Raw genomic sequence first — 115,133 nt, 5'->3', positions numbered from 1 at the left:
CCATTTCCCTTCTCTTACATAGTGCAGACAGACCCAGGCTCTTAGGATCTGAACATCTGACCCAGCATCATCAGGAGGTCTAACCATCAGGCTGGCCCACCTCTAACCTTTCCTCTACACAGAAGTAAAAATCAACCAAAGACTCAAGACCTTGGGGGGAAGGTGGAGAGACAGTGATGAAGGCTAGGATTTCCTGGCCACAATAGGAGGGGATAAATTGGGAAAACAAGCACATTTTTATTGGTATCCAATCTTTGATGGAGATTATGCCAATCACTTGCCTTACATAACCATTCGATTTCCACAAATATCCTGGGAGGCATTTTGGATGATGGACAAAGAAGTCTCCAAGTCATTGTATGACTTATACAAGACCATAAGACTCATAAGGGAGATACCCAGAAGTCTTATAGTTTGGATCTTGAATGGCCCCCAAAGGCCCATATGTTGAAAGCTTGGTCCCAAGCCCATGGCACTATATCAGAAAGTGGTGGAACCTTCAGGAGGTGTGGCCTAGTGGAAGGAAGTTAGGTCATTGGAGTCAGGCCCTTGAAGGGGATATTAAGACTCTCTTTTTCATCTCTCTTTGCTTCTCAGCCAGCAAGAGATGAGTAGCTTCCTCCTCTACAGATTCCTACCATGATGAACTACCATAGACCCAAAGACAACAGGGTAAGTGATCATAGACTGAAAACAAAATATATACTTATTCCTCTAAGGACAAATTGCTGCTTCCTTCTAGATGGATGAGTTCCAATGTAGTTACCACCATAGGCAAATGGCTGAGTAATGATGCCATAACAGGGATTCAGTGTTGTTCTCGATCTTGGGTAGGTTGGACACTCAGCTGCAGAATTAGCTATGTCAATCTTGGAGAAGAAAATCTGTGTTTTGAGCTAATATGTAGCCTCTGTCCCTGCTGCCATGGTAACTCTCCACATGGGACCAGCACCACAGTGGTTGGATAAAGTAGATTGACACTCAGAAATGAGGTCATCTGATCCAACTGATTATTGTCTTACCTGACACAGAGCTTTGTGGGCATATTCATGGGATACAAATATCTTCACTCTTTATGTTCATATTGAGATGTGGGAGAGCCATTTATCTCTCCCCCAAGACAACTTGCCAACAATTTTTCAATATTATTCTTCTCGAGGCTGTTCCTTCACCAGCTAGTGAACTCACTAAACTGCTGCCTATGAATCAACTTAGATCCATATTTCAAGCCACATAGCCTTCTACCCCAAATGGACAAACAAATATGCCATGTGAAGATCTTCCTATTGAGAGGACATCCTATCACCATTGTTTTCTAGGGCATCCCTAAGTAAGGCTGTACTGCAGCTGCCCTCCACTTGTATATAGTTGTTAGCACAGTTTAAACAGCCATCATTAAATCAGGACTATGCTTCATATTCTTCTCCTAACTGATTAGATAGAACTCCCTAGAGGTCCTAGAAATATGAGCCACCTACCAATGCAACAGCACCTGCTGGACTTGCCTATATGTATGAAATATTTCCATTTTAAAGGTGATTGCAACACACGCCCAATTCTTTTGTTTTAATTATTAGCTAAAGCCTAGATCAGAGTGGGCATTTTGGGGCTGTATAGTCAGTTAAAATTTTATAGCTAGGCATTGGATCTCTTTCAAACCCTAGGAACAAGCTCAGGAACTAATTTTCAAATGAAGAATAGTTGTCAATAAAAGAGAGTAGGACCTAATTCCAAAGTTCCACTATCTGCAATGTGAATCTCATACTTAAATTTGTCAGAGGCTCAATGCTCAACTTGTCATAGATATTTCCAATACCACTGAGTATGAACAGTTTTAAAGTCTAAATAGTGTTTTTTAAAAATTGTGCCTTGCAGCTTGGATCTAATACAGAGACTTTTCCTGCCCTAGGCCCATTATCAAATTGAAAACCTTATGTTGAAGCAACAAACTTAGATTGCTATACATTTTTCCAAAAGTCAAAGATATTCAAAGCATATTGTTCTGCCCTCCTAATGATAAAGCAAGGTATGGCAACTTGCCTCTAACTTTGAAGTATATCCTGACATACCTTACACCACTGGAGTATTTTCTGGATTTATCTCCCCTCCTCTAGAATGAATGTGACTTACAAAGACATTAGAGGGTGCTTATTATGTGCCCCAGAAAAGCTAATACATCTGGAGCGTTATTTACAACTCTGTGACAACTTAAGTTTTATAATGTGTACAGTCATTTTCTAAGATCCATCTGATTTTCATAATGGCCAAACAGGCAACATAATAGGAGATGTAGCAGAAAGTTAGCAAACATAATATATTATTATGCAATTTTGTGCAACATTAAGGTGATAAAAATCCCATGTGCCCTCCAGATTATATCATGATAGAGAACAATAGAGTTGACTGTGCCATACATTATGGTACAGAATAGTAAAGTTGATGTATATAAAATAGTGAAGGTGTTCTGCTGTCCTTGTTCATGAAAGTAAATTGTTTCTGATTATCTTTGTAGATAGGAATTTAAAAGAAAGCATTTGCTAAGTGAATAGTTGCATATCAGTGTCAGTGAATGTGTTGAATTGCTTCAGTAAAGACTATATCTTGAATCTTATTTATAACTGTATGACAACTTAATTAAGTTTTATAATGTTCATAGTCATTCTCTAAGATACATTCAATTTTTGCAATGACCAGACAACTTAATTGGTGGTGTGACAGAAATCAACCAATCCTGCATTTTTCTAAGCCCTAATACTTTTCAAATTCCTCCAATTACATAGTTTTGTTTTGGGGCTTAATGTCTTGGTGTTTCTTTTTTTCTTTCTTTCTTTTTTTTTTTGGTACCAGGGATTGAACCAAGTGGTGCTTAACCAGTGAGCCACATCCCCAGCCCTTTTTAAAATTTTATTTAGAGATGGGGTCTTGCAGAGTTGCTTTAGGACCTCACTAAGTTGCTGAGGCTGGCTTTAAAGCCACTATCCTCATGCCTCAGCCTCTCAAGCCACGGGGTTTACACTGTGGCATGCACCACAGTGCCCGGCTTCTTGGTGTTTCTGATGGCTATCACTTGGCTCTTCATCCCACAGTGTGGAAGCAGGTTTAATCAAGTAGTAGTTCTCATTACAGCTGTGTTGCTGAATGTGATAAGATTTATGAAAGCAGATTTATGAAACTTCAGTTTTATTGCATATAATCATTTGCTTGAAGAATGCTTTAATTTCCATTGTAATAGGAAAGAATATTAGCAAAATCAGTTGTGGTAACACATGCCTGTAATCCCATGGCTCAGGAGACTGAGGCAGGAAGATGATATGACCCTTCAAAGCCAGCCTCAGCAATTTAGCAAGGCCCTAAGCAATTTAGTGAGATCGTGTCTCAAAATAAAAAATAAAAAAGGGCTAGGGATACGGCTCAGTGGTCAAGCACCCCTGGATCTCATCTCCAGTACTAAAAAAGAAAGAAAGAAAAAAAGACCTGACTCAGTTCTCATTCACATGACATAGAAAATATTAACTTAGAATTTTGCCTCAGGGCTACTTAATTCTCCCATTTTATATTCTAGCATAGTCCAAAGATATCTGGATTTTTCTGGACATTCCACAGACACTACACTGATCTATGTCATCATGCTAATTGGACAGGAGGACAAGATGTGTCTGTTGTACTGGAAGCTTCTGTAAAGCACATGAACTACAGAGAGTGGAGAGGGATAAACCCTACAAACACCCAGGGACTAACCACTTCAGTTAAATATCCCCATCTAAAGTAAAAGAAAAATTGCTGCTCTTTGTATTTTCCTCCATCACAAAGAAGAAAGTACAGTGCCTGGTAGGTTTTTCTGGGTTCTGGAGGCAACTAGGAATACACTGTGGTTAATACACAGGTGACACTGAAGGCTGCCATCGATGTATGGGATCCGGAGCTAGAACAGACACCGCAGCAAGTCAAGATGCAATGCATTCAGCCTCGCTACTTGAGCCACAGACTCTAGGTTTGGGACAGGTCATGTGTAAAATAGAGCTTATGGCATTCTCCATTAGAAATATCACAACTCAAACTTCTGGGATTCTGAAGTGAGGTTATCCCACCTCAGCAGAGAATTATATGCTCCTTAAGAAATATCTCTTGACATGTTACTGAGACCTGGAAGAGATGGAATGCTTGACCACAGGACACCACATGACCCTGTATCTGAAACTTCCCATTATAAGCTGGGTTCTGTCAGGCCCAGCAGGTCACAAAGTTGGACAAGTCCAGCTATAGTCCATTGTCAGACAGAAATGGAGTTGAGCCTAAGCAGCACCAGATCAAAGGACACAAATGAACTACATGAGCAAGTAGTCCACATCGCCATATCACTACCACATTTGAACCAGTTCCCCTTCCCTCATTTGAAGTTGGTGAGGAGCAGGAGGACTCAAGTTTGGCCTATGGATGGGTCAGCTTGACACTTGTGTTCAAGTTAAAAAGGATGGTTGGGGCTGGGATTGTGGCTCAGAGGTAGAGTGCTCGCCTAGCACACATGAGGCACTGGGTTTGATCCTCAGCACCACATAAAATATGTGTCCACCTATAACTAAAAAATAAATATTTTTAAAAAAGGGATGGTAGCTGTATTACAGCCACATTAAGGGGAGATTCTGCAAAATAGTAGAGAAGAAAAACCTTCCCAGTGGGCAGAGCTATCAGCTGTGCATTAGGCTATTCACTTTGTGTGTAAGAAGTGGCCTGGAGTAAGGATATATAGAAATCCTTGGTAGTTGCTAAAAGCCTGCTGTCTGGTTGGAGGTCTGGATGGGAAGGACTTGAAAACCAGAGACAAGGAAATCTGAGGACAAGGGATATAGAAGAATATATTAGAGTACACAAAGCTTATGATGGACCAGTGGTCACCAGAAAGCGACATCAAGGAAGAGGGACTAACAAAATGTAGACAAAAATGCCTCAACCAGTTGTTAGCCAGCCTTCTTCATTGGCCAGCTCAGAATTGTCAGGATGGGCACATGAACAGAGGGGCTACTATGGGCCCAGCAGCAGTACCCCACTTCCCAGGACTGATCTAGCTACTGCTATTTTTGAAAGTCCAATTTCTCAGAAACAGAGACCATCTACAAGAGTCATCCAAAATGGCCCTAGGCCTCAAGAAAAACAACTAGCCACTTCTGAAAGAAAGGAAAACTTTTTTGTGACCTCAGATTAAGCAAGGATTTATTTGATATGATACCAAAAGCATAATCCATAAAAAAATAATTGGACTTTATAAAAATTAAAGCATTCACTTTGGATAAATTAATTGTATAATCAAGATCATGCTTAAAGCATCACATTTGAGAGAATGATTTTTACTTGATCTGGTGTGATAAACCCACTATAAAGGATTAAGAATTGCATTTTCTGTGCAGAGCCAATGCCCACAAACCTACTTAGGCCCTGGTTGTTGTATGACACCACTTAGCTTAGATTTTCTGATAAAACTACAGACTTATATGCATTCATTACTACTTCATGCTGCATCTATATAGATGAATCAATGTTTCAGAACAAATTACAGCCTTTTTTTTTTTTTGTACTATGGATTGAACTCAGGGGCACTTGGCGACTAAGCCACATCCCCAGCCCAATTTTGTATTTTATTTAGAGACAGGGTCTCACTGAGTTTCTTAGCACCTCACTGTTGCTGAGGCTGGCTTTGAATTTGTAATCCTCCTGCCTCAGCCTCCCGAGCTGCTGGGATTACAGGGGTGCACCACTGTGCCTGGCAAATTACAGCCATTCTTAGTGATCAAGAATAATGTTTTCAGATTATGTATGATTAAAAGGGGGACTTTTAGGGAAAAAAAAGTCTAAAACAGAAATAGGCAAGACAATAAATTCATATCTTTAATTACTATACTAGAATAATTTTTAAAAACAACTAAAGTCTAAAAGACTCACTCAAGAATTCTCTCTTTCCAGCTGGGGTTGTGGCTCAGTAGTGAAGCTCTTGCCTAGCATGTGTGAGGCACTGGGTTTGATTCTCACCACTGCATCAAAATAAATAAAATAAAGGCCTATTGACAATGAAAAAAAATTTTAAAAAAAGAATTATCTTTTTTTACTTACTACTTTATATAGATTTAGTATATTTTAATAATCTATAAAAAAGCTGATAACAAGAGAAATTATTCTTATCCAATAACAATGCAAATGAATTCTGTCTGATCATACATGTATGAAGACATGAATTGGGTGTCAACCTATTTATAAAAAACAGAGATATAAAAATTGTGGTATATATGTATAATAAGAATTGTAATGCAAAAAAAAGTACACATATAAAGACATGAATTGGCATGAACATACTTTATATACAAAGATATGAAAAATTGTGCTCTATATGTGTGTAATAAGAATTGTAATGCATTCTGCTGTCATTTAATTAAAAAAATAAAATAAAATAAATAAATAAAAAATAAAAATACCACATAAAAGCATGATTTTTAAATAAAATTGCCACATATAGACTGCCAAAAAATTCTGTCTGATCAAAAAGATAATCCAAATATTATAATTTTATTGTCACTTAGGGCAAGTAAGTTTTGTACTTAATTAAATAATCTGATTCCAGTAATTTTTTTTCAATTACTATCAATATTTCCATCTCTCCTGTGAGTAACTATCTTTAACTTCCTCACTAATGGGTTAGGTAAATTTTAACTCATTTTAAATATACAACTTATTAGTTAGAAAATAGAATACATGTGAGAAGATACAAAGTAAAATGGTAAGGAGAAATTTCTTAATTTTATCTACACTTGATGTTATTATATTGACACCTTAAAAATGCAAGAAATTAAATTTTTTTAAAAACCTGCTAGAATTAACAAGAGAATTTGTCAATGTGGTTAGATACAAGATCACTATAAAATATTAGTTATTTTTACAGCAAGCATTCTTCATGTGTGGACCATGGACTCCTTCAGATCCCTGGAGTCTTGTCAGGGATCCACTAGGTTAAAATCATTTTTGTAATAATGTTTACCATCCAAAATGCCTCTTAAGGTGCTTGTGAGAGTCAAATGGCTATGTAAGGTAAGTGTCTGACACAATTCCCATCAGAGATTTAATGCTCAATAAATGTTTGCTCCTTTCATGGTTCCTTCCCCTTCCTTTAATCTTGCCAAGAAATCCTAGTCTCTGTCACCCTCTTTCTTGCTTCTGAGTAGAGTGAGGAGACGGAGCCATAGCTGGGGAGCTTGATAGCTGAGGTCCCAGAGGAAGCGCACATGCTGGAGACTCAGGCTAGGATTGAACAAGAGCAAAGAATGAGTTCCTCTAAGCCTTGAGTGGGGGTGCAATGGTACAGACACCAACAGTTCTGGAAAGTGTAGAGGCAGGAAGTGAAAAAAGGGGTGGGGTGGAGGAGAAACAATAGACTGCATGCCTAGTCCACTCTGGTCCAGCTTCCCTTCCAGATGTTAAAAATGAGGAAGTCCATTGGCGAAGGATGCAGAAAAGGGAACACTTGCACGTTGTTGATGGGAATGTAAATTAATACAGCCCTTAGGGAAATCAAAAAAATTAAATAATGAGCTACCATATGATTCAGCAATCCCACTAATGAGAACAGTGTTTCAAAGAAACATCTGCACCCCCTCCCATGTTTATGGCAGTAATGTTCACAGTAACCAAGAAATGGAAACAAACTAAGCATCTATCAAGTGATGAATAGATGCAAAGAACGTAAAAGGGGTGAGATCCTGTCCTTTGCAACAGCATGGACAGAACCAGAGATCATTATGTTAATTGAAATAAGGCAGGTACAGAAAGGCAAGTACCACATGATCTTATTCATATGCGGAAACTAGAACAGTTGATCTTATAGAAGAGATAACTGGTGGTTCCCAGAGGACAGAGAGAGTAACCAGGAGGATGAGATTGGGAAAAGTTGACTGATGGGTACTCAGTTATAGTTATATAGAAGCAAGAAGTTCGGGTGTGCTGTTGCATAATAGGGTGACTATAGATTAAGATGATATACTATATATCTCAAAAATCTACATGAAAGAATTCTGAATATTTTCACCATGAAGAAATATTAAAGCAAATAAAGATGCTTAGCCTGATTTGAACATTGCATAATATATACATGGTACCCCATTTACTATGTAAAATTTTTGCTTTTATGCATCAGTTTTAAAAGACATTTAAAAAAATATATTTGAAAACAGTTGCATTTGTACTGATATGGGGGAGCTCAAATGGGAAGAAAGTAGACATACATTGGAAGAAGAGAGTCTTGATCCCATGCTCACTACACCTATATATATTTTGTACAGTTTCTCCATCTCAACTCATTCTCCTTTAAAGACTCACTTTAGTATGGGGGCAGGAGATGTCTGGTCTTTTGCACTAACTTTCTCCAACCTTCTCTCCCTCCACCATTCACACTCTCCACCCAACGCTCCAGGATTCAGCCCTGACAAAGGTGACTCTGTTGCCTGCAATCAAGTCCTTTGAACTTTTTATAAGTGGCAAGGTTAAGGAGGAAAGAAGGAGAGAGAAGGCAGAAGATGTTAGAGGCAGCAGGCTGGGTGGGGGAGGAATTTGGGGCTTTAGTTGGATTCTCTTCTTATATCTGCTTCTACATTGAATCTGTTACAGCATATTGTCTTGGCAAAAGTTTATGAAAAAGAATCTAGACTTAACACAAATAAGTAGTTGGAAAAGGGACTAGTACTTTAGTAGCCTTTCAAGATAATTGTGGATGGAAATGAGGATGTAACTCAGTGGTAGAACTCTTGCTTCAAATGTCTGAGGCCATATATTCAATCCTCAGCACTAAAAATAAAAAAGAAACAAAGAAAAAAGAAATGTGTCTATTTTTCTTTAATACTACACTAAAACTCAAGAAATGGTAATTTTTTAAAAGTTGCAATATTGACTCTGACACCACATGAAGAAATTTTTAAAATAGACATCTGCTATAGACATTTGCTATCTGTAAATCTTTTTTGGTGTAATGTCTATTAAGGTCTTTGCTCATTTTTTGATTCAGTTGTTTATTGTCTTACTGTTGAGCTTTAAGAGTTTTTTTGTGTCTCTTGGAAAACAGTCCTTTATCAGATATGTCTTTTGCAAATATTTTCTCCCAGTTTGTGGCTTGTCTTTTCCACTCTCTTGGCGATGTCTTTTGCAGAGCAAATATTTTGAAATTTTATCAGTCTTTTCTTTCATTGTGCCTTTGCAGTTGTATCTAAAAAGTCATTTCCAAATACATCCAAGGTCATCTAGGTTTTCTTCTATGTTATTTTCTAAGGTTTTTATAGTGTTGCATTGTATATTTAGTCCTGTGACCCATTTCGAGTTCATTTTTGTAAAAAGTGTAAAGTTTGTGTCTAAATTAATTTTTTTCATGTGGATATCCAGTTGTTCCAGCACATCTGTTGTTCTTTTATTTTTTTGGTACCAGGGATTGACCCAGGAGTGCTTAATCACTGAGCCACATCCCAGCTCTTTTTATTTTTTTATTTTTAGACATGTTCTCACTAAGTTGCTTAGGGTCTTGCTAATTGCTGAGGCTGACTTTGAACTCAAAATGCCTCTTGCCTCAGCCTCCAGGGTCGCTGGGATGATAGGCATGAGCAACTGCACCCAATATAGCCTTTACTCTTTTGTCAAAGATGAGTCGACTACATTTACATAGATCTATAGTTGGGCTCTCTATTCTGTTCAATTGATTCATTTTTCTTTTCTTTAACCAATATTATACTATCTCGATTACTGTAGCTTTCCAGTAAATCTTGAAATCAAACTGAATGTCAGTCTTCTAAATTTGTTCTTTTTCTTCAATACTGTGTTGGATTTCTGGGTCTTTTGCCTCTCCTAATAAACTTTTGAATCAGGTTGCCAATGTCCACAACATAACCTGCTGGGATTTTGATTGGGATTTTATTGAATCCATAGATAAATGGAGAGCATCTGACATCTTGACAATATTGAATCTATGAACATGGAATATCTCTCCACTTAATTCTTGTTTTGATTTCTTTCTTTTTTTTAAGTAACAAATATATTTTTAATTTATCTCAGATAAAAGCTAGTTGGAGACAGTTATTTCAGCCCTTATTTAGTTAAAGCTGTACCCTGAAAAGCCTTGATAAACTGAATAATGGGTTATCTTCAGTATTTCACATCATGCAAGTATTAGAAGAAAAAAATCACATCAGTCATATTATAAATGTGTGATATGCAGGCCAATCTAATCTCTTATCTTCCATATTTTTTCTTTAGCTCTTCTATATTGTTGAAATAGATTCCATGGCATTTTTCTTGGAAGTCCCTTTCAGCTCATTCCTACTTGGCCTTGCCTTTCAGATCCAACATCCCAGATCTTTCTGCACTTAAGTTGCCTGAAGTTACTTGTTTGTAGCAGTTATAGAAAAAAAATAGCTTCTCATGAATAGCTTGGTCTTGGGGTGCTTAACATCTTCTGCAGCTTTCCCAAATATAGACCAAGACATGTTGGAGGGATTGCAGAGATTCCCAGGAATCTGCAGAGAAGTCAAGGAACAGGAAGCAATAGCTTTAAGTCTAACCTACAAGTGCCTCTTTGATTTCCCATCATCAGTTTTGCATTTTCCTCATAAAAATCTTGTACATATTTTGTTAGATATATACCTATTTTACCTTGGGAAATGCTAATATAAATGGTATTTGGGGGTGTTTTTTTAATTTCAAATTCCACTTGTTCATTGCTGGGATAGAGGAGAGTGATTGGTTTTTGTATATTAACTGTGTCTACTGCAACCTTGTTACAATCACTTATTAGTTCCAGGTGATATTTTGGTTGATTCTTTCAGCTTTCTACATTAACAATCGAAGGCAGTTTTATTTTTTCCTTTAATCTGTGTACATTTTATTTCTTATTAACATCTTATTTCATCTTCTTGGACTCCTAGTACAAGGTTGAAAAGCAGTGGTGAGAAGGGGCATATTTGATGCAATCTAATATGATGCTAATATGATACAATCTAATATGATGCAATCTCTAAGACTTTTATAGATATTCTTTATCAAGTTGAGGAAGTTTCCCTCTATTCCTAGTACTGAGAGTTGTTGTTGTTGTTATTGTTGTTTTAAATCATGAATATATGTGGTATTTTGTCAAATACTTTTTTTGAATATTGATATGATCGAATGATTTTTCTTCTTTAGCCTGTTGATATAATGGACTACTTTTTAATTATTTTTTTTCCTAGTCAGGGTCTCTTTATGTTGCCAAGGCTGGCCTCAAACTCTTGGACTTAATTGATTCTCCTGCCTCAGCCTTCCAAGTAGCAAGGAATATATGCATATGTCCCTATGCCTGACTTACACACTACATTGTTTTTCAATTTTTGAACCAGTCTTGCATATTTAGAATAAATCCCTCTTAGTTGTGATATATAATTTCTTTTCTACATTGTTTTATTTAATTTGTTAATATTTTGCAGAGGATTTTTGTAGCTATGTTCATGAGAGATATTGGCCTAGAGTTTTCTTTTCTTGTAATATCTTCATCTAGTTTTTGTATTGGTTAATGTCAGCCTCATAGAATGAGTTAGAAAGTATTTACTCTCTATCTTCTGAAAGATTGTAGATAATTGGAATAGTTTCTTCTTTAATGCTCAGTAGAATTCAGGAGTAAACACACCTGGACTTTCTGCTTTGGAATATAATTGATTATTTGTTCAATTTCTTTAATAAATATAGTCCTATTCAGATTTTCTATTTCTTTTCATGTGAGTTTTGACAGATTGTGTCTTTCACAGAATTGATCAGTTCTTCTGGGCATAAAATTTCTCATAATATTTCTTTTGTTCTTTTTTTTTTGGTACCGGGGATCGAACTAAAGTGCACTTGACCACTGAGCCACATCCCCAGCCCTATCTTGTATTTTATTTAGTAACAGAGTCTCACTGAGTTGCTTAGCACCTTGCTTTTTGCTGAGGCTGGCTTTGAACTCAGGATCCCCCTACCTCAGCCTCCCAAGCCGCTGGGATTACAGGCATGTGTTGCTGTGCCCGGCTACTCATAGTATTTCTTGATTATCTTTTTAATGTCCATGGAATCTGTAGTAATGTCTCCTTTTTTTATTTCTGATATTATTTGTTTCTTCTCTTTTTTTTTCTCCCTTCAGCTCTTAGAAACTTACAAATTATATTGATCTTTTCAGTAAACTAGCTTTTGACTTCATTGATTTTCTTCCTATTGATTTCCCATTTTAAAATTCATTGTTTTGGCTTTAATTTTTTACTTATTTTCTTCTGGTTACTTGATATTCAATGTGCTTCTTTTTGCTAGTTTCCTAAGGTAGAAACTTAAATGATTGATTTTAGATCTCTCTTCTTTTCTGTGCATTCAATTATACAAGTGACCCTTTAATCACTGCTTTCTCAGTATCCCACATATTTTGATAAGTTGTCTTCCCATTTTCATTTAGTCCAAAATACTTTTTTCATTTCTCAAGATTTTTCTTTGATCCTTATGTTATTTAGATGTGTGCTTTTTAATCTCCAAATATTTTGAGATTTTTTTTCTGTCTTCCTGTTTTTGATTTCTAATTTAATTCTTGTGATCAGAGAGCAGACATCATATGATTTCAATTCTTTAAATCTGGTGAGTTTTATTTAGGGGTGAGGTTTTTTTTTTTTTGTCTCAGCAACAAAATACTATTGAACTCTATCAGTGAAAGCAGGCATCTCTATTTAAACTTGATTTTAATGGAAATACTTCATCATTTTACTGTGTCATAAATTGTTTGCTGTTGGATTTTTAAATTTTCTTCTGTTTTATTCAGGTTTTTAAAATCCATAAGTAGATCATGAATTTTATGAAATATATTTCTGGAATCTACTGTCACATTGGCTTATTTTTCTCCTTGGATTTGTTGAAGTGGGAAATTATGGTAATAGAATTTTGGATGCTGAACTATCCCTGTGTACCCAGAATAAATCCTACTTTGCTCGTGCACAAAGAAGGAGTCTTTCAATGCTTTCTTTTGATGCACTCATGTTTTCTATTTGCCAGTTTTTCAATTAGAATCTTTGCACAATAATTCAATTATAAAATCAGACCATCGTTTTCTCTTTGAACTCTTTTTTCAGCTTTGGTATTGAAGACACGCTAGTTTAATTAAATAAATCAGTGAGCTGCCATCTTTTCCCTATGTCTTAGAATGGCATAATTGATTTTGAAATTACCTGTTGTTTTATTTAAAAGAGCAATAGAACTCAGCTGTAAAACTAGGCAACTACCTAGGCCTTCTGCTTTTTTTGCTTTGTTTTCTTTTTTTTTTTAATGAGTAATATATGCAAATGATGCCAAGTGTAAAAGATACAAGAAGTTCACCATGAAAAACTTCCCTTACTCTCTTTTCCTGGCCATTCAATCTTCCCTGGTAGCTACACAATCATAATTTCACATTTTGCAAATACATTCATATTTTTTCATCAAAATATTATCATACTTAATATATCACCCATGCCTTAAGTTTTTCAATTTCATCGCATACCTTGGAACCCTTCTGTTTCAACCTCATTTATTCTTTTTAACAGGCATATGGTATGCCATTGTTGGTTGTAACATAATTTCGCACAGTTGTATTGTCAACTAGCTTTTGGTATTATAAATAATACATCTGTAGGATAAACAGTGGAATTATTCACACTTTTTAAAAAATTTTTAGTTATAGTTGGATCACAATACCTTTATTTCACCTATTTATTTTTATGTGGTGCTGAGGATCGAACCCAGGGCCTCACACATGCGAGGCAAGCACTCTACCACTGAGCCACAACCCCAGTCCCTTATTTGCACTTTTAATGTTAACAGATTTTTGTCAAATTCCCTTCCAAAGAGAGGAGTTATACCAAATTACACTCCATGAAGTACATGGAAGTGCCTATTTCTCCAAGTTCTCACCACCATAGTGGGTTTAAAACCTTTTGATCTTTGATATTTCGATAAATTAACAAGTGTTCTAATGTCATTTCAACTTGTTTTTCTCATGGTACTATCATTTCTAGTTTAAAAACTATTGGTATTTTCTTTTATATGAACTGTCCACATATTTTGCCAATTTTTAAAAAGTGTTGACTTTTTATTGTTTATTTGTAAGAATTCTCAATATATTCAGGAAAGTAACCCTTTGCTCCTTAGGTATTATCAGTATCCCCAGTTCATTGCCTTTTAACTTTGGATAAAAGCTTTTCTCCATACAGCCTTATTATTTATTTTAGTTGGTGAATTTTTTTTCTTCTATGGCTCTGGGAATTGTCATAGTTTTAAAATCCTCCTTATTCTGAGATTTTCAGGAGAATTAGTTCACCATTTGTTAATCTGGTCAAAAAGAAGACAGAATTGGGGAGAGGCCACTTGGGTACCTTGCAGACTAACATCTGCTATAAATGGGATAATATTTTCCTAACCATAGGATTTAGGGTGAATTTGGGTTTTTTTCTGACTAGTTTCATCTGTGGAGGACCTTGTGCACATTTCTCATATTTCTGTTAGGATTACTAAGTTACTGTGAATGTGAGAGGTGGAAGAGTGTCCCCTCCCCCTGGCCTCTACCTGTGCACTCCTAACAACTGGCATTATCTGCCTTGAAGCAGGGTGTCTTTTCTTCTACTAGTATCTGTGAAATTACTACCTCTTTAGCTTGCATGTAGGGTAAAATCTTAGCCCCTTCAAAGATAACCTGAAATTATTTATATTTTTTATATAGCCTATTTCTAAAATTGCTTTTTTTCCACTTTAGAAAAAGTGCAAAAGGAATATATAAGGCTAGAGAAATTTGTGTGTATGTAGCCATGAGTTCTTCTGGGACTCTTGATGCTTGAATATGACAGATGGTTCTCTCAATACCTGTCTCCCAGTTCTCTGTAAAAAAAGAAATTTATTATCACGATTATCAGTAATAATTAATCTAAGTGGTTGAAGCTGTCCTAAAATGATTATGACAAGGAAATAGGTATTCAAGGAAAGAAACAGAAGATGCTTTTGTTAATCAAGAAAAAAGAGAGTAACTTTTTTTCCTTAGTGTTTGGTTGTTCCAGAATAAAAAGTGAAGGAAAACATCTGAATGGATAGAACGTTGTACAAGGTTTATATAAATGAAATATATTTCCCTTGGACTAATGTCTGCAAATGACAACACTGAAAAGAAGCAATGAAATTTGTTAAAACTCTGGCAACATTGGTTTAATTTTGATGAGTTTATTCATAATGTTTTAAAGTATGCAAATCCTTTCCGGTGTTAATATATTACATTAATGCAAGACTAGAATTGTTTTCTCTCTGTTAAATAACACATTGATCTTGGAGTGTTCAGCCTGCTCTGAAAAAGAAGTTGCAAAAATTCTTATTTCTCCCCTAGAGAGCCTGCACAGTTGTCAGAAATTCTGGACCTCATCATAATAATGTTCTGTGCTTTCTGTTGAATTTGTTATGCCCTCAAATATTAAATAAGCAAAAAATACTTGCTGATGAATGCATCAATGTTACTTACAAGTGTGTTACTTCCTGCATTGTTTATTCTTTTTGCACTGTCAACACTATATACCAATTACACCAGGCATCCATGCATTCATGCTTCATCCTAACCCAATGATCAGGCCAGGCATGGTCGCACACACCTGTAATCCCAACAGCTCAGAAGACTGAGGCAGGAGGATCACAAGCTCAAAGCCAGACTCGGTAAAAGCAAGGTGCTAAGCAACTCAGTGAGACCCTACCTCTAAAATATAAAATAGGGCTGGGGATGTGGCTCAGTGGTTGAGTCCCGCTGAGTTCAATCCTCTGTACCAAAATAAAAAGAACTCAAATGATTGATTTTCTCAGATAAATTTTTAAACTTTCTCTCCCCAAATCAGGTCCTAAATTCAGAAAAATAAAAATTCAAAGATGTCTTTTATGGATTCTCTCAGAAGACCACTGGACAAGCAAAAATATTTTTTCTTTTACTTTAAAGAAAGAAGGGTGCAAAAAAAAAATACTAAGAAAAAAAAGAAAGAAGGGTGCTTTAAAAAGAGTTTTGTTTACTGTGTTCCATGTTCTTAAGTATCTCAGTGCTATTTTAAGAGCTTCATGATAAGAGCTGTCTGAGCAAAAGGAATTCATCCATCCCTAGGCTAATTACATGTTAGCAAAATCCAAATCATTTAAAATTATTTCAGAGATCACATATGCCACGTGATAGATTGGAAAACACTGGAGATTTGTCAGTGCCTTCAATGGTCATAAAATGTTCTTACTCTTTGGGAAACAGCAATCAAATTCTCCTAAAATAGTTCTGTATTACACTTCAATGGATAACCTACTCTCCTCCATTATGACATTGCTGGTTATGGTAATAAATAAATCTACAGTAGCCATTCAACCTTACATGTAGCATCTGTTTCCCTCTCATATTTGCCTGAAGAGCTTGCCATAAGGCATATGGCTTTTAAAAAAAAGAGTATCTTCATCAAAGAGGGGCAGGCTCAAAGCCTCATGAATGACACTAAATATTTTTTATGTTTTATTAGTGCACTACAGTTATACATTACAGTGGGGTTCGTCTTGACATAAGCATACATGAGTGGAATATATTTTGTTCCATTGAAGTCCCCAGTACTTCCTCTTTCCTCCTCTTCTCCCTTCCCTCATTCCTCTTTCTCTATACATTTACTTCAAAAAACCAACCCACAAGGATGGGCTCCTAAGTAGATATTGATTGGACAACAGTCAGTTCAATTAGCAGATTGAGTCAGGATTTCTAGTACTATTCTAGTCCATAACAAAAGCACTTCATGAAACCTGAACGTTAACCCAACATCCATCAGAACAAAAATAAATTATAAATAGGATTGCATAAGATAATAAGGGAAATAAAGGTGCAAAATGATTCTCATTGGAGGGCTTGAAGAGGAGGCTTTCCTCAGTCATTCATTTAAATATAATTGGTATTATTTTAGTATGCTATTTTTATAGTTTTATAATATAACCCTTGCTTTTTTCCTCTTAATCAGATTGTAGTATTTAATTTAGTAAAATATTCTTTAAACACTTATGTTCTTATTAATTCAGGGGAAAACACTCCTAAGTCTCTGTACTTTTTGATAACAATGAAGCTGTTTTCAGAGATTTGATATGATATGTCCTCCTTTTCACCAGGATATAATTTGAAAACCTAGTTGTGCAACAGAATTATTTGAATTTCCTGGAACATCATGTTTGAGAAACATTTTATTTAGTTAGGCATTTCAAGTCCATTTTTAAGGAGCAAGCTACTCACAAAGCTCTTAGAAAATTGATCTGGTACCTGTTCTGTGTAAGGAAGGCTATTTCCTGACAATCCAGGAACTTCAGCAGATTCAGGGACCTTGAGAAAATAATACTTATTATGTACATGGATAGACTCCATTGGCGAAAACTGGTGGAAATAAATTGAACCTGGGGGCACTTAACCATTAAGCCACATTCCCAACTCTTTTTTAAATTTTGAGACAGGGTCTTGCTAAGTTGCTTAGGGCCTTGCTAAATGGCTGAGGCTGGCTTCAAACTTGTGACCTCCTGATCAGCCTCCTGAATCACTAGGTTTATACAAGCATGCCATCACATCCAGTGAGTTACATAAATCTTAAACTCACTTGGAAAAATACAATGTATAAGGTTGAAAGTCAGAGCCATGCAGAGAGACACAAAATTAAAATATTCAGTAGGTCATATTTGGATACACAACTGAGGTGTTTTTTCCAAATATCAGACTTCTAGGTACCTACAATTCTTTTCTCCTCTCAGACACAGTGATGGTCTTTCTGAAGGTGGGTACCTTGCTGTACTCAGTAGCAACCACTGCCCATGTAAGAGAATCAATGAGAGCCCCTGATAATGAGCCTGTCCATGTGCAACCTTGACAGGGACAGCAGCATTTCCTCCCAGAGAGTCAATTCCTCCTTGGTCCACTGATGACATCAATTCTCCAGACTGAGAAGCTTTCCTGACATTCTTCCTTCTTTCTACAAATCCTCAACCCAACTCCAACCCCAGATTACTGACTGGATGCTAATGTGGTACCCTTGACAGATGTAAGACCACCAGAGGATTCATGTTCCTTGTGTGCTTGGCCTATTGGATTCCAATATTTGGTGCCCACAGAACCAGCTGCTATTCCTTGCAGAATCCCTCACATGCTGGACTATGCTCTCTAGATCCCATCAGCCTAGCATCTCCTCTAAGCACTTCCTGCCAAGACTTCCTGCCAAGATCAGCACAGTGGTTTTCATGGTGATTTTGATTAGGAGGGAGAGGTGAAGGGATGCTACCTCCTAAGAGCTAAATCCTGCCCTCCCCATACCTTCCATCTGACCTTATCCTCTTTGATTTTAATTAACACTGATTGATATTCTCCTATATGTCAGGCCATTTTTCTGGGTGTAGGTAATATAGCAATTGATAGCTAAATTAATTAAGAGAGAGTAGGAACTATGAACTTGTTCTTAATAACTGATGCTTCCCTTGATGTGCTATGAAATGGTGGAGTATATTTTTCTATTCCTTGAATTGGAGTTAAGTTGCAATCTACTTTGGTCAATAGAATGTAGCAGAAATGGATGCTTTTGCTCTAAAAGCCTAAGACTCTGGAGTCCTTGCATTCTTCTAATCACTCTTGGAACTCTGTCCAGCCACTAAATGACAAGCCCAATGTGGCCCAGTCATCCCCATTTTCCCAGCCCATAGTCAACCAAATATCAGAGAAGTCAACCCTCATCCAAACAATCCTTTAATGACCAGACACATGAATAAACTCAGCCAAGATGAGCCTAACCTGATCATACCAGAAGACTACCCAGCCAACCTATAGACTCATGAACTATAATAAATATTTTATTGTATCAGCACTGAACTTTGAGGTGGTTTGTTACACAGCAATATCTGACTGATACACCTAGGAATATTATCTACTTTCAACAACTCTGGGATCTTCAGAGAAATTAAACATTGCCTACCACCCCAGGATTTTTCCAGGGATTTAAAGCCTCCTCCTATACCTGAATAGGCCTTAGTGTCCTTGAAAGAATCCAGAAATGGATGAACAGGACCAACTATGGCACCAACTTCAAGGGAGTACCCCTGGTTTTCTGTGCCCCATGTCTCTCCTGATCATCATGTGCCCCATGTGCTCTCCTGATCATCCTAAGTTTGCACAGCTTTTAAGTGACAAAAAGATGTGAATTCAAATCTATATGAGAAGAAAATGTTCTTTTACAATAATATAGGACTTTCCAAGGCCTCACGTAGTTTCTCTGCTCTGCCATTTTTAGGTTGCTAAAAATCAGATTACAGAAAACATATAAGGTCTCTCAAAATAGCATATAGTATATGGTTTTGTTTATATGAAATTCTAAAACAGACAAAACCAATCAAAAGTGAAATAAAACAGATTATTACTTGCCTGGGGGAGGGGAGGCAGTTAGATTGCAAAGGGAAATGAGGAAACTTTGGGGGCTGATAGAAATGTCCTATATCTTGATTGGAGTAGTTATTAACTAGGTGTTTCTATTTGTCAAAAGTCATCTCTGCACTTTAAATAGGTACATTTTGCTGTGTAAAACAGTTATTACTCAATAAAATTGATTTTAAAAGTTGGGGGGGGGAACCTCAGGAACTCTTATTGTATTTTTAAGGTTAAAGAGAAAAAATTCAGGATGATAGTGCTTCTAGTCTCTCAGGGCTTATTCGTCTCCCAGATAGGTCTTGGTAGGGATCTCTGGGGAAGAAGCCCTCTCCACTGCCATTTCCACGGCCTAGTGGTCTAAAAGAAGCATCTCAGTAACTCCCAGCTGTCCTTGCTCAGGTTGACTTAACAGACCCACGGGTAGGGTTTCTGGCAGACATTGTCATTCCACTTGCTATCTAGGTAAGTTGGCACAATCCTTGCCTCCACCCAGCCTGTGCCCATGCCAATCATCTGGCTGGTTGGCATCCAGTTCCTGAGGGGAGAGAACAACAGCAAGCCAGGAAGGATGGGTGGAGCAGGATTTAAGTCTGGGAAGAAGGCATCTAGATCAGATTCCTGAGGAGCAGAGCTGGTTAAGGACATGGGGCACAGAAAACCAGGGGGTACTCCCTTGAAGTTGGTGCCATAGTTGGTCCTGTTCATCCATTTCTGAACTCTTTCAAGGACACTAAGGCCTATTCAGGTATAGGAGGAGGCTTTAAGTCCCTGGAAAAATCCTGGGGTGAGAGAAAGGCAAAGGTGATTTTTACTCATCCAAGCCAACTTCATAGACTAGGTACTGAACTTTAAGCATTAAGTCAATTGAGGCATTTCACATATTTATTCCAATGCTCAGGCCAATTAAATTTCTGAGGGCATGGTTCAGATGGAAATAGTTACTAAGGCTCAGGGGTGGTTCCAATGTATAGTCAAGGTTGTTAACCATTTCCCTAAATGAGACATGTCTTGGGAACTAAAGACAAGAGGTTCTACCTGATCCTCCCTAGAATTGATAACCACCAGGTGGGCATTCTCCAGCTGGTAGTACTTGTCAGCCTCCCTGCAGGACATCCCAAATTGAGAGATCCACTAGCAGCTGCCCTCATGCTCCAGCCAGTTAAGGGGAAAGCAGGACTTTTCAAAGCCTGAGGGGAAGAAAGAAGAAGAGGTTGAGAAGCTGCCCAGAGGGCCACCGGCAGGAAAATGGGGACAGCCACACCCAAGTCCTCCTCACCTTTGCACTTGAGATTGGTCAGTTGGAAAGTTAAGAATTTTGGTTCCTTTGGGAGTTGCTGGACTCACCGAAGCATCTCAGATTGATCTGGCACACACATAGAAGAGAGAGGGACAGTGTTCTGGGCACAGCCTCTGTTGAGGGAGTACCTAAGGCTAAGATACCCTGCATGGGACCCAATCTCAGAAACTTCCTGCTCTCCCATGAATATACCATGCCCAAATGCACTGTAAGAGCCATCTGACCTGCTTTGAATTCCTGCTTCTGTTTCTGCAGGCTGCTGTCCACACAGAAACCACCTTCAGGTTCAAGCTGTAGGCTAGAGGGGAGAGGGCTCAGCACCAGGATGCTTCTCCCATGCACACCCTTCCATATGCTTTTGGAGAACAAGGTGTCTCACCTGCCAGCAGTTCCTGCCTGTGATCCTCCACCTCAGCTTTCAGAGAGGTTATGGTTTCTTGCAAGCTCTGACCTGGAGGAAACAGGGAATTGAGATCAGGAGTCAGTCCACACACACATACACCCAGCCCAGACCCCACCCAAGCCCAGCTCACCATGGGAGGTCAGTGCCTGGACATTGGCCCCTGTGTCTACACTGAAATTTCTGAAAGTTGTCCTCAGGGTGCCCAGGTCCCTGTGTAACTTGGAATCTGATGAGGGGAATGAGATGATCAGATTGGTCAGGTCCTCTCTGCCAGCACAAGGCAGGACACTTTACACACTTTGTCTCATTCAGTCCTCACAGCAAGCCAGAGGGGCAGGCACTGTGGTTTTCCAATATCACACAATAAGGAGAAGTAATTCAACTACAAAACCCAACTAATAAGTGACACAGGCAGCAGCCATTCCAATCATGGCTCCTTCACTACCACTGTTCTCATCAACCACCCAATTATGACCCCTCAATGGTGCCCCACACTGCCCCACTGTGCCCATTGCTGCTTCTGCTGGGGTTCTTGCCATTATCCCCATCCCTGCCCCTCCACAGCGCCTTGATTTCTCTCTTCCCTGTGTATTCCTGGAGTACCCACTTTGGGATCTGATCACACAGATAACCACCAACAGCAGGAGACTAAGGCCCAGGGAGAACAGGATGAGACGAGGCTCAGAGCAGATATGCCAGAGGCCAACCTGGGGTGGAGGTGCCGAAAGAGAAGAGGGTATCAGGAAAAGAGAGATCCAGGATATACCAGAGACAGAGGAGGGGGCCCAAGGACCTATCTGGGGATGAAGGCAGGGCCTGGTAATGCTTGGGGAAATGAGGAGAGGGATTGCAGGATGGAGACTACCCATGCCTTTGACCCCTTATGACCAGCACAAGTCTTCAGTCACACAGGCTTCTCATATTCTGAGATACCCATGAACCCAACCCTAGAAACCAGACACAGACATGGATAACAGAGAAATATGAGATCTCATGGAGATGGAGGAGGTATCATCATGACCTGATCAGTCCATTAGGAGATTCACCTACATCTGCATGACCTGGTGTGCAAATATATAAGTTTCTCTTCCAAACCCACTACCTGCAATGGATACCTCTCTTCCCCTCCCCATAGAGCACAGGAAACCAGGTCCACAGAGGTCTTCCCTATCCCTGTTTTTCTGAAGACCTTGAGTCCTCTTCACATTGGGATCTCAGAGTCCTGGGACTGACCCCCTCAAAGTGGGGGGCCCAACATTGGACATGGTAGAGGTGAGACGTGATGTGACAGTAGAAATCCTGCTAGACATAAGAAGAGTGCATCTTAGTAGAGGACACTTCTCCTGTCCTCTTACCTTTTCTAATCTCCTGGTTTTTCTCCTCACTCCCCAAGTGCTGGAGATTTTCATACTCCATTGTCATGCTTGGACCAATGTAGTCCCTGAGGCTGTGAGAGATGAAACTGAGAGAGGTTCAGGTTGTGGGGAAGCTGGGGCCAAAAAATAGGCTGGAATCAGGGTGGGGCTATTGGAAAAGCAAGTGTTGAGGTGAGAATGAGCCCAGTTTAGGACTAGTATCAAATGGGTCTTAATTTCCTACTAGGGTTAGAAATGGAATCAGGATTGGGCTTTGGGCTAGGATCAGGTTGAGTTGAGAGTAACACTGAAGGTGAAGTTGAAGCAAAATCTATTGCTTTGACTGGCCCTAAAACTGGACTGGGCTTGAGGCTATGTCATATGCCAGAATTTGGCATCAGAAGTCACCTTGGAGCCATGGATGGAACTGGACCTAAGCTTGGCACTGAACCTGGAAATAGAATAGGGCTGAGGTTCAGTTTGAGGGTGGGCTCAGTGTTGAGATTCAAGTTGGATCTGGGATTGATGCCGAGGTTGACATTACAGGAGAAGCTGGGTTTGGGACTGAGGCTGGAGTTGGGGCTGAGGATCAGACTGGAATTGGGCCAGAGATGGGAACTGTCACTGGGGATTATGGCTGCATAATACAATCTAGAATCCAGGGACAGGAATAGAGCCTCAAGTCTCCACTTGGTTGCTAAATACCACATTGCCCCCATTATATTTCTTCCCCTTTTCTCCCACCTAAGAACCAAAGCCCCCTCTCCCTGTTTCCTCTAACCCATTCCCTGTCTCCTTGGGCCCACTGGCATCCCCAGCCCAGTTACCTGAGGGAAGCCTGGAGTCTGTGATTCGTGGCCTCGTTGTGCAGCAATAACCAGAGTGGGAAGTCACTCAGAGCAGCAAGAACTAAATCCTGGAGAGTTGGGCTGGGAGGGACTATAGGAAGAGCCATGTACATGATGGGCTCCTATTGGTCTTTGTGCCCCAAAGCCCAGGATTCTGTAGTTGGGGATGTTCCTCTTCCTCTATTTGGACAGTAAATAATACTTAGAATAAATTTCAACTGGAACACAGGCAGAGATTCCATGTGGGGGAGTTGGGTGGAGGACCAGCTTGCTCTCATCCTGCAGGGTGTGTCTACTACATTTTGTTATTCCAGCTCCCCTGATTTCTTCATTTTTATTTATGTGTGAGAAAGAGCTGGACCAGAAGGGACCAGGCTTGTCTTTCACTCTGCCCCACCATCCTTTCCTTCCCTATCTCTGGATTTCCCAGAATTCTTGGTGTCTCCATCTTTGTAGCGCCAGGTCCAGAGGAGCTTATTCTTTGCTTTTGTTTAATGCTAGCCTGAATCCCTAGTATCTGAGCATCCTCTGAGTCCTCCACCACGGAGCTCCCCAACTCCAGACTCACTCTCCTCACTCCACCAAGAGGGAAGTAAGAAGGGGATGGATAATAAATAGGATGACCTGGCTAGAATGAGAGAGAAGGAGTCAGGAAAAGCAATAAATTTTATTAAGCATCAAATCTGTGAGAGTATTATGCCAGACTCTTCCCTTCTATTAACCATTCAGTTCCCATAAGTACCTTGGGAGGCATTTTAGACGAAGAGTCAGAGACATTTTGTTACACATCCAAGATCACAAAGCAGGAAGGGAGGGCTGGGGATGTGGCTCAAGCGGCAGCGCGCTTGCCTGGCATGCATGCGGCCCGGGTTCGATCCTCAGCACCACATACAAACAAAGATGTTGTGTCCGCTGAAAACTAAAAAATAAATATTAAAATTCTCTCTCTCTCTCTCTCTCTAAAAAAAAAAAAAGCAGGAAGAGAGAAAAAGCAGTGCTGCCAAACACCCTGAATTGGTTCTCTGCACCTGCACTATGCTCACAAACATGCTTCTATTTCATCCCATGAACCCTGCCAGTCCCCCTAAGGGGGCTGCCCTGAGTCCAAACACACATTCCTTTTAAGAAAAAGAAACCAGAGTAGAGAGAAGAAAAGCAGATACCTTGGAGATTATATTTTCTATTTCAATTGAATTGCATTCTGGAACTTGCCTTTTTTATTATTGAATTCACAATGTATCAGGGATTTTTCTCCACATCCGTTCTCCATTGGGTTCATCTGTGTTTCATTTCATCATATGTACCATCTTTTATTTGCAAAGCATTTCCCTACCGGTAAACATGTTGGTTGTTTTAGTTTTTTCGTTGCTGTGACTAACGGGTCTGACCAGCACAACTGTAGGGGAGAAAAAGTTTATTTGAGGACTCACATTTCAGAGGTCTTAGTCCATAGACAACTGACTCCATTCCTTGGGGCTCAAGGTGAGACAGAACATCATGGCAAAATAGTGTGGCAGAGGGAAGCAGCTCATGTCACAATGATCACAAAGCATAGAGAGACTCCAACTCCAGATACCCCATATATATTCCATAGCCACACCCCACCTGCCTCTAGTTACCAATCAGTTAATCCCATCAGGGATTAATTCACTAATTGGTTTAAGACTCTCACAATCTAATCGCTTTTCTCTGAAACTTCTTACATTGTCTTACACATGAGCTTTTGGAGGGCACCTCATCTCCAAGCCATAACATTGGTTGTTTGCAGTTTGGTTTTGGCATGTCCTCCATAGGCCCATGTGCTTGAGACTTGGTCCCCGCCAGTTTGGAGCTATTGGGAGGTGGCAGAACCCTTCAGAGGTGAGGCCTAGTACAAAGGCTTTGGCTGAACAGGGTGGAGGGTGGGGTATAGCCTCTAAGAGAGACCCCAGCACCTTCCTCTTTCTCTTTTTTCCCCCAGTCCTGAGGTGACCAGTTTCATGTTGCCACACTTAATCACTTTGTAGTCTTGATAAGCTGCCTCCCCACCAGTGCAAAGCTGTGGGGCAATTGATCATGAACTGAAACCCCTAAAACTCTGAGCTAGAATAAATCTTTTCTCTTATGAGTTTATATATTAGGGGATTTTCTATAGTGAAAGGAAGCTGACTAACACAGTGGGGTTTTGGAAGCTCATGCCAAGATGAACCTGGAGTGAGCTATTAACTAGGGATCAACACCTGGGAAAGCTTGGGGGACATGCAAAGTTGGGCCGAGGGAGACCTGACATGGTGTTAGCCAGCCACATAGGGAGTTCTGGAAGCTCAGACAGTATTGCCTCGGGAGTGGTCCAGCACTGGGCAGACAGGGGGACAATTTTGGAAATCAGATTCCCTCTTCCCCAGGGTTGTTTGCTACTGCTATTTGCTTTGGCTGATGCTGCTGTCTTTTGGCTTAGTGACTTTCCTGAAATAATTCTATAAAATCAGTATTTGTCCTGGGTGACCACTGAGATCTCTGATTCTTTAGCTTAGTAGATACCTAATGACTACACAAAGATATTCTTAAACGCCTTGGAGTAGGTCTCCCAATCTTGGCCAGGGAGCTCCCTGTACATGTTGGGCATGCCTTCAGGGCCACAGCTGTGAAAACTCTCCTTTAGCTTTCACTTCCTGCTTGTGCAAAGCCTCAGGTCAGCCAGAAGTGAGAAATGGTGATTTTCTCAGATCTTCCTGCATGTATACAGCCCTGCACATGGGCCTGGCCTTCTAGATTCCCAAGAATACACTAGAGTTTTTCAAAGCCACTATGGAAATAGCACTTCCCAACTTTTCTTTTTAATTTTTTGGTTAGCCTCTCGTTTATTCCAGCTGTTATCCCAGTCTTGAGCTGTTTTAGTGTTTAACAATTGTCAGATTGTTTTTGACAAATACCCTGGTAAAAGCTCTTTACAGTGAACAAGCTCTGAGTCGAGTACAATAAAGATGAATGTTGCAAGTGGGGGTTTCCAGGGAGCTTCCAGACAGGTCAAATAATAATTCTCCTGTAATGGAGATGTTTGGATAGCTCCAAACCTATTCTTCTCCTCCAGTTGTTAATAGGCTACTGGTTTTCACAACCACCATAGCTGCTTGGCTATTGGTTTTCAGGGCTTCCATAGATTTGAGGAAGAGAAAAAAAAAGAACAGGAATAGGAGAAGTGAAAACTACTATGAAACTCACTATTTCTATCAAAATTCAGATGCTTTTTGCAATTAGTCACTTCAAATATTTCAAGACTTTGACTAATTTCTGGAGTTCTGCAAGAAAGTATATTTTGATATATTTTTTTTTTTTACCCAGTATTCTCATTGCTTTTACGAAGGAGAAGATTTTGGAAATCCTCACTCTACCTCTCCAGAACTGTTGCCTCTTATCATATGAGTTTTAGGAGTTGTTGTATACCCTAGATGCAAGTCCTTTATTAGGCACGTGATTTACAAATATATTCTCATAGCCTGTGACTTTTCATTCAATGGACAATGTCAAAACATTTAATAGATGTTTCTTCTACAATTAACAAGTTGCTAAAGTAAAGTACTTAATTGTATTTATCTTTTATCCAGCAACAAAAACATATGCTCTTATTCTTACTGATTCCTGCATTTATATACAGCATTTTGTATGTTATGGCATTAGCTCCAAAAAACTTTAAATAGTACCAATGAAAGCAGGCACCCATATGTTGTACTTAATTTTTATATCATTTTATTTATATTATATTCGTTTTGTTGTAAATTTTATTCAAATGTAGTGTCCACTTAAAAGTACAGAGATAATAAATTTACTACTCAATGAATTTGCACAAAATGAACTCATGCAACCAATATCAAGTTCAAGAAACAACGTTGCCAGCACCTCAGAAGCCTCTCAACTAACTTGCAGTGTTAAATACCTTCCCAAGGGTAGCCACCATGATGATTTATAACATTATAAAATAATTTTGACTGTTCTGAAATATATATGAATGCTATCATATAATAGCACTCTGTTTGCTTGACTTCTTTCAGGTAACATGATGTTTCTAAACCCATCCATGTTGCTGCATATTCACAGTTTATTCATTCTTATTGCTGCATTATTTTCCATTTCACAAGCATGGCACAATTAATCTAACCAGCCATATATGAGCATTTGGTTTATTTTCAGTTTTTCAATTTTGTTTTGGGGGTACTTGGGATTGAACTCAGGAGCACTCAGCCACTGAGCCACATCCCTAGCCCTATTTTGTATTTTACTGATAGGCAGGATCTTACTGAGTTACTTAGTGCCTCACTTTTGCTGAGGCTGGCTTTGAACTCTAGATCCTCCTGTCTCAGCCTCCCGAGACACTGGGATGGATCATAGGCATGCGCTACCAAGCCCAGCCAGTTTTTCACTATTTAAAATAATACTATCATAAACATTTTTGTACCTGTCTTTTGGTGAATTCATGTACACATTTCTCTTTCATTTATCCACAAATGAAATTGCTGAGTCATAGGATATACATAGTACATACTGCCCGATACTTTCTGAGATGGTTATAACAATTTAAACTTTCATCAAAAGTGTAAAAGTTACTCATCATACTGAGAAATAATTGATTTTATCCTTTCCATTTTTGACACTTTGTAGAATATGTAATGGTATCACATTGTGTTTTTTAATCAACTTTGTAAATTTTATATCTTTTTAGTGTTTTATTATCATATCCACTTCATCTGTACTTATGCAACCTCTCAGCTTTCTAACCTAGTGTCTGTGGCTCCTTTTTTTCTTCTTCATATTTATTTTAGGCACCTTTTCCAAGAATCAGATTTTTCTTCTCTTGATCATATCTATATTTTTATTTTCTAGTTCATTAATTTTGGCTCATATTTCATAAATTTCTTTCTTCTATTTGAGGGGATTTATTTGGCTCTTCTTTTCCAGACTTCTTGAGTTAAAACATAGCTTATTCCAATTCAGCCATTCTCAATTTTTAATAATTGTGATGGCTTCATGTACCTCCTCCTGAGAACTGCCTAGACCATCCCACAATGTCAGCAAGTGGTGCTCTCATTCATTTCTGACCACTTGACTTTTTCATTCTGTCTTTTCTCTAAAACCCAAAATTATTTAGAAAGGTGGTGAGAAAATTACACGTTGATACATCCTTTTTAGAATGTACTTTTGAGTTCATTTCTAACTGTTCTATTATAGTCAGAGCACTGCTTCTTTTTGGAATTAGTATAGGTCTTATTTATGGACAAAATCTTTGTCCATTTTTGTTAATAATTCTGTATGTGTGTTGAAAGTCCTAATTGGTTTGTCCTCACTCTCAGACTTGGTTATTGATTCTATTAATGTTGTCACTTCTCTTTCATGGTCCAGGTTGTCCTCATGTGTTTAGGGACTCTGGGTTATATGTACTCATGGTATTTGTCACCTATCTCTAAGTGCATCTTGTGGTTACTATCATGGAAGCAGCAGACACCAGTCAGTTTCAAAGTATTTTGAAGCACTCAACAAATGAGGGAGTTCAACCCTGGGGTTTCTGCTGAAATGGGTGGTCTCCATTAACAAGCCTGTCTTGTAGCTGAGTTTCATAGAACAGAATAACTTGCCCAAGCTCAAAACCTGAGAATAACAAAACTGGGCTCCTAACCAGACCATCTGGCCCCAAACCCATTCAGTTCTCATGATGCCTCTACCAGCCCAAGTCTTCCCAATGCCAACCAGGCCCCTCCCATTTCCTAATGCCCACTAACCACACAGCTGTTAAACAGAATGTTTAAGTGTATTTTACTTTTCCTTTTATTCTTAAAAACAGAGAGAGAAGTCAACAATAAGCTTCACACACTGCAAAAAGTGTCATGGGTTTCAACTTCCCCCTCCTTCCAAAATCACTGTACCCTTAAAATCCTAGATGAAAATCAACAAGATGGTGGAGACTCCCACAAAGGAGGATTTCCAATCCCAGACTTTGGCAGCTTAAGAAGAGGGAGACTCCTAGCTGGTCTTGCCCAGCTCTATCTCACAGATCCAATGGTAGGGCCTCCGGCAGACATCATCATTCCAGCGACCATTATAGGAAAAGCTGGCACAGTCCTCACCTCCTCCCAGCCCATGCCCTGTCCAGTCATCAGGCTGATTTGGTCTCCAGTACCTGCAGACAAGAGATAGCTGTGTACCCAGGGAGGTCAGATTCAGCCACATTCCCATGAGCCCCTCCCACCTTCCAGAAGACAGGCTGGAAGCCAGATCAATCCCAAGGAGAGGACACACACTCACTTGAAGCCTCTCTCATAGTCAGTCCCATCCACCCATCTCCAAGGTCCATTTTGGTCAGTGAGGCCCATCCAGGAGGGCACAGAGCTCATGTGCTTCTCAATGAATTTCTGTGAAGAAAACAAAAGGTTGATGACCTTTCCCTTACATCAGACAGCCAATAAGAGGAGCTACCAGGCTTACCTGCTCTTCTAAGGAGGTGACCACCACCAGGTGGGAGTTCTGCAACTGGCAGTTCTGGTCAGCTTCAGGCCAGGACCTGTCAGATTGAGAGAACCAGTAGCAGCTGCTCTCATGCTCCAACCAGTCAAGAGGGCAGCAGGTTTTTGCAGAGTCTGAGGGGAAAAAAATGGGGTGGAGAGGCTGAGGAATGGCCTAGCACACCATCAATGGTGAAGTGGAGCCAGCCATGCCTGCCCAGCTCCTCACCATTGTTCTTGAGGTTGGCCAGCTGGCAATTAAGGGTTACTAGGTTCTTTGCCAATCGTTGTACTTGCAGGACCACCTCAGATTGACCTGAAACACAGACACAGGGGGAATGATGAGAGTACTTTGGGTGTGACCACTACTCAGGCACCCCACTAGGATCTTCCTGTGCTCCCACAAATACATCATGTCAAGGTACACTGGAACAGCCATCTGACCTGCTTTGAAGTCCTGCTCCTGTTTCTGCAGGCTGCTCTCCACTGAAACTACCTTCTGGTTCAAGCTGTGGGCTAGACGGGAGAGGGCTCAGCACCAGGATGCTTCTCCCATGCACACCCTTCCATATGCTTTTGGAGAACAAGGTCTCTCACCTGCCAGCAGTTCCTGCCTGTGATCCTCCACCTCAGCTTTCAGAGAGGTTATGGTTTCTTGCAAGCTCTGACCTAGAGAAAACAGGGACTTGAGATCAGGAGTCAGCCCACACACACATACACCCAGCCCAGACCCCACCCAAGCTCAGCTCACCATGGGAGGTCAGTGCCTGGACATTGGCCCCTGTGTCTACACTGAAGTTTCTGAAAGTTGTCCTCAGGGTGCCCAGGTCCCTGTGTAACTTGGAATCTGATGAGGGGAATGAGATGATCAGATTGATCAGGTCCTCTCTGCCAACACAAGGCAGGACCCTTTACACACATTGTCTCATTCAGTCCTCACAGCAAGCCAGAGGGGCAGGCACTGTGGTTATCCAATATCACACAAGAAGAAGAAGTAATTCAACTACAAAACCCAACTAATAAGTGACACAGCCAAAAGCCATTCCAATCATGGCTCCTTCACTACCACTGTTCTCATCAGCCACCCAATTATGACCCCTCAGTGGTGCCCCACACTGTCCCACTGTGCCCATCATTGCTTCTGCTGAGGTTCTTGCCATTACCTCCATCCCTGCCCCACCACTGTACCCCCTTGATTTCTGTACCCCTGGAGTACCCACTTTGGGATCCAATCACACAGACAGCCACCAACAGCAGGAGGTTGAGACCCAAAGAGACCAGGATGAGGCGATGCTCAGAGCAGATATACCAGAGGCCAACCTGGGGTGGAGGTGCTGAAAGAGAAGAGGGTATCAGGAAAAGGGAGATCTAGGACATACCAGAGACAGAGGAGTGGGCCCAGGGACGTCTCTGGGGATAAGGATGGGCCCTGATAATGCTGGAGGAGAGCAGGAGGAAGACTATGGGGTGAGGACAGACCAGCCTTTGATCCCTCACAACCAGCACCAAATCTCCAGGACATGGACCTTTCATGTCCTGAGAGACCCATATATCCACCCCTAGAAACCAGAGTGCACATAAGCAGACTTAGACATGGACAATGGAGAAAAGTTAAGTCTTATCATCAGAGCTGGGGAGGGTAGCACAAGGACCCTGACAGTGTTGGAGTCAGATAGACCCATAGCAGGTTCACCTGCATCTGTATGATCAGGTGAACAAATGTCCAACTACCTGCAAAGAATACCTCTCTTCCCCTCCCCATAGAGCACAGGAAACTAGGTCCACAGAGGTCTTCCCTATCCCTGTTTTTCTGAAGACCTTGAGTCCTCTTCACATTGGGCTCTCAGAGTCCTAGGACTGACTCCCTCAAAGTGGGAGACCCAACATTGCACATGGTAGAGGTGAGACGTGATGTGACAGTAGAAATCCTGCTAGACATAAGAAGAGTGCATCTTAGTAGAGGACACTTCTCCTGTCCTCTTACCTTTTCTGATCTCCTGGTTTTCCTCCTCACTCCCCAAGTGCTGGAGATCTTCATACTTCATTACCATGCTTGGACCAATGTAGCCTCCGTGGCTGTGAGAGATGAAACTAAGAGTCCTGGGCCCAGGCTGGCTGGGTGCTATGGCCAAGGAGGAGGCTGAAACCAGGGAGGACCTGACGTAAGAAATGAGGTTCCTCAAGAGAATGAGCCCTGGATTAGGGCCTGAGTTTGGAGTTCAGGTTACAAGAGAAGTCAGAATTGAGCTTTGGGCCAAAATCAAGTTCAGTTGGGTTTAACATGGAAGTGAACTTGAAGCTAAATATGTTGCTTTGACTGGGCCTAAAATTGGACTGGACTTGAGGCTGTGACACATGCCAGAATTAGGCATCAGAAGTCACCTTGGAGCCATGGATGGAACTGGACCTAAGCTTGGCACTGAACCTGGAAATAGAATAGGGCTGAGGTTCAGTTTGGGGTTGGGCTCAGGGTTGAGATTCAAGTTGGATCTGGGGTTAATGCCAAGGTTGACATTACAGGAGGAGCTCGGTTTGGGGCTTAGGCTGGAGCTGGGGCTGAGGATCAGACTGGAATTGGGCCAGAGATGGGAACTGTCACTGGGGATTATGGCTGCATGATACAATCTAGAATCCAGGGACAAGAATAGAGACTCAAGTCTCCACTTGGTTGCTAAATACCACATTGCCCCCATTATATTTCTTCCCCTTTTCTCCCACCTAAGAACCAAAGCCCCCTCTCCCTGTTTCCTCTAACCCATTCCCTGTCTCCTTGGGCCCACTGGCATCCCCAGCCCAGTTACCTGTGGGAAGCCTGGAGTCTGTGATTCGTGGCCTCGTTGTGCAGCAATAACCAGAGTGGGAAGTCACTCAGAGCAGCAAGAACTAAATCCTGGAGAGTTGGGCTGGGAGGGACTATAGGAAGAGCCATGTACATGATGGGCTCCTATTGGTCTTTGTGCCCCAAAGCCCAGGATTCTGTAGTTGGGGATGTTCCTCTTCCTCTATTTGGACAGTAAATAATACTTAGAATAAATTTCAACTGGAACACAGGCAGAGATTCCATGTGGGGGAGTTGGGTGGAGGACCAGCTTGCTCTCATCCTGCAGGGTATGTCTACTACTTTTTGTTATTCCAGCTCCCCTGACTTCAACATCTTTATTTATATGTGAGAAAGAGCTGGACCAGAAGGACCAGGAGTGCCTTTCACTCTGCCCCACCATCCTTTCGCTCCCTATCTCTGAATTTCCCAAGATTCTTGATGTCTCCATCTTGTAGCGCCAGGTCCAGAGGAGCTTATTCTTTACTTTTGTTTAATGCTAGCCTGAATCCCTCATATCTGAGCATCCTCTGAAGTCCTCCACCACAAGTTCCCCCGCTCCAGACTCCAGCAAGAGAGAAGAAAGAAGGGGGTGGAGAATAAATAGGACGACCTGGCTAGAATGAGAGAGAAGGAGTCAGGAAAAGCAATAAATTTTATTAAGCATCAAATCTGTGAGAGTATTATGCCAGACTCTTCCCTTCTATTAACCATTCAGTTCCCATAAGTACCTTGGGAGGCATTTTAGACGAAGAGTCAGAGACATTTTGTTACACATCCAAGATCACAAAGCCAGGAGAGAGAAAAAGAGATGCTGCCAAACATCCTGAATTGGTTCTCTGCACCTGCACTGTGCTCACAAACATGCTTCTATTTCATCCCATGAACCCTGCCAGTCCCCCTAAGGGGGCTGCCCTGAGTCCAAACACACATTCCTTTTAAGAAAAAGAAACCAGAGTAGAGAGAAGCAAAGCAGATACCTTGGAGATTATATTTTCTATTTCAATTGAATTGCATTCTGGAAATTGCAGTTTTTATTATTGAATTCACAATGCATCAGGGATTTTTCTCCACATCCATTCTTCATTGGGTTCATCTGTGTTTCATTTCATCATATGCACCCTCTTTTATTTGTAAAGCATTTCCCTACCGGTAAACATGTTGGTTGTTTTAGTCAGTTTTTTCGCTGCTGTGATTAATAGGTCTGACCAGCACAACTGTAGGGGAGGAAAAGTTTATTTGAGAGCTCAGAGTTTCAGAGGTCTTAGTCCAGAGAAGGCTGGCTCCATTTCTTGGGGCTCAAGGTGAGACAGAACATCATGGCAGAAGACTGTGGCAGAGGGAAGCAGCTCACGACACGGTGATTATGAAACAGAGAGAGACTCCAACTGCAGATACCCCATATATACTCCATAACCACACCCCCACTTGCCTCTAGTTACCAATCAGTTAATCCCATCAGGGATTAATTCACTAATTGGTTTAAGACTCTCACAATCCAATCGCTTCTCTCTGAAACTTCTTACATTGTCTTACACATGAGCTTTTGGGGGGCCCCTCATATCCAAACCATACATTGGTTGTTTGCAGTTTGGTTTTGGCATGTCCTCCATAGGTCCATGTCCTTGACACTTTGTCCCCACCAGCTTGGAGCTATTGGGAGGTGGCAGAACCCTTCAGAGGTGAGGCCTAGTACAAAGGCTTTGGCTCACCAGGGTGGGGGGTGGGATATGTCCTCTAAGAGAGACCCCAATACCTTCCTCTTTCTCTTTTTTTCCCCCAATCCTGAGGTGACCAGTTTCACTTTGCCACACTTAATCACTTTGTAGTCTTGATAAGCTGCCTCCCCACCAGTGCAAAGCTGTGGGGCAATTGATCATGAACTGAAACCCCTAAAACTCTGAGCTAGAATAAATCTTTTCTCTTATGAGTTTATATGCTAGGGGATTTTCTATAGTGAAAGGAAGCTGACTAACACAGTGGGGTTTTGGAAGCTCATGCCAAGATGAATCTGGAGTGAGCTATTAACTAGGGATCAACACCTGGGAAAGCTTGGGGGACATGCAAAGTTGGGCCGAGGGAGACCTGACATGGTGTTAGCCAGCCACATAGGGAGTTCTGGAAGCTCAGACAGTATTGCCTCGGGAGTGGTCCAGCACTGGGCAGACAGGGGGACAATTTTGGAAATCAGATTCCCTCTTCCCCAGGGTTGTTTGCTACTGCTATTTGCTTTGGCTGATGCTGCTGTCTTTTGGCTTAGTGACTTTCCTGAAATAATTCTATAAAATCAGTATTTGTCCTGGGTGACCACTGAGATCTCTGATTCTTTAGCTTAGTAGATACCTAATGACTACACAAAGATATTCTTAAACGCCTTGGAGTAGGTCTCCCAATCTTGGCCAGGGAGCTTCCTGTACATGTTGGGCATGCCTTCAGGGCCACAGCTGTGAAAACTCTCCTTTAGCTTTCACTTCCTGCTTGTGCAAAGCCTCAGGTCAGCCAGAAGTGAGAAATGGTGATTTTCTCAGATCTTCCTGCATGTATACAGCCCTGCACATGGGCCTGGCCTTCTAGATTCCCAAGAATACACTAGAGTTTTTCAAAGCCACTATGGAAATAGCACTTCCCAACTTTTCTTTTTAATTTTTTGGTTAGCCTCTCGTTTATCCCAGCTGTTATCCCAGTCGTGAGATGCTTTAGTGTTTAACAGTTGTCAGATTGTTTTTGACAAATACCCTGGTAAAAGCTCTTTACAGTGAACAAGCTCTGAGTCGAGTACAATAAAGATGAATGCTGCAAGTGGGGGTTTCCAGGGAGCTTCCAGACAGGTCAAATAATAATTCTCCTGAAATGGAGATGTTTGGATAGCTCCAAATCTATTCTTCTCCTCCAGTTGTTAGTAGGCTGCTGGTTTTCACAACCACCATAGCTGCTTGGCTATTGGTTTTCAGGGCTTCCATAGATTTGTGGGGGGAAAAAAAAGAACAGAAATAGGAGAAGTGAAAACTACTACAAAACTCACTATTTCTATCAAAATTCAGATGCTTTTTGCAATTAGTTCAAATTTTTCAAGGCTTTGGCTAATTTCTGCAGTTCTGAAAAAAAATTATATTTTGATATTTTTTAACCTACTATTCTCATTGTTTTTTTGGAGGAGAAGATTTTTGGAAATCCTCACTCTACCTCTCCAGAAGTTTGCCTCTTATCATATGAGTTTTAGGAGTTGTTTGTGTACTCTAGATTCAAGTCCTTTATTAGGCATGTGATTTACAAATATATTCTCATAGTCTGTGACTTTTCATTCTCTGGACAATGTCAGAATATTTAATAGATGTTTCTTCCACAATTAACAAGTTGCTGGGCTGGGGATGTGGCTCAAGCGGTAGCGCGCTCGCCTGGCATGTGTGCGGCCCGGGTTCGATCCTCAGCACCACGTACAAACAAAGATGTTGTGTCTGCCGAAAACTAAATAAATAAAATATTTTAAAAAAAAACAAGTTGCTAATATAAAGTACTTCATTGTATTTATCTTTTATCCAACAACAAAAACATATGCTGTTATTCTTACTGATTCCTGCATTTATATATAGCATTTTATATCTTAGGGCTTTAGCTCCAAAAAACTTTAAATAGTACCAATGAAAGCAAGCACCCATACATTGTACTTAATTTTTATATCATTTTATTTATATTATATTCATTTTGTTGTAAATTTTATTCAAATGTAGTGTCCACTTAAAAGTACAGAGACAATAAATTTACTACTCAATGAATTTGCACAAAATGAACTCATGCAACCAAGATCAAGTTCAAGAAACAATGTTGCCAGCATCTCAGAAGCCTCTAAACTAACTTGCAGTGTTAAATACCTTCCGAAGGGTAGCCACCATGATGATTTATAGCACTATACAACAATTTTGACTGTTTTGAAATATATATATATATATATGAAAACTATCATATAATAGCACACTTTTTGCTTGGTTTCTTTCAGGTAACATGATGTTTCTAAACCCATCCATGTTGTTGCATATTCACAATTTATTCATTCCCATTGCTGCATGATTTTCCATTTCACAAGCATGGCACAATTAATTAATCTAACCAGCCATATATGAGCATTTGGTTTATTTTCAGTTTTTCAATTTTGTTTTGGGGGTAATTGGGATTGAACTCAGGGGCACTCAGCCACTGAGCCACATCCCTAGCCCTATTTTGTATTTTACTGATAGGCAGGATCTTACTGAGTTGCTTAGTGCCTCACTTTTGCTGAGGCTGGCTTTGAACTCTAGATCCTCCTGTCTCAGCCTCCCGAGACACTGGGATGGATCATAGGCATGCGCTACCAAGCCCAGCCAGTTTTTCACTATTTAAAATAATACTATCATAAACATTTTTGTACCTGTCTTTTGGTGAATTCATGTATACATTTCTCTTTTATTTATCCACAAATGAAATTGCTGAGTCATAAGATATACATAGTACATACTGCCCAATACTTTCTAAGGTGGTTACAACAATTTAAACTTTCATCAAAAGTGTAAAAGTTACTACTCATACTGAAAAAAAAATTGATTTTATCTTTTCCATTTTTGACACTTTGGAGAATATTTAATGGTATCACATTGTGTTTTTTAATCAAGTTTTTAAATTTTAACATCTTTTTACGGTTTTATTGTCATATCCACTACATCTGTACTTATGCAACCTCTCAGCTTTCTAAACTAGTGTCTGTGACTCCTTTTTTTCTTCTTCATATTTATTTTAGGCACCTTTTCCAAGAATCAGATTTTTCTTCTCTTGATCATATCTATATTTTTATTTTCTAGTTCATTAAGTTTTGCTCATATTTCATAAATTCCTTTCTTCTATTTGAGGGGATTTATTTGGCTATTCTTTTCCAGACTTCTTGAGTTAAAACATAGCTTATTCCAATTTAGCCATTCTCAATTTTTAGTAAATGTGATGGCTTCATGTACCTCCTCCTGAGAACTGCCTAGACCATCCCACAATGTCAGCAAGTGGTGCTCTCATTCATTTCTGACCACTTGACTTTTTCATTCTGTCTTTTCTCTAAAACCCAAAATTATTTAGAAAGGTGGTGAGAAAATTACACGTTGATACATCCTTTTTAGAATGTACTTTTGAGTTCATTTCTAACTGTTCTATTACAGTCAGAGCACTGCTTCTTTTTGGAATTAGTATAGGTCTTATTTATGGACAAAATCTTTGTCCATTTTTGTTAATAATTCTGTATGTGTCTTGAAAGTCCTAATTGGTTTGTCCTCACTCTCAGACTTGGTTATTGATTCTATTAATGTTGTCACTTCTCTTTCATGGTCCAGGTTGTCCTCATGTGTTTAGGGACTCTGGGTTGTATGTACTCATGGTATTTGTCACCTGTCTCTGAATGCAACTTGTGGTTACTATCATGGAAGCAGCAGACACCAGTCAGTTTTAAAGTATTTTGAAGCACTCAACAAATGAGGGGGTTCAACCCTGGGGTTTCTGCTGAAGTGGGTGGTCTCCATTAACAAGCCTGTCTTGTAGCTGAGTTTCATAGAACAGAATAACTTGCCCAAGCTCAAAACCTGAGAATAACAAAACTGGGCTCCTAACCAGACCATCTGGCCCCAAACCCATTCAGTTCTCATGATGCTTCGACCAAGCCAAGTCTTCCCAATGCCAACCAGGCCCCTCCCAGTTCCTAATGCCCACTAACCAGACAGCTGTTAAACAGAATGTTTAAATATATTTCTTTTTTTTATTCCTAAAAAAAAAGAGAGAGAAGTCAACAATAAGCTTCACACACTGCAGAAAGTATCATGGGTTACAACTTCCCCCTCCTTCAAAATCACTGTACTCTTAAAATCCTAGATGAAAATCTCCAAGAAGGTGGAGACTCCCACATAGGAGGATTTCCAATCCCAGACTTTGGCAGCTTAAGGCGAGGGAGACTCCTAGCTGGTCTTGCCCAGCTCTATCTCACAGATCCAGTGGTAGGGCCTCCGGCAGACATCATCATTCCAGCGACCATCATTGGAAAAGCTAGCACAGTCCTCACCTCCTCCCATCCCATGCTCCGTCCAATCATCAGGCTGATTTGGACTCCAGTACCTGCAGACAAGAGATAGCTGTGTACCCAGGGAGGTCAGATTCAGCCACATTCCCATGAGCTCCTCCCACCTTCCAGAACACAGGCTAGGAAGCCAGATCAATCCCAAGGAGAGGACACATACTCACTTGAAGCCTCTCTCATAGTCAGTCCCATCCACCCATCTCCAAGGTCCATTTTGGTCAGTGAGGCCCATCCAGGAGGGCTCAGAGCCCATGTGCTTCTCAATGAATTTCTGTGAAGAAAACAAAAGGTTGATGACCTTTCCCTTACATCAGACAGCCAATAAGAGGAGCTACAAGGCTTACCTGCTCTTCTAAGGAGGTGACCACCACCAGGTGGGAGTTCTGCAACTGGCAGTACTTGTCAGCCTCAGGCCAGGAATTGCCAGATTGAGAGAACCAGTAGCAGCTGCATTCATGTTCCAACCAGTCAAGGGGGCAGCAGGTTTTTGCAGAGCCTGAGGGAAAAAAACGGGGTGGAGGAGCTGAGGAATGGCCTAGTGCACCATCAATGGTGAAGTGGAGCCAGCCAAGCCTGCCCAGCTCCTCACCATTGTTCTTGAGGATGGCCAGCTGGTAATTAAGGGATATTACATTCTTTGTCAATCGTTGTACTTGCAGGACCACCTCAGATTGACCTGAAACACAGACACAGGGGGACTGATGAGAGTACTTTGGGTGTGACCACTACTCAGGCACTAGGATCTTCTTATGCTCCCACAAATACATCATGCCAAGGTACACTGTAAGAGCCATCTGACCTGCTTTGAATTCCTGCTTCTGTTTCTGCAAGCTGCTCTCCACAGAAACCACCTTCTGGTTCAAGCTGTGGGCTAGGGGGGAGAGGGCTCAGCACCAGGATGCTTCTCCCATGCACACCCTTCCATATGCTTTTGGAGAACAAGGTCTCTCACCTGCCAGCAGTTCCTGCCTGTGATCCTCCACCTCAGCTTTCAGAGAGGTTATGGTTTCTTGCAAGCTCTGACCTGGAGGAAACAGGGACTTGAGATCAGGAGTCAGTCCACACACACATACACCCAGCCCAGACCCCACCTGAGCTCAGCTCACCATGGGAGGTCAGTGCCTGGACATTGGCCCCTGTGTCTACACTGAAATTGCTGAAAGTTGTCCTCAGGGTGCCCAGGTCCCTGTGTAACTTGGAATCTGATGAAGGGGATGAGATGATCAGAACTAAGATTGATCAGGTCCTCTCTGCCAGCACAAGGCAGGATCCTTTACACACATTGTCTCATTCAGTCCTCACAGCAAGCCAGAGGGGCAGGCACTGTGGTTATCCAATATCACACAAGAAGGAGAAGAAATTCAACTACAAAACCCAACTAATAAGTGACACAGCCAGCAGCCATTCCAATCATGGCTCCTTCACTACCACTGTTCTCATCAACCACCCAATTATGACCCCTCAGTGGTGCCCCACACTGTCCCACTGTGCCCATCATTGCTTCTGCTGGGGTTCTTGCCATTACCCCCATCCCTGCTCCACCACTGTACCCCATGATTTCTGTGTACCCCTGGAGTACCCACTTTGGGATCCAATCACACAGACCGCCACCAACAGCAGGAAGTTGAGGCCCAATGATAACAGGATGAGGCGATGCTCAGAGCAGATATACCAGAGGCCAACCTGGGGTGGAGGTGCTGAAAGACAAAGGGTATCAGGAAAAGGGAGATCTAGGACATACCAGAGACAGAGGAGGGGGCCCAGGGAACTCTCTGGGGTTATGCTGGGGGAGAGCAGGAGGAGGACTATGGGGTGAGGACAGACCAAGCCTTTGATCCCTCACCACCAGCACCAAGTCTCCAGCGACATGAAACTTTCATACCCTGAGAGACCCATATACCCACCCCTAGAAACCAGAGTGCACATAAGCAGACTTAGACATGGACAATGGAGAAAAGTTAAGTCTCATCATCAGAGCTAGGGAGGGTAGCACAAGGACCCTGACAGTGTTGGAGTCAGCTAGACCCATAGCAGGTTCACCTGCATCTATATGATCAGGTGAACAAATTTCCAACTACCTGCAAAGGATACCTCTCATCCCCTCCCCATAGAGCACAGGAAACCAGGTCCACAGAGGTCTTCCCTATCCCTGTTTTTCTGAAGACCTTGAGTCCTCTTCACATTGGGATCTCAGAGTCCTAGGACTGACTCCCTCAAAGTGGGAGACCCAACATTGCACATGGTAAAGGTGAGACGTGATGTGACAGTAGCAATCCTGCTAGACATACGAAGAGTGCACTTAGCAGAGGACACTTCTCTTTTCCTCTTACCTTTTCTGATCTCCTGGTTTTTCTCCTCACTCCCTAATTGCTGGAGATCTTCATACTTCATTACCATGCTTGGACTAATGTAGCCTCCGTGTCTGTGAGAGATGAAACTAAGAGACCTGGGCCCAGGCTGGCTGGGTGCTATGGCCAAGGAGGAGGCTGAAACCAGGGAGGACCTGACATAAGAAATGAGGTTCCTCAGGAGAATGAGCCCTGGATTAGGGCCTGAGTTTGGAGTTCAGGTTACAAGTGGAGTCAGAATTGAGCTTTGGGCCAGAATCAAGTTCAGTTGGGTTTACCATTGGATGTGAAGTTGAAGCTAAATCTGTTGCTTTGACTGGGCCTAAAATTGGACTGGACTTGAGGCTGTGACACATGCCAGAATTAGGCATCAGAAGTCACCTTGGAGCCATGGATGGAACTGGACCTAAGCTTGGCACTGAAACTGGAAATAGAATATGGCTGAGGTTCAGTTTGGGGTTGGGCTCAGGGTTGAGATTCAAGTTGGATCTGGGGTTGATGCCGAGGTTAACATTACAAGAGGAGCTGGGTTTGGGGCTTAGGCTGAAGTTAGGGCTGAGGATCAGACTGGAATTGGGCCAGAGATGGGAACTGTCACTGGGGATTATGGCTGCATGATACAATCTAGAATCCAGGGACAGGAATAGAGTCTCAAGTCTCCACTTGGTTGTTAAATACCATACTGCCCCCATCATATTCTTCCCCTTTTCTCCTACCTAAGACCCAAAGCCCCCTCTCCCTGTTTCCTCTAACCCATTCCCTGTCTCCTTGGGCCCACTGGCATCCCCAGCCCAGTTACCTGTGGGAAGCCTGGTGTCTGGATTCGTGGCCTCGTTGTGCAGCAATGACTACAAGGTGGCAGGTCACTCAGAGCAGCAAGAACTAAATCCTGGAGAGCTGGGCTGGGAGGGACTATAGGAGGAGCCATATAGATGATGGACTCCTATTGGTCTTTGTGCCCCAAAGCCCAGGATTCTGAATTTGGGGATCTTCTTCCTCAATTTGGACAGTAAATAATATTTAGAATAAATTTCAACTGGAACACAGGCACAGATGGCATGTGGGGGAGTTGGGCAGGGGACCAGCTTGCTCTCATCCTGCAGGGTGTGTCTACCACCTTTCATTATTCCAGCTCCCCTGACTACTTCATTTTTATTTATGTGTGAGAAAGAGCTGGACCAGAAGGGACCAGGCTTGCCTTTCACTCTGCCCCACCATCCTTTCCTTCCCTATCTCTGGATTTCCCAGAATTCTTGGTGTCTCCATCTTTGTAGCGCCAGGTCCAGAGGAGCTTATTCTTTGCTTTTGTTTAATGCTAGCCTGAATCCCTAGTATCTGAGCATCCTCTGAGTCCTCCACCACGGAGCTCCCCAACTCCAGACTCACTCTCCTCACTCCACCAAGAGGGAAGTAAGAAGGGGATGGAGAATAAAGAGGATGACCTGGCTAGAATGAGAGAGAAGGAGTCAGGAAAAGCAATAAATTTTATTAAGCATCAAATCTGTGAGAGTATTATGCCAGACTCTTCCCTTCTATTAACCAATCAGTTCCCATAAGTACCTTGGGAGGCATTTTAGACGAAGAGTCAGAGACATTTTGTTATACATCCAAGATCACAAAGCCAGGAGAGAGAAAAAGAGATGCTGCCAAACATCCTGAATTGGTTCTCTGCACCTGCACTGTGCTCACAAACATGCTTCTATTTCATCCCATGAACCCTGCCAGTCCCCTTAAGGGGGCTGCCCTGAGTCCAAACACACATTCCTTTTAAGAAAAAGAAACCAGAGTAGAGAGAAGCAAAGCAGATACCTTGGAGATTATATTTTCTATTTCAATTGAATTGCATTCTAAGAACTTGCCTTTTTTATTATTGAATTCACAATGTATCAGGGATTTTTCTCCACATCCGTTCTCCATTGGGTTCATATGTGTTTCATTTCATCATATGTACCATCATATATTTGTGAAGCATTTCTGTACCGGTAAACATGTTAGTTGTTTTAGTCAGTTTTTTCGCTGCTGTGACTAATGGGTCTGATCAGCATAACTGTAGGGGAGGAAAAGTTTATTTGAGGACTCACAGTTTTAGAGGTCTTAGTCCATAGACAACTGACTCCAATCCTTGGGGCTCAAGGTGAGACAGAACATCATGGCTGAAGAGTGTCCCAGAGGGAAGCAGCTCATGTCACAGTGATCATGAAGCAGAGAGAGACTCCAACTCCAGATACCCCATATATTCTCCATAGCCACACCCCACCTGCCTCTAGTTACCAATCAGTTAATCCCATCAGAGATTAATTCACTAATTGGTGTAAGACTCTCACAATCCAATCGCTTCTCTCTGAAACTTCTTACATTGTCTTACACATGAGCTTTTGGAGGGCCCCTCATATCCAAACCATAACATTGGTTGTTTGCAGTTTGGTTTTGGCATATCCTCCATAGGCCCATGTGCTTGAGACTTGGTCCCCGCCAGTTTGGAGCTATTGGGAGGTGGCAGAACCCTTCAGAGGTGAGGCCTAGTACAAAGGCTTTGGCTCACCAGGGTGGGGGGTGGGGCATGTCCTCTAAGAGAGACCCCAATACCTTCCTCTTTCTCTTTTTTTCCCCAGTCCTGAGGTGACCATTTCATTTTGCCACATTTAATCACTCTGTAGTCTTGAAAAGCTGCCTCCCCACAGGTGCAAAGCAGTGTGGCAATTAATCATGAACTGAAACTCCTAAAACTGTGAGCTAGAATAAATCTTTTCTCTTATGAGTTTATATATTAGGGGATTTTCTATAGTGAAAGGAAGCTGACTAACACAGTGGGGTTTTGGAAGCTCATGCCAAGATGAATCTGGAGTGAGCTATTAACTAGGGATCAACACCTGGGAAAGCTTGGGGGACATGCAAAGTTGGGCCGAGGGAGACCTGACATGGTGTTAGCCAGCCACATAGGGAGTTCTGGAAGCTCAGACAGTATTGCCTCGGGAGTGGTCCAGCACTGGGCAGACAGGGGGACAATTTTGGAAATCAGATTCCCTCTTCCCCAGGGTTGTTTGCTACTGCTATTTGCTTTGGCTGATGCTGCTGTCTTTTGGCTTAGTGACTTTCCTGAAATAATTCTATAAAATCAGTATTTGTCCTGGGTGACCACTGAGATCTCTGATTCTTTAGCTTAGTAGATACCTAATGACTACACAAAGATATTCTTAAACGCCTTGGAGTAGGTCTCCCAATCTTGGCCAGGGAGCTTCCTGTACATGTTGGGCATGCCTTCAGGGCCACAGCTGTGAAAACTCTCCTTTAGCTTTCACTTCCTGCTTGTGCAAAGCCTCAGGTCAGCCAGAAGTGAGAAATGGTGATTTTCTCAGATCTTCCTGCATGTATACAGCCCTGCACATGGGCCTGGCCTTCTAGATTCCCAAGAATACACTAGAGTTTTTCAAAGCCACTATGGAAATAGCACTTCCCAACTTTTCTTTTTAATTTTTTGGTTAGCCTCTCGTTTATCCCAGCTGTTATCCCAGTCATGAGCTGCTTTAGTGTTTAACAATTGTCAGATTGTTTTTGACAAATACCCTGGTAAAAGCTCTTTACAGTGAACAAGCTCTGAGTCGAGTACAATAAAGATGAATGTTGCAAGTGGGGGTTTCCAGGGAGCTTCCAGACAGGTCAAATAATAATTCTCCTGTAATGGAGATGTTTGGATAGCTCCAAACCTATTCTTCTCCTCCAGTTGTTAGTAGGCTGCTGGTTTTCACAACCACCATAGCTGCTTGGCTATTGGTTTTCAGGGCTTCCATAGATTTGTGGGGGGAAAAAAAGAACAGAAATAGGAGAAGTGAAAACTACTATGAAACTCACTATTTCTATCAAAATTCAGATGCTTTTTGCAATTAGTTCAAATTTTTCAAGCCTTTGGCTAATTTCTGGAGTTCTGCAAAAAACTATATTTGATATTTTTCTACCTAGTATTCTCATTGCTTTTATGGAGGAGCAGAGTTTGGAAATCCTCACTCTACCTCTCCAGAAGTGTTGCCTCTTATCATATGAGTTTTAAGAGTTGTTTTTGTACTCTAGATGCAAGTCTTTTATTAGGCATGTGATTTACAAATATATTCTCATAGTCTGTGACTTTTCATTCTCTGGACAATGTCAGAATATTTAATAGATGTTTCTTCTACAATTAACAAGTTGCTAATGTAAAGTACTTCATTGTTTTTATCTTTTATCCAGCAACAAAAACATATGCTCTTATTCTTACTAATTCCTGCATTTATATACAGCATTTTATATCTTAGGGCTTTAGCTCCAAAAACTTTAAATAGTACCAATGAAAGCAGGCACCCATACATTGTACTTAATTTTTATATCATTTTATTTATATTATATTCATTTTATTGTAAATTTTATTCAAATGTAGTGTCCACTTAAAAGTACAGAGATAATAAATTTACTATTCAATGAATTTGCACAAAATGAACTCATGCAACCAATATCAAGTTCAAGAAACAATGTTGCCAGCATCTCAGAAGCCTCTCAACTAACTTGCAGTGATAAATACCTTCCCAAGGATACCCACCATGATGATATATAGCACTATACAATAATTTTGACTGTTCTGAAATATATATGAAAACTATCGTATAATAGCACACTTTTTGCTTGGCTTCTTTCAGGTAACATGATGTTTCTAATCCCATCCATGTTGTTGCATGTTCACAATGTATTCATTCCCATTGCTGCATGATTTTCCATATCACAGGCATGGCACAATTAATTAATCTAACCAGCCATATATGAGCATTTGGTTTATTTTCAGTTTTTCAATTTTGTTTTGGGGGTACTTGGGATTGAACTCAGGGGCACTCGGCCACTGAGCCACATCCCTAGCCCTATTTTGTATTTTATTGATAGGCAGGATCTTACTGAGTTGCTTAGTGCCTCACTTTTGCTGAGGCTGGCTTTGAACTCTAGATCCTCCTGTCTCAGCCTCCCGAGACACTGGGATGGATCATAGGCATGCGCTACCAAGCCCAGCCAGTTTTTCACTATTTAAAATAACACTATCATAAACATTTTTGTACCTATCTTTTGGTGAATTCATGTATACATTTATTTTTTATTTAGCCAGAAATGAAATTGCTGAGTCATAGGATATACATAGTACATACTGCCAGTACTTTCTGATGTGGTTATAACAATTTAAACTTTCATCAAAAATGTAAGTTATTCCTCATACTGTGAAATAATTGATTTTATCTTTTCCATTTTTGACACTTTGTGAAACAATTGATTTTATCTTTTCTATTTTTGACACTTTGGAGTGTCAAATGGTATCACATTAAGTTTTTTTAATCAACTTTTTTTATTTTAACATCTTTATTGAAATGTAATTTATATACAATTAAACTTACCTATATTAAAAATACAATTAAATTTTTTTTCAGTAAATTTGTGGAGATGTGTGACTACCATCAAAATCCACTTTTAGAACATTTTAGTCATCCAAATAAAATTGCCTACTCTAACCTACATTTAATCCTTGTTTCCATGCCAGCCTGATTCCCACCCCATTCACTTACCTTCTCTATTGCTTTGTCTTTTCTTTTTACTTATTTATTTATAATCAACTTTTTTTAATAATCAACTTTTTGATGTATAATTTACATACAGTGAAATACATCCATTTTGAGTATCCAGTTCTGTAAGTTTTAATATATGTATCCATACAAATAACCATCATAATCATGGTATGTCATAACAACAGACAAATTTCTTTTCCTAATATAACTCTCTGGCAAACACTAGCAAATGCTGTGCCAATCCTATAATTATATGAAATTCTATAATTTTAGTAACTGAGTACCTATAAGAAATGGTGTAACAATCATGCAAACGGAATACTGCCCTCTGGTGTTTCCACAAATTCTCCTGGGATCTAAGGTCTTAGTATTTTTTTCTCACTTTGTTTCTTTTTACTTTATTGATTTCTGCTCTTCATTATGTTCTCTGCTTTCCTCCTTTAAGTATAAACTGCTCTTCTTCTGATCTATTGAGATAGAAACTTAAATTCTTTGATTTTGACCTTACTTCTTCCCAAGTACAGTCAGCACGCTGTACCCCAGGGTTCCACACCCATGGATTCAAGTAGATTAAAAACACTGTAAGGGCTGGAGATGTTGCTTAGTGAGGGAGCACTTGCATAGCTTGCATGAAGCCTGAAGTGTGACCCTCAACACTGCAAAAAATAAATAAATAAATGTCTGTATTGACTATGTGCAGACTTTTTTCTTGCCATTATTCCCTAATCAATACAGTACAAAAGTCTTTTCATAGGATTTATATTCTATTAGTTATCACAAGTAAAGATTTAAAATGCATAGGGGGATTGCAGAGCTTATATGCAAATAGTACACTATTTTATATAAGAGTCTTGCCAATCCATGGATTTGGGTATCATCAGGAAGGTCCTGAAACCAATCCCCCTTGATACCCAAGATGACTGTATAAGCATTTAATGTTGTAAAGTGAAAATTTCATTCAATTAAAAATATTGCCTAATTTATCTTTTAATTTCTCTTGATCTTAGGAGACCTACAACTATATTGTTTAATTTCAAAACATTTGGAGATTTTCCCACATATCTTTTTTGTTATTGATTTAATATATTTACAACTTAATTTCATTTTGATGACAGAACATTTATTACTTATTTAAAAGTCATTAAACATTTATTGAGGGCTTCCAGCTCCAGGTGACACAAAGCAAACACAGTCTACTTTTTCTCTGCAACTGAAAACAACTATAGGGCTGGGGATGTGGCTCAAGCGGTAGCGTGCTCGCCTGGCATGCGTGCGGCCCAGGTTCGATCCTCAGCACCACATACAAACAAAGATGTTGTGTCCGCTGAAAACTAAAAAATAAATACTAAAAAATTCTCTCTCTCTCTCTCTCTCTCTCTCTCTCTCTCTCTCTTTAAAAAAAAAAGAAAACAACTATAAAATTTGGATGGAACACATGCATCAACTTTTGAAGATTCTGAAAAATAAATTACAATGGGTTTACTGGAGAAACACAACAGAATTTGTAGTTCCACTGAATTGGAAATGAGTTTATCATTTTATTCTTTCAGTATCACCCAGTTTAACTCAGCTCAAAACTTGGAAATGAGCACTTGGCATGGACAGAGGTGGTTCCAGAAAACACACTCTAGCTCTTACTTGATGACTAGAAATAGCAACTCCTAACACTCAGGGAATTATGAAAATCTGTGCCCCCTACCCCACTCCCTTATACTTAAGCAGTAATGGCAGCAGTGAGGTTACCAAAACCTTCCTTCCTATTTGGTGGAGTTGCAGTTCCAATAGCATGGGAGACCATTGCTTCTTCTATGTTTCTCTTCTTTTGTCACTGCAAGACCAATAAGGGGAGCTGCAGGGAAAAGGAAAATACCAGACACTCATGAAGATACCAGACACACATGTGCTATGAAAAATTATATCAAAAAGTTGTTTATGAACTCCAGGACTAACTCCATGGCCAGACATGTAATATTCTAATCCTACTTAGCATCCTGAAAACTAGAATTTAACTAATGGCCATGTTGTAGACTAACCACCAGGTGGCACACAGCCAGGACAGACCTGAAGAGCCCCCAAGTCCCCAAGACAAAAAAATGTACCAAAAGAGCTTAGATGGGAACTTACACTGGAACTTAACCTGTAGAGGTGGGTTGGAAATTGTAATCTGAGCCTAACTTGGTCTGTTGCCTGCTAAACAACAACAACAAAATCAGCATTCTCTGTAAAATTTAAACAAGACCCAGAATTTCATAACTTAACATTTAACATATCAAGAATACAATTCAAGGGCCAGGCATAGTGGTGCTCGCCTCTGATCCCAGCAGCTTGGGAGGCTGAGGCAGGTGGATCATGAGTTCAAAGCCAGCCTCAGCAATTTAGCGAGATGCTAAGCAAATAAATACAATACAAAAAGGGGCTGGGGATGTGGCTCAGTAGTTAACTGCTCCTGAGTTCTATCCCCAGCACCCTTCCAAAAAAAAGATGGGGCGGGGGTGCTGGAGCAATAGCTCAGTGGCAGAGCACTTGCCTAGCATGTACAAGGCACTGAGTTCAATCCTTAGCACCACATAAAAAATAAATAAGTAAAATAAAGGCATGATGTCCATCTACAGCTATAATATTTTTTTGAAAAAAAATACAATTCAAAATGAGTTGGCATATGAAGAATCATTAAAAGTTTAACCTGGATTATAAGACACAATAAACACCAATACCAAGATGACAAAGATGTTGGAATTTTCCAACAAAGATTTTAAATTAGATTTTAATAAAATGCTTGAGCAAGCAATTGATGACATTCTTTTTATTTTTCAAATTTTTTTTAGTTGTTGATGGGCTTTTATTTTTATTTATTTATATGTAGTGCTAAGGATGGAACCCAGTGCCTCACTCATGGTAGTCAAGCACTCTGCCACTGAGCCACAGTCCCAGTCCCAGAATTGATGACATTCTTGAAACAGATGTTAAAACAGAAAGCCTTAGAAATGAAATAGAAACTATAAAAAAGTACCAAATAAAAATGTTATGACTGAAAAGTACAATAAGTGAAATTAAATGCTCAGTGGTTGAACTTGGAGCAGAATGGAGATGACAAAGGAAAGACAGAGAATTTGAAGACAAATCAATAGAAAGTCTCCAATCTGAACAACAGAGAGAAAACAGTAGGGGGGGAAATGTAGAGACTCAAGGGCCTATTGCACAACCACAAAAGATCTAATGTTTGTGTTATTGCGGTTCTCAGAAGAAGAGGACAACCACAATATGTTACCAGCTCTGCTACTTCTGAGCCTGCCTGCTTAGCAGTAACTTTAGACAATGGACTTTCCTGAGCACTATACAAAACTCCTAACATTGCACATTGCAACTGTGGAAAAGCTGCATAGATGTTTCTAGTTTCTGTAACTTTCCTGAATACAAAGAATCATGCTTGCATAGTCTTTAACCCCATAATGAAACATGTAAATAAAGATTGCTGGCATAACTCTTTAGATCTGCTTCTCCATCAGGTGCAGCACCCCACTTGATCCCAGCTTTATCTTTAAAATCATCTTCATGTGTGAGTCTTTATTTTTCTTATCCCCTTTTGCCCCTCACCCAGAACCATGAGTTTAACTGTGCTGGTTGTGGTAGTTGGTGGCCCATACAAATCCAGATCCAGTCATAGGGGAACCTTTTCAGTCATTAGATGAGGGGACGCTCCCATGAAGCCTGCCATTTAAGATAACAAATCCTCAAGGTAAGGAGGTGGGGTGGGGGAGAGATTCCGAGTCAGGTGTAAAATATGGGAAATATAGGATCCAAAGAAAGGCATCATTATGTTTCTATCCTTAAAGATGTGCTTAAGAAAAGAGGTAGTTCTGTTAGAAGATCACAGCTGTTGCAATTTATAGAATACATTACTGAAACTTTTCCTGGGTTTCCTGAAGAGGGAACAGTTAGTTTAGATTTATGGGGGGAAACTGGCAAACATCTGCATGCAAGATATAAAGCTGAAGGCCCAGAAAACATGCCTGTACCTACTTTTAGGTCCAGGCTCGAGACTGCCTTAATCCAACTCATGAAAATATACAAAAGTCAGCTCCTAACGAAGCTTCTGATCTTGAAAACACTGTTAAATGTGTTATTGCAGCTCCCAAGAAGAGGACAAAGAAAGTGAAAGAAAAAGCTGAAGTTATGGTGGCAGAAAAAAATCCTCTGGTGCTTTTGAGGAGATTCAAGAAATTGAGCAAACCCCAAACAGGATAAGTCCAGAAAAATCCAATTAAAAATAAAAGTCAGAGAAGAGGCCTTCAGAGCATTCCCTGGAAGCAAAACTGGATTCCAGAGACAACTGATTTCTCCTCAGAGACCATAAAGCCAAAAAGGAGGAATCACAATATTTACAAAAAAAAAAAAAAAACTATCAACTTAAGAGTCTATAGCCAGAGAAAATATCCTTCAGGAATGAAGATGAAATAAAAGGCACTATCAGAATGAGAAAAACAAGGGAATTCATTGCCAGCAGACCTGCTTTAAGGAATGATGCATAAGGGGCTGGGTATATAGCTCAGTCATAGCTAGAATGTGCAAGGATCTGGGATTGATCCCCAGACACACACACACACACACACACACACACACACACGAGTGATGCAAGCTCCTCACAGAACAGAGAAGAGACTGGAAGGAAAGATGAAACATCAGGAATGAAGGAAGAACAATAGAAATGGTAAATGTGTAGGTAGAATAATGGACTTTCGTTCTCTTCTTGAAATATTTAAAATATACTTAATGGTTGAGAGGGGAACACACATAGCATGCATGGTATGCTACAGTTTTCAATTCAGGTGAAGTGTAAGTCAATTATAACATGAAGAGAGTATATTGTTTATTAAGACTAACATAACCAATGTTATGGTTTGGACAAGAAGGTCCCCTGAAGGTTCATGTGTTGAAGGATTGGCCCCTAGCTGGTAGCACTGTTGGGAGGTGGTAGAAACTATGATGTGGGGCATAACTGGAGGAGACGGGTCACTGGGGGGGCATGTCCTTGAAGAGTATGTCTTCTCTCTCTCTCTCTCTCTCTCTCTCTCTCTCTCTCTCTTTCTCTCATTCTCGCCAGTTGTGAAGTGAGCAGCTCTGCTTCCCCACACCATCTCTGCCATGATGTTCAGCCTCACCATAAACCCACAGTGATGGGGACCAAGCAACTATGGACTGCAAGCTCTGAAACCATGAACCAATATAAATCTTTCCTCCCTTAAGTTGGTTTTCTCAGCTATGTTGTCACAGTGACCCCTAAAGAGTTACTCTAAGGGGAAGCAAAGAAATGGGATGCTGAAGGGATACATGCCCTCCACACCATGGGAGTGATGAGAACTTATTTGTAAGCTCACGGGAATGATTCAGCATCAAGGGAAAACTTGCTGCAGAGAAGAGGTAAGCCCTGGAAAAAGTGAGTGGGTGCTGGCTTCATGGCCTTTGATAGAGGCAGAGAGTATGCCCCAGGGCGGTTTGATATATTTGAAAGTAAGAAAGTAAATAAATTGACTTAGTTGCTAAAGAAAGAACAAATCTCGGTGGTTTAGCACAAGTGTTTTCCTTGTTGTTCTCACAGCACCATCAAGTGCAGATCAAGTTTCCTCCCTGGAGTGACTCAGGGATCCAACTCCTCATCCATGGCTCTGTTGTCCTTCAGGCCCTCCTCATAGGCACTCTTGGGATTCCTTCCATCTGGCCAGCTGAGAAGCAAAGAGAAAGAGTGAGAAGGACCAAGCATAACACATTACAGTCCACTTCAGAAGTAGTGTAGGCCAGAACCCCAGTTACATTGCCCCAGCCAACCTGGGAGGCCAGGAAATGAAGGGTCCCTGCATCCATAACAGGAGATGGATCAGTGACTATCTAGCTATGTTCACCACAGGGACAAGGGGGTTGTTTTCAGCTAATTGCTGCCTTTTCCCAGTGAAATCAGAAGCAAAGTCACTACCTGAATGTGAGAAGAATCAAATCAAGGAAACAATGATTTTGGAGAGATTGAGAATGGATTGACTAAGAGGATTTGGCCAAGCAGCCTTGATGGTTCACTTGAAATTGGTCCAAATTTTAGAGTCGGGCAAGCGCTCATGTCAGGATGGTTTTTGTTATTGATTGTTGTTCTTTCCTACAGCCATATTCGGCCACTTGGTACAGGAATAGAGTAAGAGAAAAGAAGAATTTAACCGAAGTTGGAGTTTTGCCTGGCGAGAAATTGGGAAAGAGGAGCAAGGGAATTGGGGGTGTGGAAGGAGTGATTACAATGCTGAATCAAAGAGGTTAAGATCACTGATGAGGGGAGTCACTGACAAAAGAGTGAGAGGTCTTTTCCCACACAGGGGTAGCACAGTGGGAAAGGACAGCACAGAGCCCCTGCTGTGTCCTTGGGAGATCAGCTCACCAGAATAGCTGGCTGTATCCAGTCACAGGGAACACTGAGGAAGTTTTGAGTCCCTACACCTTGCAGGTCTTTCTACAAAACAGCCATGTTCAGGCAGGAATTTGGGCTTTCTGCCCAAAAGTCTAGCATGGCCACCCCACTGTCAATTGGAGGCGTCCCTGGAGGGAGCACGCGGTTTTGTATTCCAGGAGGTTGGAAAGTTGGCTGCAACAGCTATGGGAGGTAGGTTTTATTTTTCTCCATCAGTTTGCAAACCTTACCAGGCACATCAGAGCTGACTGGCAGTGAGCAGAGAAGGCTGGGAAGAAATGAGCTGGGGCTGGGGCTCAGGGGTAGAGTGCTTGCCTGGCATGTATGAGGCACTGGGTTCAATCCTCAGCACCACATAAAAATAAATAAAATATTGTTCCCATCTACAACTAAAAAAAATATATTAAAATTAAATAAAAAAAGAAAAGAAAGAAAGCCAAGGTACCACTGAGAATCCCTCAGAGCAACCAGACAAAGCTGAGCTCAAAAGCCAAACTGAAGAGGTGGTATTATTGGTAAGGAAGAATGTTCCAGTGATTGGAGGATTTTTTTTTTTTTTTTTTTTTTTTTTGGAAGGCTTTCTGCTTGACACGGCACCCTGAGGAGGACAATTTCACTTCCATTTGCTTGGTTTGTTTAATTGGGTTTTCTCTCTCTCTTTTCCCCACCTCCTGCAGCCTCTACTCTCCACCAGAGGGCTGAGACTCTTCCTTCCCCTTCCCCCTCCTCCCTACCTCCTCTATTTCCTCCTTGTTAGTAATAAATATGAGAGACTTGCTAGAACCATCTGTTGGCACAACTAATATGGCCCTAACGTGACCTTGGTCTGCATTTATCAACATTCTTCACTTGGCTAATCTGGAGTTCAGCAAGAACTGGGCTGGGTCCTAAAGAATCTGGCCTTAAAGCTGTATGCATGAGGCCCTTGGCTTGATTCCCTAGTACTAAAGGAAAAAAAGAGAAAAGAAAAGAACAATTCTTCTCCTCTGCATAAGATACTTGTCCAAACATGTTGCAAGATGACTCAGCATGGAGGACAGTGGTTTCTCACTGTTTGTTCCACACCATTGATTTGGAAAAGAAATAGCAAGTACATAGATACTTTTATTATTATTATTATTACCTGCTGCATGGAAAAGAACTAATTGTGTTTGGTTTTAAGTATGTTGGTCAGCTTCTGTTATCATCACGAATATCAGAGATAATAAACTTGAAAAGAGAAAAGATTCGTTTTAGCTCACAGTCCTAGAGATTTCAGACCAGGGTTGTTTGGCTCTATTGTTTTGGGATCTGTGGCAAGTCACAAAAGTATATCATGATGGGAGCATGTGGCAGAAACAGCCCTTATCTCATGGCTAGAGGCAAGAGAGAAGAAAAGGAAGAGGCTGGCATCCAAATATCCTCTTCAAGGGCACACCTCCAGTGACCAGAACACCTTCCACGAGGTTCCATCTCAACCACTTGCCAATAGCTCCACAGGCTGGGGACCAAGCATTTAACAGATGGGCCTTCCTGGAACACTTCTCCAAACTGTAATAATATCAAATATTTTGGTAGCTTGGTATCTACTTTCTTTTTTAGTTGGTGTTCCATTACAGAAAGAAAGCTATTTATACCTGTAATTATTATCCTGTCAAAAATGACAGCATAAGCACTATAATTGAAAACCCTGCATACACAATGAAGTATGCTGAAGGCATGAGTTATGCTGAAGTTATTGTATTTGACAAAAAGATCACAAGGGAAACAACTGGAAGAAATACATCACTGAATGGCCGCACTTAGCAAATCAGGAACACTAGGTTTTGTTCCACAGGATGTTCTCCAACCCCACAGACTATGCATCCAGTGACTGTTCCACAGGATTTATTTATAATAAAGCCAGTGACTTTAGGTGGGGAGGGAAGGAGTTCTCAGATTCTTACTTCATAGAAAAGGACCCAATTCTTTGCACCAATTCTATTTCTTTATCTAGTTAATATGAAATGAAACCTGTGTACCCGAGATTTTGAGAAGTATCATTTCAGGCATTCAGAATGGAGAAAGACAGCACATCAGAAATGAATTATTGGCATCATCAAAGGTTTTTTTAAAAAGGATCGATGGATAAGAGAAAAAGTAATTGACTCCTGCTCTACAATGACAGAATCTCCTAGATTTTAGCTGGAATTTGACCTCGTGAAATAAGAAGAGCACCTCCTTATTTCAACCAACTGTGGCCCTGACACTACTTATGATCCAAGAGATATAAGCTGAAGTGGTGCATACAACTTTCAGAATTGTCTGTGGACATAGAGAGAGAATGTGCCACTGTCCTTCTCTTTTCCCTGGTCTGGAGTGTGTCATGACTGGGGCAGGTATCTAGGAATGGGTGGTGAAAGCAACAGTGAAGCAACAAGATAGAAGCCCCCAAAGTCCTGAAATATTTTATCATGAAGAGGAGATGAACTTGTTTGTTTGTTTCTTGGGGGTTGATTTTTGCTTTTGTTTTTGTTTTGCTACTGAGGATTGAACCCCAGGGGCTTACCACTGAGATATATCTCCAGTCCTTTTTCAATATTTTATGTTGACACAGAGCCTCACTAAGTCACTCAGACTGGCCCGGAACTTGCAATCTTCCTGCCTCAGCCTTCTGTGTCACTGGAGTTACAGGTGTGAGATACTACACCTAGCCACTTGCTCTTTTTAGTGTTTTATTATCATATCCACTACATCTGTACTTATGCAACCTCTCAGCTTTCTAACCTAGTGTCTGTGGCTCTATTTTTATTTTCTAGTTCATTATTTTTTGCTCATATTTCATAAATTTCTTTCTTCTATTTGAGGGGATTTATTTGGCTATTCTTTTCCAGACTTCTTGAGTTAAAACATAGCTTATTCCAATTCAGCCATGCTCAATTTTTAATAAATGTGATGGCTTCATGTACCTCCTCCTGAGAACTGCCTAGACCATCCCACAATGTCAGCAAATGGTGCTCTCATTCATTTCTGACCACTTAACTTTTTCATTCTGACTTTTCTCTAAAACCCAAAATTATTTAGAAAGGTGGTGAGAAAATTACACGTTGATACAACCTTTTTAGAATGTACTTTTGAGTTCATTTCTAACTGTTCTATTATGGTCAGAGCACTGCTTCTTTTTGGAATTAGTATAGGTCTTATTTATGGACAAAATCTTTGTCCATTTTTGTTAATAATTCTGTATGTGTCTCGAAAGTCCTAATTGGTTTGTCCTCACTCTCAGACTTGGTTATTGATTCTATTAATGTTGTCACTTCTCTTTCATGGTCCAGGTTGTTCTCATGTATTTAGGGACTCTGGGTTGTATGTGCTCATGGTATTTGTCACCTGTCTCTGAATGCAACTTGTGGTTACTATCACAAAAGCAGCAGACACCAGTCAGTTTCATAGTATTCTGAAGCACTCAACAGATGAGGGGATTCAGCCCTGGGGTTTCTGCTGAAGTGGGTGGTCTCCATTAACAATCCTGTCTTGTAGCTGAGTTTCATAGAACAGAATAACTTGCCCAAGTTCAAAACCTGTGAATAACAAAACTGGGCTCCTAACCAGACCATCTGGCCCCAAACCCATTCAGTTCTCATGATGCCTCTTACCAGCCCAAGTCTTCCCAATGCCAACCAGGCCCCTCCCAGTTCCTAATGCCACTAACCAGACAGCTGTTAAACAGAATGTTTAAATATATTTCTTTTCCTTTTATTCTTAAAAAAGAGAGAGAGAAGTCAAAAATAAGCTTCACACACTGCAGAAAGTGTCATGAGTTTCAACTTCCCCCTCCTTCCAAAATCACTGTACCCTTAAAATCCTAGATGAAAATCTCCAAAATGGTGGAGACTCCCACACAGGAGGATTTCCAATCCAGACTATGGCAGCTCAAGGCATTGAGGAAATAAATTAAGGTGAGGGAGACTCCTAGCTGGTCTTGCCCAGCTCTATCTCACAGATCCAGTGGTAGGGCCTCCGGCAGACATCATCATTCCAGCGACCATCATTGGTAAAGTGGGCACAATCCTCGCCTCCTCCCAGCCCATGCCCAGTCCAGTCATCAGGCTGATTTGGACTCCAGTACCTGCAGACAAGAGATAGCTGTGTACCCAGGGAGGTCAGATTCAGCCATGAGGCCCTCCCATCTTCGAGACACAGGCTAAGAAGCCCGATTAGGAGAGGACACAAACTCACTTGAAGCCTCTCTCATAGTCAGTCCCATCCACCCATCTCCAAGGTCCATTTTGGTCAGTGAGGCCCATCCAGGAGGGCACCGAGCTCATGTGCTTCTCAATGAATTTCTGTGGAGAAAACAAGGGGTTGATGACCTTTCCCTTACATCAGACAGCCAATAAGAGGAGCTACCAGGCTTACCTGCTCTTCTAGGGAGGTGACCACCACCAGGTGGGAGTTCTGCAACTGGCAGTTCTGGTCAGCCTCAGGCCAGGACTTGTCAGATTGAGAGAACCAGTAGCAGCTGCTTTCATGCTCCAACCAGTCAAGGGGGCAGCAGGTCTTTTCAGAGCCTGAGGGGGAAAAAGGGGATGGAGGAACTAAGGAATGGCCTAGCACACCACCAATGGTGAAGTGGAGCCAGCCATGCCTGCCCAGCTCCTCACCATTGTTCTTGAGGTTGGCCAGCTGGCAGTTAAGGGATATTACGTTCTTTGTCAATCGTTGTACTTGCAGGACCACCTCAGATTGACCTGAAACACAGACACAGGGGGACTGATGAGAGTACTTTGGGTATGAACTCTACTCAGGCACCCCACTAGGATCTTCCTGGGCTCCCACAAATACATCATGCCAAGGTACACTGGAACAGCCATCTGACCTGCTTTGAAGTCCTGCTCCTGTTTCTGCAGGCTACTCTCCACTGAAACTACCTTCTGGTTCAAGCTGTGGGCTAGAGGGGAGAGGGCTCAGCACCAGGATGCTTCTCCCATGCACACCCTTCCATATGCTTTTGGAGAACAAGGTCTCTCACCTGCCAGCAGTTCCTGCCTGTGATCCTCCACCTCAGCTTTCAGAGAGGTTATGGTTTCTTGCAAGCTCTGACCTGGAGGAAACAGGGACTTGAGATCAGGAGTCAGTCCACACACACATACACCCAGCCCAGACCCCACCCAAGCCCAGCTCACCGTGGGAGGTCAGTGCCTGGACATTGGCCCCTGTGTCTACACTGAAATTGCTGAAAGTTGTCCTCAGGGTGCCCAGGTCCCTGTGTAACTTGGAATCTGATGAAGGGGATGAGATGATCAGAACTAAGATTGATCAGGTCCTCTCTGCCAGCACAAGGCAGGACCCTTTACACACATTGTCTCATTCAGTCCTCACAGCAAGCCAGAGGGGCAGGCACTGTGGTTATCCAATATCACACAAGAAGGAGAAGAAATTCAACTACAAAACCCAACTAATAAGTGACACAGCCAGCAGCCATTCCAATCATGGCTCCTTCACTACCACTGTTCTCATCAACCACCCAATTATGACCCCTCAATGGTGCCCCACACTGCCCCACTATGCCCATCATTGCTTCTGCTGAGGTTCTTGCCATTACCCCCATCCCTGCCCCACCACTGTACCCCATGATTTCTGTTTACCCCTGGAGTACCCACTTTGGGATCCAACCACACAGACAGCCACCAATAGCAGGAGGTTGAGGCCCAATGATAACAGGATGAGGCGATGCTCAGAGCAGATATACCAGAGGCCAACCTGGGGTGGAGGTGCTGAAAGACAAAAGGGTATCAGGAAAAGGGAGATCTAGGACATACCAGAGACAGAGGAGGGGGCTCAGGGACCTGTCTGGGGATGAGACTTGGGCCCTGGTAATGCTGGGGAGAGCAGGAGGAAGACTATGGGGTGAGGACAGACCAAGCCTTTGATCCCTCACCACCAGCACCAAGTCTCCAGCGACATGAACCTTTCATACCCTGAGAGACCCATATACACACCCCTAGAAACCAGAGTGCACATAAGCAGACTTAGACATGGACAATGGAGAAAAGTTAAGTCTTATCATCAGAGCTGGGGAGGGTAGCACAAGGACCCTGACAGTGTTGGAGTCAGCTAGACCCATAGCAGGTTCACCTATGATCAGGTGAACAAATGACTAACTACCTGCAAAGAATACCTCTCATCCCCTTCCCATAGAGCACAGGAAACTAGGTCCACAGAGGTCTTCCCTATCCCTGTTTTTCTGAAGACCTTGAGTCCTCTTCACATTGGGCTCTCAGAGTTCTAGAACTGACCCCCTCAAAGTGGGGGACCCAACATTGGACATGGTAGAGGTGAGATGTAATGTGACAGTAGAAATCATGCTAGACATACGAAGAGTGCACTTAGTAGAGGACACTTCTCTTTTCCTCTTACCTTTTCTGATCTCCTGGTTTTCCTCCTCACTCCCCAATTGCTGGAGATCTTCATACTTCATTACCATGCTTGGACCAATGTAGCCTCCGTGGCTGTGAGAGATGAAACTAAGAGTCCTGGGCCCAGGCTGGCTGGGTGCTATGGCCAAGGAGGAGGCTGAAACCAGGGAGGACCTGAGGTAAGAAATGAGGTTCCTCAGGAGAATAAGCCCTAGATTAGGGCCTGAGTTTGGAGTTCAGGTTACAAGTGGAGTCAGAATTGAGCTTTGGGCCAGAATCAAGTTGAGTTGGGTTTACCATTGGAAGTGAATTTGAAGCTAAATCTGTTGCTTTGACTGGGCCTATAATTGGACTGGACTTGAGGCTGTGACACATGCCAGAATTAGGCATCAGAAGTCACCTTGGAGCCATGGATGGAACTGGACCTAAGCTTGGCACTGAACCTGGAAATAGAATAGGGCTGAGGTTTAGTTTGGGGTTGGGCTCAGGGTTGAGATTCAAGTTGGATCTGGGGTTGATGCCAAGGTTGACATTACAAGAGGAGCTCGGTTTGGGGCTGAGGCTGGAGTTGGGGCTGAGGATCAGACTGGAATTGGGCCAGAGATGGGAACTGTGACTGGGGATTATGGCTGCATGATACAATCTAGAATCCAGGGACAGGAATAGAGTCTCAAATCTCCACTTGGTTGTTAAATCCCACACTGACCCGTCATATTTCTTCCCCTTTTCTCCCACCTAAGACCCAAAGCCCCCTCTCCCTGTTTCCTCAAACACATCCCCTGTCTCCTTGGGCCCACTGGCATCCCCAGCCCAGTTACCTGTGGGAAGCCTGGTGTCTGGATTCGTGGCCTCGTTGTGCAGCAATGACTACAAGGTGGGAAGTCACTCAGAGCAGCCAGAACTAAATCCTGGAGAGCTGGGGTGGGAGGGACTAAAGGAGGAGCCATATAGATGATGGGCTCTTATTGGTCTTTGTGCCCCAAAGCCCAGGATTCTGTATTTGGGGATGTTCCTCTTCTTCAACCTTGGACAGTAAGTAATACTTCGAATAAATTTCAACTGGAACACAGACAGAGACTGCATGTGGGGGAGCTGGGCATGGGCCAGCTTTGGTCTCATTCTACAGGGTGTGTCTACTCCCTTTCTTTCCTCTTTAGTGGAGCTCCCCTGACTTCTTCATTTTTATCATGTGAGAGGTGGAGCTGGATCAGAAGGGACAGTCTGTTATTTTTGCTCCTGTTCCTTACATCTCCATTCACTTCCTATCTCTAAATTTCTCAGAATTGTTGGTATTTCCATCTTGCCCTCCAGGACTAGAGAAGCCCATTTTCTAGTCTTGTGCAGTCCTACCCCCAATATTCAGTGTCTGAGCCTCCTCTGGGGCCTCAGCCATCAAGTTCCCCAGGTCCAGCCTCACTCTTCTCACTTTACTCAGGAGGAAATAAGATGATAGAGACTAGGATATCTGGCTAAAATGGGAGAGAAGGAATTAGTAAAAGGAGAAAACTTCTATTGAACATCAAATCTGTGTTGGGAATTGTTCAAGACACCGTCTTAAACAACCAACTGATTGGCAGAAGCATCTTGGGAGGAATTTTGGATGATGGGCCAAGGTTGAGAGCCACTTTGTTACATTTTCAAGATCACATCTCCATGTCTCCCAGGTAGAGGTGACACCCAGGAATTAAACCAACATTGCTGCCCAACACCTTGACCTCACTCTCTGCACAGGTACTATTCACAAATAGGCTTCCATGTCATCCCAGGAGCCCCAACAAACTCCCCAAGAAGTGTACTCTGAGTCCATGCACACATCTCTTTCAAGAGGAAGAAACCTGATGGGAATGGTAGTGCACACTGTAATCCCAGCAACCCGGGGGCACCGAGTCAAAACAATGGCAAGTTTGAGGACAAACCCTCAGCAACTTTGCAAGACCTGTCTCAAAATAAAAAATAAAAAAGGACTGGATATGCGGCTCAGTCATAAAGCACCCCTGAGTTCAATCCCCAGTACAAAAAAAGAAGAAGAAGAAGAGAAGGAGGAGGAAGGATCCAGTGTGTGGAGAAGCAAAGCAAATACCTTGAAGATTATTTTTTCTATTTAAATTGAATTATCTTCTGCTACTTGCGTTTTTTTAAATGAATTGACAATGTATCAGAAACATTTCTGCACATCAGCTTATAAAATATGCTTTGTTCACCTGCATCTCATTTCATCATATATTCATCATGCCTTTGTGAAGCATTTCCCTTTTGATAAACACATCAGGTGTTTCCAGTTTGGCTTTCTGGATTTGCTTTTATTTATTCTTGGAAAAGTTGATTAGCATATGTTTCAGGTTGGTGTTATAGTTTGAATCTGGAATGTCCCCAAAAGGCCATGTGTTAGAGATTAGATTCCCAGCTTGATGTTATTGGAAAGTGGTGGGATCTTTAAGAAGTTAGGTCTCAAATGAGCTAAAAAGACATGTCTCAAAAGAAGAAATACAAATGGCCAAAAGAATATATGAAAAAAAATGTTCAACATCTTTAGAAATTAGGGAAATGCAAATCCAAACTACACTGAGATTTCATCTGATTCCAGGTTAGAATGGCAGTCTTAAAGAATACAAATAATAAATAAATAAGAGGATAAGGGGGAGAAAAGGAACACTTTTACACTGTTGGTAGGATTGTAAATTAGTACAACCTCTATGGAAATAGAGGAACTTCTATGGAGGTTCCTCAAAAGATTAGGAATGAAACCACCATGTGACCCAAATGTATATCATTCCCCAGTATTTATCCAAAATAATTAAAGTCAACATACTTTAGTGATACATGCATGCCCATGTTTATATCAAAATAATTTACAATAGCCAAATTATGGAATCAGCCTAGGTACTTGTCAACATACAAATGGATCAAGAAAATGTGGTATATATCTACCATGGAGTTCTGTTCAACTCTAAAGAATTAAATTATGTCATTTGAAGGAAAATGGATAGAACTAAAGAGCATTATGTTATGTGAAATAACACAGGAAGTTCTGGCATTGGAACAGTGTTGTCATTCAGCATTGGGCTGGGAAGGGGCACTTTAATGCCCCACTGTGCTGTCACTGAAGACAGATGGCCTCAACAGGTAAGGAGGTTGAGGTGAGAACTAATGTTCGTGTGCACATGTAGACGGTGGGGCATTCAAATTCTGGATATACAGTGAAAGTCTGTCGCAATGGGCAAAGGTACGACTTATGCAGTTGAGGAGGAGAAATAAAGAATGTCCACATGCTTCTGCTCTTTTCAATGCTTGATTCACTCAAATTACTCAATACAATTTCACTCTATAGATTCTTAATCAAGAAAACGATAATCCTTAATGCTAGACACTGCAATAGACATAATTCACAGCAAACAATTCTAGATTAATTCTAAGCACTGCAAACACACTTAATCATGACAGGCTCATGACAGACATTCCCTCTGCATGCTGAGTTCAAGAGTCAGATCAAAAGTCTCGAGCCTTAGGCTCTAAGTCCAGCAGATGCACACTCATTCAAACCCCAGTGATCTGGTCAGGAACCAAGGCAGGCTTCTCTTGGGGTGGAGCTGACGGCTGGCTGAGGAGGCCGTCATAGGGAGAAGTCCTTTTCTCACCAGAGTCAAGAGGCTGCTGTAGAGTTTGAGAGTGCTGAGAACAACACAGAAGATCAGGCAGGATGAGAAGAGTTGGGATGTCAGTCTAGGTCCTTGTCAGGCTCTCCACTGTGAGGGCATCAGTGTTGGCTGGCTGAATGTCTGCCATTTTCTCCATCATTTATACTAAAATTGGGGGCTTCTGGCCACCTTTTCAATCCCTATCAGCTGACACTGGATTTCTCAGTGATATTATTTGCCCTAGGATTAAAGCATGGGGTCTGGTGGTCCCCAACCTGATTTTCTTGCCTCTCCCCCTTATCAGGGCAAGGACAACTGTAACCGAAGACTTCACTCTGAGCTTGTCAAGGTGGGGAGAAGTGACTTGTTTGGTGCCTGAGGGCCATACTGGAGGGCTCCGTAGGTGTGCCTGGTGAGACTGCAGGTTTCAAACTGGAGTTTTAAAATGGAGTTGCTTAAGCTAAGGCCTAAGGCCATCCTTACAAAGTCAAAGGGAGAAAATCTTGCTGATAAATTGCATGAGGATTAAAAAAAAAAAAACATAGTTCTCTTTCTGGTCCCCAAAATAAACTTTGAGTATTTCCCATAAACTGCTGACTTCCTAAGAAAAACAACTTATCTCTGACTTTTGCAATGCTGATGCCTAAAGACGTGTCATGACTTGCTGTGAACATGAAAATCTCATGAAAACAGAAAGTGCTGAGTTTTGCCAGCCTGAGGATACTGATCAAAACTCATTAACACTGGTAATCTTGCAAGGTTTCCCTTGGAATACCTGTGTAGTTTTTGCATGGTAAACTTGTCCTTCTAAAGGCTGGTTCCCTTTCAGCCTCTTTGCAGGCAACCTTCTTTCCTTTGCTATATGCTTATCTCTCCATGACTTCTTTCACATTGACAATCATAGTTTCCTCTTTCCACCAAGTTTGTCATGATTCCTTCCTGTCTCCCAGCACCTCAGTGGAGTCAGGATTCTTTTTACTAGTGAAGTGACCCAAAACGTAATTCTCACAGTGTGCAGATCCTGAGGAGTCTTGTCTTTAATAAGTCACCACAAGTTTGCCATTGACCATTATTGTTACCGAACATGGGAATATTATATGAAACCCAGAGTCTTGTGGATGACAGACTCAGTCTTCTTTTTCTCTACGAGGAAGTGGCAAAGCGATTTCCCTTCTTAATCAAAACCAATCTCCTCCCTCCAATACGTATACAATTACCCTCATCCCCTGCCTAGTGGTTCACTTTTCTGAGAAACCTAAAGCAAGTCAGTTTCAGCTTCCAATTTAAACAGTTCCAAAGCTATCTCCCCTAATAGATGGATTCCTTCTTTGGGCCATAGAATCATTCAGTGAGCCCAGATTATACAGGTAAAAGACTATAATTCCTTAATAGGTGATTACCAGGTGTCATGGTGAAGGGAGATGCTACATCCCTCGGCTATACACGTGGTCATGGGAGAGAGGGCACTCTATTGACCACTAATTTAAGGCACATATTCACAAATAGCTTGGGCAGTAAAATAAGAAGCATACTCCATTTCTGGGCCCCAAATCCAGAGATAACAACTGGACCGGTATCTTTTCAGATAGATTTCTGTGAATATTCATATACCTAGAAGCATACAATTGGGCCTCCCTACACACAGATTCAACTGTGTATTGAAGATATTTAGGGAAAAAATGTACCAACTTTTTATCTTGTCATTATTCCCTAAATAACAGTATAACAACTATTTACATAGCATTTATATAGCATATATATAGATCCCACAAGTAATCTAGAGGTTTATTAATACATATGAAAGAATGTACGCAGGTTACATGAAAATACTTCACCATTTTATATTGGAGACTTGAGAATCCATGAATTTTGATATCCATTGCTTCCTGCTCCCAATCTTCTGAGGATTCTGAGGGATAACTGTACACAAACATATATGGTAGGTTGGGGGATATTTTTTCACAAACTTTTCACTGTAACATACTTCTGCCTAAAAATGGGTATTGAGGACATTTTCACAACACTGTCTACCTCTTTTTCCTTTAACATAAAAATTGCATTTATTAATGGGGTACCATACAGTATTTTGATATATGTATACATTGCATAATGCTTAAACATATCTATCTCCTCAAATGTTTATCATTTCTTTATGGTGAAAACTTTCAAGTATTTTCTTCTAACTTTTTGAAATTTATAGTGCATGATTGTTCCTTATAGTCACCTTGCCATGCAAGGGTACACCAGCACTTCTTGGTCCTGTCTCACTGTAACTTAGTATTCATTGATCAACTTACTGCCCACTTCCTTATTAAAGGCTGCATGGTACTCCATTGCACAGATACATCAAATCTTATTTAATGACTCCCTATCGATGCACTTGTAAGACATTTGCATCTTTTGCTTACATAAATAATACTGAAGTGAATAGGTTTATATCTGCCTATTTGTATTAAGAAGCAAATATTTCTCTTAGCTGTATATCTAGAGATACAATTGCTGAGTAGAGACATCTTAAAACTAGAAACTATATATATACCTGGCCTGTCAGATTGTTCCAAAAAGAATATATCAATTTATCCTCTCCACAATCATGTAGGACACTCATTTATCTATACCTTATCCAAAAAATTTTAAATTCTTGCCAACCTGATGTTGAAGAAATATCCTCTATCTCATCATTTCATTGAGTACTTACCTAATTACCCATATGGGAAAAACAAAATCCTCTGTCCTTAGGTGGTCTCTTTCTAAATATAGTGTTTTGTTTGTACTATTTACAGTAACATTTGTCTAGAATATGTTTCCCCTTATTAACACATTTGTGTTGTTTTATTTAAAATATATGTATACGTACATTACAAATAACATAGAACGGGATTTTCTTAAAGCCAACTTGAGTTCCTATCCTTTATTATTAGAATTAAACTCAAAAACCTCAATTATAATTATTTCTGCATTTTAAATTTTTCTGTCATATAACTTGATATTTTGGATTTATCATATTTTTTTCTTTCTTTCTTTGATTTTTTGTTTTTGCTTTTTGCTTGTCTGGTTGGTTAGTTGGTTTGGGTTTTTTTGTTTTGTTTTTGTTTTTGTTTTTTTCCAGTGCTAGGAATGGATGGACCCCAGGGCCTCACACATGTTAGAGTCTCTACCACCGAGCAACACCCCCAGCGCTCCCTCCTGACATTGGATGATTTATCGTTTTCTTTCTGGTATTTTCTTTTTTGTAATGATTTAGAAAGTATACATCTGGTTTCTATTCTTTTGGTGATTACCTTTAAATTTATCTCTCTGGAAATCATTATTCCCTGAAATTCATTATAATTGGGACTATTTATGGTCCCTTTGTGATTCATCATGCAGGGAATTTGCTGGGATCTATGTCATTCAGCTTTAAGGAATTCTCTTTAATTTTTATTATTTCTCTTTAATTTTTTAATTGTTAAAATATGTGCACATAAGCTGGGGATGTAGCTCAAAGGCAGAGCACTTGCCTAGCATGTGCAAGACACTGGGTTCTGTTACCCAGCAACTCTAACACCACCTGAGGGTCAAAGAGGCTAGGCTACAATGTTCACTACTCGAGAACTATTCAGAGTCATATTGGTAGGAATACAGGTTGCAGTCAAAACCAGTTTTGAAGGAAGATAGAAGAAACCTAACTGTTTCCAAATATTCTATCTTTGAAATCCCTGAGGATAAGCAGAACTTTTCAAGGAGAGAGGCAGGAAATGCACATAGGCAGAGTATTTGCCTGTGTGGTGCTAGACAGGCCTGAGGAGCCAGCAGTCGCCACTCTCAGCTTCTTTGGCACCTGTCAGAGATGCAGTTCTTTTGCTTTTTTCTCAGCAGGAGGAAATTGCTCCCAGTTCAGAGAGGGGCTTCCAAGTTCATTCCCATCCCCAATACCACAGAAAGATGAAAGAAAAGGGGTGGGGGGAGTGCAGGGGAGGAACAAGAGAGAGAAAAAATAAATAAAAATATGTACACATAAATACATTAGAGTCTAAAATTTTTTTATAATCAAAATAAGTAAATTAGAAGAAATGGGAGATGAAAGTTCGAGGAAATTTCCCCCCCAAAAAAAGAAGCATCTCTTTAAAGCCAGGAATAAAATAAAGGTGCTTGTGTCACCAATTCTGGTGAGATTCTACCTAACAAGAGTGAAACAACAGGGTTGAATGAGAAAGAAGACGGTCATTATTGGTAAGTGATGTGATTGTCTTCTTTAACAATTCAAGAGAATGAGCACACAAATGATTAAACCTAATAAATAATTAAGTTTGTTTGTTTATTTATTATTTCCTGGAACTGGGGATTGAACCCAGAGGCCCTTTACCCCTGAGTTACATGCCCAGCCCTTTTTATTTTTTATTTCAAGTCAGGATGTCCCTAAATTGGCAAGGTTTGCCTTTAACTGGCAATCCCCCTGTCTCAGCATTTCAAATCACTGAGATTACAGGAACACACCACCGTAGCCAGCATATATCCTTTATTTTCAAATCTCTACTTCCTTCAAAGTTTATGTCAGATGTTTGATTGCCTTTCAAGTCTGGATATTGCTAGAATAATTTCAACTGATTCTAATGGCAGGAATTGTAATGGGTTTGTTCATTTCACTGAGCATTAGGAAAGTTAAGATTGTGTGACTGTGCCTCATCCCACCTTATTTCCCAGAAAGTACCACTGGAATATTAAAAACAGGACACAATGTCATTTAAAATACTATTTTTTTATTTTGTGTAATCAAAAAATACTATAATTTCTTTTGTCCTGGATTTCTAATCTGATTTAGAAGACCTCCCCATACCAACTTCATACTTTCTCCTAAATTTCTTTTGAATATTTGTTACTGAGTAATGTTTATTTAGTTAATCCATCTAGGGTCTTTTATCTCTGCTTTGAATATAAACAGCAGTCTTGACTATTTTATCCCAAATTCATACTAGATTTATAACATATTTTATGACTTATGTTTTCAGCCAATGAATTACAATAAGACTTTTGTCACAGGTGAAGTTCCTAACTATATCTATATGTACTTTTGAACTTACAGTCTGTTCTATTGATTTAATTACTTTTCTTGTGCTAATATTATACTCTTGGGTGTTTCCTAACATCAACAACTAATTCTCTGCAAACACCAGTTGGACGTTCTAATGGCAGGAATTGTAATGGGTTTGTTCATTTCATTGAGCATTAGGAAAGTTAAGATTGTGTGACTGTGTGTGCCTCATCCCACCTTATTTCCCAGAAAGTACCACTGGAATATTAAAAACAGGACACAATGTAATTCAGTTCTGACACTAATGACCTAACAGAACAAACCCAACAGTCAAAGAGCTCAGCCCCACATGACTGCACCCTCCTTCAGATGCTAGTCACAAGTCTGGGCTACTCATACTTCTAACCAAATGACTATAAATTAGGAGTTGCTAAAACCCCATCTTTGGGATTCATAACTTGCTAGAACAGCTAGCAAAACTCAGAGAAACATTCACCAATTTATTAAAATGGATATTATCAAGGATGCAGATGAACAACCAGTTGAAGAAGTACATTCATAGGGTGAAATCCAGAAGGGCTCTGGGGACAGGAGCTTCTGTCTTGTGGCATTAGGGCACACTCTCCTGGCACGTAGATGTATTCACCAACCTGGAAGCTCATGTTATCTCATTGTTCAAGAGTTTTCACACAAATTAATCTCCAGCCACCATCCCCAGAGATCAGTGAATGAGGTTAAAAGTTTTAACCCTTTGGGGCTGAGGTTATGGCACAGTGGTAGAACGCTTGCCTAATATGTGTTAGGCACTAGGTTTGATTCTCAGAACCACATATAAATAAATAAATAAAGGTCCATTAACCACTAAATTTTATATATATATTTAAGTTCCAATCCTTTAATCATGTGTGCTGTCTGATGACCAGCCCCATTCTGAAGCTATCTAGGAACCCAACTTGAGTTTTTTCACTGCTATACACAAAGACAAAAAGGGTTCCTTCTGAATAGCAAAAGACACTCCTGTTACTCAAGGAATTCCAAGAATTTTAGGGAACTCTGTGTCGGGAACCAGAGACAAAAGTTAACAAAATATTTTGATTCATATGCAAATAGTTTAATAAGAGATCTGCTTTGCAAAATGGCTGATTTGGGGGGCACCCCCCCATCTAAATCTTGTTAATTCTTACAACACCACTTTAAGGACTTGCATCAGTATGTAATTGCCTAAGTTTATTCTTTCTTTTATTTTCCAAAATGACTCACCATTATCAATACACAGAGCCATGAACACAAACTTTGAATATGGCAACTTCTCTCTCCTAAATACACCTGTTCCAGTTGTCAAAATCCCAACCCTATAGTTCAACAGTGAACGCTTTTCATGCTCTTGCTTTTGACTTGACCTCAATGACTCTCTTGAAGTCCTTTTTGATTTGACCTCAATGACTTTCTTGAAGTCTTTTTTTTATGTTATCATAGCCATGAAAATTACATCTTTATATATATTTGAGCCCATCAAGACAGTTTTATAATTATTGCTTTTTGTTATTGTTGTTATTGCTGAGAATCAAACCCAGGGTTTTATGCATACTAGGCAAGCACTCTACCACTGACCTCCACCCTCAACCCTATAATCATGTAGTTTATACAGTTGTCATTTAAATCACATAGAAGAAAAGAATTAAAAACAAAACAAAACAAAAAGCATTTATACTGTCTTTTTTCAAGTTACTTTGCTATTTTTACCTGAGCTCTTTATTTCTTTGTGAGTACTTGAGGCACCATCTAGTGTTCTTACACTTAAGCCTGAAGGAATCTCTTTAATATTTCTCAGAGGACAAAACTACCATCAACAATTTCTCTCAGTTTTTTAAATCTAGGAATGTTTTAATTTTCCTCTTCTTTCTTTTTCTTTCTTTGTGTGTGTATTTGTGCATGTGTGTGTGTGTGTGTGTGTGTATGTTTGTGTGTGCTCACTATGTTGCCCAAGCTGGTCTTGAAATCCTGAGCTGAACCAGCCTCCTGCCTTAGCCTCCTGAGTAACTGGCATTACAGGTACACACCCCTGCACCTTGCTATCCCTTCATTTTTGAAGAATAGCTTCATGAAACATGGTTATTGGCTTTTTTTTTCTTTTTTTTTTTTTTTCAGAACCTCAAGTACAGTATCCCACTGCCTCTGGCCTCCCTGGTTTCTGATGTGAAATCAGCTGTCAATCTTACTGAGACTACTTGGTCCATCATAAGTCACCCCTGTCTTACTGTTTTTAAGATTCTTCTTTGTCTTTGTCTTTGGCCATTTGATTCTGATGTGTCTTTGTGTGGATCTCTTTGAATTTATCCTACTTGGTAGTCGTTTAACTTCTTAGTTATGTGGATTTATTTATTTAATCAAGTTTGGTAAGTTTTCAGGCATTATTTCTTCAAATATTCTTTCTGCCCCTTACTCTTCATCTTCTTCATTATGTGTATGTTGTTAAACTTGACAGTGTCCCACAGATCTCTGTGGCCCTGTGATTTTTCTTCATTCTTTTTTCTGTTCCTCAACCTAGATTATCTTAATTAACCTATCTTTAGATTAGGTAATTCTTTCTTCTTCCAGCTCAAATCTGCTCTTGAGATACTTTAATCTATTTTTTTATTTCAGTTATTGGACTTCGAATAATTCCAAAATTTCTATTTGTTCCTTTCATAATTTCTCTTTATTGATACCTTCTATTAGGCATTGTTCTCATACTTTTCTTAGGCTTTTTATATAGTTTCTTTGCTTCTTTGAACATATTTGTAATAGTTGATTTAAAGTCTTTGTAAATCCATACCAAAATGTCCTCAGGAAGTTTCTACTAAGTAAACTTTTTTCTGTGTGTGAGTCATATTTTTCTGATTCTCTATATGTCTAATACTTTTTTGTAAAAAGCTATGCCTGCTAGGTCCTATAATGTGAAAATTCTGGAAATCAGATTTCTCTCTCCCCCAGGATTTTTGTTAATGCTGTTTTCTTGTGCTGATGCTGCTGTTCTTAAGCTTAGTGACTTTCCTAAAGTAATTCCATAAAACCTGTATTCATTGTCCTGTGTGGCCTCCAAGGTCTCTGATTCTTTAGCTTACTTGACATCTAATGACTAGACAAGAATATTCTTAAATGCCTTGCAATACATCTCCCAATCTTTGCCAGGGAACTCCATGTGTATGTTGGGTCATGCCTTCAGTGCCACAGCCATGAAAACACTGCTTTTAGCCTTCACTTACTGCTGTGCAAAACCTGAAGGTCAGCCGAAGTAAGAAATGGTCCCTTTCTCAGGATTTTGGGCATGTGTCCAGCCCTGTGCATGCACCTGGCCTTCTAGATTCCCAAGAATACATTGGAGGTTTTCAAAGCCATTACGGAAATAGCACTTTAAAGATTTTGGTCAGTCTCTCATTTGCCCAACTGTTAGCCCAGCCTGTCCAACCTTATATTCAAGGAGTAGTATATAAGCAAAGCCGTCAGAATTTTCAAAAGATGTTTCTTCCATATTTAGCTGTTTTTTTCTAATATAAAGTACTTCATACTGTTTATCTTTTATCCTTCCACAACACATGTTCTTATTAATTCCCATTAATTCTTACATTTTTTAATTATATTTTGTCTTATGACTGTAACTAAAAGCTCAAAACAGTGTTGACAGTACCAATAAAAGCAAGCATTATTTTTCTTTTTTCTTTTTTTGGGGGGGCAGGGGCAATGATTGTGGTTTTTGTTGTTATTGTTTGGTTTGGTTTGGTTTGGTACCACAGATTGAACCTACAGGCATTTTACCACTGAGCCACATTCCTAGCCATTTTTATTTTTTATCCTGAGACAGGGTCTCACTAAGTTGCTTAGGGCCTCACTAAGTTGCTGAGGTGGCCTTGAACTTGTGATCCTCCTGCCTCACCCTCAAGAGTCACTGGGATTACAGAGTGCACCAGTTGTTGTTTTTTAAAATTGGAACATTATAATTATGCATAATAGTGGGATTCATTAGGCCACATTCATACATACACATAATATAATTTGATCGACTTATTTATACGTATACATAACATAATTTGATGGACTTATTTCCCAGTACCTCCCTTTCCCTCAGGCATCCTTTTCTTGTATTTAATTTTTTATATCATTTTAGCTGTGTTATATTTATTTATTGTAAATTTTATTCAAGTGTAACATATACAGAAAGGTGTGCACATAATAAGTTTACTGAACTTCGTGAGTTTTCACACAACAAACCCATATAACTGGCATGAAATTTAAGAAACAGAATGTTACCAGCACCTCGGAAGCCATTCAGACCACCTTCTGGTAACTAATTTCCTTCCAAGGGCAACCACTTTGCTGCTACAACTCTACAAAATAATTTGTCTTTTGAACCATACATGAGAGCGATCATAAAATAGCTCTTAACTTCTCTCACTAACCCTCATGTTTATAAACCCATCCACGTTGCATATTTTTGAAGTTTATTCATTCTCTTTGCTGCATGGTTTTTTTCATTTAATGACCATGACACATCTATCTAACCAAACATAGATGAACATTTGGCTTATTTTCAGTTTTTCATTAATTGGAGCAGTACTATGTATCATCCTTAGGACAATAACACACCATGTCCTTGGAATACCTCATAAGTCCTCGGGAACCTAGCCAAGGCAAGGGAAGAAAAAAGAGGAAGCCCAGGCCCGGAATGTCTAGATCAACTAGAAGGACACTACTTTCTCTCATGTATGATGAGATGTATGTACATAGAGCTATCCATACACTGCTACTCTTTGCATGTATACCAAGACAGCTGCTCCTTGGCATGCTGGTCATATAAAGGACAAAGCATGCTAAGCAAGCTGATGCTGATGATGTGACTGCTTCTGTAGATTAACTTATAAAACCCCTCTCTCTGTGGTAACCAGTACAGAACTGAGAGCACTGTGGAAAGAATGTATGTCCCTCGGCTAGCTGGCCTCCGCAGGACAAAATGATCTGAGGGAGAGATGTGATTTTCTGGTGTAGAGTCATCAGGTGAGGAGATGCTACTTGGCAAAGCATCATGGGGGATGGAGGTGCTCCTGTCTAGCCATTGTCACTGGACTCTCTGGTAAAGTCTCCTATCCTGCTCTTCACACTTTGACCATCCCTGTGAGCATTTCCCAATAAACCTGATGTCTCAACCCCGCCCCCATCTCTAGGTGTCTTCCTTAGTCACTCAGCAACATACCCCACTGCCTGGGCACAACTAAGCTATAGACATTACATACTAACATAAACATTTCTGACCCTGCTATCAGTGAATAATACATGTATACATTCCTTTTTTATATAACCAGGAATGAAATTGGTGAGTCATAGGATATGACTTAGTACATACTGCCCAATAATTTTCCAAAGTGGTTTTAACAATTTAAACTCAAACTCCCATCAACAGTGTATAGGGTACCAGTTATACCATGCATCGATGCATACCTGTCATCTCAGCAACTTGGGAACTGAAGCAGGAGGATCACAAGTTCAAGGCCATCTTCAGCAAGTTAGTGAGGTCCTAAGTAATTTTTCGAGAGCCTGACCCAAAATAAAAAATTTAGAAAGGGCTGGGGATGTAGTTCATAGTAAAGTATCCTGGGTTCAATCCTTACTTTCTTAATACTAAAAAATGAAATAAAACCTCAAGGTTGAACTCAGAGCAGCATGGAAATGACAAAAGAAAGTGAATTTGAAGACAAGTCAATAGAAGGAATCCAATCTGAACAATAGAGGGGGAAAAAAGTAGGAAAAATTGTAGAGCCTCAAAGACTTGTTGCACAACCACAAATGATGAGATATTTGTGTCACTGCAGTTCCCAGAAGAATAGGACAAAGAAAGTGATGTGAAAGAAATTATTTGCAATAATAATGACTAAAAACATCTCTAGCTTGGTCAAACACCTAAACCTACAGAGTCAAGAAGTTGAATAATCCCCATACAAAATAAGCCCAGAGAAATTCACTGTTGAAAATAAAAGTCAATCCCCTGGAAGCAAAGGACTCCAGTGACAACTGACTTCTCATCAGAGTCCTTGAAGCCAAAAGGAGTCACGACACTTTTCAAACACACAAAGAAAAGAATTATCCACTTAAGAGTTTACATCCAGTGAAACATCCTTCAGAAATGAAACTGAAAAAAAAAAAAAAGGCACCATCAGATGAAAGAGAGAGAGAGAGAGAGAGAATTTGTTGTAAGCAGAACCGCTTTAAAAGAAATGACTAATGGGACCTCTTCATACAAGAGAGAAAAGACCAGAAGCAAATATAGAACATCAGGAATAAAGGAAGAACAGCAGAAATGGTAAACATGCAGATAAGATAAAATTAAAAACAAAGTAACTATGTACTGGAGTTTTCAGTTTATGTAGATATAAAATACAAGACAACTATAGCATAAAGTGAGTATATTAGTTTGCTAGGGCTGCCACAACCAAATACCACAGACTGGTACCTTACACAACAAATTCATTTTCTCACAGTTCTGGAGATGTTGACAGATTTGACTTCTTCTAAGTCACCTCTCCTTGGCTGGAGCTGCCTTTTGCTGTGTGTCCTCCTGGGGTCTTTCTTTTATGCATGCATATCCCTAGGGTCTCTTCTCCTGCACCCAAATTTCCTCTTTTTATAAGCACAAATACTAAATGCTGTCTATAAGAAGCTCACTTCAAATATAATGCTGTAACTGGGTGAAAATTAAAAATAGGAAAAAAAGTAACTAGGCAAACACCAATAGAAAGAAAGCTGGAGTGGCTATATTAATATCAAAGTAAAATTCAGAGGAAATATAATTGCTAGAGAAAAAGATAGATAGCACATAATGATAGAAGGGTCAATTCACCAGCAAGACATGATGCACCTAACAACAGAATTTCAAAATACATGATACAAAAGGTGACAGACCTGAAAAATGAATAAGAAAACTCTACGATTATAGTTGAAAAACTTCAACACTCCTTTCTAAGTAATAGATCATATAAACATTAAAATGTGCAAAAATATAGCCAGGTGAGGTGGCACATACCTGTAATCCTAGCAGCTCAGGAGGCTGAGGAAGAAGAATCACAAGTTCAAAGCCAGTCTCAGCAATTTATTGCTTGCTAAGCAACTTAGCAAGACCCTGTTTCAAACTAAAAAATTAAAAGGGATAGGGATGTGGCTCTGTGCTAAACATCCCTGGGTCCAATCCCTGGTATCAAAAAAAAAAAAAAAAAAAAAAAAAGTGAAATACAGCAGAACTGAACAATGCCCCATCAACAACTAGATCTTATTAACATTATAGAAAACTCTGCTGAACTCGACACAGTACACACTATTTTAAGCGCACATGAAAGTTTCACCAAGCTACATCCTATAGTATAGCATAAAACAGACCTTAACTGCCACAGTCCGGCTGCAGCAAAATAACCGGCGGGGTGACGAGCAACTTATGTAGATTGATACAGCAGGAGTGGAAGCCGTTTATTGCAGGACAGGAGCAGTATTTATACATTCCACACAGCTTATCTAATTAGCATAAACTAGATACATCAGTCAACCAATAAGGAATCTCCACACTTAATGGCTTGCTTTTGTTACTTCTCAAACCACTCCCTCTGGCATTTTGCCAGGCACCATCTAGACTTGTTTACGAACTTTAACATTCCCCTGGCAAAATGCCAGGTGTTATTTTGACTTGTTTACAGACTCTAACACTTAACAAATTTTTAAAAACTGAAATTAAACAAAGCAATCCTCAGATAATAATGACATTAAGCTAGAAATCAAAAACAAAAAGAGAATTTTAAATCCCCAACACTTGAAAATTAAATGACCCTTTTCTAACCAATTCAAGGGTCAAAGAGGACAGCTCAAGAGAAATCAGAAATTATTTTGAACTGAACTGCAATTAAACAAAATTTGCAGATGCAGCTAAAGAAATTCTTAGAAAGAAATTCTTAACACTATTTATATTTTTAAAAACTGTTATAAGTCAGTACTGGAGCTCCCAGCTTAAGAAACTAAGAAAAAGAAGAAGATCAAAATAAATCAAAAACAAGAAAGGAAATAATAAAAATAAGAGAAACAATCAATGAAACTGAAAATAGAACAATAATGGAGACGATCAATGAAGCCAAAAGGTGGTTGTCTGAGACCAGTCCAGTTGATAAACCACCAACAAGACTGACAAAAGAAAAAGGCAGAAATCAAATCACTAAAACCAAAAAGAAAAAATGGTATTTCACTACCAATACTGAAGAGAATGAAAAGAAGATTAGGAATAACTCCATGCAAAAAAATTCAAAAATTTAAATGAATTGGAACAATGCCTCAAAAATCACAAACCACCAGCTAGGCACAGTGGCACATGTCTGTCATCTCAGCTACTTGGGAGCCTGAGGTAGGAGGACCACAAGTTTCAGGTCAGTCTGGGCAATTCGGCAGGACCCTGTCTCGAATAAAAGAATTAAAAGGGCCGGGGATGTAGCTCAGTGGTAACGTACCCCTGGGTTCAATTCCCAGTACCAAACACACACACACACACACACACACACACACACACACACACAAGATTAAATGAGTAATCCAAACAGTTCTGTAACTATAAAGAAAGCAAATTCATAGTTTAAAATCTTCCCCTTCAAAAGAAAAAACTCTCCAGGCCCAGATGACTCTAACTAGAGAATTCTACCAAACACTTACAGAAGCAATAACACCAATTCTAAACAATCCTCTTCAGGAAACAGAGGAGGAAGGAACACTTCCCAACTCATTTTATTAGGTTAGCATTTTCCCTGATACACAACCAAAGATAATATGAGAAAAGAAAACTATAGACCACTATCTCCCATGAACACAGACCTAAAAATACTCAACAAAATATTAGCAATTTGAATCTAGCAAATATAAAAAGGACAACACACTACAATTAAGTGGGGCTTATCCCAGCACTGCAAGCCTGGTTCAATATTCAGAAACCAATCAACATAATCCACTATATTAACAATCAACAAGGAAAAATTGCACATTTGTATCAAATCATGCACAAAAGACACTCAACAAAATTCAATACCCGCTGTGTGCTGTGCGCTGCACGTGGCACAACCTGTATTCCCTCCCAGCAGCTCCTGAGGCAGGAGGATCGTGAATTCAAAGCCAGCCTCAGCAAAAGTGAGGCACTAAGCAACTCAGTGAAATCCTGTCTCTAAATAAAATGCAAAATGGGGCTAGGGATGTGGCTCAGTGATCAAGTGCCCCTGAGGTCAATTCCTAGTACAAAAAAAAAAAAAAATTCAATACCATTTATTATTCAAAAAAAAAAGTTCTGCATACACTAAGAATAGAAAGGAACTTTTTCAATCTGATAAAATGCATCATATACTAATATATCATTCATAGGAAATGTTTGCAGGCAATTTCAAAGTCCGTGGATGGTGGTGTTGAGTAGTGGTGATAGAATAATTTTAATACTTTAATATTTTTTAAAATAATTTTAGGCTGAATTTTTTTAATTTTTCCTCCTGCCTCATCCTAAAATTAATTATTAAATTATTATTAAGTAGATTTTTTTTCATTTTTCTTTCCTACACATTCAGCTATAAAACAATCTTTAATTTTTTTTTTCATTTTTTACTTTTTAGTACTGGGAATTGAACCCAAGCATATTTACTACCAGGCTACATTTCTAGCTCTATTTTTTTTGTTTTGAGACAGGGTCTCCCTAAGTTGCTTAGGGCCTCACTAATTTGCTGAGGCTGGCCTTGAATTTGTAATCCTCCTGCCTCAGCCTTCCAAGGGATTACAGGTGTGTGCACAGCTATAACAACAATCTTAACTTCAAGTCTAAAGTCCAGTCCAGACTAAAACAAAACTTTGCTCTTGTACCCTATCACTTCTTCATGCAGGGCTGGGCATTAACTCAGTTGACAGAGCGCTTGCCTAGCATGAATAAGGCCCTGAGTTTGATACCTAGCCCTGATAAAAAAAAAAAAAGTGCTTTAGGGCTGGGGCTGGGGATCAGCGGTAGCGCACTTGCCTGGCATGTGTGAGGCACTGGGTTTGGTTCTCAGCACCACATATAAATAAATAAAATAAAGGTCTATCAACAACTAAAAAATAATTAATTAAAAAAGTGCTTTATACAGCATTAACTGGGGATCTGCCATGGACAGGGCTATAGCAGACACTATCAGGGTTTTGCTTGGGTCCCTTCACCCTTTTCACCGGCACCTGGTCCCCAGTATGATTATATATTTAAACAGCCAGCACCAGTGTCTCTGTCAGAGGACTGTCCTCGTGCATCAACTGGGCACATGGAGGGCAGAAGTATCTTGGGGTGTGCATTTTTGCCAATCACAACTGCCATTAACCCATGACTGGAGGGGTGACAGCTCCCTTGTTCCTGATGGGAACGACTCTGAAATGTGCCCTATGTTATCTTCATTGCTCCCCTGAGGAACTGGCCTTAAAAAAAATTATTCTATCACCACTGGACTTTGAAATTGCCTGCAAACATTTCCTAATGAATCATTTTCACAAGGATCCTCATCTCGAGGTCTGTTCTGGGACAGGCATCATAGACTTCTGCTCTGCCTTCCTCTATTGCAAGGTAAAGAAGAATTCAAGGGCACAGGCTGGTGCTACTATGGCCGTCAAGGTGCTCTTCACAGCAAGCATCCGACACTGGCCTTTCATGAGGCCTAGTAGTGGTGCCTCAGAGAAGCCTTTGGAATCCCTCTGCTCCATGGCAGTGCCTCCTTCCCAAAGATGGCGCACTCTGGTTCACATCAGTTTGTGCTCCGACTGCAGCTGTGCACCCACAGCCTCTTTCAGCCTCTCTCTGCCTTGCAGTCCCTTGGGGAGGGTCCTTCCTAAATGGCTCAAGCCTGACATCCGTCTCACAAGTTCCCTGACACTCCTGCCTGCCAGGCCACTAAGCATAGTTTGATCAACTAATAAATGGGACAGGTGTTAGCCATCCAATTCTCCTCTCAAAAAGCAGAGGTGAGACTGGCGCAGTGCCAGTCCCTAGGTTCAAGCCCTTGTACAAAAGGAGAAGGAGAAGGAGAGAAAGAGGAAGAGGAAGGGGAAGAGGAAGTGGACAGGGAGTGGGAGGAAGAGGAGGAGGAGGAGGAAGTGACTGAGGAAGAGGAGGAAGTGACTGAGGAGGAGGAGGAAGTGACTGAGGAGGAGGAGGAGGAGGAGGAGGAGGAAAAAGAACAAGAAAAGGAAGGGGAAGGGAAAGAAGAGGAAGAAGGAGAAGGAGAGGAGGAGGAAGAGGAAGAGATAAGTCTCTTTCTTTATGATTACTACAATCCTCCTGAACACAGAGCCACAGACTTCCCTAAAACCCTTCCTGATCCTCTCACGTGCCAGTCCACGGGGATCCCAGCAACAACTAAGCTTTACCATCTTGCCTGGTAGGGAGATGCCTGTCTCAGCCTCTCGAATACAACTAGTCTCTGCAAATGGTTCCCTTGGGACTCTGTCACCTGGCTCGTGAGGATATGAAGAAGTATCCCCTTTCTCATTTGGAGAGAAAACAAGTTGAATCCCTCATTGCATCTAAGAACTCTCTTAAAGTCATCTCCATCAGAGACCAACAGATGAGAAAATTCGAGAATGGGGATCAAGGAAGATGGGAGAAGAGGGAAGGAGAGGTTCTGGGGAATGAAATTGACCAAATTGTTATGCGCTTATATGAATATATCACAATGAATCCCGATGTTATGTATAATTATAATGTGTGTACCAATAAAATTAGTTTAGAGAGTTTAAAATCTCTCCATTGGTGATTGTTTTGCCCCCTGTTAGGCCTGTCTAGATGAATCCAGAACCCAGCAACTCTATTTTTTGTTCTATTCTGTTTCACGTTTTAAGATTTTTAAAATAACTTTTATTTGTAAAACAGTAACTCTTGATTTTTAAACACATGGCCACTACCAACAGTCTTTCTCAGTTTGGGGAATTCAGCCAAATTTTTATAAAAACAGGAATAGTATCATTTAACCTTCTATTTCATCCATCATTTTTCTCAGTTCCCAATTGGTCCTGCCAAGATTTTAATCAGACTAATCTGTTTTGGAAATGTGTTTCTGTTTAGAGGATGAAAAGATGAGTTATGGACTTGGAGAAAATATTTGCAGAACACAAATCCAACAAAGAAACAGTATCTAGTATATACAAAGAATTCTGAAAACTCAACGGTTAAAAAAAAATTAGAGGGGCTGGGGTTATGGCTCAGCCGTAGAGCACTCGTCTTGCACATGCAAGGCCCAGAGTTCAATCCTCAGCACCATATAAAAATAAATAAATAAATAAAGTTATTAAAAATAGAAAATGGGCAAAAGGCATGAAGAGACATTCTACTGAAGAGGATACAGAGATGGACAATAATCACAGGAAAGATGCACAAAAAAAGAGATATAGCAGCTCGTGCCTGTAATCTCAGCTACACCAGAGACTGAGGCAGGAGGATTACAAGTTTGAGAACAGCATGGGCCACTTAGTGAGACCCTGTCCCAAAATTAAAAAAAAAAAAAAAAATTAAATGAGCTGAAGATGTACCTCACTGGTAGAGCATTTGCCTACCATGTGGGAGACCCTAGATTCAATCCCAAATACAAAAGGAGGAGGAGGAGGAGGAAATCATTAGCCATCAGGGAAGCTCATATGAAAACCGCAATCATACATCACTACATGCCTATCAAAACAAATAAGATTTTAAACAATATTGACAACAACCAAAGGCAGGGGAGAAATAGACAAACTGGATCATTAATACACTCTTGGTGAGTATAAAATGGTACCACAACTCTGGAAAACAGTTTGGCAATTTCTTCTACAACTAAACATGCAATGACTATATGACCTAGCAATTGAACTCTTGAGCATTTATCCCAGATAAATGAAATTTTATGTTCACACAAAACCTTGTACATAAATTTTCATAACTGATTTATTTGCAATAGCCAAAAACTAGAAACCCCCTCAGAGGTCCTTCAATAGGCAAACATTAAAAGACACAAGTACTCCATGCCTTGGAATACTATTCAGTGATAAAAAGGAATGAACTACAGACACGTGCACCAACTTAGGTAAATCTCCAGGGAATTAACATTGAATGGAAATAAGCCAATTCAAAAGGGTTACATACTGTATGACTCCATATATATATATATATATATATATATATATATATATATATATATAATTCTTGAAATTACAAAATTATAGAAAGAGAGAACAGGTTTGTGGCCACCAGGGTTTAGGAACTAGATAGGGTATGGAGCAGGGGGCGGCTATAGGTGTGGATATAAAAGTCAAGATAAAGGATCCTGGGCTGGAGATGTGGCTCAAGTGGTAGCGTGCTCACCTGGCATGCGTGCGGCCCGGGTTCGATCCTCAGTACCACATACAAACAAAGATGTTGTGTCTGCCGAAAACTAAAAAATAAATATTAGAAAAAAAATTCTCTCTCTCTCTTTTAAAAAAAAAAGGATCCTATGGTGATGGAAATGATCTATATCTTATATCAATGGTTGTGGTATTGTGCAATATACTTTTAAGATGTACAACATATATTTCAAGGCCATTGGAGGAAATTAGGTAAAGGTCACATAGGATCTCTCTGTATTATTTCTTAGACCTGCATATGAGTCTCTAATTATCTAAAATTTTACTAAATTATCTGAAGTTTACTGTTTAAAATGGGTTTTAAACAAAGAATGAGTAATCCAACCAATAAATGGGCAAATGAGCTGAACAGAATCTTCTCAAAAGAAGTACAAATGACCAATGAATGTATGGAAAAATGTTCAATATCTTTAGCCATCAGAGAAATGCAAATCAAAACTACAGTGAGCTTTCATCTTCCCTAGTCAGAACAGCTACTATCAAGAAAAGAGAAAGTATATTACATGCTGGTGAGGGTGTGGGAGACAAGGAACCTTAATCCACTGTTGGTGGGGAATGTATATTAAAACAGCTGTTACAGAAAACAGTATGGAGGTTCCCCACAAAACTAAAGACAGAATTAACATATGATCCAACTGTACCATTCTTGGGTATAAACCAAAGAAATGAAACTCAACCTACAAAAGAGATACTTGCACACTCACGTTTATCAAAGCACTATTCACAATAGCTACGTTATAGAATCAGCCTAGATACCCATCAATAGATCGATGGATAAAGAAAATGTGGAATACACACACCACACACACCGTAGAGTACTATTCAGCCATAAAAGCAAAAATCATGTCATTTGCAAGAAGATGGATGGAACTGAGATCATCACGTTAAATGAAATAAGCCAAATTCAGAAAGACGAATACAGCATGTTTTCGCTCGTATGTGGAATCTAAAATAGAGAGAGATGTGAAAATAGAAAGGGAATTTTTAGGGAAGGGAAAGGAGGACAAGGGGGAGGGGTGGCAAGAGAGGATAGAAGTGAGGGTGGATGCAATCACAAACATTATACGTGAAAATAAACAAATACGGCAACTACTTACACAGAGAATAGTTAAATAATATAATGGCATATCCATACCTTGGCATTCTCTTCAGCTGCTAAATTTGATGAGATAAAACCTTAAAGGTAATGAACAATGTTCACAAGACGTTGCAGAGTGAAAAATTAAGCTATGTTATTATTTGGTGTAGCATACATGGGTGTACACAGAAATTGTTCTAACAGAGCACTCAGAAATAGTTAACTCTGGGGAGAAGCAGAAGGGAGAGAGGACACTGTGTGTGTGTGTGTGTGTGTGTGTGTGTGTGTAACAGTATATATTACTTTGTCATTTTAAAATGGGGGTGGTACTGCTGGGGATGTAGCACAGGGGTACAGTACTTGCCTTGTATGCTCAAGGTCCTGGGTTCCATCCATAAGCACCATGAATACAAGTAAAATGCAATCCTTAAAGATGTGTTTAAGGTCAGGTTCCAAATGATCTTGGAAAGGGACATGTATCAACTGTGGAAATGGTTGGAGACACCTTGTGTTGGATATATGTCTAAATCTGTTTGAGGCCGCAAAGAAGCAGCCATGCTGAAAGGGGTGGGCAGGAGTCTTACTGAGCCTTCTCCCCCTGGCAAACATTTCCCCTGGAAGCTGAAGTTGGAGCAGGGGTGTTCTCTGCAAAACCCAATTTGGGGAGATCCTAAATGCAGAAAAAGTTTCTCCTTCAGGAACTCTAGGAAGCTGGGGGGTCCCCTCCAACCCATCTGAGTGCCAACCACTGAGCCTTGTTTCTCCACATCTCTTCTGTCCCCTCCCCAACCAGGGTCCCTGGGGATTGGTGTCAAGGAGCAGAGCCTAGAACTTACACCCTACTCCTCCAGAATCTCCTCTCTCCTGTTCCTTGCACTCTGCATGCCCCAATCCCAAATAACCAGGCCGCAAAGAGTTTCAAGTATTTATTTCTACTCCATTGAAGCCACTGAAAATTGTAATAACTACAACAAAGAACTGTGGAAAGAGGCAGGCCCTCAGCCTTCCCAGGATCTGAAACAAACCACCCCCTTTTCTACTTTTCTTCAACCTCTCCCCATAACCCAGACTCGCTTTTTCCTCCTTTCTGTAGAATTCCCAGTAGAGAAGCCAGGGTCGGTGCGGGGATGGGGTGCGCGTTAGAGATGTGCTGGGGCCGGGCTTAGTCAGTGCTATTCCGCTTCATCTCGCACGCCCAGCGGTTCACCTCTAAGCAGAAGTTGTCGTTCCAGCGTCCATCTGTCAAGAGCTCAACACAGTCTTCACTTCTGCCCGGCTCATGGCCCTGCCAGTTGTCTGGCTGAGTGATAGCCCAGTTCCTAAGAAGACAAGACAAAGCCCAAGATCTGACCAGGCCACATCCTAGCAACCCTGCCCCCACCCCCAACTCCAGAAAAACACAGCCTTGGGGCAGGTTCAGGGCAAGAAGGTGCAGCCTTAGAGGCAGGGAGTGGGAAAGGAGAGGGTTGAGGAATTTGGTCCCCAAAAGGACCTCAGGGAGTCTGTTAGGGCCAAAAGCCCTGTGGCTGTCCCCAAGGCAAACTAACAAGAGGATAGATAGAGCCCTCTTACCTATAGCTATGCCTGTAGTCAGTTCCATCCACCCATTTCCAGGAGCCATCGCTGTCAGTGAGTCCTATCCAGATATGAAAGGCGCCTGTGTGTTGTAAAATGAATTTCTGGAAAAACAGGGGGGTGAGGCTGCTAGTTCCTTGTTCCTTGGACCTTTTTCCTTCATCCATGCAGGCATCCGTGTGCCTCCCTCAGCCTTCTCCAGCCGATCTGTCTCCACTGAAGCATCAGTTCCCAACACAACCGTTCCCTTGGTTTCCCCTCTGTCATCGGAGCTATTGTCAGTGAACACTCACTGGGCTAAACTTTGTGCTAAGTGCTTTCCAGGGACTATTTCATTTAATCCTCAGAAGCTCTCTAAGTTGGGTGCCAGACAACTCACATATTGCAAGGTAAGTTGTTAGAGCCCAGAGAGCCAATCCAGGATCTAGTTTGTGACCACTGTCCTCTGGGTCCCACTCCATTCCCATTATATCTGCTATTCTGACTCTGGTTTGCTCCCTGTCTTCTTCCCTCAGCCTCAGACTCATGGAATTCCTATTCCTGCTCTCCACCAAGACCCCCAAACCCATTAAGGATCTTGGTTTCACTTGCCTCTCAGGTTTAAATGCCCTTACTTGTTTCTGCCTGCAATCTCCCACCTCTTAGCATCAATGGCTGCTCGACTATGAACCCCCCAGGGCTCTACCACACTTCTGCTTCTGGATTCTTCCTTAGGTTAAAAAGACAAAAAGAAACCTGATGATGGGAACCTCCTGACTGAGCCTGAGTTCAAGGTTTCCTCCTGCCTTTGGGAAGCTTGGCCTCACCTGCTCCTCTCTGGAGTTGATGACCACCAGGTGGGCATTCTCTAGCTGGCAGTACTTGTCGGCCTCAGACCAGGTCTTCCCAGCACGAGAGAACCAGTAGCAGCTGCCTTCATGTTCCACCCAGTTAACAGGACAGCATTCTGTGCCTGAGAGGATAGGGGCAGAGGGAGATGAGATCTAGCCGGAAGGGACAAACACAGTGAGACCGGGCATGCCCTGTCCTTACCGTTGCTCTGGAAAAATGCCATCTGACATGTCAGGATACGCAGATCTAGTGGGAAGTGCTTCAGGTGAAGGAGCAAGGTGGCATGATCTAGGGGGACAGATGGACAGACAGCAATGCAGTAAACATGTGGGTCCCCCACCTGCCAGCACCAGGCACAAGAATCCAGCTGTTGGCTGGGGATGCATGCACACACACAAAAAAAAAAACCAAACACACATACCACACAACCCACCACACTATACACACACCACACATAGAAGCACACCACACCACAAACACACACACCAGACATACCACACCACATACACACCTAACACACACACAACCTACCACACATACACATAAAGCTCACACATAGCACACACACACATACAAACACATACCACAATCCACACACACATCACACCCAGTGCATACACACCACACCATCCACATACTCAGGGAGGGCCTCTGACCTGCTTTTAGGTCCTGCTGATGTTTCTCCAGTGTGGCTCCCAGGGATGTCACCTTGTCACCTGCAATGTCCCCTGAAAAGGGAGAAGCTAAGTGGTTTCGCCTCTGTTCTGCCTGCTGACCATGCCTCCAGCCTCACATCTCTGGGAATCAGTTGGGGACCATCACCTTGTCCAGGATGTTATATGGTCTACCACCTGAACCCCTCAGGCCACCCAGGCTCCCCACACCACCAGAGAGACTCAGGACACTGCACTGTATAAGTTCTTTCACTGGATCCCCATGTTCTTGCAACCAAGCCCCACTCAGCAAGCACATCTTGCTGCAAAGACTGGCCCCATACCATTCTCTGCCTGATAGCCCCCGCCCCACCAATTAGCTCACCTCATGCTAAAATTGTCCATAAGTCCCAAAATGTGCATTGTTCTTCCTCATCTCCGGGCTGTCCCAGATTCTTCTCTCCATCACTAACCTCTCTCTTCTTCACCTACATGATCTGATTCATCCTCAAGGCCCCTCAGGTCAGGGGCCAACATCCTTGGAAGCCTTGCCCAACTTCTTGGGCTGGGTTACCTACCTCAGTCTGAGTCTACACAGCCCCTAACCATGTCCTTATTGCAGACTCAGCACAGAGCCTGGCAAACTTCTCTGGATAAATTATCACCAACCAGCCAGCCCACTCACCATGGGAGCCCAGAGCCTGGATTTCCATCAGGGTGCTGGAGGAGAAATTGCTGAAAGATTCTTTTAGGGTCCGCAACTCTGCTTGCAGCTGTGTGCCTTGTCAGGAGACAGTGGGAACAAGATGGAGTGTGGGCTATGTCTGCCATCACTATCTGCATGACTGCCCCTCTCTTCACCTGTCACTGCACCATGATTGGTCCCATCGTTCCCCCATCATCAGCCCCCATTCGCACCCTGTACAGTCCCCATGCTGCCTCCACCTCTTCTCCTCTCAATAACCCCATTATTGCCCACGACACTGCCCATCACTTTTCCCCACCCCTGCCTTATCCCTGCCAGCCCTGTGACTCTCACTTTGGGACCCAATTACACAAACAGCCACCAGCAGCAGGATATTGAAACCCAGGGAGAGCAGATTGAGATAGAGCCTGGAGCAGAGGCGCTGTGGAAGGGGCTGGGGAAGACGTGACCCTGTGAGAGAGAGAGTGTCATGAGCCAGGCATCCAAGGGCACAGAAGTCTGAGGAGACACAGCCTGGTTGGGGAAGAAACCAGGTGGGGGACTGTGGGACATTCAGCAGGTTTTGACACTAGCATTGGGGCATTGCACACACACACTTGCACCCCTATGAAAGTGTGTGGCATGCACATGCCCCTACACAGTGCTCATGCACATGACACAGTACACACATCAGTTGTGTGCAAAGCTGAGATCTTGGACATGGAACAGGGAGACACACAGGCATCTGGGGGAAAGACCTGGCCTTTATTAGACACACACTCTAAGAAAGTAGGTCTATGAATGGTTTCCCCTCCTGCCCACCTGCTGGAATGACCTGCAAATCACCTCTGGCCTTAATCTCTGCCCTTCCACAGCCCCTGTCCCTTCCGACTGTTTCCCTAGAGGCTGGGCCCTGTGTTCTTAAATTCAATGACTGCATCCCTCATACAAGTACAAACCTGAAATAATCCCTCTCTTCCCAAAACTCCACTAGGATCCTTCAGTCCAGGTCATTCCACTCCCCAAGGGACACCCCTCATCTTCTCAGACTCAGATTCTCTTCCCCCAATTCCCACTGCCTTTGTCCCCCCTGAAACCCAAGTTCTATTGTAAACACTCTCTCCTGAGCCCCCATCATCCCACAGTAACCTCTCCCACCCCTTGATCAGTCTGCACCTGACCTCACACTCACACACACACACACACACACACACATTTTTCATTACACTCTCACATGCACACACACACTCATTAACACACATTCTGAAATACTTTCACTTACTCACCTATTGATACTTACTTTCTTACACCTCCTCACACACATATGGACACTGACACGCATTATTCACACCCCCACATCTTCATGTGCACAAGCTGGCCTGCCCCACTGCTGGCTCTCCAAGTCCAGAGGATGACGGTTCTCCCAGCCCTGAGCTCCTGCTTTTGCACCATCCACCTGCACTCACACACTTCCTCTTTTCTGCCTTGGACCCTGCCTCTGTGGACCTCCTTCTCTCCTTAGCACCCCAACATGCTAGGGAGGTTCAGTCAGAAGCCCAGAATCTTCCTTTTCAGGTCATCTCTTACCACCATCCTGAGTTGGACACTGACCCTGTGAGCGACCATCCAGTACTCAAGACCTTCTTACACTAATGAATGTCACCTTCCTCCACTGCAGCACACTCAGAGCCATCTTGGCCAGGAGAAGCTATGCCTTTGAGGCCTCTACTGCCCACATCCCCTCAGCAAAACCTCTCCTGCCTCTTACCTCCCCCCACATCCTCCCTGATGCTTTTGCTTTCTCTTCTGCTATGGTTAGAATGTGTTCCCCCCAAGAAAAAGATACACTCATACATTGCTGGTGGGACTGCAAATTGGTGCAACCACTTTGGAAAGTATTGTGGAGATTCCTCAGACAACTTGGAATGGAACCACCATTATGACCCAGCTATCCCAGTCCTTGGTCTATACCCAAAGGACTTAAAATCAGCATACTATAGTAACATAGCTGCACCAATGTTTATAGCAGCTGAATTCACAATAGTAAACTGTGGAAGCAACCTAGATGCCCATCAATAGATGAATGGATAAAGAAACTGTGGTATATGTACACAATGGAATATTACTCAGCATTAAAAGATAATAAAAAGTTGGGCATAGTGACGCACACCTGTAATCCCAGCGGCTCAGGAGGCGGAAACAGGAGGATCATGAGTTCAAAGCCTCAGCAAAAAGCGAGGCATTAAGTAACTCAGTGAGACCCGTTTCTAAATAAAATACAAAAACAGGGCTGGGGATGTGGCTCAGCAGTCAAGTGCCCCTGAGTTCAATCTCTGGTATGGGGGTGGGGGGGAGAGAGAGAGAGAGAGAGAGAGATTAAGGTATTTGCAGGTAAATGGATGGAGTTGGAGAATATTATGCTAAGTAAAGTAAGCCAATCCCAAAAAACTAAAAGCCGAATGTTTTCTCTGATCAGTGGATGATAATCTATGCATGGGAAGCATGGGAAGAATAGAGGAACTTTGGATTGGGCAAAGGGGAGGGTGGAGAGGGGTTAGCGGGTACGAAAGCCAGTGGAATGAGATGGACATCATTAGCCCCAGGTACATGTATGATTGCACGAATGGTGCATCTCTACACCATGTACAACCAGAGAATTGAAATGTTGCACTCCGTTTGTGTACAATGAATTTAAATGAATTCTGTTGTCATGTACAACTAAGTAGAACAAATTAAAAAAAAAAAAGCTTAAAGGTCAGCAGGTGGAGTTCTATTGAAATGGTAAAACCTATAGTATTAACTACTAGAACTGTTCATTTTAAGTAGGTGAAATAGTTATAAGTGGGATGGTCATGGGAGTGATGTTATTGGAGATACAGATGCCAGCAAAAATGCTGCCAATTGTAAGATGTTTCATTGAATTAATCAATAAAAAGTTATTTTCATTAATACAAAAAAGAATATGCCCCACCCCCCAGTGATGGAAACTTGATCCTCAATGCAGGAGTGTTGTGAGATGGAACCTAATGGGAAATAGATTAATGCCATTATTGTAGAACCAGATTCTTTATTAAAGCTTCTCTCCTGCGCTCTCTCTCTCTCTCTCTCTCTCTCTCTCACCCTCCCTTTGCCCTTCCACCATGGGATAAGGCAATAAGAAGGCCCCTCATCAGGTGCAGCCCCTCAATCTTGGACTTTCTAGCCTCCAGAACCATAAGCCAATAAATCTCTTCACTTTAAATTACTCAGTTTATATTTGTTTTGTTTTGTTTGAAGCGGGGTACCAGGGATTGAATTCAGGGGCACTCAAACACTGAGCCACATCCCCAACTCTATTTTGTATTTTACTTAGAGACAGGATCTCACTGAGTTGCTTAGCATCTCGCCATTGCTGAGGCCTGTTTTGAACTCTAGATCCTCCTGCCTCAGTCTCCCAAGCCACTGGGATTACAGGCGTGCACCTCTAATTTGGTTTTATTTTGTTAGGGTGGGAGTTGTACCAGAGATTGAACCCAGGGCACTTAATCACTGAACCACATTCCAACCCTTTTATATATATATTTTTAATATTTTTAGTTGTAGATGGACCCAATACCTTTATTTAATTAATTTATTTTTATGTGATACTAAGGACTAAAACCAGTGCCTCACACCTGCCAGGCAAGTTCTCTATCGCTGAGCTATAACCCTAGCCCTATATTTTTATTTTGAGACAAGGTTCAATCCCCAGTATAATAAAAAAAGAAATTGTAAATTTTCAAATGTGTTGAAAACTGTACACATGAAAACTGCCAGGAAGAATGGGAAGTTGTCAACAGTAAAACATGACCTCTAGTGAGGAACCCTCTCCCAGGCAGCAGGGGCTGTGCCACCTTCACTTCCCCCTCCTCATTGTCCCTTGGTCTGTTTGGACGAGCTCCCTCTCTGGACTTTCTCCAAGCCTCCTGCTCAAACTCTGAATCCTCTCCCTCTCAGAAGATTCAACAATCCCCAAAGTTGTTGTTGCATGTCCTCTTACCCCAGGCATTGTGTGGGCCCTGGAACTCTGTCCCCATGGAGTCTACCACCCAGTGGAAAGGCCAGCCAACACAGGTCCAGGGGAAAGAGAAGGCATGGGTGGGACACCTACCTCTTCTGCCCACTTCTGCCCTGCCCAGCACCAGTCCTTCCCTCCCAGCTTCAACAATGTAGGGTCTCCTCCCAGTCCAGGCTGGCCAATCTTCTCCCTGAGCTTTGAGTCCCAACCCCTCTTGTCTCCACAGAACCCAGCTTCATCACCAGAATTCACACATGACATTTTCCTCTGTCCCTGGATCCTGCCTTTTTGCGTAGAACCCCTGAAATCTCTCTTGCTTTAAAACATCTTCTCAATCGCTTGGCATCTGTGTTCAAAATTTGCTAGAGGAGGATGGGGATTGTAGCTCAGTAGTAGAGTACTTGCCTAGCATGTGTGAGGCACTGGGTTCGATTCTAAGCACTGCATACAAATAAGTAAAATAAAGGTCCATTGACAACTAAAAATATATTTAAAAAAATTTTTTTTTGCTAGCGGAGGATCCAGGCAGGAGGCCTGCAGGTAGCAGGAATCTCCCAGGATCTCTTCATGCTGGTTTCTCAATCCACCCCAACTCACCCCACCCCCACCCCCACGGTTCTGCTGGGCTCTGCATTACTTGTACACACACACACACACACACACACACACACACGCATGCGCACAGCACCCATCTGCTTGGGTGAGAGGGGAGGGAGGGAGCCATCTCCAGGGATCCCCACACCTCTGGGCACATACCCTTGCCTATGGCCTTCTGCAAACAGAGGTACCAGCAGCTCACACCTAGAGGGACTAACTCAGTCCCTGGAGCAAATGTGACAGAGACCTCATGGAGACAGAGAACAATTGGCAGCTGAAATGGGATGCAGGTGAAGCCCCAGAAACTGAACACTTGCCTTTCCAAAATGGATTTTCTCTCCTGGGATTCTGCCCTTGAGTGCCTGGCCCCTCACCGCCACTGAGCTCATGGTCATTTTCTTCAGAGTCCAGCTGCTGGATGTCTTGAAATTCCTTCTCCATGATGTGCCCAGGGCTGGTGCTGGAGCTGGACCTGGAGTTGAGGCTGCTATTATGGGTTAGAGCTGGGGCCAGGATGGGGCTAAGATACCAATTTGTGTAGAGGCTGATGGTGGTAATTGAAATAGGGCCTGAATAGGTCAAGCTGATAGCTTGGGTTGGGTCAGAGGTTAGAGACGAGTCAGGGGCAAAGGTTTGAAATACTGCAGGATCCTGTCCCCATTCTCAGGGGACCGCTTGGCCCTTGACATGGCCATGAACCTTTCCTCCATATTCTCAAGGACCAAGTCACCCTACATCTTCCCATCAGCTCCCATTGTTCCTGAACCAGGGTCTCCTTAATCCCAAACAGCCCAGCCCCACCTGCCTCCCCCACCTTGGTTACCTGTTGAAAGAATGGAGAACTAACTGGCTCCTGCAGGCATCCCAGGCCCCAGGGAGAAAGAGGGGTTAAAGCAAGGAGAACTAGAGCAAGCGGTTCTAGATGAAAGGGGAGGAGGGGCCTGGCCCAGGCAAGGGCCTTGAGCCCTGTGTGTGTCTGAGTGTCCAAAAGATTCTAACCTGGCATCTCCTCCCCTGGGACTTTGGACAGTAAATAGAAGAGGAAACAGTTGGAACTCAGACAAAGAGTGGTGGGGGGCAGAGGGACACAACCATCTCTGTTCTCCTACCCAGAGAAGAGGGTCTCCTGGTCCAACCTCCCACCTTCACATTCCAGTCACCCCATTGCACCATTTGGGAGGGGGAACCAGACCTGTAGAAACAGGGGCACAATGGCAGTTCCCCCTTTGTCCCTCCTCTTTTCACTTCCTACTTCTGAATTTCCCAGAACTGTTGGTGTCTCCAAATATCCCTGACCAGGTCAAGTACCCTTCCCTGCTCTTGCCCAATCCAGCCAGTGACCCTGGCATTCAAGCCCCAGGCCCCAGGCTCACCAGCCCTGTCCTGACCCACTCACTCTCCAGGATTAGTGAAGTTAAAGATGTGGAAACCACAGAAGTCAGAGGAAGGAGCATGACAGAGAGCACTCTCTTTGGGGCAGGAGGAATTCAACCTCAGTAAGTGCCTCCGGTGGCCCAGCACTGTATCAAACCCAGGAACACAAACATTTGTCTCCACGCACAACCACTGCTCTAAGTTATCTATAAGTGTTAACTCATTCACCCTGCACAACGCCCCCGTGAGACGGACACATTTGTTATTAGTCCCAATTCACAGGGCAGGTTAATGGAGCCTCAGGGAGGTTAAGTGCCTTGCTTCAGGTGGGAGGTTTTTTAGTTTAGATCTGGAACATTTCCAGTGGCTTATGTGCTAGGCTTAATGACTATATTGGAAGATGGAGCCTTTGGAGAGATAATTTCAGTTAAATAAGGTCATTATGATGGGACACTGGTCCAATAGAAGTGGTGTCCTTATAAGAAGAAGAAGAAACACCACAAAAACACAGAGGGAAAAAAAGCCATGTGAGGACACTAACAGAAGGGGACTGTCTCCAAGTCAGGAAGAGAGCCCTCACCAGACAGCCAGCTGCCAACAACTTGATCTTGGAAATCTATCTCCAGAGCAGTCAAAATAAATAAATTTCTCTTGGTTTAAGTCACCCAGTCTGTGGTGTTCTCTTATGGCAGCCCAAACAGTCTAAATAATGGACAAAAAATGCAAGTGGACATACGCCTGGCATCATGGCCAGCCCTATAATCCCAGCAATTTGAGAGGTTGAGGCAGGACAAGCACAAGTTGAAGACGAATCTCAGCAACTCAGCAAGGCCCAGTCTCAAAGTAAAAAATAAAAAGGGCAATGGATACAGCTCAGTGGTAGAGCACTCTGGATTCAATTTCCAGTACAAAAGGAAGGAAGGAAGGAAAGTAAAAAGGAACGGAGGGAGTAGGGGAGGCAGGGGGAGGGAGGGAGGAAGGAAGAAGTGGGGGAAAGGATTCACAGTTTTAAAAAAAAATGGAAATAGCAGAAATGATCTCTTTTTTGGGGGCAGGTAAAGACTTTTTTAATTTTTTTAAATTGTTTTTTAGTTATACATGGACACAATATCTTTATTTTGTTTATTTATTTTTATGTGGTGCTGAGGATCGAACCCAGGGTCTCTCACGTGCGAGGCGAGCGCTCTACCACTGAGCCACAACCCCAGCCCCAAGACTTTTTTATTTGTTATAATAAATTCATACATTAACACAATAAAACAGTATAATTTGATCAGTTTCATTCCCCAGTTCCTCCCATTTCCCTCTCCTCCTTCCCACTGTTCCTCTTCTATTCTACTGGTCTCCTTCCTACTTTGTTCAATATGTTCTACTTAGTTATACATGGCAGCGGGATGCATTTTGACACATTGTACACAAATGGAGCACAAGTTCTCCTTCCCCCTGGCTGTACATGGTGCAGAGTCACACCAGTCTTGTAACCATACATGTATATAGGGTAATAAGGGCCATCTCATTCTACTGTCCTTCCCATCTCCAACACCCCACCCCTCCACTCACACCCCTTTACATAATCCAAAATTCCTTCATCCTTCTCTATCCTCCCTGCCTCCCCGTCCGCTTATCAGAGAAAACACTCGGCCTTTGATTTTTGGGGATTGGCTTATTTCACTTAGCATGATATTCTCTAGTTCTATCCATTTACCTGCAAGAAATGATCTTAACATAGACCTAACAGGAGGAGGTGGCATAGAGAGGGGACAGATAAGAGATACCAAAATACAGTTAGATTAGAAAAATAAATTCTACTGTTCTACAGCCCTGTAAGGTATAGAACAATTTGCTGTATATTTCAAAATAGCTGTAAAAGGTGATTTTGAATTTCCCAACACAAAGAAATGATAAATGTTTGAAACAATGGAAATGCTAATTACCCCAATCTGATCATTACACATTGGATACATGTACTGAGATGTCACACTGTACCCATAAATAAGTGCAATTGCTATGTGACAATTAAAAAAATAAACAAGATAGACTCAATGGTAGTTAACAGGAAAGAGTTTTCTAAATCTATAGTTTATATGGTACATGAATTAATCGTACTTCTATAAAACAAGAGCAGGAAGTCTCAAAAAAAAAGAACAATCGACAAGAGAAAAATAAGTTCAGAGGACTAGCATGGTGATTGACATTTGCAGGGGCGCAGAGGGGCACTGGGGATTGAACCCAGGGATGCTTTACCACTAAGCTACGTCCCTAGCCCTATTTATTTATTTGTTTGTTTGTTCGTTTGTTTGTTTATATCTTGAGACAGGGTCTTGTCGAGTTGCTAAGGCTGGCCTTGGTCTTGCAAACTTCCTGCCTCAACATCCCAAAGAGCTGGGATTATAGGCATGCACTGCCATGTCCAGCTAGTGAAGGACAATTTTGAAACACAATGGAGATGTGAAGAGCCAGTTGGTAATAACAGGAAATTGCATCTGTGACTTACAGGACAAAAATGATAAATTTTTCCAGAACTCAGCTAAAAAAAAAGAGATTCATATACTTAAGTTCAGAGCAGCTCTCTTCACAATAGTCAAAAGATGAAAGCAACACATGTATCCATCCACTGGTAAATGGATAAGCAATAATCACATTAGCCATACAATGATACATTATTTAACCATAAAAAGAAATAACATGCTGCTACATGAATGAACCATGGAAACATTATGCTGAATAAAATAAGCCAGTCACAGAAAGACAACGCTGTACAATTCCACTTACATGGGGGAACCTGGAGTAGTCAAATTCACAGAGACAGAAAGGACGGTAGTTGCCAGGGGCAAGACAGAGGGAAGAATGGAGTTGTTGTTGAATGGTGTTATGGTTTGGATATGAGGTGTCCCCCAGAAACTCATGTGTAAGACAATGAAGGAATAATCAGAGGTGAAATTATCAGATTATAAGAGATGTAACCTAATCAGTGGATCCATCTATTTAGTGGATTAATGATTTGAATGGATTACTGGGTGGTAACTGAGAGCAGGTAGAGCATGACTGTAGGAAGTAGATTACTGGGGGTGTGCTCTTGGGGATTATGTATCTTGTCCACACTCCCAGGAGCTGAGCAGCTTTCCTCAGCCCTGCCCTCCTGCCATGATGTTCTGCCTTATCTCAGACCCAGAGCAAGGGAGTTGGTTGACCATGGACCGAACCTCTGAAACCAAATAAACTTATTCCTCTAAGGTGTTATCATCAGGTGTTTTTGACACAGGGATAAAAAGCTGACTAACACAAATGGGTAGAGACTTTCAGTTTTGCAAATGAAAAAGTTCGGGAGATGGATGGTGATGGATGGCTACATAATGGTGTGAATATACTGAAACCACCAAACTATACACTTGAACTTGGTGTAAATTGTGAACCATTCCTAAAGGAAAGTGGGGTGGTAGGGAAAAAAAAAACTAAGTCACTGAATACCTTCTTTCTGTTCCAAGAAGCCTCACCAAGTTAAAAGAACAAGGAGAGCAAGCCTAAACTGGAAAGTCCAAGCACATATTATTATTGAAGGATACTGACTTTCTCTTATGCATGCTGAGAATTAGGGCAGACCAGTGCTATCAGCAGTAAGCTACTTTCTCACAAGTACATCGCGACAGTTGCTCCTGGGTAGGCTGGTCCTACTAGTAAACTAAGCAAGCTAATGATGCTTTTGCAACCTAAAATGTAAAATTCATCCCTGAGTGGGGACCTGTGTGGAACTGAGGGCACTGCAGGAAGGATATGAGTCACTTATTCAGCCAGTCACCACTGGAGAAAATGTTGTGAGGGAGAGGAGACGCTGCTTGCCATAGCACAGGAGGGACAGAGGTGCTATCAGCATGTCACCACTGAACTATTCTTGGAACAGCCACTGATCTCTGGTAAGCTTTCCCCAATTAATTCTACATCTCCCATGTTGTCACCAGTTGTGGGAGACCAACCTTACACATGACTGAATTACACTCCCCAGCTGGGTGCTGAGGCACTCATTTGCAGAAATGTGACAGAGCTTTCCCCACCCTTCTTGGGTTTGAGGGTCGGTGTCTCATGCATGGGTGTGTCTTGCTACAGCCCCATGGGTGGAGCTATGCTCACCTGTTCCTTTGTAATATAACCCCTTGCCCTGTTTAGGATAGAATCTTCCATGGAAGTGCCTTGTGTATGTCCCCTCCTCTTACTGTGCCCTTGGGTGTGGCCTACCAGGTGTCAGTCAACCTGCTGACAGTGGACATCATGAAGATAGACTCAGTCCCCTGAAACTTGACCCCTTGCCTCATTTGAATAGCTTCTCCTCAATAAAAGGGTTCAGCGCGTGCTCTCTCTCTCTCTTTCTGTGGACCCTTAAGGTCAGAGGAGCCGTCACAGTGACCACACAAGTGTCTCTTGTGTGGTTATTTTGCGCAGCCCAGTTAGCCCAGTTCAACTGGAGTGACCCCTGAGCCTTTTAGACGCTAACTGAAACCCGGCAATCAGTCACTTTCTTTGGCCTCTTCAAAACCTACCCCACTGCCCTGGCACATCTGGGCTGCGGAGCAGACAAATGGCAGATTTAATGCTATGAATATTTATCAAACCAAACGCCAGTGGGGGAAGATGGATAAAGAAAAGTAAATTACTATATTTCAACAAATTTAAGATTCTATCAATTATAAAATATAAAGTGTTTTTGTGCCACTAAGGATATACAATGACAAAAATTATATTTTTTAGGTCTCTGAATTTCTACTGCATACTAAAAAAAAATCTTTTGACTTACACATAATTTATTTTACATCACTTATGCACATACATAAATTAGTTAAAATATTCCCACATGTAAATTTAAATAAAAATAGTTTAATAATAATGTAAAATAAATGTAAGTAAGGGAAACTGGTTAAAATATTCCTAAAACTTGTTTTTTTCAGAGTCCAAGTCTTCTGAACCACTTTAGACAGAACCATCAACAGCCGTGTTTCTGCCCAAAGATGTCCCCTCTGCCATCAGGAGTGCACTGGGACAGTGAGTTTTGAGAATGCTCCATGTTGTCTCTGGGATTTTCTTCAAGCAGCTGATATTCATTCTGCATGCTTCCTTTACCTTGCCAAGAGATATCTATGGAAGGTTTTCAGACAAGGTTTTTAGGACTCACATTCTTTGCATAAGTGATCCGGCTAGTTGTCTGAAATATGAAGGAATTGTGGTGGTTGGTCACAGCCTTCAGGAATAGTAACCAAGTTCAAGAGTGCAAGGTAGCGACATCCGTGTCACAACCAGCACCTGGACAGAAGCAGTTGTAAGACATCTCAATTACAGATAAATTCATGTGAAACAATGAAAATATCATAGAAAGGATGGAAATATAAAGGAGTGGAGGTATAGCTCAGTGGGAGAGCATTTGTCCGGCATGTGCAAGGCCCTGGCTCTAAGCCCCAGTACTGCAAAAAAAAAAAGATGAAAATGTAAGAAAAATAAAATCATGTAAACAAAAGCTGGCTCATCTGAAACACATATAAGAATGATAGAAAACAAGTAGAAAATAATAGAGAAACAATTACCTAAGAAAAAACAACGCCCCAACTATAAGGCCTTTGTATCCTGTTGCCATGGGTTCATCTAGTAATTAGTCTTTAATTTCTGAAGCAAATGCAGACCCATACATTTATTCATTTGCTCACGTATCTAAATAATCAACAACATTAGAAGTTTCCTATGCTCTGAGCTCTACCAGCAACTCAGAACACTTATACCCCACACTCTACAAGAACCCTGAATAAAACCAGAACATTTCTTTCCTCTTATAAGCATTCCATAATTGTGTCTCCCTTTCTCTTTAGGAAAGACTAAACCTTAACAACTCTTAACTCCTGCCTTACTTCTGTTTACCTTTTTCTCAATATCTTAACTTTCTATTTGTGTTTCAGTTTCCCCTAGCCCATATTTCTTATTCTCGGGAATATTTTACTATATGTTAGTGACTGAGTGAGTGAGTTGAGGTAGGTAGGTAGATCCAATAGTTTGGAATGTACACAGCCCTATCTGAGCCACCAGCAGACCTGTCCCTCCTTGTGCCTTGAGGTAAGCTCCAGGACCCGGCCTTACCCTTTCCCTCTCCTGCCACACCTAGTAAGGTACACATCATGCCCATCCAAACCCCTAAATATCTCTGCAATTCTTACTGCTGTGGTCACAGCTCAAGTTTTGAAAATGTCACTTTCTTTTGTTACTAGAGTCCTAGACCAGAGCCCAACTATAAGGATCCTAGCAAATCAGGTCTGGCCACTCACCCCAAATCCAAATGGAGGGTGGGGATGTGGCTCAAGCGGTAGCACGCTCGCCTGGCATGCGTGCGGCCGGGTTCAATCCTCAGCACCACATACAAACAAAGATGTTGTGTCCGCCGAAAACTAAAAAATAAATATTAAAAAAAAAATCCAAATGGAAAAAAGTCATCACAAAGAGCAGGAAAGGAAGTTTAATCAATATGTTTGCATTGGGAAGAAAAGTGAGATCAAGTGAGTCGTCCCTTTCTTCTGGAGTACTAACAGCAGAGGGCAAGAAGTAGGCACCATTAAACAATCTTGGTCAAACTGTGTGGCGGGTCATTATCTCAGTTCTGGTCATAGTCCTTCCAGTGTCAAGAAAATTGCTGCTGCTCAGGGGGCCAATCTGCATTTGCTTCAAAGGATTTTTATCTATCAGACCCATGATCCTGGAAAGGGATAATTTAGTTCCCGTAAGATGATCACTTCTACTTGATGGAGGGCAGTCCCATCCTGTGGTGATCCTCCTGCCAGGCCTCACTGTACCTGGAAAGTGTAGGGCAAAAACTGGAGCCTTCTAGATGGAAAGATCTCCCATGTTCTTGGATAGGAAAATTAATATTGTCAAAATGGCCATACTACCCAAAGGGCTATACAGATTCAATGTGATTCCAACTAAAATCCCAACATCATTCCTGATATAAATAGAAAAAGCAATCATGAAATTCATTTGGAAAAATAAGAGACCCAGAATAGCCAAAGCAATCCTTAGCAAGAAGAATGAAGCAGGAGGCATCACAATACCAGACCTTAAACTAAACTACAAAGCTATAGTAACAAAACGACATGGTATTGGCACCAAAATAGACATATAGACAGAATAGAAAACACAGAGACAAACCCACATAAATACAGTTATCTCATACTAGAAAAGGGTGCCAAAAACATAAAGTGGAGAAAAGATAGCTCTTCAACAAATGGTGCTGGGAGAACTGGAAATCTATATGCAGCAAAATGAAAATAAACTCCTCTCTCTCACCATGCACAAAACTCAACTCAAAGTGGATCAAGGCCCTAGGAATTAGTCCAGAGACCCTGTGCCTAACTGAAGAAAAAGTGGGCCCAAATCTTCATCATGTCAGATTAGACCCCAACTTCCTTAACAAGACTCCTAAAGCACAAGAAATAAAATCAAGAATTAATAAATGGGATGGACTCAAACTAAAAAGCTTCTTCTCAGAAAAAAAATAATAATCAATGACATGAAGAGAGAGCCTACATTTTAGGAGCAAATTTTTGCCACACATACATCAAATAGAGCAGTTATCTCTAGGATATATAAAGAACTCAAAAAACTTAACACCAAAAAAAAAACCCAATCAATAAATGAGCTAAGGAGCTGAGCAGACACTTCTCAGAAGAAGATATACACTCAATCAACAAATATATGAAAAAATGTTCAATATCTCTAGCAATTAGAGAAATGCAAATCAAAACTATACTAAGATTTCATCTCATGCCAGTCAGAATGGCAGCTATTAAGAATACAGACAACAATAAATGTTGGCGAGGATGTGGGGGGGGGAAAGGTACACTCATACACTGCTGGTGGGACTGCAAATTGATGCAAGCAATCTGGAAAGCAGTATGGAGATTCCTTAGAAAATGTGGAATGGAACCACCATTTGACACAGTCATCCCACTCCTCAGTCAATACCCAAAGGACTTAAAATCAGCATACTATAGTGACGCAGCCACATCAATGCTCATAGCAGCTCAATTCACAATAACTAAACTGTGGAAGCAACCTAGATGCTCTTCAATAGATGAATGGATAAAGAAACTGTGTTATATATACACAATGGAATATTACACAGCATTAAAAGAGAATAAAATTATGGCATTTGCAGGGAAATGGATGGAGCTGGAGAATATCATGCTAAGCAAAGTTAGCCAATCCCAAGAAAACAAAGGCTGAATGTTCTCTCTGATAAGTGGATGCTGATCCATAATGGGGAGGGGGGAGGCATGGGAAAAATGGAGGAACTTTGGGCAAAGGGGAAGGAAGATAGGGAGGGGGCATGGAGGCAGGAAAGATGGCAGAATGAGATGGACATCATTACCCTAAGTACATGTATGACTGCACATATGGTGTATCGCTACATCGTGTACAACCATAGAAATGTCAAGTTGTGCTGCAATTAATTGTGTGTACAATGAATTAAAATGCATTCTGCTGTCATATATAACTAATTAAAATAAATAATTTTTTATAAAATTTAAAAAAAAACTGGAGACTTCTAGACACCACTCCACGGCTCTGGAACAGGACTTTGTAAAAGCTGGAGGTTAAATGTCCCTGCAGATCTTTTTGTAAGTATTTATTTTTTTAGATGTAGATGGACACAACACAATGCCTTTATTTTTATGTGGTGCTGAGGATCGAACCCGGGACCCGCCCATGCTAGGGGAGCGCTCTACCGCGGAGCCACAATCCCAGCCCCTCCCTGCAGATCTTGAAAGTACCTTAGTTACTTTTATCTTGATGTCTTCACCCTTGACAAGGGCTGATTATCAGTTTACATGATCACTCCTTAATTGATTAACATGGTTATGTGCTGACCTGAGCAGGAATCTGACCCAAATTTTAAGGAAAAGGGGACAGATACAAAATGAAGGCAAAGATGCCAAGTTGCTATTGTATTTTCACTGGGCCTCTACAGGCTAAAGTGAAGAGTTGGGACTTTTGCCAAAGTCTGCCTCTAATTCCCTGTCATATTTGTTCATAGCTGAATTTAAATACTATCCCAAACCTTCTTTCTGTCTCATGGCACAAATTTTTTTATAATAGGATGAGGATCCAAAAATAGCTTATCACCTGGAAAAGAGTTCCATTCATCTCCCACCACCCCACCTTATCACACACAGGCACAGACAAGAACAGACCAGATTGCAAACTATCAGCTTTAATGTACTGTGTGTATGGACAAGTGGGTTTTGTGATCCCGAAGAAGTGGAGTTCTTTATGGCAGCAAATGAAATTCTAAAACAAAAACAAACCAAAGATGGGCTGGAAGGAAGGGGGCACTTGGAGAAAAGAGCTTCTTCAGGTGAGAGGCACCTTGTCCTACCCTCTTCCACCCCAGGAGGCACCCACATGGCTGCCCACTGTAGAAGGCTTCCAGAAGGACTCCTCGGGATTTAGGACTGGTTTCCAAAACATCCTGCTTGTCAACTGGAGATTCCTGAGGAACAGGGATCTCAGAATTATCTTACTCAAATAAAGCCTGAAAAAACCATCCCTAGTGGGGATGTGGGGACTCCCATCTCAACACCCCACAGCTCATGGCATATTGGAAGAGACCTTCATGAAGTCCCATAACCCCACATGTGATGACAAAGTGTGGGTGATCCTGGGGAAAGCCAGTGAGCTGCATGAGATATTATCTGTTGAGCAAAAGGGATCCACCCTGCAGACCCAATTTAGACCATAGACCACCATGAGGGCTGAAAAGAGAGACATTGTCCCCCAGTGCATCATCAGCATAATGGGCCATGAGCATAGGTCAATCAGACATTATGTAAATGACTGGTGGAATTGGATCTTGCCCATACTAACTAAATGGCACAGAATCCCATATTCCCCTCAGCAGCAAAAGGAAAAACAGTAGTTACAACCTTAGCTATATAATTCCATCTATTCAAATTCAACTAAAAAATATGGAATATGGAGAAATACAGAATGCAGACTGTGGGTTCAATTCCAGCTGAAGAGTATGGACTTAACAACTAGAAAAGAACACAGAAATTTCCTTTCGGCTCCCTAGAGAATCACCCTGGTCATAAGCAAGTGCCAGGCCCCATATCCAGCCTCAGAACTCTGTCCTGTAAGTTGCATCAGTGAAACCCTGGCAGCTCCCTGAAACCCCAGGTAACATGGGATGATAATGCTTTTCCTTCCAGGAAGTGTATTCCAAATGGAAGCTTTGAAACTAAATATATAAATGACAACATAAGTTCTGGTGATGTTTGCCTATATTCCCAGATGCTCAGGAGGCTGAGGCAGGAGGCTAGTTTAAGCCCAAGACTGCAAGGCCAGCCTGGGCAAACATAGTGAGATCCCATTTCAAAAATTATTAATTAATTAATAATAGTAGTAGTAGTAATAGTAGTAGTAAAATAGATGACAGCCAGGCACAGTGACACATTATAGGCATCTATAATCCCAGCAGCTCGGGAGGCTGAGGCAGGATTGGAAGTTCAAAGCCGGTCTCAGCAACTTAGGGAAGCACTAAGCAATTCAGCAAGACCCTGTCTTTAAATAAAATATTAAAAAGTGCTGGGGAGGGACTGGAGTTGTAGCTCAGCTGTAGAGCGCTTGCCTTGCACGTGTGAGGCACTGGGTTCAATTCTCAGCACCGTGTATAAATAAGTAAATAAAATAAAGGTTCATCAACAACAAAAAAAAAAAATGAAAGAAAAAAAAAGTGCAGGGAATATGGCTCAATGGTTAAGTGTTCCTGGGCTTAATCCCCAGTACCAAATAAATAAATAAATTTTTAAAACAGATTACAAAGTAAATTAAGCAAGCACATGGCATTAATACATGTGTGCTAAGAGCAATCTATATTTGGCATCATAATGTGTAAGAATATTTATTGTACTAAAAGTCTGAAATTAGTCTGGTAATTTCAAATTAAACTATAAAATCAAGTACTTGATTTTAGACTTGGTTTCAGTTTTAAAGTATGAAATAATTTGATTATGTTCATAAACAGTATTGGAACATTTGAGACCTGGAGATTCATATGACTCTTAATTTAATTTATTTGCTTAGTTTTTCTTGTTAAGCCAGGCATTCAAAATTACTTAAAATACAGAGTATGTGTAAATTCAGTTTAGAATGTTTGGGAGCATTTAAATGTGTGATGAATGGGACTGATTATTTAAGAAGAGTTTTGTGACTTTAACTTGCATTATTATGCAGTAATGAGAAGGTCAAATTGGTGGCTCTTATTTAACTTAATCTATGAAGCGAAAAATCACATTTGTAAGCAAAATTAGAAGAAGCTTAAGAAAACTAATTTTAAAATATACTTTAAAAATTTTACTATAAATTTTATAAAAACGAGTAACAAGGAATAGTCTTGTCTGTGCACAAACATCACCACAGACATCAAAAACACCTTGACATTGGAGTCCACGTGCCAAGGGGCTGAGGTCCAGGATAAGCCACCTAAGAGAATTTACCACCTGTGCCAAGAACAACTGCAGCCCTCTGGACTCTGCTCTTGTCAAGCAGATGTACAAGGAAGAACACCTGCAGCTCTACTACTGCCAGCCTGAGAGACCAATGAACTAAGAGGTGGCATTCTGTGCCCAGCCACCCATGTTCCATCCTTCTACCTGGCTCTCCTCTCCCTGGTCCTCCTTCTCTCTTCTCCATACCACCCCTCATCATTTTTTTTTCCAGTGCAAAGGATTGAACCCAGGGCCCCACTCATGCTAGGCAAGTGCTCTACCACTGAGCACCCCAGCCCTGAATCACCATTTAAGATATTAATATTATGTATTTTACATATTTAGGTTATCATCTTTCTGAACATAGTTGATGGCAGAGACCATGGAAGCAGGGGTTATGTCTTGTTCAATCCCAAATCACCAGTACCTCCAAAGGACCTGAGTGTGGTCTGCTCCCAAGAAACAGGCACTGCGTGAAGAAATGTTCAGCCTTTGTTTCTCATCATCTGTTTATACATCTCTCTCCTCTTATGGGCTGCATAATCCTTGACTCAGGGATGACCTTCCTCACCATTCAATCTGCATGCCCAGCACCATGCCCAGGAAAAAAAAAAAAAGAAGACACAAGCTATATAAAAATGACTCCCTGTTGGAAGGTAGGTGAGGCCTTTGGAGTCAAACAAAGTTGGAATTCTGGACCAGCCATAGTCCAGACCTTGGACCAGTTTGGACAAGTTACTCAAGATCTCTGAATTTCTGTTTCTTTAGCTGAAAGTGGGTATAATATCTACTTTGTTCTGTTCTTGTGGAAACTTAATGGCTTGATGTAAGGGAAAGTATTTAATGCTGAGTCCTCAAATAAAGTCTGTCTCATAATAGATGCTCAGTAAAAAATCAGTTTCTTTGCTCCTTCTCATCTCCTCTAATTGCTGCAGAGAAGGCCCTCATACACACCAATACCAGCTTCAGGTGTGTGACCTAAGTTTCCTCCCCTGGGAAGTGACAGAAATCAGAATGGGACCCTACTGCAGAGCCCCATAGGAAGGTCCAAGCCTCCATCTGGGGGATTGGAACAGAATAATGAGTTCCTGGTTTGAGATTTGGAGATTCCACCAATTTGGAGAACTTTAAGTGCAGGAAGTGAAAGGAGACATGGGTTAAAGGGGATCCTGGCCCTTTCTAGAAAGCCACATGTATCCACTCCTGTGTTCCAAAAATGAGGAACCCAAGAAAGGGGTAAGTGGGGAGATTCGCCCTGAAGAGGAAAGTCAAAATGACCCCATCCCTCTATACTCCTCTAACCCAACCTCCTGACTGATCTTGACCTCAGTCCTAGCCTGATCCCAGCTCCAGGCTTAACCCCTCCATCAGCCCCTAACCCCATGCTTACTTACAACCTAATTCAAGGTCAATTCCAACAAAGTGAAGAGTTGGGGCCCTGGAGGAATCAAAGATCCCCAGATCACTAGAGAATTTCCCTGGTCTCTCTCTCTCTCTTTTTTAATATTTTTTTTAATTTATATTTTTAGTTTTAAGTGGACACAATATCTTTATTTTATGTGGTGCTGAAGATGGAACCCAGTGTCCCATGCTTGCTAGGTGAGCACCCTACCACTGAGCCACAACCCCAGCACCCCATGGTCTCTCTTCTTTGTTTCCATTTCTCTGGTCTGTTCTCCTCCATCTACCTGCTTTAGTCTATGTCTCTACCTCTCTCTTGCCCATCAACTCCCTTTCTGCCTCTCTCTTGCTCATTTACTCATGTATCACAGCAGATATTTGTTAAGAATCAATTTGGAGGGAGGTTCTGTTAGAGTCTTCTGATAGAAAACTAGAGATTGCAATCGTAGAATTATGCAGTATCCCAGCTATAGGGGGCATGGGCTGTCCCAGACCACCTGCCTCTATCCATGCAGAGGAAACTGGTGCCCAGAGAGGGGTACATCCAGGGTCCTACAGTCACTGACCCCAGAGCTATCCTAGGCCACAAATCTGGACCAGAATTTGTGGAAGACATAATTCAACCCATAATAGTTGGAACATACAACTCTATTTTTTGGTACTGGGGGTTGACCTCGGGCACTTAACCACTGAGCCACATCACCAGCCCTTTCTATTTTTTTTATTTTGAGTCAGGATCTTACCAAGTTGCTCAGGACCTTGCCAAGTTGCTGAGGCTGACTTTCAACTTGCAATCTTCCTGCCTCCTGCCTCAGCCTTCCAAGCCAGTTGCAGTGTAACACCCAGATTACTCTGAGAAAGAGAGAGAGAGAGAGAGAGAGAATGAGTCATGTGTTGGGGAAGGAGGAGTCAGAGGAGAGCTACTCTCCCCAAATCCAACTCTTCCCCAGCCCCAGGCCCAGGAAGAGGGGGCTGGACTTGTTCTTTCATTCATGGCAATTACTTTATTCAAATATGTTGCTTAGCCAGCATGATCACTCACACCTGTAATCCCAGCAACCCAGGAGGCTGAGGCCAAGGAGGAACACAAGTTCAAAACCAGCCTGGGTAACTTAGCAAGACCCTGTCTCAAAAATAAATAAACTCCAGGGCTGCAAGTACCCTGTGCATACTGTTTACCAATCCCAAAGTAAGAACCTGGAGGACTCAGGAGAGAGGTTTAGACATTTTATTACTTACTCCTTGGTAGCGTAGGCCAAGATACAGTGGAGGGCCACACTACACCTACAAGCAGGGGGGAATATGTAGGATAGGTTTCATGCCCACTGCCCCGGTGGATTTCCTCAGCTGTTTTATGAGTACATTCCTTTACAATCAGGATGGCTCTGTTCAGATCATCACCTAAAGACTGGAGATAAGGAGAGTGACCAGCTTCCCTTCTCTATAACTCTCCCTTACCATATTTTTTAAGAGTCCTTCTTGTCTCACTGCAAGCTTTCCTAGGTACTGATTAGTGTTTAACCCAACACACCACCCCTTCAGTGCCTCAGAACTCCTTCTTGTTCCTCCCATTCTCATACCACCCCACATCTTCTGCAAGCACCCTGCATCCATATCTTACAACAAAGTATAAAGAGCAGGAACCTTTTAGAAAGCATATTAAGGTAATTAAGGTAGCATTAATTGGTGTAGGCACTTGAATTGAAGCATGAGAGAAATGTCCTAGTCCAGTTCTGTTCTATCCAGCTACACTCCATCTCATTTGTGGCCTACCCAGGGAAGTTCTTGTGCTGCAGTCACAGGGAGTTCTGAGCAGATCCAGCAGTCAGTCTGGCTGGCGAGATGTGCAATTTCTGTTGCCCAATCCAGGAACAGGTTACTTGTTGTTAACCTGTGGTGAATATGACAAATGTTTAATAGACACCAATAATGGCATATCAGGGGGCTGGCATTGTGGCTCAGAGGAAGAGTGCTCACCTAGCACACGTGAGGCACTGGGTTCAATCCTCAGCACCACATAAACATGAAATAAAGATATTATATCCACCTACAACTAAAAAATAAATATTAAAAAAATAATAATAATGGCATATCAGTTCTATGAGACAGTGTGCAGGCTACTGGATGATCTTGTGTTATTAAAGTAGCCTGCTCAGTAGGCTTACCTGGGCACATGTACCACACCAGTCTATCTTTACTTCAGGAGTATAAAAAGAACAAGACAACTCTGTAATATGTAACTTGTCTTAAACTGATACAAAGTGTACCTCGTGTGATGACACCCGAGGGTAACACCACCTGTACTTATGAGGGCCAGGTTTCCAATGTAGTAGGCTTTACATGTAAATTTAGACATTCAAACAAACCACTGGGGGCTCACTTGTACAGTCCATAGCCAACAAATGCTCCTCGTCTCTGGTATGATGTCTCAAGAAGCTGGCAACAGTAAGTTGTTATTCATGCTCCACACTGATTTAAGAAAATGTCTAGTGGAAGTGTTCTTTATCTGTAACCTTAATGCTGTTGGCCATGGGCAAGAGCACATAGAAATGGCTGCAGGCCACTGAGGTCTGGGTTTCTCGTGTAGTGTTCTCAGTGCCTCAGGCAGATAAGCAGCATAGAGATACTGTCAGTCCTTCAGGCTTGTTTCAACAGGCCATTCATTCTCTCAATTAATCCAACTCCTGTCGGACTGTATGGCAAGTGGAAAATCTGGAATACGCCCTAGTTTTGAGCCCACTGTTGTATGAAACGAATTCGTTGGTCACTCTCCGTTAGTTGCCTTCTGATTGGGACAGGCTTGCATCACGTCTATAACTGTGTCCACACAAGTCAGTGCATATTCAGCCCCTTCTGATAATGGGAGAGGGCCAATGTAGTCTATCTGTCATCGCTGAAGAAGGACATCATCTCATTTGATATGCCCTTTGTGGCATCCAGTCATCTTGGGTAGCGCTGAGAGCAGACAAGTCAGTCCTGACATTCAGCAACAACATCAGATATATTTATAGGCAACCTCTGAAAAACTAATGTGACTCCATTTTTGAGAAACCAGCCTCTATCTCAGAGCAAAGCCTGTCCTAAGGAAAGGGGCGTAACCCTTGTCCTTGGAAAAACCCACAAAGCACTCCTAAGCACATACTCACCCTGCTGAGTTGTTTGTCTGTAAATAACAGGAGAGGTCTGTGGCGCCAGGTGTCCCTGACTCAGTTAGGCTAAGTGAGGACCCATAGCAACCCCCCTAGCAACCTCCAATCAGCATGAGACAAGGAAAATACCTGGAATGCCAGATGACCCCCCCAGTAGTTTATGGTGGTTGATAACATGTTGAGAAACCATGTAGTTTAGCACGTACACCCCTCGTGGCCTAAACCAATCAGTTCAAAGGAATCCCCCTCTTGTACTAACCAAGCACCCCTACCCAACTTGTTCCCGCCATTGAATGTGCTAATCAATGTTAAGAGTTGTTATTTGATTTTCCCTCTGTATGGAATGATTTGCTGTGTGATGTTGTGACGCATAGAGTATCCCCCAAAACCTATAAAATCTCACTGTACAAAGGACCGGGACTCACTCCCTGGGACCGCTGCATCGGGAACGGTTGTGAGTCCAGGCTCAAGCTTGCAATAAAGACTCTAGTGTGCTTGCATCGGATTTGGCTCCTGGAGGTCTCTTGGGGTCCCACAAATCTGGCATAACACCCCCAGCGTGTATCAGCTGTCATCTTTTAGACATGCAATATCCATGTTGTAGCCAAGTGACAATCTCTTCTGCTAGGGCTTCCTCCAGCCACCTTAGCTTTACCAGTTGTACAACCTTGACTGGTTTCTGTGGTGATGGACTCTGTGGCTGGAAGGGCAGCAGAAGTAGCACACAATTGTTTTGCCAACAAGCTATAATGTTCCTCCACCCACTTCCATAACTGTGACCAAAATCCAATAGGGGTCTTATATCCTATAATTCAGTGCCATAAGCTCCATCCACAGCAGTCTAGAGTGGCATGGACCACAAGCTCAGCAGGTCTTGATGTGTCCCAAGGTCCTGTGCCTATTTAGTGTCTGTTTGGCCTGATTAAATGTCTCAGTATGACATCCAGTCCCTTACTGTACTCCTCCTACACAAATTATATAGGGGTCATAATAACTGAGCCAGATGAGGAATGAGAGTCCTCCAATGACCCAGTAGCCCCACAAGTTCTTATATTTGTTTTACTGTGTTGGGAAGTTGAAATGCCTGGACTTTATCTATTACAGCCCTAAAGTATAACCTTTGTCTTTCCTGACCAAACAGTATCCAAAAATTTAACCAATAAACCAGGGCCCTGTACTTTGTCAGGTTTATGGTCCATCCTCTCCCTTGCAAATGAGTCAAAGTATGGGGGTAGCTTTATTGAGCACTAAAAGCGAATCTGATGTGATCTTTGTGTAAACACTTTTTTATTAGTGGAGGTCAGCAGGGTTGTTACCATGCCATGACACAAGGTGGGGCAATGGATATATCTTTGAGGTAACACTGTAAATGTCTACCATCAGCCTTCCTACCTGAAGGCAAATGGGTCTTGACTCTCCAGGACTTATCTATATAAAGAAGGCATTAGCAAGCTCCAGGACACAGTGAGATGTTCCCAGTTAGCCCTTCTAGAATAGTGGCTATGTCAGGAATGGTTGCACAAGGTAAAGGGATCAGTTTATTTTATTTAATTTTCTATAATCCATTATCTTGCACCAAGTTCCATTCTACTTTCTTACCTGCCACACAGGGGAGTTAAAAGGACCGTGTGTTGAGTGAATTAGGTTTACTTTAGACAATTCATGCAAGGTCTCTGTTTCTTTCTTTCTTTTCTTTTCTTTTTTTCTTTTTTTTTTTTTTTAGTTGTAGATGGCACAATACCTTCATTTTTTTATTTTTATTTTTTTTTATGTATTGCTGAGGATCCCCAAACTAATGGCTCACACATGCAAGGCAAGAGCTTTACCACTGAGCCACAACCCCAGCCCCAGGTCTCTGTTGCTTAATGGCCACCAGGGAGCTGATACTGTTTGGTGACAACAATTTAAGCGAGTGGGGGAGTGTTTAGCATGCGCTCTTAATATTGCTTTACAGTTGACACATGATTAATCTCCCAGAAACACAAAGAAAACTCCCTTGTTATATATAATACATGTTGATATCTTGTGGGATAAATGCCTTACCACAAGATATCAACACTTATTATTTATTTAGGAATGAGAGTTATGAACATCAGATAGGGGTGGGTGGCAGGCGTCTAAGCTTCAGAGTCAACGATACTGCTCGGACTCTTACTGTTTTCCTCCCGTATGTATTTATAGCAGTTAACCTGCCTGAGAATTTTTCAGGATGACCGTATATCGATGTACACTCAGCTTCCGTGTCCACCAAGGCTGCTACTCTCTGAACATTTTTTGAAGACCAATGGACTTCCAGTGCTATATATGATCTCCCGTCCAGAGACATGGCTTGGACTCCTAAACCTTGACCTTTTCCCTAGTTGTCCCATACCTAAGGGTTCAAAGATTCCTCAAGGGCAGCTGTGGACTCGGGTTTCATTACATCTCCTAACAGGAGAGGCTTGTCTCAGTCTCTTTTTGGAGTAGGAGTCTATTCTGCCTTTCTGATTATCTTTTATTTCCTACTGAGAGGTAATGACTGAAACCTTTGTCCTCCGGTAACTGCTTTCATAACTGCACCAGGGTGAACTTAGGTTGTTTATCTGTTTTGGGGACAGACAGTCTGAATGATTTTCATTCTCCTTCCCTGAGCCAGAGAGGCTTTGACCGTCACTACATCTCGTAGTGACCTGGACATTGCCCTGGTCCTGGAAGTTTGAGGATGCATCTTCGGATGTAGGCATGTCGCCCCATGAATTGAGCTGCACTCACCTGTTCCTTTGTGATATCCCCTTTGCCCTGTTTGGGATAGAATGTTCCATGGAAACACTTTGTGTGTTCCTTTCTCTTGCTCTGCTTTTAGATGTGGCCTTCCTAGATGTCAGTCAACCTGCTGACAGCAGACATCAGGAAGCTAGACTCATCCCCCTGAAGCCTGACCCCTTGCCTCATTTGAATGCCTTCTCCTCAATAAAAGTGTTCAGCACACATGTGCGTGCAATTGCGCGCGCGCTCTCTCTCTCTCTCTCTCTCTCTCTCTCTCTCTCTCTCTCTCTCGACCCTTAAGGTCAGAGGAGCCGTCACAGAACCCCAAAGAAAAAGATATCTCTGACTCTTTTGTGGTTATTTTGTGCAGCCCAGTTCCCCTGGCGTGTCCCTGAGTGTTTTAGTCTCAGGGAACGAGAGACTAAAACTGTCTGTTCCCTCCGCTATTAAATCTACTCACATCCATCTACAGGAGACTCAGAGAGGTCCTTCTAGTTTGGGCTGGATTTTATGGACTCCTGTTTTCTGCCTCAGTTTGCCTGTCTCTCCTAGGTCTGCTGTCAATCATGTTGCTTGCTAGAGAGGCTGCCCTACTAATGGGAATAATATTGATAGGAGGGCACCATAAATGGATGGAGGAGATGTGCGAAACCCTGCATCCCTCATCCTCGGGAGTAAAGTCATGCTGTTGGTCCTGGGAAAGGCAGCACATATATAGCACATTTCATTCCCAGTCCTTGCAAACAGCTCTGTAGTTTTTCCATAGAGCCAAGTACCTCTGGGCATGACAATAGCTCCAGAATTTGGCCATATATTGCTAGTGGCAAGAAGCAGTCAAGTTAGTTAATGACCCCACACTTTCAGCAGCAGCAGTGGCATAAAAGTGTTGGCTCTTTGGACAATTCTATATCATTCAACATTATCCCATCTGCTCCAGTGCCCCACAACTGGAGTAGCCATGCCTGTATACTTTCTTTTGTTTTCTGTCTGAATTTGGACCTCAGTCCCACCAACTCCATGGGGGTATACAGACTCATGGTGGTATGTAAATATCTCTCTGGAGCAGCAGCAGATCTGGATCCACCTCCTCAGGCTGCTCCTGCTGGGTCTTTAACTTTTGAACCATTACCAGTCTAGCTTCTATTATATCTTCATCCTCCACATCAGATTCTGAGTCACTGGAACTGGTGGACTCTCTGAGTGGATCCCACGCCTGATGATCCCTATTTCCACTAATCACCAATGCCCTAATATGGGTTCTAGGCCCACAACATCCCCTCAGTTCTGCCTTTGGCGTAACATGACTTATAGGCAGTCATCTGTAAGTTCTAAATGCTGTAAAAGCACATCCTTACTCTCAGCCTGTGCTAAACAGGCCTCTCTCTCTCCTGTTTTAACTCTAACTCTTCCTGTGCTCTACAGAACTGATCCTAAGTGGTTAATTCCCAATTGGCCCTGGAACCCAGGGAAGCTTAACTACTGAGACACAACCTCAGCCCTTTTTTTCCACTTTTTATTTTGAGACAGTGCCGCCCCCAACCAGCACGAGCAGCTGAACTTAAGGTCGCTCGTGTGAATTTCCTGGGACACCAAATAAAACACAGACACACACTTTACCTTTAAATCAAGCTTCAGGACAGCTCCTCCATTCTCTGCCTCAAGCTCCCCAAATGGGAGAGTGAGGAAAGTCATGAGAGGCTGGCAAGAGAGATAGCATGTTCGGAAGTGAGATTTTATTGGGGGGACCCTCATTCTTTAGAATGTTCCATCCAAAAAAATGTCCGGAGGGGCAGGGTTACAAGGACAGGTGAGAGTAATTCGATCGACCCCTGGGGCTGCAGGAAGCCATGCTTATGACTGAAGACACATTTTGCTAATTCGAGGATTGCAGCAATATCGAGGTCACTACGAAAGTGACCCACAGAGCCTGTTCTGATCACAGGAAGGAGAATGCCAGTCATTCAACGAGACCGCCCCCCACAAGACAGGTTACCGCTAAGTTGCTTAGGGCCTTGCTAAGTTGCTGAGGCTGGCTTTGATCTTGCAATCCTCCTGCCTCAGCCTCCTGAGCCACTAAGATTACAGGCATGCACCATTGTGTCCCCTGTGACTTACTTTAATGCAACAGGAGCCAGGCCACTGCTGATAGAGCACCTTCACTACCTGGATTCCTTTCACTTTACTGAAACCACTTTCGATGCTCTCCCAACACTTGATGCACCCTTCTTTACATTTTCAGGGCATCTCCACACTCACATCATGGTCCCCACCCCTCCAATAGGGAAACCACCTCCAATCACATCAAGGATTGGGGCCAGCCTGGGATTTCCCCTGCAGACTTCATGCCCTCCCCTGATTCAAGAGTCAACTCAACACATTTGTGTGTGTGTGTGTGTGTGAGAGAGAGAGAGAGATAGGAATTTAGGATAAAAAGAGAAATACTGAATTTTAAAGGAAACACCCACAAGCCATTGAGACGTACAAAGCATAGTTGTAAATCTTGAGCAACTCACCCTTGGCCCATGCCCTTGTAAAATGAGGGAAATACTCAAGCCCAGGGAAACTGGTGCAAAATTGTGCAACCCCACCCTGGACCCACATGCAGCCCGGCACCTGCTGTTGCCCTTCTATAAATATTAGACCCCCAGCCCAAGGCAGGGCTACTTTTTACTCTTGAGACAGCCCAAATTCTCCCTTGAATGTGAATCTACTTTCCTAAATAAACCTCTGCCTATGCTTTTGCCTTTGTCTGGCTGATGCTGAAATTCTTTTCCTTCACATATGTCAAGAACTTCGCTGGTCCTAAGAGAATTCCTTGGACCCTTCTCCAGAGACATCTCTTCTCCCATGTCATTTGGGATCCTGCTGACTTTGGCAATTGTTCAACCTCAGGGCTATAAGCACCTGGAGCATATGGTTTACCAATCCCAAAGAATGAAGTTGGAGGACTCAATGGAGAGGTTTTTAGACATTTTATTACTTACTCCTTAGCAGTGGCAGGCCAGGATACAAAACAGGGTGAATATACAGGATAGGTTGCCTGCCCACTGCACAGGTGGATTTCCTCAGATGTTTTATGAATATATTCCTTTACTTTATAACCAGGGTCACTCTGTTTAGATTCTCACCTGAAGATTGAAGGTAAGGGGAGTGGCCAGCTCCCAGTCTCCATTTCCTTCCTTATTGCATTCTTTAGAAACCTTCTCTCACTGCTAGTTTTCCTATGCACTGATTAATGTTTGACCCAACAGTGGTCCCAACAAATCAGATCTGGTCATTCCCCCCAAAAAAAATCAAAAATGTAATAATGGAAAGCAGGAAAGAAACTTTAATCAACTTGCCATATTTGTAAGGCAAGGTGACACCAAGCATTATAGCCCTGTCTTCAGGCATAGTGGTGAAATGAGCTCCTAGATTATACAGACCAGGGGACCAGAAATATGCATGGTCAATCAGTCTTTGCCAAACTATGGTCTGGTGATCGTCATCTTAAGATCCATCTGGCAGGGTCTTATCAGCTGCTGTAAGAAAGTTCCTATTGCCTAGCAAGTGGTTTCAGCTCATCACAAGATGCTTTATTGACCAGACCTATTGTTCCTAGATCCAAGTCAACTCAGAGCAAAGGAATTAGATGTAGAATGGAGATGGAGGTGTTAAGCTTTTTTAAATTCTGCTTTTAGTGGCTCATTGAGCATTTGCAGGCCCAAGTAAAGACTCTAAATCCTTATGACACCTGTAGTTCTTAGACAGATTGACTTGACGTGTTGACATATTGCTTTTCTGTACATTAAAACCTCCTGACAATTTATATACTTAGTGTTAGTTGAAGCACAGAACTAAAGAAAAAAAAGTGTTACATATTCTGATGTTATCTAAAGCTCACCAGATATTCTGGGTTGTGTAAGTCTAAGAAAGATTATTTAGCAGTTAACATCTTTATCATTTAGGTGTGGCTT

The 115,133-nt window shown here is 41.6% G+C and overlaps 5 protein-coding genes, 1 non-coding gene and 1 pseudogene across 13 annotated transcripts; all 7 read right to left on the bottom strand.

Moving 5' to 3' along the window:
- Positions 1 to 10,248: 10,248 nt before the first annotated feature.
- On the bottom strand, positions 10,249 to 10,502 carry LOC114101708 (acyl-CoA-binding protein pseudogene; annotated as a pseudogene).
- A 9,820-nt stretch (positions 10,503 to 20,322) lies between these two features.
- LOC114101805 (C-type lectin domain family 10 member A-like) lies at positions 20,323 to 23,368 on the bottom strand. Its single transcript, XM_071603330.1, has 7 exons — positions 23,345 to 23,368; positions 22,518 to 22,624; positions 21,293 to 21,388; positions 21,139 to 21,210; positions 20,984 to 21,057; positions 20,739 to 20,825; positions 20,323 to 20,649 (listed from the first exon to the last, which is right to left on the bottom strand). The coding sequence occupies exons 2-6, from the start codon at positions 22,582 to 22,584 to the stop codon at positions 20,769 to 20,771; spliced, it is 366 nt and encodes a 121-aa protein (XP_071459431.1). The 5' UTR covers positions 22,585 to 22,624; positions 23,345 to 23,368; the 3' UTR covers positions 20,323 to 20,649; positions 20,739 to 20,768.
- A 5,798-nt stretch (positions 23,369 to 29,166) lies between these two features.
- On the bottom strand, positions 29,167 to 32,672 carry LOC114084636 (C-type lectin domain family 10 member A-like). 2 transcript variants are annotated; one of them, XM_071603329.1, is made up of 10 exons: positions 32,637 to 32,672; positions 31,820 to 31,975; positions 31,056 to 31,169; positions 30,587 to 30,682; positions 30,433 to 30,504; positions 30,280 to 30,351; positions 30,065 to 30,151; positions 29,819 to 29,970; positions 29,639 to 29,745; positions 29,167 to 29,513 (listed from the first exon to the last, which is right to left on the bottom strand). In XM_071603329.1, exons 2-10 carry the CDS (start codon positions 31,884 to 31,886, stop codon positions 29,357 to 29,359), a joined length of 924 nt encoding a protein of 307 aa, XP_071459430.1. In that variant the 5' UTR covers positions 31,887 to 31,975; positions 32,637 to 32,672; the 3' UTR covers positions 29,167 to 29,356. The 2 variants fall into 2 exon arrangements, with proteins under 2 accessions (XP_071459430.1, XP_071459429.1); XM_071603328.1 differs by lacking the exons at positions 30,587 to 30,682; positions 32,637 to 32,672 and having other exon boundaries at positions 31,820 to 32,052.
- A 5,725-nt stretch (positions 32,673 to 38,397) lies between these two features.
- Positions 38,398 to 43,269, bottom strand: LOC139702354 (C-type lectin domain family 10 member A-like). Of its 6 annotated transcripts, none has more exons than XM_071603339.1 (12): positions 43,162 to 43,269; positions 42,940 to 43,054; positions 41,880 to 41,992; positions 41,063 to 41,235; positions 40,316 to 40,429; positions 39,839 to 39,934; positions 39,685 to 39,756; positions 39,532 to 39,603; positions 39,322 to 39,408; positions 39,077 to 39,228; positions 38,897 to 39,003; positions 38,398 to 38,770 (listed from the first exon to the last, which is right to left on the bottom strand). In XM_071603339.1, the coding sequence occupies exons 4-12, from the start codon at positions 41,127 to 41,129 to the stop codon at positions 38,614 to 38,616; spliced, it is 924 nt and encodes a 307-aa protein (XP_071459440.1). In that variant the 5' UTR covers positions 41,130 to 41,235; positions 41,880 to 41,992; positions 42,940 to 43,054; positions 43,162 to 43,269; the 3' UTR covers positions 38,398 to 38,613. The 6 variants fall into 6 exon arrangements, with proteins under 6 accessions (XP_071459440.1, XP_071459438.1, XP_071459439.1 ...); XM_071603337.1 differs by having other exon boundaries at positions 41,063 to 41,218; XM_071603338.1 differs by having other exon boundaries at positions 41,063 to 41,154.
- A 13,518-nt stretch (positions 43,270 to 56,787) lies between these two features.
- On the bottom strand, positions 56,788 to 75,621 carry LOC114101726 (C-type lectin domain family 10 member A-like). Its single transcript, XM_071603759.1, has 14 exons — positions 75,520 to 75,621; positions 75,170 to 75,334; positions 73,591 to 73,686; positions 64,943 to 65,027; positions 60,291 to 63,141; positions 59,474 to 59,915; positions 58,717 to 58,830; positions 58,240 to 58,335; positions 58,086 to 58,157; positions 57,933 to 58,004; positions 57,718 to 57,804; positions 57,473 to 57,624; positions 57,293 to 57,399; positions 56,788 to 57,182 (listed from the first exon to the last, which is right to left on the bottom strand). Exons 6-14 carry the CDS (start codon positions 59,538 to 59,540, stop codon positions 57,026 to 57,028), a joined length of 924 nt encoding a protein of 307 aa, XP_071459860.1. The 5' UTR covers positions 59,541 to 59,915; positions 60,291 to 63,141; positions 64,943 to 65,027; positions 73,591 to 73,686; positions 75,170 to 75,334; positions 75,520 to 75,621; the 3' UTR covers positions 56,788 to 57,025.
- A 7,910-nt stretch (positions 75,622 to 83,531) lies between these two features.
- On the bottom strand, positions 83,532 to 91,451 carry LOC114101724 (asialoglycoprotein receptor 2). Of its 2 annotated transcripts, none has more exons than XM_027946836.1 (8): positions 91,313 to 91,451; positions 86,717 to 86,833; positions 86,363 to 86,458; positions 85,681 to 85,752; positions 85,226 to 85,312; positions 85,000 to 85,145; positions 84,191 to 84,297; positions 83,532 to 83,937 (listed from the first exon to the last, which is right to left on the bottom strand). In XM_027946836.1, the coding sequence occupies exons 1-8, from the start codon at positions 91,434 to 91,436 to the stop codon at positions 83,781 to 83,783; spliced, it is 906 nt and encodes a 301-aa protein (XP_027802637.1). In that variant the 5' UTR covers positions 91,437 to 91,451; the 3' UTR covers positions 83,532 to 83,780. The 2 variants fall into 2 exon arrangements, with proteins under 2 accessions (XP_027802637.1, XP_027802638.1); XM_027946837.1 differs by having other exon boundaries at positions 84,191 to 84,254.
- Positions 91,452 to 93,503: 2,052 nt separating this feature from the next.
- On the bottom strand, positions 93,504 to 93,576 carry Trnaa-cgc (transfer RNA alanine (anticodon CGC)). Its single transcript has one exon. It is a non-coding gene; the product is annotated as a tRNA-Ala (tRNA).
- Positions 93,577 to 115,133: the final 21,557 nt, after the last annotated feature.

Source organism: Marmota flaviventris, chromosome 17 (genome assembly GCF_047511675.1).
Source record: "Marmota flaviventris isolate mMarFla1 chromosome 17, mMarFla1.hap1, whole genome shotgun sequence".
Classification (NCBI taxonomy): domain Eukaryota; kingdom Metazoa; phylum Chordata; class Mammalia; order Rodentia; family Sciuridae; genus Marmota; species Marmota flaviventris.
This window is presented reverse-complemented; position numbering and strand designations above follow the sequence as displayed.

What these genes read in the sequence shown, in the direction of transcription:
- LOC114101805 (XM_071603330.1), bottom strand. Translation starts at nt 22,584, where the DNA reads ATGACAATGGAGTATGAAAATCTCCAGCACTTGGGGAGTGAGGAGAAA. An exon ending in AAACCAGGAGATTAGAAAAG is followed by an intron (nt 21,389 to 22,517) that starts GTAAGAGGACAG and finishes TCCCCTCATCAG; the next exon opens with ATTCCAAGTTACACAGGGAC. An exon ending in CAGGCAGGAACTGCTGGCAG is followed by an intron (nt 21,058 to 21,138) that starts GTGAGACACCTT and finishes TCTCCCCTCTAG; the next exon opens with CCTACAGCTTGAACCTGAAG.
- LOC114084636 (XM_071603329.1), bottom strand. Translation starts at nt 31,886, where the DNA reads ATGGTAATGAAGTATGAAGATCTCCAGCACTTGGGGAGTGAGGAGGAA. An exon ending in CCAGGCACTGACCTCCCATG is followed by an intron (nt 30,505 to 30,586) that starts GTGAGCTGAGCT and finishes TGTTTTCTCTAG; the next exon opens with GTCAGAGCTTGCAAGAAACC. An exon ending in CAGGCAGGAACTGCTGGCAG is followed by an intron (nt 30,352 to 30,432) that starts GTGAGAGACCTT and finishes TCTCCCGTCTAG; the next exon opens with CCCACAGCTTGAACCAGAAG.
- LOC139702354 (XM_071603339.1), bottom strand. Translation starts at nt 41,129, where the DNA reads ATGGTAATGAAGTATGAAGATCTCCAGCAATTAGGGAGTGAGGAGAAA. An exon ending in AAACCAGGAGATCAGAAAAG is followed by an intron (nt 40,430 to 41,062) that starts GTAAGAGGAAAA and finishes TTTGTCTTTCAG; the next exon opens with CACCTCCACCCCAGGTTGGC. An exon ending in CAGGCAGGAACTGCTGGCAG is followed by an intron (nt 39,604 to 39,684) that starts GTGAGAGACCTT and finishes TCTCCCCCCTAG; the next exon opens with CCCACAGCTTGAACCAGAAG.
- LOC114101726 (XM_071603759.1), bottom strand. Translation starts at nt 59,540, where the DNA reads ATGGTAATGAAGTATGAAGATCTCCAGCAATTGGGGAGTGAGGAGGAA. An exon ending in CCAGGCACTGACCTCCCACG is followed by an intron (nt 58,158 to 58,239) that starts GTGAGCTGGGCT and finishes TGTTTCCTCCAG; the next exon opens with GTCAGAGCTTGCAAGAAACC. An exon ending in CAGGCAGGAACTGCTGGCAG is followed by an intron (nt 58,005 to 58,085) that starts GTGAGAGACCTT and finishes TCTCCCCTCTAG; the next exon opens with CCCACAGCTTGAACCAGAAG.
- LOC114101724 (XM_027946836.1), bottom strand. Translation starts at nt 91,436, where the DNA reads ATGGAGAAGGAATTTCAAGACATCCAGCAGCTGGACTCTGAAGAAAAT. An exon ending in AGAAAATCCATTTTGGAAAG is followed by an intron (nt 86,834 to 91,312) that starts GCAAGTGTTCAG and finishes TCTCTCTCACAG; the next exon opens with GGTCACGTCTTCCCCAGCCC. An exon ending in TCAACTCCAGAGAGGAGCAG is followed by an intron (nt 84,298 to 84,999) that starts GTGAGGCCAAGC and finishes CTGTTTTTCCAG; the next exon opens with AAATTCATTTTACAACACAC.